Source organism: Eptesicus fuscus, chromosome 9, assembly GCF_027574615.1.
Source record: "Eptesicus fuscus isolate TK198812 chromosome 9, DD_ASM_mEF_20220401, whole genome shotgun sequence".
In the NCBI taxonomy this organism is placed as follows: domain Eukaryota; kingdom Metazoa; phylum Chordata; class Mammalia; order Chiroptera; family Vespertilionidae; genus Eptesicus; species Eptesicus fuscus.
Window position 1 is genome coordinate 63,873,751 of NC_072481.1, and position 128,299 is coordinate 64,002,049.

Genomic DNA, 128,299 nt, shown 5'->3' on the forward strand with positions numbered 1-128,299 from the left:
CAACAAGTGAATCTAAAAATCAAGTGAATAAAAAATCTAATGAACAGAATAAACTGGTGAATATAATAGAATCAGGGGCATAGAAAGGGAGTGGACTGACAATCCTCGGAGGGAAAGGGGTGTGGGGGGTGCGGGAAGAAACTGGACAAAAATCATACACCTATGGATGAGGACAGTGGGGGGAGGTAAGGGCATGGAGTGGGGTGGGAACCGGGTGGAGGGGAGCTATGCGGGGGAAAAAGAGGAACAACTGTAATAATCTGAACAATGAAGATTTATTAAAAAAATAAAAATTAAATTAAAAAGTTTTAAAAAGCTTTATAATCTACCAGTCAAAATGCATTTGCTTGGCATGAACAGGAATTATTTGCACTGCTATGAGTTTCTCTTAACTTAAGAGCTACTATCCTTTCAGAGTTGTAAAATATAGTCAATAGAAAGTCAATTTAAGGTGCACATTCTGGAATCAGATAATCACTGGAAGGTCTGCTGGACAATTACCAAGATTCCACGGAAAGACACTAGTAATCTTTGTCCATTCCCAAGCCCTGACATGTAGATAAAGCACATGGCAGAAAACACCTGCCACGTAGTATATACTAATTAAATGGTGGCTCCAGTTCTTGTTATTCTTGGGTAACATGATTATTTACCTAGAAAATTCAAGCAAACCTACTAAATGTATCAAGACAGATGTATCATTACTAGGACACTATGCATCCATGGTTTACATTCCTCCCTCTACTGTAAACATAGCAATGATAGATTTTTAATATAAACAAAAATCATAATCATATTCAAAAGCAGAATGATATGCAGGAGCTGAAGACTCGGACAGCCCAGAGTTGGGCTCGTGTGGGATGACAGAGCAAGGTGTCCTCCCTAAAGTTGGACACAAGGACAGGGTTACCCTTTGCCAGCTCAATGACTGCTTCTCCTATCTCCAGTCAACAAGGGACAGGAGCCCCAAGCCACCAACTAAAACCATGCCCTGGACTAGAAATGGTGAGGGGAGGGACAGTAGCAGCAACCAAAACACTGATAGAGAGGAAGATTTGAAGGGGAGGAGGATGGAAATTCCCACATAACATTCAAATTTCAGAAAAGTGAGGAAAATTAATACCAAGACAACAAATAAACTTAAAAACCAGAGATTAATAATAGAGAGTATAATGCAGTCATTAATTGTAGAAGAATAGAGACATAGCAAATGTATTAAAGGAAGGAAAACATTTCAAGGGAAGGTAAATGTTCTAAAGACTGGTCTGTTCCCTGGCCTTTTGTTCTCAGCTCCATTTCCACCCTTCTGCGCTATCTATCCCCCTTTAGGTAAACACACCTTCCCTTTTTGGCTCCTCCAATCATATTCGTAACCACTTTTCTGTACGACATCCCCTGCATTCGTTCTGATTGCCTGAGTGGACACTGATAGAGTTGGCTACACCAGCAGAATATGGATGACATTCAGCATTCTCATATTCGCTGAAATTCAGAGGAGCAATTAAGAAAATGTGAATGCCAGCAGGAACTGACCAGTTATGCTTAAGAGATTAAATCACTTGTCTATAGAAAGGAGGCCAGTTTTCTGTTTCGTATGATTGCAGGTGATTTTAATGTGGTGAGAGGATCACAAATGCTGGAACCAGCCTAACTACGCTCGAATCTCAACTCTGCCACCTCATAAGTGTCCTTGGGCAGAATTTTTTAACTTCTCTGCCTCAGTTTCTACAACTGCAAAGTGGTTGTAATACCATCTCAAAGTGTCATTTGAAGAAAAAAAACGTGAGCTAATGAAGTAAAGGAACATAAACGAGAACCTGGTATATATTTTCTAATTTTAATAAAGGATATATACTTTACCAGGAAACATGTCAAGATGAAAAGAAAAATTTGACAATCTATAAAAAAAGAAATATAAATGATCTTAACATTGTTACATTGATAAGTTTTACAGTGTCACAGGGCTTTAGAAGTCATATTCTATTGGTCACACAAACTGACAAGGGTGTGAATGAGGTGGGGATCATTGTGGGCTATCTTGGAGACTAGCCAACAACATTGGGAATATGAAGATCATTATCATACTTATTGCCAAATTAATTTTTTCCCTGGGTCAGTTAGTAATACATGCAGAAAGAGTAACAGGGACCCTAGCAAATGGTGATTTAAACAAGAAACAGGTTTCTTTATTTCATGTCACATGAAGTCCTGGAGTAGGATGTCCACACTAGTATGGTGGTCAAGGAACCTACAATGACCCAGGCTCCATCCGGCTTTTGGCTCTACAGCCAGCCATGACAGCGGCCCTTCTAGAGCCCCCAGCAGAGACTCCATGTGGCACCAGCGACCCTCCCTTTACACCTCATTGGCCAGAATCCCCACATGCAACTTCTAGCTGAAAGGCAATTAAGTTTTTAGACATTATAGCACCTGCAGTAGATGGAGGCAAAAAAAAAAAAAACAAAACAAAAAAAACAAACACAAACAAACAAGGAAAACTGTTGATTGAGCCTACAGTTCCTGTCACATTTCCTAAGGGCTGATTTTGAACACTGCATTTTCCTGAGGAGGATCATGAGGCAATAAATTATTGGAGCTACATTATAACATAAAAGAAGTACAGAGCCTTAAAAGTAACAGATTCTCATTAATTATTTCTTGAGTGAATCCATTATATCGTATCAGGTACTTAGCTTCTCTTATAAGCATTAATCTTAATACAAACATTTCCTAAAATGATATTGTATTTGGGGAAAATTTTTTGCCATTACTTGGAAGTAAAAGGATTATAAAACAACACAACTCTATGTAATTTACTTTTCTCTTAACTTCAGGGTTTGTATTCCAGTTTGGATCTGGGCATGAAATGCTAAGCCCAGCTACACTCAGCTCTCTGCTTCCTCTACCACCCTCTGTGCCCCCAACCTTTCCCCTACATTCCTGCCCTCACACACAAGTTCTTATTCTATCATTTTTCTTCTTGGTTCAGATTTTTCCTTTTTTAAGGAACTTTAAAAAAAGGTGATAGAGCAAGCTGACTAAATATATTCCCTTTAGAGAAAAAAAAAATGATGTTATAAGAAACTTTGTGAAAGAGACAACCCAAAAAACAAACTGCATTCTGAAAATACCATGAAATGCCAACATAGCATTTCTGTACTTCAAAAAAATGTCCAACTTTTATGCCAAAATTGACTTTAAAATTGAAGCTGTTAAAAATACACACTTAATTTAGTAGCTTTTAATTCACAGGGCTTTTTCATGGGTGGGGTTGCAAAGTGGCGAGTTGAAATCTGCCACAGAGGAATATACTGCCTCTGTAAAAGTCAGACTTTTTACTAAGAATAGACTTGTGGGCTGCGAGATAATTAAAAAGTGCTTGGCATAATTGAAGTTCTGGTGAGGAAATGATTAAAGTCATGGCCTTGCCTGTTGGGTGTATACAAACTACTTTAAAACTTGGATACTGGAATGTATGGCTTTAAAAGTACTACATTAAGATGAAAAATATATAAAATGCCACCAATACACCATACTTTCATTTTTCAATAGAACTAGAATCACTAAAATATTATATGGATTTTACATGAATAATGAAACTTGCTATACCTATTATAAATATAGAAAAACATCTCTTTTTTTTTTTAGGATAGCTTATTCTTTTACTCAAAAGAGGCAATGGAAAATAAATTTCAGAAAAATGTTTACTTTGCCATTTTAGCATTAACAAACATTTTTTCTATTATTCAGTTTTCCTACCTAGCTTTGTGAGACACTAACATTTAAAAGTACTGAACAGTAATTCTTATTAGTATAAGAACCAGATACTATTTCTTCCTTGGACTGAATTATTTGAAGTTAAAGAATTAATCTTTCTTTTAAAGATTAAGCAATATGCTTAGGTAACTATTACCATGACTACTTTGGGGAGTAGGATCTGGGGTGAGAAGCAGCTGAAGTAATACTTTCCACATCACATTTTTAAGTATCATTTGAAATTGTTTTAAAATAAATATTTATTAACTTAATAATTAAATTATTAATTATAAAATTAGGGTGAAACTTTATAAGATCAAAAATCACAAAGAAACTGAAACGTAAGTTGTGAAAAAAGAATTACCTTGACTGAAACTTGAAAAGTAACTTTATATATATGAACAAGTTTCAAAACAGTAAGATCCAACCTACACCTAGAATTATCATCTTAAAACCAAATAGGAAAACTGAAACGATTACATGTTTTTGTGTTCTAGTATTTTTTTAAAAAAAATCTATCCTAAAAATCAAGAAACCACAAATTCCTTCTCATTATCAGGTAACTTGTTAACAAAAGGAAAGACCACCTTCCTCACCTTTCTATTAGTAATTACGAAGTCTCATTAACATGCTTTTATTACTAGTCTCGGGGTTCCCAGGCTAGGTGTGGACTTCATGAAATCAGTTAAAGATAAATATATAAATTAAATGATTATGTTATACATAGTTACAGCATTAACTTACATTTTAAAGTGATATTTATATTGCACTTTATAAAACCAATAAATGATAGGACTTACAATCCCAGACTAAATTATTAAGGAGTTGGAAGCGGAGAGGATGGGAAAGTAGCAAATTCCTTATCTCTACGAAAAGGCACCAAAACAAAATAACAATGAAATAGGCACAATTTTGCAGGCAAATGTGAAGAAAAAAAGTATGCAGAATTGGTAATATTTATACCATCTAATTATAATTCAAGGCAAAAAGCATGAAATAAGACAATAAAATCTATTTCAATAGCATAATTTGTAATAAAAACAGAAGGCAATTTTGTGGCTACCCACAAAGGATTAAAAGTTCAATAGCCTTGGATATTTTTATGACAAAGTAGATAATATCTAAATAATAACATATCAAATTCTGTAGAATAAAAGTACTGCACGTAGAGGGGGAAATAGGCAGAAACACACATACAGTGGGAAACTTTATATACACCAGCATTCATCTATGACAGACAAAATGGACAAAATAAGGAAGGTTTACGAAATTAAAAATGGAGTAGACAACGATACTCAATAAATTCCCAAGAGCAGGAATTTACAAAGACCATATTTTTACTATAACATAAAAATTAAAGCAAGAAAATCTTTGAAAACAAAAATACAAACCACACACACACACACACACCTCACTATTATTATGGAAAGTGGTCAGATATAAGCTGAACACATTAGAGTCTCTCATTATCTAAACGGGATAAAAGTAAATTATCTCAATGGGTTAAAATAGACATACAGATATGTATCATCTATGTGTCAGTAAGGATATACCAAAAAAACCAAACAACCTTGTTTGTTACTTTAGAGACTGTTAAGCACTCACTCATTATTCTAAAAATTGAATGGAGCATTTCAGCTTTTTATGTCAGGATAATCCAACAGTTAATGAAGTAAAGTGTTTATATATATATAGAGAGAGAAGTAGTAATGAATCAATGCAGAAGAATAAGAATTAGAAAACCATCTTAAGATTCCCTAATAAAATAATGGATCTTGGCAAAGATCATCAAAGGTTGCTTAGAAAGAACCATTCAGTAAGAAGTTAATGTGATTCTTTTTAATGGATAAATCAGTCTGACATTCACTGACCTATTTTAACGTTAAAAGAGACATGTGTGATACCTTCAAGAATAAAGAATTAAAATAAAAATTTTTAAAAAGTACCAACCAATGAATGTATAAATAAGTGTAATAACAAAAATTAAAAAAATAAAAAAATAAAATAACAGGACAACCAACCATTATATTAGCTCCTAATGTGAATCTATTGAACATATAAAGCAACACTTACGCAGTATTCTCACCAAAAAGATTAAAAACTTAATTCAATCAAGATTTTTAATCTAACTACTGGTTTAGAGAAAATATGGTAGAGAAACATGTTAAATAATGCCATAAAGATATAATCATCTAAATACAGACTGTACGAAATTCTATAGGTCAAATTATATGATTTATCCTATAAATAAATGTCTGTAATGATAAGCTAGGGGAACTGTTATAGATGTAGGAGACATGTCCACCAAATGCAATGTGTGGATTTTGTTTGAATCCTGATTTGTAAATATCATTTGTAAAAATATATTTTAAACACAAATAATATTTAATAAAAGTACAATGTTAACTATTAATATTTATAATTATAATCTGATACTGCCTATTTAGAAAAGTCAAGAGAATCAATTGGAAAGCTAACAGAATTACTTAATAATGTTACTCAATATAAGATTTAAAAATTATAGTATTCAAAAAAATAATAATAAAAAAAAATAAAAAATAAATAAAAAATAAATAAAAATTATAGTATTCATATACACTGAGTGGCCAGATTATTATGATCTCTGAATGCATAATAATCTCGCCACTCAGTGTATATATTAGAGGCCCGTTGCATGAATTCGTGCATGGGTGGGGTCTAGTCAGCTGGCCAGGGGGAGGGTACATGGGTAGTTGGCCGGCCTGCCTGCTGGTTGAACTCCTGGCCGAGGGGAAAATTTGCATATTAGCCTTTTATTGTATAGGATATACACTGAGTGGCCAGATTATTATGCGTTCAGAGATCATAATAATCTGGCCACTCAGTGTATACTCTTAACCACTAGTAGAAGCTAACAATTCTTGATAGCTACACAAGAAAATCCAAAATACTTAGAAATAAATTTACAAAGAAATATTTCTAAACAGTTGAAGAATAATAGAACTTATATAGATAGATACCAATACTTAAATTGAGAACTAGGGTTAATAAACTCTATTTTATAACTGTCCCCCATTGCTTTAATAATTATTAAACTTTAAATGTGCTTTCACCCACTTACAATAAACCTCATTCCTTACTCTCTTATCAATCTATTAATCAATAACATATGATAGGTAACTTGATTATTTGTTAATATTAGCAAAAATGTCTCTACTGGGCAATCCCAAAATCATTAGCTGAAGTATGCGGTTATAGAATTGCCCCATCAACAGTTAGAGAATCAAAACTGGATCTTTGTTTTAATAATTTGGGGTTTGCTAATTCGTTTCTAAACTATTTGGGAACAGAAAGTTGTTACAGCCTCATAAGGTTTCATTATGGGGGACACAGACTTTATCATTTCCTATGGCCTAGCCAGTGGTCGGCAAACTCATTAGTCAACAGAGCCAAATATCAACAGTACAGACTGAAATTTCTTTTGAGAGCCAAATTTTTTTAACTTAAACTTCTTCTAATGCCACTTCTTCAAAATAGACTCGCCCAAGCCGTGGTATTTTGTGGAAGAGCCACACTCAAGGGGCCAAAGAGCCGCACGTGGCTCGCGAGCCGCAGTTTGCCGACCGCTGGCGCCCTAGCCTCATTAAACAAAGTTCTGCAGTCACTACTAACATACATACAGCACCACCAGCAGCAACCTGATGATTATAAAACAGCTTAGGGAATCTTGTTGTCCCTGGCCATTCCAGTTACCCTAATCTGAGCATTCAGTGATTAAACTGTCCAATTAAAATCTAATCCTAGCAGGAATTAGTGCCATAATCATAGGCTACTGCTCTTGCTGCGTATTTATCATACCATCAAAGGATATCACGTTGAATCAATTAAACTCTAATGTGTGAACACATTCTATTAATCTTGTACATCATCCTTCAGCTAAGTATCACAGTAAACTCTCAATTTATTATTGGTTCAACTATTCTGTAATAAATAAAACATGTCAGTAAACTAGACCAGACATAAGTTTACATGTTTTATAAACGAAGAAATTTTCTGAGAACCGTACAGAGAACCTGTACTTATCAACTGAAATATACTAATAAAGTTATCCACAGACTTAGAATTTTTAAAAGTTGGTAAAATTACAAATAAACCATTCAACCACACATATCATTTTGCTTTAGTCATATTCCCACTGCAAATGACATTATCTCAACTATTGCAAAACCAAACACTGCACCACACACAATGTAAATTATGTGTCCCTTTCTATGAGAAAAAAATATGTAATACACGAAGAGAGAACAGAAGAGAAACTGGGGTGCTAAACAGGCTAAAAATACTACTTTCTGCTCCCATATAAGTGATTATGAGTAGTCTAGATGAGCCACACAAGAGAGGAAGGTACGGGGATTCTGGCTCACATACATATTATCTCAAGAGCCAAAGGCATCTGGAGTTAGTACCACTTCTCTCCCCAGGGATGTGAGAAGATATTCAGAGTCTTTCACAAGTGATAGGCTAAAACATAGTGGATATGCTACCATAGTACGAATTGCTTAAGGCAAAGGTTCCCAATCAGTGCCATAAATGGGTTGCAAATATGAAGTTGCCGATCTCAAATTGTAAAGTGGAGTGATTTCGTCAAGACCTATGTGGCTAGAGCTCTGGGCCAGACACTTCTGGCTATACTAGTAAGCATCCGCCTACATTTACTATAGTTTAGCATTAAAAAATTTATTTTCTATGTGTCATGGTTTTTAAAAGGTTAGGAAGCACTGTTGTAAGGGACGGAAATAGGTCTTAATCATCTTGGTATACTCAGCATCTAGCAGCTGCATTTTCTGAGGGTGCAGGTGCCAATGCTAGACATGGCTAAAAGCTGAGAATTCAGGCTTGGCACTTGGTAGAAGTCTGCTTCTGTGGCTCAGAGAAATGGAGCCTTTGGTGGCTTGTAAGAAATGAGGGGAAAAATAGGAGACTGAGCATCTCAAACACTGAGCATCTGTCCTCATCAAGCTGTTTTCTGAACTCTGAAGCCTGTGTGAGGCAACTGTCCAAAATCTTCACCTATAAACCTGTGAAAAGCAGAATTACTTGCAATCAGTGCTGAAGAGCAAAAGACCCAGACTCAGTTCGAAGTCCAAAAGAGAAATGCCATGGAAAAGAGGTGACCAGAAGTAGACTGAGTCTTACCTAAACCGTAACCAAGCCTTAAATCATTAATTGGATTATCTGACCGGCCCATCCTTAATCTGCTTAAAGGCAAAAGGATAGACCCTCTCTGTCAAAAAATAAGTCATATTTAGCTTCGACAGCCTTTTAATAGAAGGAAATTTGCAATAAAAATATTTGATTGACTTAGATGAATCAAAAGAGAGAAAAAGGAACATAAAACAAGTGGATCATTTCTGACACCCATTTTTTTAGATCCATTTTTCTAGCACACTTGCACTGCAAAACATTTTAAGACTTTCATACATAAGGAGTATGAAAAATGGATCTAAAGTAAATAAATAAAGAGTGCCAGAAATGGTAAGAATGGGAGTAGCCCAGCCAGCCAGTGTGGCTCAGTGGTTGAGCACTGACCCCTGAACCAGGAGGTCACAGTTCAAAATAGGGTACATACCTGGGTTACAGGCTCAATCCCCAGTGTGGGGTGTGCAGGAGGTGGCTGATCAATTATTCTCTCACCATTGATGTTTCTATCTCTCCCTCTCCCTTCCTTCTGAAATCAATAAAAAAAAATACATTTTTTTTTTAAATAGGGGCAAACATAAAAGACTTTTTTCTTATTTTTAATCAATTTGAAAGATAAGCGTCAAAGCAAAAATAGTAACAATGTATTGTAAGGTTTATAAAATATGTAGGAGTAAAATCTTGTAACAACAGCAAAAAGGATGGGAGAGAGACAGTGAAATTATACCAATTGTAAGTTTCCTAGAATATATGTGAGGTGGTATGCTATTACTTGAAGGTAGACTATGATGACTAAATATGTATTTTTAAACCCTAGAGAAGTCACTAAAAAACAAAAATTAAAGGAAAACATAACTAATAAGCCAATAATGGAGATAAAAATTAAATAAAATGATATTTAATTAATCAAAAATAGGCAGGAACAGAAGTAAAAGTGAAAATAAAGTAACAAATGGGAATATTAGAAAACAATTAGCAAAATAGATTTCAATTCAATATTATTAATTACATTAAATGTAAATGGTCTAAACACCCCAATAAAAAGCAGAGATTGCCCTAGCCAGTTTGGCTCAGTGGATAGAGCATCAGCCTGTAGACTGAAGGATCCCAGGTTCGATTCCAGTCAAGGTCATGTACCTTGGTTGCAGACTCCACTCCAGTCAGGCCCTGGTTGGGGCGCATGCAGGAGACAACCAATCTATGTGTTTCTCTAACATTGATGTTTCTCTCTATCTTTCCCTCCCTCTTCCACTCTCTCTAAAAATCAATGGAAAAATATCCTCGGGCGAGGGATTAAAAAAACAAAAACAAAATAGAGATTGTCAGATTTGCTTCTATAAGAAAATTATTTTAAATATAAAGGCATAGATAAGTAAAATAATAGTATTAAAAGTAAAAGTCATTGCATAGAATAACTAATTAAAATAAAGCTGGAATGACTCTATTAATATGAAGTAAGCAGACTTCAGAGCAAGGAATATTACTAGAGATACAGAGAGACATTATATAATGTTGAAGTGTCAATTCACCAAGTCATAATAATCCTAATTGTAAATACACCTAATAATAGAGCTTCAAAATATATAAAGCAAAAATTGATCCAACTGAAAGGGAAACTAGACAAATTCCCAATGATAGTTAGAGACTTCAGCTCTACTCTTCCAGTTACTGAAACAAGTTGGTAAAAATAGAAAAACCTGAAAAATACTATCAACAAATTTGTACTAAAACAAATCTCAAAGGAATAAAATCATATAATGCATATTCTCTGATGACAAAAGAAACTAGAAACCAATTACAGAAATATATATACCGCATTTTCCGGCATATAAGACGACTGGGCGTACAAGACGACCCCCAACTTTTCCAGTTAAAATATAGAGTTTGGGATATACCCACCCTATAAGATGACACCCAGTGTATAACACGACCCCCGAGTTTTGAGAAGATTTTCCTGGGTTAAAAAGTCGTCTTATATGCTGGAAAATACGGTATATGAAAAATCTCCAAGTGTCAGGAAAGTAGAAAGATAATTAGAAAATCCCCAACTGCCTCAGAATTAGAAATAAATTGATATGTAATGCATGAATTAAATATTAAATCAAAATAGAAAGCTAAAAATATTTGAACTAAAATATAATGTAGATGTGATATACCAAACCATAGATAACCAGTGCTTAAAGGGAAATTTCATATATATAATTGCAGCAGTGGCATCAACAATTCTGTTTCAAGAACTTGAAATTTTTCATGGTATTTGGTAGAATAATTCACATCTAGGCATTTGTTGTAAAGTAATAATTAGATGCAGACAAGGAATTGTGCATGATGATATTCATTGAAGAAAAATATATAACAGAAAACATGGAAACAACATAACTATCCAACAATGGAGCAATAATCAATATATTATAGTGTATTCAGAGATAATAGGATAATAGGTCCCATTGGTAGTGTGTAAAAATTCTTATTCTACCCCACCTTTTCAAAAGCAGGAATTACCTTTTTAAAATTATTGTAGGAAAAATAATGAGAGATTAGTTTTTTTACATGTTTTACATTATTTTATTTATATTTCTTTGCTAATAAGTCTGATTATCTTGTAAACATGTTTATTGGGCATTAGTGATTCCTGAGTTGTCTTTTTTTTTATTCTTTGGCTCTTTTATCTGATGGACATTCATATTTTATTAATTTGTAAGAGCTTCTTTACATGTTAGTCAGGAAAAAGAAAGTCTATCATTGTGTCTATTATGCTCCCAAGAATTATCCCAAGAGTTATGCTTGGTAGTTTATAGTAGAGAGCACCTGGGAAGGCACATGAGCATTTCTTTAATTATTGTCAGCTGAATTCAGTGGCATTGGCAGAGCCACGTCCTGGAAACACACCTTGCCAGAGGCAGGTGTGTTGTCAACCTGACCTTCAGCTCAGGCACCAGGGGGTGGGTTTCATCATCTAAATCCAGCCAGGAACAAACCTGATTATCCAGGCCCACCCAAAAGTGATGGTTACAAAGAAGCCACAAGAATGCACATAATCTCCTTTGTCTTGGGCTTTAGTAAAACTTCCTGGTATTTTGCTATATAAAATAAATGTGCTGTATTGGCTCTGGGTCACTGTCTCTCCATCAGAGGATAGCTGTCCCACCCTGCCCCAGCTTTTTCCTTCTATCTCTGTGTCTGTCTCTATCTTTCATTTTCTCAATCCCCAGCAGCCCCTACTCAGGAACTGGACTGCTCTCTAGCCGCACTGGATGTGAAAAAGAGAGAAATATTTATAATTTATGTCAGCTAATTTAAAATTCTTATTTCTTGAAATGCTTCAAGTTCTGATAGTGTTCGAGCTAAAACATCATTTTTCAAGTAAGAAAGGATCAAAATAAAAACCAAATTAGACTTGTAACATAGAAATAAATTTTTTCAAGTTTTAAGGTAATTGATTGTGCTTATTTGTAGAAGTAAACACAAATATTTTAAAAATAAAAAAAGTTTTAGATAGTATTATATTCAGGTGACATTAATAAATTTTTATTACCATTAATTATTAAAATAAAATCACTATTTTTAAAATATTATTTATATATACCTAACTACCTTGGGTTTTGATGCCTTTTTTACTTAGTTCTTAAAAAAAATTGAGCATTTTTTTAAATGATAGGAAAAGATATCTACTTTACAAAAAATGTTGCAAAAAATAAACTTGAAGCTTGCAAAAAAGTGATTACAGTATATAATTACAATGTTTTTAATCAAATAATGTGTGATAGTTAATCACAGGTTTAATTTTTATAGTTTAAACCACAATCTGTTGTCAATATTAACTTCATCTTATAACAACAAACTAGATATAGAGGTTCCTAACATTGCTTCCTCCCTTCAAGCCCCACTATGCAAAAGAAGCAAAGGAAGATACTTGAGTTATTTTTTAAAAGTAAAACTAATCACAATTTTAAGATCTCTTAAGTTTTAAAGGGGAAAAAATGTTACTTATTCATCTTTAATATTTATTTGTCTTTTGTGGAAGTGTTAAATCTTAACATCCCACAACAAACTGTAATCTTATATAATAAAGAGGTGATATGCAAATTGACCCTCACACCCTCATAAGATGGCTGCCTATGACCAGGCCAGCAGGGGGGTTAGTGAGGGATGACCAAACAACTGAACAGCCGGCTGCATGGGGCAAACAGGCTGGCAGGGGGATTAGTGAGGGACAACCAAATGACTGAACAAGCAGGCTGCGTGGGGCGACCAGGCCGGCAGGGGGGGTAGTTGGGGGCGACCAGGCCAGCAGGAGGGCAGTTGGGGGCAACCAGGCTGGCAGGGGGGGCAATTGGGGGTGACCTGGCTGGCAGTGGGGGGAAGTTAGGGGCAACCAGGCCGGCACACAGAGGCAGTGAGGGGCAATCAGGCCGGCGGGGGGCGGAGGGGCTGTTAGGGTTGATCAGGCAGGCAGGCAGGTGAGCGATTAGGAGCCAGCGGTCCAGGATTGTGAGAGGGATGTCTGACATCACCCAAGGGGTCCTGGATTGGAGAGGGTGCAGGCTGGGCTGAAGGGACCCTCCCCCCATGCACGAATTTCATGCACTGAGCCTCTAGTGTTAAATAAATCAAAACCACTGCCTTTTATACTTAGGATTTAAGCAACTGTCCCAATGCATAGTATCAAAAGAAAAGACAACACATGGGATTTGATTTAATTCTTAGAAAAGAAAAAGAAGAGAAATTCCTCAAACTACCTAAAGCAAGAGCCCACTCTACCTTCCTGACTCTCTCCTAGTACCCACTCTCTCCCATTTCCACTGTGGCCTCTAGAACATGTCTGATACATAAGGTGCACCCTGAATCTTCTCAGTCTCTACCTCTGTCTGAAAGGAAACCCAACCCTTCACCTAGGAAACTGCCTCCTTGCAGTCCTCAAGAGTGAAAGATAGTCACTCTCCCAGACTGTATAATTTCCCTGCCTTTCTTAAGTGAGTGCCATGGTCCTGCTTTGAAGCTCAGAACTAAAGGCAATATCACCATTCCTCCATCTATGTATCCATCCAACACATATGTACTAGTGCCTGCTATGTACCAGACTACAGAACTGAAAATCCTCAGAGAGATCAAAATCTACTGAGATAATCACACTCAAAATATAATTGCCAATTATGAAAGAAAAGAATAAGAAGGTATATGAATAGTACAATTTAGTCAGGCCAAGAGTAGGGGAACTGGGGAGCATTTCAGGATGAGAAAAGGAAGGAAAGAATGAACTGTTTTCAAGGAAGGAAGTACAACTGGACCTAGTGGGTGAGGAAGAGAATGGTTTGAGGCTGAGGAGGTTTGCAGGGCCTGGAGGCCATGAATGTGAGGGCCAGAATGTGCAGAGTCTTGAGGGTCACATTGAGGACTTTGGAATTTATTCTAAATGCAATCAGAAACCACTGTTAGTTTTTAGAACTTAATTCCTTATCACAGCCATCTACTTATCTGCTCACATTTAATCAGGATGCTTTTTCTTCAGCTCCACCCCAAATCCTTCCAAATTCTAGACAGTTTCAACATCTAAGACTTCAGTTACTCAACACCCTGGACTACAGTGACTCATCTCCACCTCAAGCAGGCTTCTCCTCATTTTTTCCTAGTCCCATACTACTCTACCTCTGAAATCAAATTCCAATACTATTTCATTCTCAGACCAAACCTCTCACCAATCCTATTCTTCCATTCCCACACCTTTCAGGTCTGTCATTCAACCTTTAAAAATTTTATCTGAATAGGGGGAAAAAAATGGAAGAGTAACAATTTCATTAGGACAAAAAGTTATTCGTATTTTTCCCATCCCTACCAAGGCATTTAGCATTTAGGCTTCTCTGTACCTACCTCCATGCTGATACCCACATATGTGAACTTATGTACACAGATGCTTGTTTTGATTACAAAAAGTGAATCATGCCCTAGCCAGTTTAGCTCAGTGGATAGAGCATTGGCCTGCAAACTGAAAGGTCCCAGGTTTGATTCCGGTCAAGGGTACATGCCCGGGTTGTGGGCTTGATCCCCAGTAGGGGACTTGCAGGAGGCAGCCAATCCATGATTCTCTCTCATTGTGGATGTTTCTATCTCTCTCTCCCTCTTCCTTCCTCTCTGAAATCAATAAAAATATTTTTAAAAAATGAATCATGTTGAATACATAATTCTGTGACTTGTCTTCACCTAAAAATAAAAATCATGAACTAATCTCAAGCCAGCAAATATACAGACTGAATTCATTCTTTAAATTGCTGCACATTATTCAAGGTACAGTTGCTGCCTGTAGTTCCCCTCCCAAAGGGACTTCTCTTACTTGCTGCAAAAAACTTGCTGATCCAGAAAAACCTTGAAGTGCGCTCTTCAGTGGAGCAAAGTGCTTCCAGTTTTTATAGGTGGAAAAAAACTCATGCTTGCAGCTGAAAGTCTGGGGACAGAATGGTTTCTCCTAGCACTTCAGTGGAGGATAATAGGTCTCAGGCCCATGAGAATGAAAACCATCATGCATTTCACCACTTGGTTTGCTGCTGCCCAAGAAATACACAAGGCAGCCTGCTGGCAGTTACTGAGGGAACCACAAGCATGAGTATGCAAGGAAAATGAAAACTCACTTATGGGGCTTGGAAAGAAAAGATGGCCAGCAGAAGAGAAACTGGAGATGCCTACTGACGTAGAACTAATGGAAGGAAGAAACAGGAGAGAATTTTAATGAGAATATAATGGAATTACAGCACTAAAAATGAACACTTTCAGGAACTACAAAACAACAACATGATTTAATTATAAATTCAATATCTAACAGAAGAAGAGAATGACTGCCCTTGAGAAGCATATTAGTGACAGATACCATGAGAAAAAAGACAAGTTGCATGGAAGTCAGATCCAGCAGATTAAAGGAGAAAAGGAACATGTGGAGATGTAATCTATATATATAAAGAGCAGGGTCATAACATCCACAATGACCGGAGGCTCCACCGAACGCCAGGCAGTGCGTGCAGCAGGTGAGCAGGCTGAACTGCTGACCTCTCGGAGAGAGAGAGAGGCAGAGTTGATCAGCAGTGGCAGCGGCTGCTGGCAAGGCCGAAGACAGAAACAGGGTGGTCAGACCCTGCTTCTCTCTCCCAGCCTCGCTAGCAGCCAAGCCTCTCTCTCTCTCTCTCCCAGAGGTCAGCAGTTCAGCCCACTTGCAGATGCTGATCAGCCCCGCCTCAATGATCAGGCCCAGAGATAGGCCCGGAGATGCTGATTGGCATAGAAACTGACCAATCAGAACCAAATCTGGGTGAATTGCGAGGACCTAATGGCTGCATAGGAGGTGGGGCTTTTTACCCTGACTGGCATAGAAACCAACCAATCAGAACCAAATCTGGGTGAACTGTGAAGGCAGAACCTAAGGTGGGGGCTGAGGAGGGGTTTTAAGGGCAACAGCTCTTTGGTGTAAGGTGTAAGAAAGTGATTCAATTTTTAATGACCGGTTTGGCAATATAGTGCAAATGGCTGGCTATCATTCCAGATATAGGGATTATGTGTTTTTGTCTGCCAAGAGCATCTCCTCCTGCTGAAAAAGGCTTCCCCCCCCCCACCCCCGCCATTTAAGCAATCCTATTTTATATAATCTATCTATACTAATTATCTATACTAATAAAAGAGTAATATGCTAATTAGACCGGGTCAACTGGCCATCTTCTGGACATCCGACTTCCTTTTGGACAAAGCCATGGTGGTGGGGGCCAAGGCAGAGGCAGTTGGGGCGATCAGGCCGGCAGGGGAGGGCAGTTGGGGGCGAGATCAGGCCAGCAGGGGAGGGCAGTTAGGGGTGATCAGGCCAGCAGGGGAGAGCAGTTAGGGATGAGATCAGGCCAGCAGGGGAGGGCAGTTAGGGGTGATCAGGCAGAGGCAGTTAGAGGCTATCAGGCAGGCAGGCAGAAAGGTTAGGGGTAATCAGGCAGGCAGGGGGACAAGGTAGAGGCGATCAGGCCAGCAGGGGGGGCAAGGTAGGGGCGATCAGGCTGGTGGGGGGTAAGGTAGAGGTGATCAGGCCCACAGGGGGGCAAGGTAGGGGAGATCAGGCCAGCAAGGGGGCAAGGTAGGGGCGATCAGACCAGCAGGCAGAGGGGTTAGGGGCAATCAGGCAGGCAGGCAGAGGGTTTAGGGGCAATCAGGCAGGCAAGCAGGTGAGTGGTTAGGAGCCAGTCATCCCGGATTGCAAGAGGGATGTCCAACTGACGGTTTAGGCCCAGTTCCTGTGGAATTGGGCCTAAACTGGCAGTTGGACATCCCATGAGGGGTCCCAGATTGGAAAGGGTGCAGGCCGGGCTGAGGAACCCCCCCTCTGTGCACGAATTTCATGCACCAGGCCTCTAGTCTATAATAATAAAAAGGTAATATTCTAATTAGACTGGACGTCATTCTGGATGTCCTTCCTGACAAAGCCGGGGCTGGAGGAAAGCCTGCCTGGGTCCCAGGTGCCTGCGGGCAGCCCGAGGGAAGCCGGTGCAGGAGGGAAGCCAGTGCTGGCAGCTGGGGGAATTTTCATGCATCAGCCTCTAGTAATCACATAAACAATAGAAGAAAACTTTTGGGACTTAAGAAAGTCATGAGGTGTCAAGGATGAAGATAAAACCCTGCCAGCCAATAGCAGGAAACTGGAAGCAAAGACACTGCTTAGGGACACCAGGCACTGATTTGGGTCCTCCGTGACACTGAGTTTCATTCATACACCAGAGAGCCCAATATCTGCCTAACGCTTCACATGGAAATATTAAGCACAGATATTGTTGAAGTTCTTCTAGGGTCTGGGAAACTTCTTTGTCATCTGTGTCGCTAGTGTCTGAGTACCAGCCTTAGGGACTTTGCAGTAGTCTTTTTCCTTTCAGCCTGTCTAAAACATTGCAGGTACCAATTTTTCAATGTCATATGCACAAATTACTTTGATACAAATTAAAAATATAAAAAAGAGAATGTATTCATAGGTGAGGTAAATGCATGACTGTTGGGCAAAAACATTACCTTTATTTATGAAACATATACTAGCTGTGTGTCTTTTGACAAGTTACTTAACCTTTTTATGTTTGGGTTTCCTGAAAAGTAAATGGAAAAAAAAAAAGTTAACAGCACTCCTCTCAATCAGGCCTAAAGATGAAATGCACCACACCTCGGACTTTGGCACGTAGAAGTACTCAATAAATAAGAGCAACACTGCTGATGGGCGGCTGCTCTTACACTGCTCCCAACAGAAAAAGAGCACTGTTCACGGAACTTTAATTTTAGAATCAGAAGACTTGAGTTCACATGTGGACTTTAAAACGTAAAAGTTTTATACCACAACCATGGTGCTAACCCCTCTATGCTTGTAGTTTTTCATACCTAAAACAGGAATATGAACAAGTCCTCTGCTCAACATCTATCCATCTAGCTATCCACAAATATCAACTGAGTACCTACTATATTCCAAATATTGTGTAATGGCTGAAACAGAAATATGAATAAGATAGACTTCTACCCCAGGGAGCTCACAGTCCAGTGAACAATACTCAAGAACCTTAGTTCCTTTCACCTGAGGATTTCTTAAGGCTCACTTTGCCTTGGGAGATGAAAAAAGGACGACAAGGGTCAAGCATGTGTTTTAGTACAGGCACTATGATTTTTTTTCTTTATTAAAAGCAACACTAACATTGTCAGCAAATGTTGGGAAATAAAATTACTATATTTTTCTATTTTAAGAAAGATACTATGAAGCAGTTGGGTCATTGGGAAGTAAGCCCCTGCAGATGATATGGCATTCTTAGGAGTGAGGGGACCAGAGAAAAGCAGGCCCCCAATTCTGATGGGAGAAGATGAAACATCTTGGGGAGATGGAGCTTTGTTCAGAAGCTGGACTGCGTAGTACTTAGAATGATCTTTTGAGACCCGAGTGCCCTTGGAATAAACAGCTCCACTGTTTGAGAGGAATCACTATTATGTGATCCCTTCTCAACTACATCCATCCCCTTTTGGAGCATCCTGTCTTGGCACTTGTGGGAAGCAAGTTCTTGGTATCTCTATGTCATCTCAAAATAAAGACCTTATCCTAAAGCTTCTTATTAGGGTGCTTATTTTGATCATCTCATGTGAGTTGGCCCTGGGACAACGTTTTCAAATGTCAGTTTGCATTTAATAGCTAAGACTTAAAATTGTATATTTAAACCTCACAAATTATAATGGTATCTTAGCATATACCTGAAGCAATATTAAGTACATCAAGACATGAGGTATCTTTAGAAAGAATGTAACTATACATTATTAAAAATTCATATCCAGAGTATTTTCCTTTATTATATTAAAACATTTTTAGCTACACAATGTAAAACGATGATCTACATTATTTAAAATCATGTATTTAGCTCATAATTAACAAGAGATTTCTTACAAATTCACTTGGATGGTGGCTACAGACACACAAAGAATGATTCTGGCTTCTTTTCTGTATGTATAAAAAATATTTGAAAAACCAATATAACTTAACTAGAAATTAAACCAGAGCTAAGTAAAAATTATCCAGCAAAAAAGAATGCTAACATCTCGTTTAAGTTTCAACTGGATAATAAAATTTAAAAAAATCTTTACATAAAAATTCTAATACCACCACCCACAAATCATAAAGTATAACAACAGGTAGTGTATTTTTTACTTAATCACTTTTTTGACTCACAATAAAAACCTGTTGCTTATAGAAAATCAATTCGACAATTTATCCAAACATTGTTACATAAGAAGTTTTAAGAAACTGTAAATAATTCTTAATACTCTCATTTTGATTCTCCGACTTTTCAAGACTATGTTGTATTTCTTTCAAACGTACTTCCTGATGTTGTGTTTTCTAAATAAAAAAGAAATAGATAATCAATAATGACATTCATATCAAAGGATAGTCATAATATAACATTTATATATACAATAATTGACTACATGAATTTTAATTTTTTAAAAGACTCCTAACCATCTGATGTGTTTGTTAATAACTTATCTTAGAGCTCACTTTTCTTTACAATACAGAAAAAGTAAATGGATGATATTTACTGTGATATACTTTTTTGTACTACATATTCATTTAGCCCCAAATTATTACACATTTAACATGATTAACTTAATAAGTGGGTTTTAAAGTTGTCCTAATTTCTCACATCTAACATGACATTTTAATACTAGTTTTTGCCATTTTCTCTACCTAAAAATTCATATTTTATAACATTAAAATGACTTTTGCTGTCTTAAAAATGGACAGAATTCCAGCTTTGATAATATAAACATTTTATTTTTTGAATATTTCATAAATAAAATGAACTCTTAATATTATAGATATTCTTTATTTAAAAAAATTAAAAACATAATAAAGTTTTAAAATAATCAGTTGCATATAAATTTCCAAGATATCATTTAGCTTCCAACTAAAACATAGACACCTTGAGAAGAAAAATCTTTTATCTCCCTCCCATCAGGTGTTCAATAATACCTGACATCTTCTGAAACTGAGCAATGCTCAATGACCCTCAAGTGAAGTAGGTGGGATGAAAAAATGTGCTAGTCTAGGCTATACAACGTCACAGAATGAATATAATGCATCTTTGTAGATGTAGAACATCAATTTTACTCAACAATTTAGAGGAAAAGATACTAATACAAGCCACATATTGTGAGGCAGAATGCAAAATGTGCATACATTTAGGATAACACATAAGACTCCAAAGTCATTTCAGGCTTCAGGAAGGTTGGCCTGAGTTAAGCTGCTGAAGACACCCTTAAGTCTGTGCACTCACTCTGCCCCCCACTGGAACACTTGGGCAAAAAAATCTATGAAGGCCTGCTACATGGGCAGGGCACTGTGGCAGACACCAGATACAATCAATTATGAGACAGGCTCTCTGGGTGTTTACAATTCAATTGGAGGTAAGGTAGGTATACAAAATAAATACTGAAAGGGACAGAATACATAAACTCCTTTTTTAGCAATATCTAAATCTATGCTTAGCATTCTAGATTTTTACTACTGTAAAATTTTTCAGGTTTAATAGAGTATCAAATATTAAATCTATTTATTTTGGCAGCTTTAGCCAAGTATTGGGAGCATTAAAGCAAAACCCATCTCATCTTAGTGTACTTATTTTATTTTTTCAGAAGCTTTAACTGTATGAAGGACATGACATATTTACAATATCAGCAATTCTGATGGTGGGTTAAAAAAATTAGAAATAAAGGGAAGGCCTATGCTAAATTCAAAGTGAAAAATGTTTTGTTCTGATTAAAACTGCCATGGAACTTTTGATGGCAATACAATTAAACTAATATTACATGCCAAAAAGTCATTTAACTTTTTAACCTTTCAGGTTTTCAACTTTTTAGACACTTGGGAATGAAAAATTAGTTTTCATGGAGTCTCCAGCTCCTGGAAAAAATTAAGTATCATTATTTTATATGTCATTGTTAAGTAGACAGTTTTCAGGTAATTTAGTCATGACTAGTGCTAGCTTTCATAATATCTTATGCCAGTTGGCTATTTCAGGAATATTTAGGAAAAAACATTAGAAGATTAATTAAACACAGACAACTTGGTAATTTTATTTCATGGCTGAGTGAACCAAAGCATTCATCTCCTATGCAGATATAATAATAGCGAATATTTACTTAATGCCAACTTATAACTTTCTAAGATAGAATATTCATTATTCAAGACAAATATTAAAATCTAACTCATAATAATTGTTTAAATTGTGAAATGAAATGAAAAATTCAGAACAGAAAGAAAGTAAGTAGAATATCTGTAACTTTCATTAAGCAGCTGTCATGCTAAAATAATGTGTAGGGAAAGGGCCCAATGAAACTTCGGGAAAAAAGGTAACAGAAGCTACCGAAGATGAGGATAATAATTCTTTGGCATAACCCTGATATTTTTAATTTGTGTGATTTATATTATTTGTTATTTGTAATAGTATCAATAAAGAAATGGCCCTAATTTCCCTCACTTTGTACTTTAACTGTTTAAGTAAACTAACTTGGTAATTTATTTTTTATGAAAATACATAAGCCATACTAATACTTACACTGTTTATTTTGCAAACAAGTTGATTTTGTTCTTCATTTTTCTTTCTAAGTTCAGTTTCCAGATCTAATATTTTAATTTGTAAAGCCCTCTCTCGAGATGACATTTTCTCTATTTCTTCAGAAACCTGTAATTTTCATTAAAAAAGTAAAGTAACTAAATGTACTTTCTTTGAAGTATAAAGCCCTGACATAGTTATATTATACCTCTTTTTTTCCAAGTAGATTATTAATTGGATGCTAGACAATTTAATTAGAAAGTGTTTAAAGTTGTTGTATGTTAAGGAAGCACATGTAATATAGTATCTGAAAAATGGCTTAAGATACAAGAGATATATGCATTTGCACTATTCTGTAACTTCAGTAGGTTTTCTCCCCAATACTATATTTTTATATCTTACTGAGACCAATCTCTGCTTTACAGTATTTATATTCACCGGGGTGTCAGGACTGGTGCTAGAATCTAGGAAGTTCTCATTAAATGCTTGGATGGATAGAATTAGGGGAGGGCAGGTGATATATACACTTTATACACAAACAAAAGAGATTGAGTTTTCATTCCTTCACTTTCCAAGTGATCTGAATTTGAGTTCTCACATTTCTCTGACTGCTTATTTAGTAGAAAGTCTCACTTAGCTATGTTCTTCCAAGGATTCAGATATGTGGGAGCCTATTTGCAAAAAGGTAGGGCTGGAGCCACAATAATGAGAGTGGAGGCAGGGACTACTTAAGGAGCAAGGAACAATGGGAAGAACTATCCTCTAATCTAATTCCTATGGACTAAGTTCTAAGTTATTGTAAAGTGATCTACCAAGATGTCTTGTGCACAAATTCTGAGGGCAATTGTGACTGAGGCATGCTGGCAGTTATGGGAGAAAGCTGTGGGAGAAAGAGCCCTCAGAACAAATATCCATGTCCATGACCATGTCCTGCAGTGTGGACAGTGGTGACAGTGCAGTGACAGCTTGCCTCGTGAAGCAGGAACTAGAGACAGCCCCACAGTCCACTGCAGCGGAGGGAAAGGAAAGGGCACACACATCTCTGGGGACTCTGAACACTATGAGCAGGAATCTAAGGTCATCTAGCATTTCCAAAGTCCACTTAGACTGAACCCAAGATAAAGTCACTTCTTGTTTTCCTCCTACAGGTTGGTTGCGCTGAGAAACCTGGCTTACAATTCTACCAATGGTAATACATTTTATTACTTAGCTTTTATTCAATGATGTGTCCTTCAATATCCATTTAAATTGGTTTCCCACAGTTTAAAAAAAAAAAGTATATGATACTTGTGATATAAGAGCCACCTATCAAGGATACTGGATTTTACCTGACTCTTGTGGAAGTGCCATTAACACACTTTGGAAAGACCATGGGTGGAAGAGAGTTTAGAGGGAATGATTCAGAATCTGGTGTTGGACAGGTTAAGTTTGAGATGCCTCTGTTAAGTGGAGATATCAAATAAGTACCAGAATATCCGAGTCCAGATTTCAGGAGACAAAGAAGTCTGGAGTAGAGAGAGGTATCTGAGAATCATCAAGGTGTAGATGATCTCTTTTTAGCATCATGCAATCCTATGAGGAAACTCATGACCCCCATTTTATCAATTAAGAAATTAAAGTTTAGGGAAGTAACTTGTCCTGGGTCAGGGTATAATGTACCAGAGACAGAATTCAAATATGATAGACACCAGAGCCCACCACATGTCTTTTCAAATCATTTCATAAATTTACCTCTTTTTTGAGATCTTCCTGAATCATTTCTCCTCACCCCTTGAACTACCTTGTACCCGCCCCCTCTACTGTAGCACCTACATGCTGGATGGCATGTTTGTTCACCTGTCATCTCCCTCCTGGATTATGAGTGTCCTGAGAGCTGAAGCCAGGTCTTATTCATCTTTGCATCTCAGGACTAGTAGAGACACACAGTGAGATATTTATTAAATGCTAACCAGATGAATTTAACTAGAATTTACTTGTTGCATGTATTTATGTATGCAACAATGTTTGCCCAAAGAAAAGGGAGTTGAGCTTTGCAGTTCACTAGATCCTGATCAAAAACAAATGTTCAATAATTTGATCATTTGCTTTGGTTTTATTTTTTTTTTAATGGGAGGGTAAAGGTGAGAGGAGGAGAATACTCCTTCAAAGTGTTTTCCATCTCTGCCCTTTACCCTGACACATCATCATTATCTGGTAAAGAAATTCTGGTCCAGTAAGATATCTGTTTAGCTCCCAAAGGCAAAAGTAGGTAAAAAACAAAAATGTACTTGCTCTCTTCACCCTGTCATCAGGATAAAAACAATAACTAACCGTAGGTTTGGCAAGATGAGATATTGTCTGTTTAAAGAGGACTCTTTGGTAAACTAATTAAAAAGTTTCTAAATAAAGGCCATCTGTACCTTTTGTCTTCCTTCTTCTAAAGCAGCTTCCAGCTGTCTAGCCAATGCTGTATACTCTGCAGACTTCTCTTTAAACTTAAGATTGCTGTGCTTAAGACATTCTTCTTGGTTTTCCAGCTTCTTTTCAAGCTCTTTATTTTCTGCATCCATCTGTTCTAATTTTCTTTTTACAGAAAACATATATTTTAAAATTAAAGTGTATAGAAAAAAATGTAACACCAATTATAAGTCAATTTAGTACTTACTGTTTAAGGTTTTCACACTTTAACTGAATAAGATAATTTTCCTCTTCCAGAGAAAGCTCTGTCAGAAGATTGTGATTTCCATCAAACTAAAAGAGAAAAAATTTTTTCTTGGTTATTTTCTTTATAATCAATTTCTAAAGAAATCTGCAATTTTTGTTAGAAAAATCATTTATAAAAGTATAAATACTATTATTACTCCTACACAGAGAGGCACCAAAAAATATTACATTGGTTAAGTTTTTAAAAACTATGCTGCCTTATGAAAAATCATCTACTACAAATTTTTCGAAAGATAGCTATTAAAACATTCTGAAAAAAATGTTTCATTGCAAAAGGTAATTTATTTTATTAAGTCAGTGTGAAGATATAAAAACTGTAGAATACTTAGACTTACTCTTATAGTTTTTGTTTCACTTAGTGATTGATAATTGAATATCTGTGAACTATGAATAAAAAACATATTTGTGAAAAGTAAATTAAATTAACAAGGAAATCAATGAAAATACACTTGCCTACACCAAGACAGAATGTTCTTCCCAATGCTTAAAAAAGCTGTATTTAAATTGTTTCAGAAGCTTTGAAATAAATACAAAAATTTTCATAATTTCAATTAGTAATTTAGGTTATCTATGTAATTTGACATTTTCTTAGAAATCTCTTATCAGGAATCTAAATTCAGCAACGTTTTGTTTGCATGTTTTTAAAAACAGGATGCATTTCAAAATTAAAATCCAAACTACATTTGGAAGATAGGGAATCATTCCTAAAATTGTTTTGCAAATACGGAAAAACACTAACATCCTTGGACATGCTTCTTTGAAAAAAAAAAAAAAAGTACTTAATTAAAAAATATATTTATTAAATGCTTACTATATGTGCTAGGCATTGTCTTAAAAGATGCCTATGTGGTGCTAACAGGGCATTCTTGATCCCTGCTCTAATGAAGTAAAAAAGCATATGTTCAAAAAAAATTAGAAATAATCCAAGTAAACTTGATGCACAATTCTAATTAAAATACACTCTAAGTTTTGTGAGGTAAATGACAATAATTAACCTTATCCTGGCATCAAAAAATATATATGTAAACATAGCATTGCTCCTTCTCTTATGCTATTACCATGTCCTCAAATATCTAAATATAGATTTATATGAATAAACCAAACAAGCAATTAATTCTGTTTACAATTTTTTTACTATAAAATACTGGCAGAATAGCTTGCAAAATAATAGTACTGTATCTGCATAAACTGGTATTTTATCAACTGATATAGACTGGAGTAAAATAAATCAACCCCTGACATGAGTGCCCTCAACTGGTGAAAGCATTCATAAGCATTCTTCAACACAGGTAGCAAAAGTGAGAATGACGGCTGGACACCTGGCCCTGAAGCTCCCTAATGGTGTGGGCCTGGTCCGCACATGTCCCCTTGTAGTGCTGCAGACTCTCCTGACACTCCTGAAGCCTCCATTCCGCCGCCTTCAGGGAATCGCCGGCGTGTTCTAACTCCTTCAGATGAGACTCCATCTGGCCTCTCATCTGAGGTGTGGCATTAGGGAAATAAGTGTAAGATCACACAGCATTACTGCTTTCACTACCTTAAATACTAGATACGCTTATAACATAATATGTATTTTAGGAATAATGGTTTTAAACAAAAAGATTCCATCAAATAAATGTGAATTAACATTAAGTTAGACTCTGCTAAGTAAGAACATATAACTCAAAAGTTTATAAGAAAACTTGAGTTTTCAAAAAGTTTGTTGACTAAATGAATATAGTAATATTAGTGTGGAGGGAGAATGTTTAACCTCCTTAGGAAAAGAAACTTTTGAATCCTGTCATTTACATTCCAGCGTAGATAATACTGATAAAGCTGGCATGGTAGTTTTCCAGCCCTCGGTCTAAAATAACTGTCGCTTTTTGTCATTCCATCTTCTAATTCAGATATTTCAATTAGAGCAGCCTTGCTGCACTCATCTTAGTCCAAATCGGTGGGCTTTACTGTGAATTATTTTAAGATAGCTAATATCATCAGTCCTCAGTAGACTATTTGATCATTAATGGTACTATGAAGTAAATCTCTCTAATTTTATCTATGTTAATCTCTCTGGCTACTGCAGTTCCTTACAGTAGCACTTTTGTAGGGTTGTGACAAGAAGCTGTTAATTAAGAAAAAATAACCATATAGGATGTTCATAGGGAGGAAAAGCAAGCGCCACCTGTTTCCCTGACAGAGCGACCACCTAGAGCTACTGTGCAACATCTGGCATTCTTAATCACAAAAGATAAAACTAGAACAAAGCACACCTTCCAAACAACTAAGAGCCCATGAGAAAACCAGGAGACTTAAAACAGTGGAAAAATAAAAGGAAGAAATTCACTTAAAAACAAAGAATTTTCTGGTTTAATACAAGTAAGAAACCACTGTGACCTCACAGTATCTGAAAAACTCAGGCTCCTGCTCCATCTGCCTTTTGAACAGGTTCTTTAAATGGGCTTTTATTCACAGTGCTGCCTAGCAAAAAACAGAAGACAGTTGCATTGGTATGTCTCATGAGAAAAGGAGACCAAGAGATATGAACTGATTTTTCCTCTAGGGTGCTAAAAATAGGAAGAGTAATTCTAGGAAAGTAGTAAGCTGCACATGTGGTGGGTTATCTATCTCTGTCTAAACAGCAGAATGCCTGTGCTGGCTGACCTCTCACACTGATGCCTCATTTGAACTTCTCAGTCCCAAGATACGGAGAAAATCCAGAAACAGAGACCGTGTCACACTCAGTTGGAACTGAACAGTAACATCCCATGACCTCTCCCTCCAGGAGCTAGCGTCCCACGGCTTTCCCTGCTGCCTTACCAAAAAACATGAAAAGGCCCAAAAAGGGATGTGGTTTCATTTAAAAATTTAAAAATATTCACAAAAACATCATAACTTGCCAACATTGGCCTTCCTCTCATTCTGTTGCAATAGGGTGAAAAAAAGGAAATGATGTGGGGTTTGTTCTATGATATCATTTTTCTTCCAACAAAGCATTTGGCAGAAAATATTTACTTTGCTTTTTTAGACACAAAAGATTTACTGTCAGAAAAACAAGGTGAGATTAAAAATAAGAGGTACTCAAGTTTGCATACTTATGGTTGGTGAACCTCAGTGATAACCATTTATTTAGCTATTTAAGTCTGCTCTTGAGTAAAAATAATTGAATGTTTATGCGATTTTCCAAATATTAAAGAAAAAGTGAAAAAACATTCATACAAACAAACACGATTTCAAGCCTGGAAGAAACATTATTTCCTCAGAAAGTAAACTCCTACAGAGACTGAGAACAGATAATTCCTAGGTCTAAAATAAGAGAAAATAACCACAGTGAAAGATATTTGTATAATATTCATAAAGTCTAAAACATAAATATTATTTTATTATTTAAAATGTCAAACTTACCTTCTCTAATTTTTTATTTTTGTTTTTTGTTATAAGGTTATTTTCACTTAGCAAATTTTCACATCTGCTTTTCACCGTTTCAGCTGCTTCTTGCAATTTTTGTATCTGATAATAGAATATTATTAGAGTAACATCTATTATTTTATTATTAGGGCCATAATATGAAATTAAAAGCCAAAGTTTGAATTTTCAGTTTTAAACAAATAATTATTTCCCTGTTAATATCTCAGTAGGTTTATCTAATGTTACTCCTTCTTTAAATATAGGAATCACTCAGTGCTCTCCTCTAATTCACAATCCTTTTATGATTTACCCATCTTTTCCCATCAATACTTCTAGACTCTTCACTTGAGCTCTGAATATTAGAGAGATCTTCATTTGCAGGTCAATGTCACTTTAAAGAATCAGCCTCTGGTTCAAACTAGCTCCCATACCAATTATTTTACCCTCTAAATCAAAACCTGCTAAAAAAATAGCTGACTGAGCACTTTGTACAAGGCCCAGAGCCTAGAATAAAGTAACTCACCCATAATATTCCTACAAAGGAAGTAAACCCAAACAACCTGTTGGGATGACATTAGTAACATGTGCCACCAACCACCACAGCCTCCATTTCTACCTCTGGCCTGGATGACTGACTGGATATCTCAACTCCATTTTCCCATCTAAGCCATCCAGAGGCAGCCCCTTCCTACTTACCTACACTATGCCCCCTTTAAGCTTTTATTTTTTGTTCATTACTCTTTAATTCAAATGTTCTCTTCCCATAAAATCAAACTCTTTATTAACCATTGTGTTACCCATCATTCACAGACCTGCATAAATCCCATCTTTCTCATGAAGTTTTTCTTGAATACTACATTTCCTATACCTAAGATTTTCTATAAGTTACAATTCAGCACATGCTCTACTCCATATATAATGTCATATGTACTTTCCAGGCATTTCATAGGAGTAAGTCTGAATGAAACTTTGTTTATTGGGAAAAAGGGAGTCTTGGGCTTTAATGACCCTAGAAAAAAGTCATATTCCAAATCAATACCATTAAATATACAACATGACAAATACTGTATAAATAAACAAGGTTAATAAGATTACATATAAGGTTTACATTACATCTATATAATTAATTTTAGATCTACTTTTAAGAATATCCAACACATACATAGACAATGAGAATGTTTGAATCAGGAATCAGCAGAGTCATCCTACCTAATAATAATAGACAAATATGCAAATTGACCGCACCTTCGCTACGCCCATGCCACGCCCACCAGCCAAGCCACGCCCATCAACCAATCAGGACAAAGTATGCAAAATACCCCAACAAAGATGGTGGCTCATTTGCATATCAAGACAGTGTAGAAAGAAGCCAAGAGCTGCAGAAAGGAGCAAAGCTGCGGAGAAGCAAGCAAGTTGGGGGGGAGAAGAAGGGAGGAGCGGAGGCACGGCCGGGGGAGAAGGAAGGAGAGCGGGCGGGCTGGCAGAAAAGGGAGAAAAGCAGGCAGGCTGGCGGAGAAGGTGGGGCGGGGGAGAAGGGAGGAGTGGGGGCAGGGCCGGGGGAGAAGGAAGGAGAGTGGTGGGCGGGCTGGCGGAGAAGGCGGGGCGGGGGAGAAGGGAAGGGAGAAAAGAAGGGGGGCTGGTGGAGAAGGCGGGGTGGGAGACAAGGGAGGAGAGCAGGCGGGGTGGGGTAGAGTGCAGCAGGAAACCCTATTGCAGGATTTTTTCTGCAACGGGAACGCTAGTCTATTAATAAAAATATTTAGGACTTTAAGAAACACTTGGGACATGTCATGTTCTATCACAAATAATAGCTCCACCTTTCTTCAGTTCTATTTATATAGATCATAAACAAATGCAGTGTTTTAAATTGTCTACCAACAAATATTAAAGTAATTGCAGTGGTCACCTGAGCTTTATACACTTCAATAAGGTTTTTCTGTTGTTTTTCTACTTCTTGCAATTCTGAGAGTTCATTTTCAACGGAAACAACCTCATCCTTCAAAGCAGCAAATGTAGTCTAACAAGAAATATATAAATAGGAATTATAAATTATTAAAATTCATTTGTCCTCCAATGCTATATGATTATAAAAACATAACTCATTTATTAACAAAGTTAATAAAATAAATATTTTTGATTGAGTATAATTACCATCTAAAAAATTCAGAAGTTTAAAAAAGTTAGTAATACTTATAAACAACTTTAAAAAACTTTTGCAAGACAAAGTTTTAAAACTTTCAAAATTTACTGACAAAAAAAACTTAGAAAACAGACCAGGTTCCTAGATGGGAAGACGCATACCAGTTTTTTCCAAATCAATAAAACTTTAATGCAATTTCAAACAAAAGTACTAGTATAACAATTTGGGGAAGGTAAATATGACAAAATTAATTTAAAATTCATATAGAAAAATAAATAGGAAAGACTAATGAAATTTTGAAAGAAATACTAAGTGGAAAATCTCAGTACTTATTAGATATTAAAATGTATAAAGAACTAATATTAAGATGCTAATATAAGAAATATAGAGGTTGATTGAACAGAAAAATGCACTAAAATTATATTTAGTATACAACAAAAATTAGATTTTTAAATCAATGGGGAAAATATGGATCAGTAAATAATGGTAGTAACACAATTGTTTAACTATTAAAAAAAATAGATTACTTACCTCCACCCAACACTATTTTTTATATGTACTAAAAATAAAAAACAGCACTGGCCGGTATGGCTCAGTTGGTTGGAGCACTGGCCCATAAACTGAAAGGTCTAGGGTCCCATCTCTGGTCAGGGCACATATCCAGGTTGCAGGTTCCTCCCAGTTGAGGCTTGTGCAAGAGGTAACGTATCAATGTTTTGCACATCAACGTTTCTCTCTGTTTCTCCCTCCCTCTCTCTCTCTCTCTCTCTCTCTCTCTCTCTCTCAAATCAATAAAAACATATCCTCAGGTGAGGATTAAAAACCAAAAAAAACCCACAAAGCTATAAAAATTTTCACAAAAAAATTTTATTGAATCTGAGGATAGCAAAAACCCACTAAACATAAAATCAAAAGAAGATATCAAAAACTGTAAGGATCTGAGATTTTACCCTCCAGGTTAACTTGTGCTGTTTTACAAGTTAACCTAGCACAGTTTCACGGATGCCAGCAAAAAGCATGAGATTCCTAGGTTAGAGATACAGGACTGTATTACTCCCAGCAATAGCAGTGGCCATATATCAGCATTTGTGTTAGTTTCCTAAGCCCCAGTTCCCACAGGGCAACATAAAGAAGGCTGGATGATGCCTGTACATATAGTGGAATGCATTACAGAGGAGCAATGCTGAATTTAGGGAACTCAGATCTCTTATAACAGGCAGCCATCATGCCTGCCCTCTGGTAGAAGGAAAGAATGCTATCTTCCAAGCATTTGCAAGCCAGCATTGCTATTTTTCTCTATACAAACTGAATGCTTACTGCAGGATCAAAGACAGCAGCAAAGAGAAAAGTTAGGAAGTCAGTGTAGCAACCAGATGATGGTGGCTTGAACCAGGACAATGGCAGTGGTGCTGGTAAGAAGTGACCAAATTCAGGGTACATATGAAGTAGATTTGCTGACACACTGGAAGCAAATGGGAGAGAAAGGAGTCAAGGAGAACACCAAGTAATATAAAGTATGATTGGCATTAGCTGAGATGAGGAAAGTGTAGGAGGAACTATTTTGAGGAATGCAGGAGGTCTGTTTTGGACATAACTTTGAAATACCTGTTAAACATCCTAGTGGAGATTTCAAGTAGGCAGTAGAATACATGTACGGAATTTAGGGTCAAGGTCTAGGCTAGGGACATAAATCTGAAGCCTTAGGATATAGATGGTATTTAAAGACCCAACACTAGATGAGATCACCTATCAAATCTGGAGAAATTTGTTTTAAAATTGCCTAATATTACCAGAAATACCTGTTTTAACCAAACCCCTGTTTCCAGGCATAATTCTGCACATAAATCTGATCTATGTAGACAGTAACAAATCCTAAATTTTAATCTGGAATGTATTACTCTCTTTGAAAGGTAACTCTAACACTGTGATACAGGGTGGCTTCCATTCAGATCATCAAAGGAAAAGGTCAGTTGAACTTATGTTGAACTTCTGAGGAAATAGTATGTTTTTAAATAGAAAGAAAGAATAATAGACATTATATGTTGATATGGGGAAATCTCTAGAAGGATAGACATCAAACTGTGAGCAGTGGTTATCTCCCGGGGGTGGGACTTAGTACTATGTTTCTGTATTGTAGGAATTTTTACAATGAAGCATGCATTACTTTTATAATCAGAAAATGTAAGAAAGATATTTCTACTTTGAACAAAACTAAATAAAAGGAAGAGTTATGAATGATTTTCAAAAGCAAAAATAAATAAATATATATATACATACATACATACATAAATACATAAATAAATAAATCAAATTACCTAATACTGGAAAAAGTATAGGGACCCATTATGGCTGATAATTTAGAAAAGTAAAACACCAACATTAAAAATGGGCCTCCCTTTGACCAGGTAATTCCAATTCTAGAAATTTATCCTAAGAAAATAGATACACCAAAAGACTGAAAGAAACTTTTTAAATTTATAACCGCAAAAAGATGGAAGGAGTCCAAAATCCCCAAAATTATAATATGCTAAAATAGTAACTTTAGTTATATTTGTTCTGAGGTTATAGGTGATTTTAAAATGTTTTCCTTTTGTGCTTTTCTGTTTTTCCAACTTTCTGTAATAAATAAAAAAACTGTATAACCCTCTAAATAAACTTGTGTTCTTTTCAATAGAGGAGTTCAGTGGGCTTGGAAGCATTATAAACTTTAAAATATAAAATTATTCTAAAGTAATTAAAAGTAACAAAACATAGACTTTTAGGCAATTATACATTATAAATAACATATGCCAAACATACCTGGATTTTTTTCTTAAGTAAAATTCAAAGACTAATGCATTAAAAATACATGTTTCTGCATTACTGATAAAATGTGAGATATAAACTTCAATTTAATGACTTTATACCTATGTAATATAAAATAGAATTTCCATGTAATTCAAAACTAGATTTATAATTAATGAAATATTCATCTAATCCTTTCTCTCTGAAGGGTATCAAGGAAATTAAGAAAATAAACATAATAAATAAAATTTCCTGTTCCTGGATGAAACATTCAAAGCATTTCTTCAATAAATATTCACTGATAGGTAAGTATATGCCACACCTTCCCTGGGCATCCTATGCTGACAAAGATAAGAGTTTATAAGGAGAGATTCTTCCTAAATGAGAAAATTTGGGAGTGGGGGAAAGATTTTGAGCAGACCTTTAAAGAAAAGGTTAGATTTAGATACTGAGAAAAATAGAATTCTAAACTGTAAAGCTAATCTATACTAATAAAAGGGTAATATGCTAATTAAACTGGACATCTTCCGGACATCCTTCTGGACATCCTTCCAGACAAAGCCACAGTGGCGGGGCCAGGCAAGGGCGGTTAGGGGCAACCAGCCCGGCAAGTGAGGGCAGTTAGGGGTGACCAGGCCAGCAGGGAAAGGCAGTTAGGGGAAATCAGGCCTGTGAGTGTCCCACGTCCCACGTGGTTCAGGGTTCAGGTTCAGGGTTCAGGTTCGGGCTCTGGAGGAGGCCGCATGCAAATGAAAGAGACAAGAAATAATAATTTGGAAATTGGGGGCCAGGCGGAAGCCCAAGGAAGGACTCCGCTTGGGCACCAGCACAGGCCTCACCATCCTTTTATTCAATTTGGGATCCACCCATAGCCCTTAGGCAGGCAATTTCCAGTAACAGGCAGACTATCTTATCAGTAAGGATTTACATGACTGTCTGGTGGGGAAGTTGCTTCAGCTACCATTGTCTGGACTAAACAGTGGGTGTACAGCCCTGACCTTTGCCAGAGCTCAAAGGACAACAGCCTTCTTGGTTCCTTGTCCACACCTCTCTGCTCGTGAAGACAACAGGTAGCTTCCCACACAGGCCGGCAAGGAGGGGCAGTTAGGGGCAACCAGGCCAGCAGGGGAGGGCAATTAGCGGTGACCAGGCAGGCAGGCAGAGTGGTTAGGGGCGATCAGGCAGGCAGGCAGGCATGTGAGCGGTTAGGAGCCAGCGGTCCTGGATTATGAAAGGGCTATCCAAGGGGTCCCGGAATGGAGAGGGTGCAGGCTGTGCTGAGGGACTCCCCGCTCCGTGCACAAATTTCATGCACCAGGCCTCTAGTAAACTATAGGAAAAGATACAGAACAACTTGAACAAATTGCAGACTATAATGAGTATTCAAATTTGGCTAGAGCTAAGAAGAACCAGTATAATACATCCCCTAGTTTCCTTTGCAGCTATGTGGGACCATATGTCTAAATAAGTAGAAAAGTCGAGTGATATATTGCTTGAAACTTGACTACATGGCTGGAGCTCCAGTAACGATTTTAACTATGAGGATGAGCTCCACAACCTCTGAATGGCAAAGTAGTAATACCTAACAGAGACTAGGTTATCTGATGCCATATCAGCTTTGAACTGCCAACACTGGCTTTGTTTTACATAAACAGATTCTTTTCTGTTTTCTACTTACTGTCCTCCAAAAATAACATTATGAAATTGAAAATTATACCATCATTTTTAGTCAAGTCTCATCTGGTTACATGTATCTCTGATTGAGAACTCAAATATCCTTTTTCTCAGAAAACATAAAAGCTTCTTCCTCATCTTTTCTCTGGTACACATACAAACCAATCACCCCTTGGATTTGATTAAGTTGGAAAATTCTTTCTGGTTATGAAGCAGCCAAGAACATACTTTCTGGTTTCAAACAGACCACGGCAGAGGTTATATCATATCGTAACCATGACACCTAGAAATAATCTTATGCATTAAAGTTCATGTAATTTTGGATGGTTAACTTAACTGCTAAAATTGGAGAATAAGTAAATTTTTTAGGTTGAGACAAAGAGACAGTCATTCAACTTCTTAAATCTTGTTTAATACTGCTAAAACCAATTTTAACATGTATCTTTGCATACAACTATAAAACTTAATACCTATGTACAAATATGTGTATATAAACATGTATAGACATGTAGATAGATGTAGATTTTTAGAAGTTTCTTATTATAATACACTTTAATACTCTGAGAAACATAAAGGACAAAATGATATAACAGCATTATTCTAAACATACTGTTATTTTAAGTTACTTGTACTAAGTAGACTAAGTTGTCATTACACAAAACACACACAGACACACACACAAACACACAGTACCTTTAATTTTGTATTCTCGAGATTCAGAGTTTCATTTTCATATTCAATTGATTGAAGTTTTCTAAGAATTTCTTCACATGAATTTTTTCCCTGGTCCTCCATTTTCTTCAGGTCTTCCAAAAGATTATTGATTTGCCTTTATAAAATAAATTATATATTTTATAAAAGTTATTAAAATTTCAAAGAATACATTTTAAGTGTTTCTGAAATTATTTTGGTAGGGTTCATTGTTTCAAAAATTAATAGAAGTCATAGAACAAGGGAAATAGGAAGCATTCATCTATATAAAGTTACTACTAAGTAACCTTGAAAATACCAATGAAAAATTATACAACATTCTCTTTGCTATTCAATAAAACAACTAAACTGTCATCCACAGATATGTCTATCTCTCTCATTCACACACATACAATTTCAGGACAAGATTAAATAAAAGAATCAAGTCGGCAATAACTAATCTTTAGAAGCAAGTTATATGTGATAGTTTTCAATGATAATACTGAAGAGAATATACAGAAAATAAGACATTTAAAAGCAAATACTCAGGGTTTATTTTCTTACTTTTTCATTGTTTCGATTTGAACTTCCAATTCCGTTTTTTCTATTACGATTTTCTCATAATGACTTTTCCAGGCATTGGAAGCTGAAATTGCTTCAGACAACTTGGCTTCCTAAAAAATACATAAAGTACTCATCTTGTAATTTAGTAACACTTTGGTTTTGTACAGGGCCCTAAATACAAATATGTTATAAACAAGGAAAAATCCTATAAAGCATGGAACTATTATTATAGGAAATTTCAGTATACAACTCTGTATACAGAAAAGAATAGTATCTTTATGTAACTATTATTTTATATGCACGTAGTGGCAGTTCTAACTTAACATTTTAAGGATGTTGCTGGAACTATTTTCAAACATTGTTTCCTAACTAATGAAGATAATTCTCTTTCTATTTACTGTAGTTTTCATTTTGCATCCTACATACAGAAGACACCAGCAACCACATAAACATCAGAGGAGAAAGAAACTACCTGTAATTCCATAATCCATAGCATTTAATAATGCAGCCTTATTTTATAATGATGCCAAGATGTTTTGTAGAGGTCACCCCCACTGGCCTTCAAACACTGTTACTATCAGCAAAGAGATGAAAGTGGTAGTAGTGGCTTATTCACTTTGAATGTGAGCTCCCAGAGGTAGAGATTTTTGTTTTATTCATTGTTAGGGCTTTGAATAGTGCCTGGCATAAAGCAGACTCTTAATGTCAAATTAATCCAATCTTTATAAATCCAGTGAACTGTATAGCCATTGTACCCCATCTACATTCTATAGAAAATCAAATTCACTGGAATGACAACAGTGCCAATAATCACTAATCAGAAGAATCAGAAGTAAGTAGTCCCTCCTTAGTTGCAGGGGATCCCTTCCAAGACCCTGAATGAATGCCTGAAAACACAGATAGTACCAAACCCTACATAGACTATGTTTTTCCCAACATACATATCTCTGATTAATTAAATTATATTTAATTTATAAATTAGGCACAGTAAGAGACTAACAACAATAACTAATAATAAAACAGAACAATTAAAACAATGTCCTATATAATAAAAGGGTAATATGCAAATAGACCAAGCAGTGGAACAACCGGTTGCCATGACATGCACTGACCACCAGGGGGCAGACACTCAATGCAGGAGCTGCCCTCAGCCTGTAGGCCCTGAACACCCAATCGGGGCCTGCCGGCCAACCTCTCAGTTCTTTCCCTTGGCCAGCAGGCTCCAATTGCCCGATGGGGAATGGGGAACCGGGGGTGGGTGGCAGCGGACGCGGGCAGTGCCAGGCCAAGGCCCCCGCCCCGCCAGTTGCCCCACACACAGAGGGCAACCAGCATCGGGGGACAGGGCCGGCAAGCAGGCGGGAACAGCCAACCTCTTGGTCCCTCCCCCCCGCCAGTAGGTTCTGATCACCTGATGGCAAACAGGGAACTGGGGGGAGGGGGGAGGGGGGAGGGTGGGGGGGGGGGGGGCAGGGCCAGCTGCCAGCATCCAGGGAAGATGGCCCTGATTGCAGACCATGCCTAGGGACTGTACCTGTGCACGAATTTCATGCGCTGGGCCTCTAGTACTGTAATAAAAGTTACGTGAATGTGGTCTCTCTCAAAATATCTTATTGGACCATACTCACTCATCCTTCTTGTGATGATGGGAGATAATAAAATGCCTTACTGAGTTGAGAATTTCACCTTTTCACTTAAAGGAAGCACTTTATGGTTTCTCTTTGGAGTACCAGAATTGCTAGCATCACTCCTCTTACACTTAGGGGTCATTATTAAGTAAAATAAGGGTTACTTGAACACAAGCACTGCGATACCACAACAATCAATCCAATAACCAGGGCTAAATAAGTGACTAAAAGGCAGGGAGCGTTTACAGTGTGGATATGCTGGAGAAAAGGATGATTCATATCCCAGGTGAGACAAAGCTGGACAGCACAAGATTTCAGAACGGCATGCAACTTAAAATTTAAGAATTGTTTATTTCTGAAATTTTCCATTTAATGTAGACCACAGTTGACTAAGGGTAACAAACTGTGGAAAGTGAATAAACAGGTAAGAGGGGGATTACTATAGTAATGGTAACAGTTAACACTTATTGGGTGCTTACTCTTTTCCTTCCATCATTCATCCAATCACTGAATAAATACTTATTGAGCATCTACTGTGCACAAGACATTTTTTGTTTATATTCTTACAGTTATATTTTTGCTATATTGAAGATGAGTATTCTGTTTTCAAATTCCATGTAAATAAATTTTAATATGCACTGTGAAGTATAAGTTGGGTAATTATGTTATACTAGAGGCCTGGTGCACAAAATTCGTGCACGGGGGGTGGGGGGAGTGTCCCTCAGCCCAGCCTGCACCCTCTCCAATCTGGGACCCCTCGAGGGATGTCCGACTGCCCGTTTAGGCCCGATCCCGGATTGGGCCTAAACGGGCAGACATCCCTCTCACAATCCAGGACTGCTGGCTCCCAACTGCTTGCCTGCCTGCTTTCCTGATTGCCCCTAACTGCTTCTGCCAGCCAGCCTGATCACCCCCTAACCACTCCCATGCCAGCCTGATTGATGTCTAACTGCTCCCCTGCCAGCCTGTTTGCCCCCAACTTCTCTCCTCTGCCGGCCTGGTCACCCCTAACTGCCATCCCCTGCAGGGTTGATTGCCTCCAACTGCCCTCCCTTGCAGGTCTGGTGCCTCCCAACTGTCCCCCCGCCCCCGGTTGGCCATCGTGTGGTGGCCATCTTGTGTCCACATGGGGGCAGGGAACCAGCTGGTTTGCCCTGAAGGGTGTCCTGGATCAGGGTGGGGTTCCCTTGGGGCGTGGAAAGGCCTGGGCGAGGGGCCTGTGGTGGTTTGCAGGCCAGCCACGCCCCTGGCAACCCAAGAAGAGGCCCTGGTATCTGGAATTTATTTATCTTCTACAATTGAAACTTTGTAGCCTGGAGCGGAGCCAAGCCTCCTGCTCGATCCGTGGCTGCCGCCATTTCTGTTCGGATTTGTTTACCTTCTATAATTGAAACTTTGTATCCTTGAGTGGGGGCCTGGGCCCGCCAGAGTGTGTGGAAAGCTTGGCTTCTTCTGTTGCCAGGGAAACCCAAGCCTCCCTTCTGTTAGCCATCTTGGCTGGGGTTAATTTGCATACTCACCCTGATTGGCTGGTGGGCGTGGCTTGTGTAACAGAGTGATGGTTAATTTGCATATTACTCTTTTATTAGAGAGGATTATAAATGCAGATACTTAGAAATTTTACCTATAAAATAAATGCTAAGACATGATATGATTAATTGTTATAGGACTACTTCAAAAGGAGTAGTCAAGGAAGGCTCCTCTGAAGAGATGTCAATTTAAAAGATACCTAAATAGCTGCAATGAACATAGGGGTGCATATATATCTTTGCTTATAAATGATTTAGAGTTTTTCAGGTATATACACTGGGGTGGGGTTGTTGGGTCATATGGTAGCTCCGATAGAGGACTGGATAAAGAAAATGTGGTAATATACACAATAGAATACTACTCAGCCATAAGAAAGGATGAAATAGCATCATTTACAACATGGATGGACCTTGAGAGCATTATGCTAAGTGAAATAAGTCAGACAGAAAAAGCTAAGAACCATATGATTTCACTCCTATATGGGATATAAAACTGAAACTTATGAACACAAACAGCAGTGTGGTGGTTTTTGGGGAGTGGGGGGAGGGGGTCTTAATATAAGGTGACAGGAGAAGACTTGACTTTGGGTGATTTTATAACTTAGAAATCCACACATGAAACCTATATGTTCATGTTGATTAATGTCACCCCAATAAAATTTATTAAAAATGATAAATTAATTTTTTTAAAAAGGATACCTGAATGATTAAAAAAAAGAACCAGTTAGTGTAAACAAGAGAGGAACATTATAGCCAAAGGCAACAGCAAACAAAACAGTGAAACAAACCAACTCCACACATTAGAGGGGTAGAAAGGAGGCTAACATTGCAAATTATAGTATGGCCACACACTGTGTTTTGACATATCTTTTCTCATTGTTTTCTTCCCTATAATCATATGATAGGCAGAATTATTATCCCCTATTTTATAGATAAGAAAAGTAAAGCCTAGAGAGATTAAGTACCTTACCTAAAGTCATAAGGTTAACAAGCAGAGGAGCCTTCCTATATTATTATCTGGGGCCTGGGTGATATGACACTATTTAAATAGGAAATCCCAAGAATGTTAATGACTTGATTGGTTTGGTTTTTATCACTCAAGAATATTTTCAAGCTTTCAACTAGGTCTACAATCATCTAGATTTTGAACCTAGTCTTCAATTCTTTTAACTAATTAAATTCTTCTGAATGTAGGTAGGTTAACTATTAGTCTTAAAATGTTAATACTTGAGTTTATAAAATATTGTTCTGTTTACATAAGTGTTTGTGCAAGTCTGTTTTCATTTCGAAAAACCTCTAATAATTCTGTAAGTCTTAACATAAGGTTCTAAGAGGTGGGATACCAATGAGACATTAAAAAGTAAATATTTTATTAATTGGTATATGAGTAAATATAATAATTTGTTAAAAACAACAAAGCACTAAGTCCATTTGCAACTCTACTACACGCAAAGATAACTTTCACATGGTGCTGTTTACGTCAGAGAATGGTTTTAAATGTATTACAGAGTTTAAATGAATTACTGAATAGAGACATATGGTCAAATAACATAAATCAGCATTTCCCAAACTGATGTTCCTCAGAAGCAGTTCCAAGAGTTGTTTTGTGGGTAAAAGAAGAGTTCTGTGGTTAAGTAAGTGGTGGGAAATTCTGAGTTCAATACCCTTCATTCCACTGCTTCACTCTTACTGAAGTCTTCTGAGGGCCTCTAATATGCTAATGGGCACTGTAAGTTTCCAAAGGGAAATATGTATGAAATGTTACCCTTAGTTGGCCGTAGAAGCTCTGGGACACACTTAACATAGCCTTTAAGTTCCCAAGGAAACGCTGATAGAGTTCCATATGTAAATTTGACATTTTATGTAATCTTTCAAAAGAAAGACTACAGCAAAAAACTATGAGTAGAGTTTTTCTAGTATCAGTAACCTTGAGAAGAATAAAATTATTATATTAAGCATCATGACATTAACTGCATAAACTAAGTACATAAAATAGTTCAGTAAGAAAGAATCTAGTATATACTAACCTGGTTTCTAATCTGGGAAGTAAGGTTTTCAATGTCTCCAGTAAAATGTTCAAGCCTTTGTTTGTAAATTTTAGATGCCTTTTTCAGGGCCATAGCTTTTTGCCTACTGGATTCTTTCATTGCTGCTGTCTCATGCTTATTCTTTTTCACTTGCAAGTTCCATTGGACTATCTTGGTCTCTAAGCTCTAAAAAAATATCAGCAACAATTAAACTTTTAGAACTCCAATGTTTATGTAAACATTGCAATAGTATGTAAATAATCTACCACATGAGATTATTAAAGTATTCATCACACAATTAATAAAAAACAAAACAGTGAAAATAGATGATTTCACCAGTGTTTATCTCTAACCAGTTATAGAATGAAAATTTAAAATACACAATCTACATAAAACAAATGCTACTCTCACTATGGATAACAATATTGCTGATTATAGTACAAACACTAACTTCCTTGAAACTGTAGTGATTAACTAGAACTTCACATCTAGATGATTACACATAGGACTAGTTATCTTGAATTTTTTAAAAAAAACAATAGTTGAGCTACAGACAACTCAAACAATAGGTATACAAAACTCAAAGGAATTAGTAGTTCACCAAAAATATGATCAAAGTCAATAGATCATGAAGGGTATGGATGAGATAAACATACAGGTATTTACCAAACTTTAATTTAGTAGAATTAAGGGGCATGCCTTGACACTTAAAAGAGTTCATCAAAGACAATAAAAGTACTGCTTTACCCAATGAGTAGTAGTGGAAGTTATTATCCCAAGACTGAATGAAGTTACATAAAGGAATGACTACTAGTTCTAAAGAGTGCAGGTAAAAAGATGTCTGAAGGCATGTTTCAGTCTACTGAGTTTGATGGTGTTAAACAGCATGACTGTTTTCTTGACATATCTCTTGATGACATAAGGAGAGAGGCTACTAGGCTGGGTTAATGATGAATATGATTTAGTGTGACTACTCTCATGTTTTTTCCCCCAAAATTATTTTAAGAGTTTGTATGTAAAGTATTTGAGTACTAAGCATCTAAGAATTTAAAGACCTAAGATTTTAATGCTTTTACATTTTCAGAAAGTTGTGCAGTACTTCAAAGAATGTAAAATTATTACAGAACTTAAGTTTTAGTCTCAATGAGACAATCATTTTAATTTTTTAAAAAGCAAAGAAGTCACAGTAGAAAATGGGGCTTTACTACTTTACGACCAATAACTAACTGCTTTATAACTTCTACTAAAATTGAGATCTTAAATAAGATTTGAAGACTTTGTTTCTTTGAAGAGTGACTAGGTAGATAGGAGAAGCAAAATATTAAGCTGTCTTTAAAAATCTATCTTAAACTAAAAACCCCAGGGACTGTTTTAATAAGTAGTTGGAGGGAAACAAGTAAGAGCAGTGCGGTGTCTACTGAAGAGAAACCAAGATCCCACAGGAAATACAGCTGTCATTCCTCTATGAGACCACAGGATGTCATCATCACACCATGAATAATTGCTATACTATTAACCTTTTAAAACACCAAAGGTGAAGCACATTTTCTTTTAATTAAGGTTCCAGTCAAAACTTTCTCACTAGATTTATCAAATCCTACACTTAAGCACTATTATGGAGTATAACGAAACTATCGAATTATTTTTAGTTTCAGAAAAAACTAACCCCTCACAGTCATTTGCCAAATGAATTAGACACATATTTAAAATCAACTATTTGCCTTTTCATAATTCCAAAGAACTATCAACACTGCATATTATAAAGATAATTATTCTCTGTCTCTTCTAAAATATGAAAATATTCTAACTCTAATTGTTATAATAAAGATCTAGAAAAAAAATGAGTTCAAAGAATCTTTGGGGTAGTTCTCAGAGAATTATAATGTAATTTATATTTTTAAAAGGCTCAATATAATGAATTGAATAAACAATACTAAAAAAAACTGAGATTTATGTTGCCAGAGTTCATTTAGAGTTGTTACTCTAAAATAAGAACTTGTTAAACCTAAATCAAAGAACTGAATTCTGACATGCAATTACTTCTTAATGTCTTAAATTCCAAAAGTGTGTGTAAGACGGAATGTAGAAAAATCAGTAACCAAATGCAACTTCCTTTAATCATTTATAAACAGTTTAATTTTTAAAAAGTAAATTGAACTTCAAATATTAGACAGAAGGCTCTCATTGCAAAATCTTAGCAGTTTGGCCTTATATTTTTTCCTCAAATTATCAGGAATATTAAAAGTAACTGTTCACTTTTAAAAATCACTTAATAGTTCATTTCTGAATTGAAGAAAATAATTTCAAAAACTTCCCCAACTGCTATTTCAGGACATAATTAAAAATTGTGTAAGTAAGGTAAATTATAGTAGATGATTACTTGAGATATTAAATCACATGTAGTCCCTTGTATTTACCATCATGAGCAATGCAATAACAACTCTTAATTCATAGGCAGTGCCCCAAGACACTGATGAAGAGGACACAGGGCATCTATGGGGAAAGTGCTTAAAAGCACATGTTGGGGGACAGAGGACAAAGTTTTACATCCCCTATAAGCCTGTTAATGTCCCTTTGATGGGCAAAAGCTCATGGAAGGAAAAAAAGAAACACACCAAGTGTCCTCTTGAAACATGTGCCACAGATTGCAGATGTCTGCTAAGATTCAGGAGTGCAAAAGCAAACTAATTTAACTCAGAAGTCCTCACACTCAGTAGGGGTTGTCTTTGTACACTTCTCTTCTGAAAGTGAGAACACTACTTAGTTTCCTTTGGCAAAAATAATGGCAGCAAATCCAGATAGCTAGTGTCAAATCATAGCAACCTCAACTTCTTATAGCAAGTGACGGTGAGGATTCCTAAGCAATATTTAAACCATCCAGTTTAAACCAAAAAAATGTCTCTTATTTATACTGCTAAAAAACTATAACAAGGAGATTACTTGATTATCTAAACACCAAACCTAGGGTAACTGATTTTATTTTTTTTAAATCTATTTTATTGATTCCACAGAGAGGAAGGGAGAGGGATAGAGAGTTAAAAACATTGATGAGAGAGAAACATCGATCAGCTGCCTCCTGCACACTCCCCACCAGGGATGTGCCTGCAACCGAGGTACATGTCCTTGACCGGAATCGAACCTGGGACCCTTCAGTCCGCAGGCCGATGCTCTATCCACTGAGCCAAACCGGTTAGGGCAGAGTAACTGATTTTAAAGTTATTACCATTAGTAAACACAAAAATAATAATATTGAATGCTTACTAAATATGTGTGAGAATATGTATGTATGCATAGATGTGTCCCCCCCCCCCAAATAAAGACCAGAATACTATATACCAAAATATAATTGTTTCAGTTTTTGAGTTATTTTAATTTTTTTCTCTTTAATGTTACAAATGAATCACAATAAACATAAATTAACAAAGGATTTTTAAGTAATTCAAGCTCTACAACCCTTCCTAGAGTGGTACTAAAGAGAGACAGCATTTTAATATGAAGGCAAGTCTTTAGGCAGCCCAGAGATCTTAAGATTCAGATTTGCCTCAACTATGCATTTTCCATAGCAACACTTAAGTTGAATTCTTTCAAAACCACCAAATTCCAGAATTAAGGAAAGGCTTTATAGTAGATCATTAATTTAATCACAAACTATAAAAATGGATGAATATTTATAACCTTTATGTATTCTTTTAATTTATCATTTTCTGCTTCCTTTTTATGTATTTGGAGCTGTAGTCGTTCATGAACTACTTTAACTGATTGTGAAAAACGGCTGGCTTTCAAAGCATTTTCCTAAAACAGAGAAAAGAAATGTGTTATTTGATCTATTTCTCCACAACTTTACCTGTATTTAAACATGAACTAAAAAACTGATAAAAAGCAAAGTAACACTTTACATAAACCATATTACACACACCCCATTATATATGTATTTTATGTACAGCTATTAGGGATGTTTTCTCCTCCCTCCTTTTATTTAATTATCTCTTTTTAAAAATGTCCATATATGCTCCTAAGTAAAATTATGGGTATATCTAAAATACTATACAATACAAATTTATACAAAGTTCCTAACATACAGTAATTTAAGCCAAGTACCCCGACAAAACACCATAAAAATCTAACAGAAAAAAATTTTAAAAATTAAGATAGGCTATTTGCTATGTAAAATATCCAAATAATCTAAAAACCTTTTTGTGTCTATTTCTGAGGATATGAGAGCCAGAATGGAAAGAAAGGAAAGGAGTTAATTTTAAGAAAATAAATGAATTAAGCTCAAAATCTGCTTACCTTTTCATTCTGAAACAAACCTAAAAGTTCTTGGATATAGGTCTCCTTTTCAAGTACCTTCTTCTTAAGATCCTTCAGCAAATATAATGTTAGAGTTAGGAATATCATAACTTAACATTATCTAATTTTATAAAGCCGAGCAGCATATAAACAAAAATGTCAGGAGAATAGACACAAGTGTAAAAGACTTACAGTATTTTCACTTTCATTATCAGTTAGCTCCTCTAATATGCTGGATAAACTGTCACCTATCTGTGAAAAAAAGGCTATAATCAGTGTTCACAAATTACATTACTCCATATAAAAAATAGAAAGTGGAATAAGCATCAACTAAGAAATTAATATGAACAACTACAATGCATAGTGCAGATTTTTAAAAATGTTAACATCAGAAGAATTTTTGCCTAAGTGTTCCAAATCATGTTTTGTCCACAATTCATGAAATTAATTAATTTACTAAATTAATCTCTAAATAATGTCTCAGAAAGTACAAGCCAATGACATAAAAATCACAAAAAATCTTGTATGCAGAGGAAGCTCACAGTGCTATTAATAAATAGGTAAAAAGCATAAAAAAACTAATTTTACCAATAAGAATTATTTTTAATTATGGTAAATCATAACAGAATCCTATGTAGACATCTGAGATGAGAACAAAGAAGCATGTTTATTCATTTGAGTATTATATTCCTGTTTGAGAATGTGAAAAAGCTATGTATTCCTTGCACCCACAAGCACATATGCTTTGTAACTGTAATGCAAACTGTATACACAATTTCAGAGAGTTCATGGACTTTCATGAAACCCTCCCATATGCTCTATAAGGTCACACAGTGGAATTGCTTGGTACACGTTTTCATTTCTCTGGGTGTACACAATTTATAAATGAATGTTCACAGCAGGTTTATTCATGACAGCCAAAAAATAGAAGCAACCCAAATGGCCATCAACTGAGGAATGGGTAAATAAAAATGGTATATCATAAGCACTGATACATGCTCCAACATGGATGAAACTTGAAAACACTATTGGATGAAACTTGAAAACACTTTTAAATGAAAGAAGGCAGTTATGAAAAACCACATATTAAATGATTACATTTGTATGAAATATCCAGAATCAACAAATCCACAGAAACAGAAAGCAGATCATAGGCTCTGGAGGGCTGGGAGATGAACTTCTAAAGGGCACGAGTTTCTTTTTGTAGTGATGCGATGCTCTAAAATTGTGGTGATAGCTACACAATTCTGTGAATATACTAAAAGTCATTGAGTTGTATATTTTAAATGGGTGAATTGTATGGAATGTGACTGTTAACATCAAAAGAATACATGAATGTATAAATGTAATGTATACAGAGCTTAAATTCTATGAGTACTTTATTATAATTGGCTGAAATGAATTATAACATTATAACAAAGTTTTTGAGATAATGAAAATATATTTCTACAAAAATATGCTGCTCTCATGTAGAACTATTTATGAAACATTAAAAGGGTTAGTTTAATGATTGCCATTTCAAACAAAAATTCCATCTCAAATATACCAACATTTTAATTTCTACAGTTTGAAAAATAATATAGCCTTCAAGTGACAAATATCACTTTTAAATTAGTGGTTAACATTCCTTACTTGTTGGTATTCAGTCTTTCTAAGAAGGTGTTCTAAAGCTTGTTTCACACGTTTAAACGTATCTAATTCTTTTGTTAATATTTCCTTCTGTTTAAAAGCCTTCTTCGTATTGCAGAAAGATTAGCCCGACAAAATATAAGAACCACATACATAGTTAAGACATAGTATTAAGACACTCTAAAATATATTACTGTTATCAAAGAATGCACTTTTTCTTAGTAATAAAATTCTTTTATACACAGTAATAGTAAATACTGCCAAGTTTATTAAGAGTAATAGACTCTATTACATAGTACATTAAAGTAAACTGAAATCAAAATAAGAGCTTAAACTATAAAGTATTTTTGGCATTTATTTTGATAAAATTAATATTATACAATCTATTTTTTGTCCCTAACTCAAACTTTAGTGCACTGAAATTTTAGAGATATCTATTCCACAAAACATTATAGAAAAGAGATATTCATCTTTCAGAATATTTTGGTTTTAAATTAACTCATGAGAAAAGCTGACTCTCTAATTCAACTCCAGGTAAATCAAGCACCAAGGTAAACAGTTTCTGGCTTAACCTCTTATCACATGCATGCCTGAGACTATCTTTGAGAAGAATTATGGAATAAAGAACACTGGTAAGCCTGCATTTTTTATGTCAAATACCAGTATATGAGCATAACTACTTTAAGATATGAGACCTCAGTTAGTGCAATCTGAATATTATGCTAACTTTTCATTTTATTAGATGTTCACAAGCCAAGTACTCACATTTTCAAAAGTAATTTCTTCAATGGTGTCCTTACATGGCAAAAGTGATTCTACAGAATAGGTTGCCAACTCAGCTTCCTTAAATGTTGCTTCCAACTCAGTCTTTTCATTTAGGATGCCCTGCTTTAGACTAATTAGATATGCACAAACAAAATTTAAGTTAAATCTGTCACATAAATGAGGCATATTTTTATGCATATATAACACAGCTTAGCTAAATATTACAGTTTCATAAATTGTTCTGCAAAGTGTAACAGTAAATTATCACTGGAAATGTAATGAACTTTTCAATACTCCCATATTTTTTCTACATTTACTATAAACCGAAAGACAGCTTTTTAAATGATCTACACTAATAAAAGAGTAACATGCTAATTGACCGTACCTTTGTGACACCCACCAGCCAATCAGGAGTGAGTATGCAAATTAAACCAACAAAGATAGCAGGTTAATTTGCATACACAGGCGCTGAGCGGCCGGGGGTGGGGCGCTTGCATCATCGCCATGGCGACGACACAGGCGTTCCGCACCACCCCAGCCACTCCGGGCCTCTGGGCAGCGTGGGAAGACAGAAAGGTGGCTCTGGTCAGAGCGAAGGTGGTGCCGGCAGCCAGGGGAAGGCAGGCCCATTCTTGCACGAATCTTCATGCATCGGGCCTCTAGTAAGATATATAAAACATAAAAAGCACCAACAGCAGTGTTTTCACTATACCATTTGATCATTAGTCAACACCCCTTTTCTGGTTTGTAAAACGATTTGTGGGAGTGTTTGCTTTTTTTTCTTCCCTTCCTTCTCCTTTATTTCAAACTCAAAATATTTCTCTTTCTTGACCTTATGCCCAAACCCTTTCTTGAAACTTACTACTCATCAAAAAATAAAAATAAAAAAAATTCCCAAGAATGAATAATCTAAACAAGTAGAAAACAAAAAACTAAAGCTCTCCATATACCTAAAAATCCTTTACATTTGGCTTTATAATAATTATCATTCAGGACAAAACTGATAGTATTTGCCTTCTTCATTATGTTTTACCTAAACACTACTGTGTATCACTCTCAATTTTTTTGGTGGGGAAGGTCACATTGTTATATTCTGAAATCAGGATGCTTTTTACAATCTTTGTCACTCAGGAGGAAGTCTTTAGCTGTCTATCCTGTACGTGCCTCATACTTATAGAATAAGTGTCTCATCCTCTGCCGAATATCCCAGAGATGGGTTGCGTCACTTTTTTAACCCCTAGGAAGGAAGGGTCATGGAAAAGGGCTGAGGGAGCTGGTTAACTATGAATCTAGGAATGTTTAGCAACATTCCAGAAGCAAGACTCCAATGTAAGCTTGCTGTATATTGTAATTAAGAGTCCAGCAGCAAGAAATTTTATTTCAGTTAGAGATGCTCCTAAAAAATGCCGTTATCACCAATAATCTTAATAGCAAGGACAACTCTTGAGTCAAAAAGTGACCTAGAAGAGTTGGACTTAAGTATAGAGAAATTTTGAGAATACCTTAACTCGTTTATTATACGTAAATTTATTTTTATGTAAGCACAGTTATTTGGAATAAAAACCTATGTATAATTAAGGAGCTTTTTCAATATTTATAAATAAAATCCCAAGTCTTTCTTTAATTGGCAGCTTTTCTCTTTCTTTATGGAACACATAATGGCTCATCAGCATTTGATGGCATCTTAGAGACTATGTCAAAAAGTAGATTGTGTTCTTAAAGCACCACTGGCTTAAAGTGATGGGCCTAAGAACATGCTGGCTATGAATGACAATTGTCCATTATTAAAAACCATGGGCAGAAAGTCAAGAATGATTATATATGACTGAATATTTTCATTTATAACAAGCTAAACTAGATGCTGGACCATGCCATCCATACTAACAATATTGGTATTTTAAGGTTGTCATTTTGGGGAGCAATAGGTCATATAAATAATGAGTATATGCCTCATTCTAAAAAAGCAAAATATGGCAGGTATTTGTTGAATAACAATATAGCAAGTGACAGCGAATTGGTGCTCATGAACTACATTTCCAATATTTCAGAATTTATATCTTCACTTACCTTAGTTAAAACACTTTATACCTTATAAATTCTTAATAAGTAAGGTTTTCGTTTTTAATTTTATTCACTGAGATTCCAAAAAACTAGCCAAATTCTGCTAAATGAGTATATTGTAATAAGATTAAATAAATATGTTAACTACTAGATTTGAAGAAGATAGTCTAGAAATAATGCTGTATTTGATTCAAATAATTTACAATATAGGCAAAACATGAAACCCTGAAATCAGAAAATTAGATATCCCCTATTGTTGAGAATACCAGCTGAGATGATTTTCACTGATGTGCTGTGGTAAATGTTCTTTCTCTGGTCTACTTTTAAAATGGGAAATCAGTTCTGAATGACTTCCATCATTTGCAGGCTTCTCCATAAATTCGGTCAATGTATTTATAGGTGGCTTCCACAACAACTTCTCCACATAAGCTGAAAGTTAGGAAATAATTTAGTTATTAAGCTTATCATTTCATTAGATTCTTTTTATGTCATTACCCTAAAATAAAAATCTAAAGATGTATAAAAAAATATTTCACAGACAAAATTCAACAAATAGGGATTTTAACTGCTACTAATTGTGATACTAATTCAAAATAGTATCAAGATTGCACAGCACAACCATTCAACAATTGTCAATATCCATACACAGTTTCCAAAAGGCTATATGATCACAGAATGTAGAAACTTTTAATTAATTTACTTCTTGAAGTATTATAATATCTTAATCCAGTCGGACTAGAAAACAGATATAAAAAACATGGGTTACATACCACACAGTTTACCACACATTAATGAAACTCTAAAAAAATATCTTTAGAGCATATTTATATTTATAAAAAAAAAAAAACCCCACCATGGGTTAACGATAGTGCTGTATCATTAGTTCCATCCAATAAGAAATGTATGTTATTTATGCCTAGAAGAGTAAAATTAACATACTTTTGAAAGTATTTGACAATAATAGCTACAAAAAAAGGTAAGTCATTCCTTTGAAAGTAGACCTTTCAAAATTAAATTCATTTACTCCTATTTCCAAGCTCAATCTAGGATAGTCTTTGGTGATAATGATTAGAGAGTTGTCATTACTTCTAAATTTTACTAATCTAATTGTTTCACCCAAACTTGGAGATGTCATTTTTTAAATGTGAATATTTATTAGTTCCTTTAAAATTGTTCCAATTTAAGTAATGTGTTAGTATTTCAGCAATCATTAAGGCTGTGTTTTCACAGCTCTAATGTATAGTAATATATATATATATACTTTTGTGTGAAGATTATATATCAGAGAGGCAAATATTTAGGATATAGACCAATGAAAAACATGATCATATTTTGGAAATACCAGAACTGCATGTCCAAATTGAACTGCTGAATAAACCTATGGATAGTCTAAGATGATCTACTTGAATGCTGCAAACATGCAACATCCATTATTAGGGAGTAACAATATTTGAGCTATCTATAGTTTAGAAGAATTAAAAATATACACATATACAAAATTAAATAAACCAATTTAAGGATGAAGAAGAGTATGCTCTGGATAAGTCACTGCAATAAAGAGAATTTTATCATCTACTGCTTTGTTCAGATGCAATAGTTACTCCACTCAGAGAGGAACTATACATTTCAGTCATTAATTTAAATATTTGCTTCTCTGTACACTAGAATATCAAGAAAGAATGTCTTATTTATATTTGAATCCTCAGCACCAATACCTTGTACAAGTTAAGCAATAATTGAAGGAGAGGACTCAAGGCTTAAAGCAATTAATGAATAGGATGAATAAAGACTTTTTACTTATTCACCCTTTGATTCATCTTTTGGGGGATCATTAAAAAGATGTTCCTATAGTTGGAATAAAATTTTTAAAATCAATGTGAGGGGTTAGGGATCTTCAATTTGTAGGAAATATTTTATGAGGTAAGATTCAGTTTGGTATCAGTACTAGGTGTACCGGTTAATAATGGTGGATTTTGTAATCAAAGAAAACATGATAATTTCAAGAGAAACATTAAAAATGCTTTATTCAAAGTAATGTCCACTGCTAGCTACACATTTTCCCCATCTTTCAGGTAATTTGTGAATACCGTCCAATAGAACTTTTCTTGTTTTGAGGCAAACCATTCAGAGACCCAATTTTCCACTTCTTCATACGTTTTGAAGTGCTGCTCAGAAAGTGCGTGTGCCATAGATAGGAACAAGTGGTAATCTGAAGGAGCAAGGTCTGGTGAATATGGCGGGTGGGTTAATACTTCCCAGGCAAGATCTTTTAACATGTCTTTAACTGGCTTTGAAGTGTGTAATGGTACGTCATCATGAAGCAAAATTACTTTGCCGTGTCTTCTAGCACATTCTGGTCGTTTCACAATCAAAGCGTGGTTCAAATTGATTATTTATTGTCAGTAGCAATCAGTACTAATGGTTTCACCTGGTTTTAAAAGATCATAATACACCACACCTTCCTGATCCCACCAAACGCAGAGCACTGTCTTCTTTCCGAAGCGATTTGGCCTTGCAGTCGATGTTGATGGTTGACCTGGATCAACACAGGATTTTGTGCATTTGGGATTCTCAAAATAAATCCACTTTTCATCCCCAGTCACAATTCAATGCAAAAAACACTTGCTTTTGTGCCACTGAAGCAACATTTTACTGATGACTTTTCGGTTTTCCATTTGTCTTTCATTCAGTTGATGTGGCACCCATTTTCCTTCCTTAAAAGTCTTTCCCATTGCTTGTAAATGATCAGAAATTGTTTACTGAGCAACGTTTTATCTTTTTGCAAGTTGTTTTTGAGTTTGACATGCATCTTCATCCAATAATGCTTGTAATTGTTGGTCTTCAAACTTTCTTGGTTGACCTGGACGTTCTTTGTCTTTCACATCAAAATCATCACTTTTAAAGCGTTTAAACCAGCGTTCACAAGTATCTTGAGATGGAGCATGTTCACCATAAGCTTCCCAAAGTATATGACAACTTTCAGCAGCACTTTTATTCAAAATACAGTAATGAATTAAAACTTCCGGCAAATGCTCTTTTTTTTGGCACAAAATTCATTTTTAAAATTCATAGGTATTTTAAAAATACCTATATTAACACCTTCAGCAAATTTGACACATGAAGTTTTGAAGCTCGCTGTCAATACACAAAATAGCATACATATCAAATCGTATATATATCCACATATGTGTAACTCCATCTTATGAAAAAAAATCTGCATTATTAACTGGAACATCTAGTATTTTTAATGAGTTCTTACATGGTTTTGTTGGCTACTGACAGCTACGTACACAATTTTTCTAAAAGTTTTATCACAAGATAAAATCATACAACATTTTTCTGCTTTATCACCTATAAAAGTAATTGTGTCTTATTTTAAAGGGTAAACAAATAAAATTAAAACATTGTAAAAATAGGGATTTTAGAATGACTTTTAGCCCAACATTAAAATGGTTATCTTCATTACTGATTCCTCAAAATATAAAAAATATAAATCAAATCTCAGATATTTCCACTGAAATCATCAACAATCACAGTCTTACAATCTAGAAGTATTTTCCAGGATAAAAATTGTTCAGAGGTTCCAAGGGACTCCACTATTTTTGTGTTGTGACAATACTATAACCAAAAACATATGTGTGCTGAACAACAATGTAGTAATTTTCTTTAGCATAAAAAATCCTATCTTCATTAAAAATGCTATCATCATAGTGGCCCAAATATATTCTTGTATGGAAAAGCAGATGTTTCAAAAGAAAATGTAGAATATACTGCCAATTATGTAGAATATACTGCCAATTGACAAATGTATAAAGAATACTTTTGAACAACTTGTGGTGAAACAAAGAACATATTCTGCACACATACTTAATGATCAAATCCCTAAAGATTTGTAATTTTAAAATATTTTTCATGTTTAAAGAATTAAATTTCCTATACAGAAATGACTTTACCAGTCCTCTACCAAAAAGGCATGTTCTTAAAGCTTTTTCCAGGAGTAGTCATGGGTTTATGCTGATCCAGCTACACTCACTAAACTATGTTCCATTTTGGCCAGTAACAAACATTTGAGGGATGGCTGTTCAGGGACTGTGATGCTGGCCATGGTCAGAAAAAAGCAAGATCACAGTCCATGAGACCTTCCTTAGCACCTAGATTGTTCTAACTAAACTAACCATCTGCAGACAAATATGCATTTAAAACTAATCTCTCTGGTGAAAAAAGCGTATTAATCTTGCAGATTTTTTTTTTTTTTGGCCAAACATTAATTCTTGGAAATTTAGCTCCCATTGGCTTCAAACAAAGGCACACAAAGCTTCTACAGAAAATTCACTATGAAATATTCAACAAGGAACACAAAATAGATACAAGAAAACTTCTCCTTTCTCTCACTATTCTAGACACTAGTCAAAAGTTTACTAGAGAACTGTAGGGCTTTTTAGACTCTATAATGAAAAAAAAAATGTATAAGAAATTTGAAAATAGGCAAAGAGTAAAAAATAACCCAAAGTAGAAAATTGATCTTATGAGTAAAGGCTACTATAAATAGAAAAAAACATTTTCTGATACAGAGAATTTAACTTAGATACATTCATGCACCACTTAATGATGGGGATACATTCTGAGAAATGCGTTAGGTAATTTTATTGTTGTGTGAACAGCATAGAGTGCACTTACACAAACCTAGATGGTATAACCTACTACACATCTAGACTATATGGTATAGCCCATTGCTCTTAGGCTACAAACCTGTACAGCATGTTACTGTACAAAACAACATGAGATTATACCAGACACAAGAGAACTGATATAATCAAGAAACATGGTAAATAGATGTATGAGGCTGCTGCTGGCATAACATGGCATACTGTTTTACAGCAAATTTTTTTATAAGTAGAAAGAGTACACTCTAAAATAACAATAAAAGTTGTAGTACAGTGAATATATAAACCAGTAACATCGTCGTTTATTATCACATACTATGTACTGTGCAACATTGTATGTGCTATACTTTTATGTAAATGACACCACAGCAGGTATGTTTCATCAGCATCATCACAAACGCGTAATGTGTTGTGCTCCAAAATTAGGATGGCTATAACATCACTAGATGACAGAAAATTTTCAGCTCCATTATAATCTTACTAGGGGCCCGGTGCACGAAATTCATGCACTGGGGAGGGGGCCTAAGCCACAGTCTGGCCTCCCTTTGCAGGAGGCTACCGGGCTGATCAGGAGAAGGCGCCAGCCCCATCATCCCACCAGCCACTGCCAGCCACCGCAGCCACCAAGGTATTTTTATCAACACGGACTCCAATCCATTCACCATGAAAAAATGACAACTTTCTTTAGGCATTTTCAAGATGTGTCTTTCATAGGATATGACATTTCTTTCTTTCTTTCTTTTTTTTTTTTATCCTCACCTGAGGATATGTTTCCATTGATTTTTTTCCCCTTCCCTCCAATCTCAGGCTCAGCCCCTCCGATGGCCGGCTCGGAGTGACCTGGGTGCCGAGGATGTTCCTGGGACCCAAGTATGTATGCAAATTAACCACCATCTTTGTTGGGTTAATTTGCATACTCCCTCTGATTGGCTGTGGGCATAGCAGAGGTATGGTCAATTTACACGTTTGTCTATTATTAGGTAAGATGGGACCAACATTGTATCTGGGGTCCAATGTTGACTGAAATTTCATTATGTCGAACATGACTGTAAATAATTACCTAACTCCTCTGTCCAATAAATAAAGTAATCTATATATACAAAAAGCCAGCGACCAGAACCACCCATCGCTATGACGCCCACTGCCGGCCCAATCGGGGGATGGGGCCAGCCGGCCAACCTCCCATGGCCCCTCCCCCCAGCCAGCCCTGCCCCTGCTGGGCCCCCACCACCTCTATTGGCCCGCAGCCCCTCCCCCAAGCCAGCTCCGCCCCCGATTGCCCCCCCAATCCGATCAGGGGCAGGACCTGCCAACCAACCACCCATGGTCCCTCCCCCAGGCCGCTGGCCCCCAACTAACCCCCCACCCCATTCAGGGGTGGGGCCGGCCAGCCCCACCCTAATCAGCCCCCACCACCCCAATCATCCCTTGGTCCCTTCCCCCAGTCAGTTCCGCCCCTGATCGGCCCCCCCACCAATCGGGGGTGGGGCCTGCCGGCCAATCGCCCATGGCCCCTCCCCCCAGCTGACCTGGCCCTAATCGGCCAATCGGGGAGGGCTGGCCAGTCAACCTCCCGTTGTCTCCTCCTCCCAACAGGCCCAGCCCCGATCTGCCCTGATTGGGGCCAGGCCAGCCAGATCCCACCCATGCACGAATTTGTGCACTGGGTCTCTAGTTTAAATATAAAAGGGTTGCAGACTTGATAATATAGGGAAAAAATTGACATCAAGAGAGACTGATTTGTAAATACTGGATTATTACTTCAAGGCCCGTCCCTCCTCCTTCCCAAAATATCCCTGATTGCTCCAAACCACCAAGAATCCTAAACATCTAATAGTATTTCAGAATCACACAGTTTAGAATTTAATTTAATTACTCCATAAATGCTCATATTATTGTTTTTAAAATAACTTGCTACTAAATCTGTAGGAACAAATGTCATATCCATTACCTTCTGCCCTAAAAAATTACCTAACACACTGAAGGACATAGGTTAGGATCTAATATATGTTAGGGTGACCAAAAAATTTAGTACTCCAATGGGAACACTTTTGAAAAGAAAGGAGCCCCATATAAAACCCAATTATCTGGTAGAATACTGGCCCAAAGTTGTTCAGGACATTGTCTAATACCAAGTAAAGTCAGCATCCTTTACCAGATAAACAGAAAGCATTTTCCATTTCTTCAACACGAGGACAACTTCTGTCATTTATTAATGGAGGACTGACTGACCTTATACACAAAAATCCTAATCAGGTTGCTATTAATTTCTAAAAGCTACAGATGAAAAAAAATGTTTTAGGAAAGTTAAATAGCTTGCCCAAGATACAAATAAGGAAGTGGTAGAACTTGGTTTTCAACCAAAGCCATAAGATACTAAAATATTAATAAATGTAAGAATCTACACAGCAGAAAATAACATACAAACTTGCCTTAATCCAGTCAGGTTTTAACAACACTAGTATTATAAATTCTGTTTATATTAAAAAATAAAATATGTTCTGTACAAGGAAATGAAGGATGAATAAGATTGGGCTCCTTGAAGGCAGAGAATACAATCTAAAGAGTGTGCAGACAGTGAGCAGACCACTAAACTCCAGTGTGCTGAAGGCTGTGACAGGGAACTCATGGGATACCAGGAAAACATGGAGAAGGATACCTAACACCAACTGGCAGGATCCTGGGAGACTTCCCGGAGGAGGGGGAACCCAGTTGAGTCCTGCAAACCAGTTTGAGGTTGGCAAACAGAACAGCAAAAGTCATTCCAGGTAGAGGGTAAAGTACCAACAAAAGCAAGGAATCATGAGGGAACATGAATTGCAAGGGCAAGTGGCAAAAGATGAGACTGGACACACTGAGAACAGTAACTGCATGCCAAACTCAAGAGCTTGAATTTTTTCCTGAAGGTTAAAACAAACTATCAAATAATTTTAAACAGGGGAATGACAGAAGTGCATCTTTAAAAGACAAATCCAGTGGTATTTTGGAGAATGGAATTAGGCATATGAAAGGGAGGAGAACAGAAGCAGTGAAACTGGTTATTAGAGTCTCAGAGAGATGAAATTTCAACATTCTTTCTCTATAAAAATTTTTGAAGAAATCAAAAGTTGTTTCCACTGGTGATAAAAACATGAAGAACAGCAAAGGGATTAGAATTAGAATGCCAGAATAGCAAGAGATCAGTACAGAAAGAAGTGATCAACTGTAACACCTCATTTACCCATAACTATCTGAATCAATTTCTCCACGTTTCAGAAAATGATAGCTTATCCCTTTGAGTACCAAAATTAACTTAGACCAGACTGAAGAAAATCTTTTAAAAGTATTATTTCTTCCTTTCCAAACTGAGTACAGGACAGAATGTAATTTAACCATTCCTTGATGACCCAGATGCAGCATACTAGTTTTAAAATGAAAGCATATTGAGCAAGATTCATCAGTTTTTTGTCCTTGTGAGCCACCTGACATGGGCAATCCTTAGCCACAATGTGCCTTGGTTTTTTTCTTCTATAAAATGAGACTAACCTTTGCCAGCCAAAGCTGTGGTGAGGTTCGAACAAAATGAAGTTGAAGCACTTGCAGGCGAGGGTTTTTGTGTTTGTTTTATTTAGGATCTCTTTGGCTCATTCTGTTGGGGCTGCCTTCCCACCCAGTCTTCCCTTTAAATGTTTTATTTTCTTTTTTTATTTATATATATATATAATCATCCGAGTCAATCAATAACCATTCCTGAAATTACTTGCAGGCCTGAATCATCTGTACAGAACCAACTCTATCTTTAAAACAATTTTTGAAACCTATTCTTTGGAGAACTATTACAAACCATCTTCAACGTACTCATAAACTGACTACTACTAAACCAGAGCCCAGGGGAAAACAATTATTGACTTCCAAAAGAATTGTGCCCAGATGTTATGTCAACCTCATTGCTATACCCAGATTTCTGGGTTTCTCATTTGTACAGACCAAGCACAATGATTAATAATAATACAAACAAAGCCATTTTCTCATACCTTTGGGTGTTTGGGGTACAAAACCACATTATTAATACACTTCAATTGCAAAATCAAAGGAAAGAGTGGGGGGGGGGGGGAATGGACACCTAGATGTTAAAGAATTACAAACATAACCATGGCATTTTTATTGCAAGCAGAAGGGGACCAAACTAATTTTAAAAGCAAACAGGCTCTCTTGCGGTTTGTTCCTTTTACTACAATGAACCCCAGTGGTGCTTAAAACGACTCCAAGTACTTCATTCAAAACCACCTGACACCTTACCATGCATGAGGCTATAGGGAAACTTGGTCTCCTCAACAGACCTGATTCCCAGCACCAGCCACCTCTGGTTTCTCAGTCAACAAGCAGCACCGCTTACTAACCACCTGCACTCAAAACCTGGCACTGGTTTGATCTCTTGTATGACCACCACTCCAAAGTGGCTGCTGTCCTCCTTCTACAGAAGAGGAAACGGAAGCAGGGACCGTTAAACGACCTGCCCAAGGCCACACACCTGAAGGGGTTTCCTAGCGCCTGGAACAGGGGACCCTGGCGAAGGAATTACTTCCTGAGGCTTCCAGGAGTATTTCTCACGCACAGAGCCCAGGCCTACTGTGCACGTACGGTCTGCTACGTCATAAGGCGGGCGCTTAAAAGTCAGCCGCAAGACTAAGAGCCTGATCCGTAAAGAAATCCCGCCATGCCCGGCCAGCCCCGCCAGGGCTTCGTTCTGAAGGCTGGCCCAGGGGCCACACCCTTCCTAGGACCAGAAGCCTCCCGCCCTTCTCCCAGCACCGGCAGCCAGTCTCGGGGAGCGGAGGGCGTGGGCCCAGGGGGCTGAGGTCTAGCCCTGGTGATAGCGAGGGCCTTCCACTTCCGGGAACCACCACTGCCCTTGGCCCCTAGGCCCCAGTCCCCCAGACCCCTAGACCCCCCCCCCGCCCGAGCCATCGCCCACCCGCCTTGCAAACTCAAGCTTCCCTCCCCGACAAGCGCGCCTACGCCCCCACCGCTGCGTCAGCACGTCGCCGTGACGTCAGCCCGCCGCCCCGCTTTGAAAGGGGTCCCAGAGGGCGGCTCCGCGAATGTTGGGGAAAGCCGGCCAGAGTACCTGTGCTCTCCAGCCCCGGGTCGACTGGGAGGGGGCAGGTCGCAGGGGGCAGTGCAGCAGGTGAAAGCTAAGAAGGAAGGCAAGGGACCTGAGCGGAAGCAGGCGAGCTGCTAGAACCGCTGGCGGTGGAACTGGGCCCGGTAAGGCTCAGAGGGACCAAAGCCCAGCTAGTAACCAGCCTGTGGCGTCTCTGGCAACCGCCGCCCCGCCCCGCCCCTTCCGTCGGGCCCGCTGCCGGCGCAGCCCATTGGCCGGGCTCAGGAAAAGAGGCGCCGGCGCCTGTTGCTATTGGCAGGAGTGAGGGGCGGGGCCTGCGAGCGGCTCTTTGTCTCTTTGTTGCTTCTCAGCTACTACACTCCGCTTCTCTCCCCCCCGCCCCCCCCTCCCGCATCCCCTTCCCCAGTCTTTTGTTTTATGGAAGGAGTTCAGGTAAGACTTTCAATAACAAATTATTCAATAACAAATTATTGTTATAGAAAGTCTTACCTGAACTCAACCAGAATGGGAAATAAGGCTGATAGATTCCGAATTTTCTGCTTGGCCTGGAAGTGCCCTGCTTTTGCTTGTTAAAGGGAAGATTTGGAAAAGCCAAAGCAACCACCACTGGAAGACATCTCATTTTAAATACGTGGAATTGTTAACTGAGACAAAGAGCCACTCTTTGGGCCTCTGTTTTCTTCAGTTAAATGAGAAAACACTTGATGTACATTCCCAAGACGCCTTCCCGTCTCAAATTCTATCTGTGCTACAATCAGCTGCTATGGTTTATAAACACCAGAAAAAGCAAGCCAGATTTTATTTGGAAAAGTATAAAACTTTATCCAACACTTCAACTTAAAATTTATGTTTAGGATGTATGCCATCATATTCACAAATAGAACTATCAGCTGTGCAGTTTAACTGTGGTGTTGCTCATTATTGATTTTACTAAAAAATATTTTCCATTGATTATTCCAGCAACACATTTTTTCCCCAGCAGTGTGATTGTCCAGTCAAAAATTCATGAGAATTACAAGTTCATTCATAATAAACACAATTTTCATATATGCAATTGGTAAAAGCACTAAGGACTGGAGATAGAAGTATCTATTCTCTCACTGATGTATCTTGACCTCTGACAAGTTAACTAACTTCTCTGGGCCAGATTTATCACAAAAAAATAAAATTAAAATAAAGACAGTGGAGTTGGGGCAAAATATATAATTCTGAGGGCCTTTCCACCACTAACCTAGGCTTCTAGCTAACCTTGCTAATTTGTCGCAATTAAAAAAATAATTATATGTCTCTGGATATATTTTGTTCATTAGTTTATTTTGTTCATTAGATTCCACATATGAATAAAATCATGTTATACTGATAGAGTATAGAGATATAGAAGCATGGAATAGACTGTCTCATCTCAGAGGGAGGTGGAGGAGGGAAGAGATTAACCTAAGAATTTGTATAAGCATATGCATATCCCCTGAACACAGACAATAATGTGGTAAAGGCCTGGGGGTGGGCTAGAAGGGGTCAATGGGGAAAAAAGGGGGACATAAGTAATACTTTCAACAATAAAGTTAAAAATAATACTTGTAAATATAAGTTAGGCTAATCTTATGAAAACTACTTGTTTTAAAATGGCATTAGAGGAAACATTCACAAAATCTCAAAAAGATTCCATAAGATTCACAAATTAACTATTTTAACCAAATTGTCCAAGTAAATATGGGATCCCTCATCCTCTAAATCTAATCTTTTCCTGAAAGTTGATTGGATATGAATTTTTCTAAAGACCCCTTATTCTATTGTTATTTAAATGAGCAATAATTCATTCCAGCCCATAGAGAGTATAGACACTATTTTATTCTTGTATTGTTTTGATCCAAAAATGCCAATCAAGAGACTTAGCATGTTCTGCTTTCCTTTTGGAATCCAGGTACCATATAAGAAATCATCTGATTATCTTGCTGTAGAGCAAAATGCAGCCAGATCCCAGCTATTTAAGCCACTCACCTGAGGTGCCAGACATGGGAGCCATTAACTTTCCAGACCCAGCCATGTTCCCATCGAATGTACCTGTGTGAGTGACCCTAGCCAAAGCCATGAGCTAAGGGGATGAAAAGTGAAATAGCTTTCATTTTGAAAGGACAAACTAATATGTCCCAGACCATTGAACCCAAGAAAATTAACTGAGGGACCAGAACCCTAAATTTTCATAGGGTTAATCCCCCATTATTTGAATTACATGTGTTTTTCCAATATGTTTTCATTTTATTTTAACAAACTTAGTGGTGTAAAACAACAAATTTTATTTATGATTCTGTTGATCAGAAATTCAGGCAGGGTTCAGCTGGGTGGTTTTGTTCCTCCATGTGGCAGAAGCTGGGTTCTCTCATCAGGTTGCAAACAGATTGCTGCTGAGCCTGGAGTAGCAGAAATAACACTGCCTTATCCTTATATTTTAAGCTCAGTGTCCAGTTCTCTGGATATTTACTTGGCTGAACAACAACAAAAATGATGCATGGGTATGAAATTTTCTTTTTAAAATGTACTATTGTTTGGCTCTGATTAGGTATTACAGGCCTTAAGAATATAATGTAAGAGATTTAAGTCTCATGGCATAAAGATGCTATGTGGTCATAGAGAGTATAGACACTATTTTATTCTTGTATTGTTTGAAAATCGACTAATATAACTAGAAATTAATTTGAGAGTTAGTTAACCATTTAAAGAAAATGATAGCCTCCCAAGAGCCAAATATGAAGAAAAAATATTCATTAGAAGATAGAATATGGTTCTTTGGGGACAGAAGACTTATTAGGGATACAAGGCAGGGATACAAATATAAAATTGACGTTATGGTCTAGTATATGTTCCAAGAAAATCTTAAGAAAGATAAAGCATTCGCTTTGTTGTCTGCTATCTAAAATTTTATTTTAGGCTTGTCTACTTTGGATAGGCATTGTTCAATAGGTCTTTTCTCCCTTGCTTTATTGAAGCTAAGCATGATCCTTTTGTCTGGAAGAAAATCTCTTGGTCATTTATCAAAATATCATATAGTTTACATATTAAACCACTTTATGTACATTCCCAAACATTGATTAGCACTGTTTAGAAATGTCAATGCTATTTTCTGAAGTGCTTTTATCAGTTGTAACAGTTTTGGAGGTAACCAGATACCTAATGATGGCTTAAAGAGGTGAGGCTTTCATTACTGCACACAGTGAGAAGCCTGGAATGAGGCACTGCCAGATTGGCTCAGCTGTCACCAGTGTCACCAGGGACACAGGCTCTTTATAGCTCTACTACCTTCACTCTTTGACTGCCCTCCTCACCGTCCATAGCCTCCACAGAGGCTCTCCTGGCTTCTGACACCCTTATCCTTTTGCACTCGGATGTCGAGTGTGACTCTACACGGTTAGCATTAGAATAAAGGAATCGAGAAAAAAGCAAGCGAGTGCAAAGGGTTATTGAAAAGCAGTGTGGGGGTTTTCTAGACATTTCCTTTTTTTTTTCATGGAGGGAAATATTTTCCATAAATCAGGGGTGGGGAACCTTTTTTCTGCCAAGGGCCATTTGGATATTGGTAACATCATTCGCTTAATATAATTCACTTAATATAAATCTATGTTGCTATTCTAAAAGAGCCCCTAGAGCCGAAACCGGTTTGGCTCAGTGGATAGAGCATTGGCCTGCGAACTCAAGGGTCCCAGGTTCGATTCCGGTCTAGGGCATGTACCTTGGTTGCGGGCACTTCTCCAGTAGGGGGTGTGCAAGAGGCAGCTGATGGATGTTTCTAACTCTCTATCCCTCTCCCTTCCTCTCTGTAAAAAATCAATAAAATATATTTAAAAAAACAAAACAAAATGCTGCTCCCTTTAAAAAAATAAAAATTAAAAAAATAAATAAATAAATACAAAAGCCCCTAGATTTATTGAATTTTGGAGTCCCACCTGTGATTGCCTTGGCAGGGCCAGACCAAATGATTTCACAGGCCTTATGGGTGGGGGGAGACAGACAGTCCCCACCCCTGCTATAAAGGATCCCAACAGCTCCTCCTCCTTCTCCTCCATCTGCCCACGCTAGCAAACTACTCCTTGGATTATTGGCTGGAGTCAGGATCACATAGTTGTACCCCAGTATGAGGGAGGCTTGGAAAAATGCGCATCAGACATGTTTGATCCCTGTCATAAGAGGGGTTCTGCCAGCATGAAAGAGGAAGGCTGAGTATTGGGTAGGAAACTAACAGTGCTCAAGCAGGGGCCACACACACAGGAGAAAGGCCATAATTAATAGGGATTAATATTTATTAAACTGTTACTCTGACCTCGATGCTGTTTCAATCACTATGTGCTCTTTAAACTTTACATCAGTTTTACAGATGTAGAAACTGAGGCATGGAGATATTTAATAACTTACCTCAGGGGCATGCGGCCAGTAAAAAGCAGACCTGGGATTTCAATCCAGGCCATCTAACTTCAAAGCTCAATCATTTAACCACTGCTTCTACACGATTATTATAACACAGGATTAAAGGTGAATGCCAGTAAAATCTTATATAATTCAAAGCAAAAGTGGCAGAAAATGTTAACATATTCTTAGACTCTGACATTTTAATATTTTGACTTTATCCCCTGCTTAGTAAGTAATCTACAATGTGTGACATATTGCTGTAATCTGTGATAACTCATCCATGTGGAGATAAAACATGTATATGATATAAAAGCATTTAGGATAAATCATGACACACAAAAAAATCATTTATTTATTCTTGGCTGAAAAAGACAAAATGCTCCCTGAGAAGTTTCTTTTTCTTTTTCTTTATTTATTTTTAACATATTTTTATTGATTTCAGAGCGGAAGGGAAAGGGAGAGAGAGAAACATCAGTGATGAGAAAGAATCATTGATCGGCTGCCTCCTGCATGCCCCCCACTGGAGATCGAGCCCACAACCCCAGCACGTGCCCCAACCAGAGTCGAACCCAGGACCCTTCAGTACACAGGCCAACATCCTACCCACTGAGCCAAACCAGCTAGGGCGAAAAGTTTCTTTTTAAAAATTTGTCAGTTGCTTATAATCATTGGTTTTTAAAATATTCTTTAATACTTTTAGAATATGAACCTTTGATCTTGGCTAAAATGTATCATCTACTGTATATTTTTTGTGTTTAAAATTATTATCTTTCAGGAACCAATTCTAGCATTATATTACAAAATTTATTTATTTATTTTTCTACCTTTGTGACCTGAAAGAATCCTTACTCAGAAACATCCCATTACTTTTTAAAAAATTCTTTATTGTTGAAAGTATTACATATGTCTCCTTTCCCCCCATTGACCTCTCCCAGCCCGCCCCCACCCCCACACCCCAGCACAGGCCCTCACCCTCCTACTGTCTGTGTCTTTGGTTATGCTCATATGCATGCATACAAGTCCTTTGGTTGATTTCTTACCACCACCCCCCACCACCACCATCACCTTCTCATGCTTTTCTTCTGAGGTTTGATGGTCTGTTCGATACTTCTATATCTCTGGATCTATTTTTGTTCATCAGTTTATGTTGTTCATTATATTCCACAGATGAGTGAGATAATGTGATACTTATCTTTCTCTGACTGGCTTATTTCACTTAGCATAATGCTCTCCATGAAAACAGCTGTGTAGTAAAAAATACATTCTAATAATATATTTTTTTTAAACTGCTCCCTAGCCTTTTCGGAGGAGAATAGAAAAAGGCAGAGGAGAAGTTTATTCATATGGAAGACACAAAAGCATAGGTGAGTAATAAGGACTAAAGAAAGGAGATCAAAGACTGTCTCAATTTAAGCAAGACCTTCGTTGGAGTTTTCAAGTAAACCACAGCCAAATCTCTTGAAATAATCACAATAGGAGATTATTCAAGAAAACTGGGATCAAAGTAGGATGCTAGGAGCTGTGGGATTTGGGAAAAACTTGAAACCTAAGCCATGCCCAAAGGGAAATAGTAACATTAAAGAATAGAAATGACATCACAAGAAAAAGAACAGTCCATTTTGTTTTCTTTGAAAGGTTATTTTCATTAGAAGTGTCACAAATTTCCAAATTCATGGGAAACTTACAAGAGCGTGGTGCACATGAAAGAAAAGGTTGTTATTCTGATAAAAGGTTCTCAAATTTACCTCTTTAAAATAAGATTCTTTGATTTCATTTTTAAAATTTATTTTCTTTATTGATTAAGGTATTATATATGTGTCCTTATCCCCCTTACCCCCCCCCCCCACCCCGCTCATGGCCTCACCCCCCTGTTGTCTGTGTCCATTGGTCAGGCTTCTATGCATGCATACAAGTCCTTTGGTTGATCTCTCCCCCTTCCCCCCACCCTCCCCTGCCTTCCCTCTGAGGTTTGACAGTCTGACTTTGAATTTAGAGGAGAAGAAATAGAGATGAGCTGGAGTGGCTTTTGAAGTCATCCAGGAAAACAAGTGCCTAAGCCAGAATGGACTTTAAAAACTCTCATGGGCCAGGTCCCTCTTGGGAAGAACACTTTAGAAATGTTTGAGGTTATGGGGTGCAAGCTTGGGGCGGGGGGGTCCATCTAATCCTCTCACCCTGCCTGTGTGGTGTGCAGGATTGAGAGGAGCAGGGACCTGGCTCTGTATGAGGACAGGCATGGATTTTGTTGGTGATAGTTAGCTGGTTGACTGTTCTCCTGAAGGGAAGGGAAAGAGAGAAAGAAGGAGATGAAGATCCCTCAAGATAGAAAGGTGCTGAGGTAACTTGGAGTCCAGGGGGGGATGCACAATTGTAGAAAATTATTTAAAGAATGCTGATACCTTCAGTGATGTAAAAGTCTTGTTTTATTTTTCTGTGACAAACACCTCTTTAGCTTTCCCTATGAACTCTTCAATGAAGTCTAAATTTCTCACAAACAAAAGTTGTACATGTTTCTTTGGAAAACTCTAAACAATACCTTTGAAACAATGTGAAGCACGGAAGCAGCACATGTGGATCTAGGAAACAGGAGTTTTAATATGTCAGGTGTCCAGATAGTTGCAGGAATCTGGGAGGGGAACTTGGTCTTTCACAGGCCATGGAACCAACATGGGTAAAAGCCAATTATATGTAAGTCTCTGAGGAGCAAGGGGACCCCAGCTGACAGTAACTGATAATTATATTGATAATATTAACTATAGCTACCATTTATGGAGCACCATGCCTTATCCTCTTGGACTACAGTATATATATATATTTTTTTAAGATATATTTTATTGACTTTATAGAGAGAGGAAGGGAGAGGGAGAGAGAGATAGAAACATCAATGATGAGAGAGAATTATTGATCGGCTGCCTCCTGCACACCCCCAGCTGGGGATGGAGCCCGCAACCCAGGCATATGTGCCCTGCCCAGGAATTGAACCGTGACCTCCTGGTTCCAAGGTCGATGCTCAACCACTGAGCCACGCCGGCTGGGCTACAGTATATTTTTTACATCATTTTGTTATTGGTGAAAGTGAGGGATACCCTTCCCCATTGGGTGCTAGTGGTTGCATCCTTAGGATATCTTGAGGAAAAAATAATTTTCTGAGACTCACACAGGAGGATGAGTCATTTTTATTAGCATGGAATTACATCTCTGGGTCTCCAAAATACAATTTCCCTTAATCCGGTCTGGGGATTCAGCAGTGCTAGAAGCGAAGCCAGTGTCCAAAGTTTCCTTTCCATGATGGAGCTGGGTCTGATGCAGTTTAGTCCCAAGTAGGGGCTGTGCAGGAGGCAGCCAATTAATGATTCTCATCATTGATGTTTCTATCTCTCTCTCTCCCTCTTCTCTCCTTTCTGAAATCAATAAAAATATATTATTTTAAAAAATTACAATGGTATCAATTTGACTACAGATAACTACAAATTTCAGATTATTTTCCTGTCATTGTTTCTAATTTTATCTCTCTGTTGTCAACATTATACCAGGCACCTTTGGGCAATCAAATAAATACTTAATGATTTTTCTCTTATTAAGCTTATGAGCTGAAAGGTTTTTATTTCACCTCCACAGCAAAATTAGTGCAGAGGGAAAAGAAAATCCTAGAAAGCTGAAGAAAGGCTAAATGAAGATAATCAAAACTGTTCGCTGAGCTCTGAACATCACTGTCTCACCTGCATCTGACAATAAGCCCCTCACTGGCCCCTGCTTCTACCCTTGGCCTCCTCGCAAAATATTGGAAGTCTGAAAGTCAGATCAAATCTATCGTGTCACTCCCCTGTGCACTAGACAGGACCTCCCTGCCATAGCTCCCTCCAGTCCCAGACCCTCTCTATGGCAACTCTCAGGGCTCTCTCCTGTGCTGATTCCCCTCCAGAAACCCTCCAGCTTCAGGGCCTTCCCACTTGCCCTTCCCTCTTCCTGCATTATTTCTCTCTCAGATATATGTATGCTTCCTTCCTTCACTCCAATAATCTTACCTGTGAGGCCTACCGGCCCACCTGATACAAAATAGCAACCCCCAACCTCCACTCTCTCTTTTCCTCCTGCCCCTTACCTGATTTCTTATTTTCCACAACACTTTCACTACATAGTCCATTATATTTGCTTGTCTCTCTCCCTTCTCGGGGATGTAAACTTCACCAGAACAAGGACTTGGCCCATTTCATTCACTCTTATATCCAGCACTTAAAACAGTGCCTGGCATCAAGTAGAAACACAGTTTTATCTTTTTAACAGCTTTCTTTGGGTAGATTGGACACAATTTAATTTTTGAATAAATGAATGAATGAATTAAAAAAAAGAGAGAAATGAAAGTTAAGGAAGCATTTCCCAGTTGTGTAATATACATCCTTGGGAATTACTTGCTGGGGGCTACAAACTGGAGATCATTAAAATAATCTTATCATGGCTCACATATGATCAATACTAGCAAGAAAAAAGCTTGAATTTGAGGCAGAAGCTTTAATAATAGTGACTGTGACTTTTGAGATTTAAAACTATCTCTGTGTTGTTGGGTGTTGTTTTTTTAAGTCTACTCTGTAGTTGTTTCTTTACAAAGAATAAACACTGGGGTCACCATATAATGCATAAGTAATAGAATATTTTTTCTCTGAGTTCTGAAGGAAACACAGGCCTTTCCCATCGGATAAATAAATATACTTAAAGACTCCAGAGATTGCCACTTTCTGGTGAAAGGGCTGTCATCACCAGGTACATCCCTGAATGTTCCCTGGGAGCCCTTCTGGCAGAGACGCTCCTGAGCAGCACCTGGGAGTCTGGAAAACCTGCACCATATTGGCCTCACCTTAACCTACAGAGTCAAAACCTGCATCTGAACAGGTGATTCTTAGACACATTAAAACTCGACTCAAGTATCAGCCCTGGCCTGGTTGCTCAGTTGGTTAGGGCGTTGTCCCCATATACCAAGGTTGCAGGTTTGATCTCTGGAAGCAACCAATGAATGCATAAATAAGTGGAACAACAAATCCATGTTTCTCTTTCTCTCTCTCTCTCCTTTCCTCTCTCTAAAAATCAATTTTAAAAATACTTTAAAAACACCACTCTAAATAGCACTCTTGAAGGGAAGCTCCTGCAGATTAATTTTGTCTGGAGTTTTTTTCTGGACATTCAGAGCCCCAGGTACCTGCACCCCAAGAACAGAAGGGGGAGCCCTAATGCCCCAATTGCCAGATCTCTCAAACCGGTTGCAGTTGCTTTCTGCTTTGTGTGGTTACATGGAGTATCAGAAGTAGCAGAGGAGAGGAAGGAAAACCAAAAGACCTGATGCCCTTTGGGGGTGGAGTCGGGGCAGCGGGGAATTCTGGCTGAACCCTTGAGCTCAGAGACTCATTGAGGTCAGAATCAGAGCGGGAAGAAAACAGGAGGGGAGACTAGGAAAACAGAGCTCAAATTCTGTGCTTCTGCTTTCATTTATTGATCTCTGAGTCTCCCTGGTTATTTTCCATCTCTTTAAAAAAGTTCCCTTACATTTTCACTTTCTCTTTCTTTTTTTCTCTGCAACATGATGATAGGAATAATGATAACACCTTATCTCGACATGATGCTATTACAATCCGATGTAGCAGATAAAGGATTTTATAGGAGGCAGTTTTATGCCCATTTGGCAAATGAGGAATATTCCACATTTTCTTTATTGGCTTATCATTAAAAGCAGTTCTTGTTTCCCATTTATTTTGGCAAACTTTGGAGGGTTTTTTTAATGTGCAAAGTCATCTGCAGAGTTATTGCCACAGTGAGGGTGAGGAGGAGGCTTCATAGCAAAGGCCTGGAGGTAAAAGGCTGCATGGGGAGCATTCAAGAAACTAGAAATGAAGTGTAAGAACTCCATGCTTTGGCATTGTGGTGAGTGAGGAAACACAAAACACTTTTTGGACCCCATCTGGACCATGCACTTCACTCCTTTGCTTTGAAAATGAGTACAGTAGTCCCCTCTACCCACAGGGTGCAGCCAAGCCCTCCAGGGGATGTCTGAAACTGGGAACAGTGCTGAACCCTAAGTATACTGTGTGTATTTTTTCCTATCTTTGCATATCTGTGATAAAGTTTAACTTATAAATTAGACATTATAAGAGATTAACAATAACAATAAAATAGAATAACACTATACTGTAATAAAAATTGTGTGAATGTGGTCTCTCTCAAGATATCTTACTGTACTGTGCTCACCTTTTCACTTAAAGGAAGCGCTTTATGGCTTCTCTTTGGCGTATCCAGATTGCCAGAATCACTACTCTTGCCATTGTGGGACCATTCTTAAGTAAAATACGGATTACTTGAACACAAGCGCAGTGATACTGTGACAATCAACCTGAAACCAAGATGGCTCCTAAGTGACTGGAGGGTAGGTAGTGTACACAGCGTGAAAACGCTGGACAAAGGGTTGATTCACCTCCTGGGCAGGCTGGAACGGGATGGCATGAGATTTCATCACGCTCCTCAGAACGGAGCACAATTTAAAACGTATTAATTTATTATTTTTGCAATTTTTCATTTAACATTTTCAGACCGAAGTTGACTGCAGGTAAACTGAAACCGCATAAAATGAAACCATGGATGAAGAAAACCGGGAAGGAAGGTATGAAATGTGCCTTCTGGGTCCTTGGCAAACTTCGGTTTTTAGATTCTTAGTCTTAACAGTTTGTCTCACTTCCATTTTTATTTATTTCAAAAACTAAAGTGGCCATAAATCTTGTAGCCCAGCTACACAGTAGCCTCTCCTCTCCTCTTCTGAGTGAGATTGCTGCAAGAACTGTAACAAAAGCCTGAGAGGTAAAAATCCACAGCTTTTTTGGATTCCTCAGGATGTGAAATCGCCTGACTTCTCTGACACCGGATACATATTTTACTCACTTTGGTTGTGGGTCTCCACCAGAAGACTCTATAAAAAGAAACAGACAGAGAGGCCTTTTGGGAACAGGTTGAACTGCGCCATCAGAGAATGAACAAAGATGTGCTTTAGATGCTTTAGTTGCTGAAATTGAATAACTTATTTTCTTGAAATCAGATAAGAACAGAGCAAATTCCTATAGTTTCTACAACATTGAATAAATGCTTAACATTGTATTCCCATTTTTTTTTCACTTCAGGCATATTTCATTTCTTCGATATCATAAAATCTAAGGACATGAGCATTCAGATCTAAGGGCGTGAATATTTTTTGAATGAAAGGATAAGTTGTTCTTTCTGTTCTCAAAGTCACACTTTATCAGAAGTGGATACTCTGCTCAGGAATGACTCTTAAGTCACTTAGTCAAGTCAGTTTTCCCCTGCAGGGTCAGCCTGGCCAAAGGAGAAGGCAGTAAGAAGAGATGTTCAACAGGCCTGGTTGCTGACAGCAAAGAAGGGTTCTGAGGGTAGGTCAGAACAGAGGTGGTGGGAACAGGCTTTCAGGAGTGAACGTGACTCTCCCAGGGAATAGATCAGTGACTGGGAATCTTGTAAGGGACAGATGATGAAAGTGGAATACAGTCAAGTGGCCAGACCTGGGGATTGGGTTCCAGAACCAAGGAAGCAAAAAGCAGATAGACAGGAATGAATGTCTCCACCCAAGGTAAGCAAGGCCTGGGTAGCTTGTTTAGGTTTCAACCCAGGTGGAGTTGAGCAAGATTGTTCACTTATGTCTGTTCTTTATAAAGCTGCATGCACTCTATAGCCAATATTCTCACACCCACATTCTAGGGGAGCCATTATAACTGTCAATACGTGAAGAGCCCAGCTGGCATGGCTCAGTGTTTGAGCCTCTCAACCTATGAACCAGGAGGTCAGGGCACATGCCTGGGTTGCAGGTTCAATCCCCAGTGGGGGGCGTGCAGGAGACATCCAATCAGTGATTCTCTGTCATCACTGATGCTTCTATCTCTCCGTCTCCGTTCCTCTCTGAAATCAATTAAAAAAATATTTTTTAAAAAAAGAATAAGTGAAGAGGACTCAGTCCTCAATGACCCCTCAACCAGTGAACTACTTATACAAGTCGTCATGGTGGCAAGAAGGAACTCTTCCCTTATTCTTGGCCAAAAGCTACTTTCACAGTGTGGCTTACGAGTTGAATTTTTAAGCATATTTCTTAATAACAATGTTTTCTTAAAGTCACAAGAGATGGGCATAAGAAAATAAACTGCCAAGGAAAGTTGAAAATAAAGAGCATTGTTCCATTCATTGAGTCACAGTTACAGGTAAAGCCTTTGGACTTGCCACACCTGTGGATTTCCATTCTGCAGACACAGTGAGTGAGCAGGAAAACCCCACAGCCGGGAATTAGCCGCTGAAGACAAGACAGCTGAGCTGACTTCTGAGCTGCAGAGTGAGCAACTTTGGCAGCAAGTGATGATCAGCGACATTCCATTCTTCTCCACACCCAGGGGGCACCAGTACCAAAGAGCTTCTGCCAAGAGGGAGCAAGAGGAAAGGTCCAGAACAGAAGAGACACCTTCTGGAAGGGATACATCAAATAAGGGGCAGGGGGAGTATTGTCACACTACAGTTCATGGCTCCTTCGTAATCTGGCTTTTATTTACTTCTCCTGACTCCACTTATTCAGTCAACACATATTTACTGCAAATTTACTGAGCTAGGTGCTGAGGAGGTAGCGATCAAAACAGAGTCTCCTCTCTCACATACCCTTCAGCAGGAAGCAGACAACCAACTGCACAGTATAAATGTGACATCATAACCATAAACATGCTTCAAAGGAGAGGGGTCTGATGCTATGAAAGAGGGGGTTTGAAAGTTAGAGAGCTCCGGGCCAGAACTGGAATTTGAAGGAAAACAGGTGAGAAGCAGTGAGAGAAGAGGTTCTAAACAGAGGGACAGCAAGAGAGAAATAGCCCTCAATACCCGTCAACATTACAGCTCTTAACGTTTCATTTCTAGTTTCTTGAGAACATGAGTGAACCATGATATAGTAAAAAAACAATGGAATTTAAAGTCAGCTGGTCTCATTCTTGCACTATGACAACACTTTTACAACCTTGCACAAGTTTACTTAGATTTTCTGAGCCTGAGTTTTGTCATAAAATTGGGGCAATAAGACCCATCACACAATAAATGCTAGTTCCCGCCCCCATTGGCTAATTTTCATGCTCCCCATGAGACTCGGTGCCTTCATTGAAAAAGTGAAAACTATACTTGCATCAGGGAATTTACACTGAAGTGTGTTCATTTGTAAACTCATTATGTAATGATCAGGCATTATTGATCACTCATAAAATAGTTGAGAGGCCTACCTCAATCCAGAACCTGTAATAGGTACTGGAGAAATGGAGGGCTGACTGAGGCAGAGTCTCGCCCTCAGGAGAGAGTTGCTGAAGGAGAAATTCATTCTTTTCCCGGCTTCAGAGGAAAGAAGGCCGCCAGGGCAGAGGGACAGGCCTCTGCGGTCTGCTCAGGCATCCAAGTTCCCGGCACTTGGCGCTCCCTGGGGGGATACCTGATACCCTCCCCCAGCCATTAGCTGAGAGCTTGCCCAGACTATCTGACCCAAGGCCCTGGGCACAGGATGGGTTTCTAAATCTCCAAAATAACCAGACAAAAGAATCTTAACAACAAACAAAATATGATTCGAGCGCAGTGGGGAAGTAGTTGCGTTGACGGATGGAGAAGGCTGTCAAGGAGAAGGAGAAGAAAATCATTATAGATTTTTGTGTTTCTAGAGAAAGTGGATTGAACAATCCAGATTCTCTCATTTCCAGCCCAGCCACCCAGGCCTCTCTCTTTCAAGCTCCTTTTGTCTTATTTTCCTCTTCCTTCAGAGAAATATAAAGTGAGTATGAGGTGGAAGATTTATTGCCCAACTATGATTCAGGAGAAAGCTCAGCCACAGAACAGGCACGTGTGGCATTGCCTAGAGAAAAAGGACTTGCAGAGGCAGGTCTCAGATAGGTCCACCCCTGATTTGGCAAAGAAGGCACCTCCTTCACTACAAGTTCTAGGACCTTCAAGTTCAGAAGGAAACTATTTTGCCCTGTCACCTGGCACAATGCATCTAGCAGGACCAGTGTGAGTAAACCAGTCGGAGGCTTCTCTACAACATGACCCACAGGGACAAAGCAGGTGCTGTTTGCCGCCTGAAGATTGCGACTCTCCTGGTGGCTCTAAGTCCAGAACTCCTATTCCTGGGAGCTGGAGTGCAGCTTCGAGACAACGGGTATGACGGGTTACTCATTGCAATCAATCCTCAGGTGTCTGAGGATCAGAACCTCATCCCAAATATCAAGGTGAGTGGCAAATATGAAGTCAAATTCATTATCCCATTAGAACAGACCTGTAGCCTTCTGTAAGGAGCTAGCAAACCTGTCTGATTTGTAATTTGAGCCGTAAAGAGAGCAGTGTTTCTGAAAGATTGCATCAAACTTTAGTTATAATTATGGGCACGCCGGTGTGTTCACCTAATTCTGTGTAGTCTCAGTTCACCGACTGTTGATCTAGTCCTCTTTTATTTTTTGTTGTTGATTACTACTAATTTTACTGTTTTTGTGTTCCTGCATGACTGTTTTGGCGTAGCAACTTAAAGAAATAATGTACGGTGGCAACAAAGACCAGATGTTTGACTGATGAATAAGCATGGTTTCGTGCTTATTAAAATCATGTGGTTGGATTCCCTCCTGAGGGTGAGAACTCTCAGACAGAAAGAGTGGTAGTCTGGATGGAGTGCCAAAGAGCAAAGTTCTTCCTTTTTACCTGAATGTTCTCTAATTGACTATTTTCACCTTACAATCAGGAAGGATCACAACTCCATTACTCATGAGCCTCCTTTCGTTAATGCTTTAGTGAAATTAGTAACATTTGTAAGGTGTGGTCTTGAACATGCCCACAGGTGTAACATGAAAAGGATTTGTTTGGTAAAAGCTGAAAAGCCTTTCACAAAGTTGGAAAATTACATAGGCAAGCCCAGACACCTAATTACTGTCCTAAAAATCTCTTCCAGACAACCATTTAAGTTTAGTTTGTTCCTAAGTTTGCACAGTCTAATGCTGTTTCTAATAGAAATGGGCTCCTTCAAAATATTTCCATTATTTGTTACTATTACTTTAGTCAAGTGTGACCAGCAAACTCAAACATAAAGGACTTACAATGATAAAGGATAAAACAAGCTTTTCTTTTATTTGGTTATAGGAAATGGTAACTGAAGCTTCTTTTTACCTGTTCAATGCTACCAAGAGAAGAGTGTTTTTCAGAAATGTAAAGATTTTAATACCTGCCACGTGGAAAGCTAATAATTATAGCAAAGTTAAACAAGAATCATATGAAAAGGTAAGAATTCAGTTTCATTAAATGAGTTTCAATCAAGGGTGGGAGGGTGAAACAACCAAAATATACTGTGTTCAAACTTTAAAAGTGAGAACTTAAGCAAAAACAAATCATTGATACTAATGTGCAAATAACATTTTGGGAAGATTGTTAACCACAAAATATATAGATATATAATAAAGGAGTACAAATTTTGCACTAAAAGGTAAGCAAAATGCCATTGCTCAGGTAGCCTCTCAGATCTCCTTACTTTGTAACCTACAGGATATTTCCTGAAATTTCTGGTTAAGGATCAAAAACTAGCTTTATCTACTGAGTCTGAGCTGTAAAGGGAACAATTCCAATTATGGCTATCTTTATAATATGTCAGGGCAGTAAACATGCATGTCCATAGAGAAACATTGCCCACCCATGCACATAAAAATATGACCGTCTTCTGCCAGAGTGTAAATTAGGAAAATTTCACATTACCTCATATCTAGGACAGCTTTCAAGGAGTATGTTGATAAGAAGGAAGGCAGAAAGTGGGGAGGGTTGGGGTGGCTATTTTCTCTTTTCCAACCAAAAAAGAATGTAACCTTCAAAGGACTCTGATAAGCTATAAATTATAGTTAAACATCCATGATGATGTCTGGCACATACTGGTGTGCATGCTATAAATAAATGGTCAGTAAATCTGGTAAATCACTGAAGTTATTGTGAACAAGAGCCATGGCAACTGCCAGTAGGCGCAGAAGCAGAGGCATTGAAAACGTAGCTCAGGGCTCCAGCAATGGAGTGGGTTGGAGATCGGTAACTACAGCTCAGACAGAAGGACTGGGACATATGCCACCATTTCCCCTCAGCTCATTTGTGTCATTGGTATGAAACTTCCTAAGCCTGTTTTAATTCTTAGCCCTCCTTTGAAGTTACTCTCTCAGTAATGGAATGTATAGCAATCTAGATAGGCACCTCAGCGTCCTGAAGAGGTTACAGAGGCTCTGAGAAGCATTTGATTTATGACCAGAGGAAAGCATTTTGCAATTCTTGAGCATGGAGGTATGAGAGATGGAGGACCTGGGATAAACTGGAAAGAGAGCTACTGTTTTTTTTTAAGCTGCAACTAAGTGCCAGGAATTCTACACATACATATTGTTTAATTCCCCTACACCCTAAAATTGGTTGCTGTATTCACAAATTGGGAAATTGAGGCTCAAATAAATTAAGGATTTTGTTTCAAGTCAAACAGCTAGTAAATTTCAGAGCCACAATTTGGATCCATGCCTATTTGATTCCCAAACCCATGTTCTTTGCACTAAGCTTTGTTGTCTCTAGCTTTCTATACAGATTGCATTAACCAGTTTGGCCATCTGTGGAACAAAGAAGCATTGGAGATAATCAACCCCCAAACCAGGAAGTATTCCTGATCCCAATGAAGAAATAAATAACTTAAGCAAAAATGAGAATATGACTGAACAGAAAGATTAAAGAAAATAATAGTCATTGAAGGCTGTTCATATATCTGTTGGATACCAATTTCTTTAACCTCATAATGTCAATTAAGGCAACACTTAGTGGATAATAATTATGCACAGTACCCGTTCTAGGCACTATGGAGGACTCAAGGACAAGCAAGGTGATTCCTGTGAACCTAGTTTCATGTAGGTAGGAAGGAGGGGAGGAGAGAGAGGGTTAGGAATAGTAGGCAGGCGCTGGGTTACTATGGTCTACAAAGTAGAAAGTTAATCCTGAACAGCCTGAGTATTCCATCCTATGCAAAGCACTTTCTCTTTTGCTTCAGGACAAATTTCAGGAAATAGGAATGAGATGTTGTCCAAATGACAAGGGCATGACATCTGTTGCTTTTTTGTAGGTGTTGCCTTGCATCCCCATGACATGTTTTATATCTGATAGTTTATACCTTGATCCCCTTTACCCATTTCCACATCCCATCCCCCATGTCCTCTGACAACCACTAATCTGTTCTCTATGAGTCTGGTTTTGTTTTTTAGATTCCACATATAAGTGAAATCATGCAGTATTTGTCTTTCTTTCTGACTTCTTTCACTTAGCATAATGCCTTCCAGGTCTATCCATGTTGTCGCAATGGCAAGATTACATTCTTTGTTATTTCATTGTGTGTGTGTGTGTGTGTGTGTGTGTGTGTGTGTGTGTGTGTGTATTATATATATTATATATATACTAGAGGCCCAGTGCCTGAAAATCATGGGGAGGTCCCTCAGCCTGACCTGCCCCCTCTCACAGTCCAGGAGCCCTCAGGGGCGGGAGGCGACCTGGCGATCAGGGAAAGGCGATGCCACATCACACCTTTGCTGCTGTAATAACATCTATAATAACAAAAACCTAATGCACCTCCTTCCTTCCAGACAAAGCCAGGGTGGTGGCAGGGGCCAAGGCAGAGGCGGCCCCTGCATCAGTGGGGGCCAAGGCCCTTGCACGACTTTCGTGCATTGGGCCTCTAGTATATATATAATATATATAATATCTTCTTTATCCATTCATCCTTTGATTGACACTCAAGTTTTTCCCCCATATGTTGGCTATCCTATCTAACAAAGAGGGAATATGCTAATTGACCCTCAAGCCATTGCAAAGATGGTGGCACCCACAGCCAATAAGGAGGGAATATGCTAATTGACTGCTCTGCCCTCAAAGATGGTGGCGCCCACAGCCAATAAGGAGGGAATATGCTAATGGACTGCCACGCCCTCAAAGATGGTGGTGCCCACAGCCACAAGATGGCAGCACCCATTCCCTTCAGCCCCAGCGGGGTGGCAAGGCTGAGCCCACCCCCAGGCAGGCCCGGCCACTCTGCGTGCCTACCTCTGGAGTCCCTCAGTCCCACCTCAGCCCCCCAGCCACCCAGGGCTGGCCCAAGGTGCAGGCAAGCCTGGGATGGTGGCTGCCCGGCTGCCCAGGGCTGCCCGAGGCTCAGGTAACCAGGGCTGGCCGAGGCTTGTGCTGCCGGCAATAGCAGCAGCAGAGGTGTGATGGGGCGTCGCCTTCCCCTGATCTCTGGGTCACCTCCTGCCCCTGAGGGCTCCCAGACTGTGAGGGGGGCAGGCCGGGCTGAGGGACGCCCCCCTCCAGTGCATGAATTTTCATGCACCAGGCCTCTAGTTGTAAATAATGCTGAAATGAACTTACAGTGCATCTACCATTTTAATTAGTGTTTTCATTTTCTTCAGATAAATATCTAGAATTGGAATTGTTTGATCATATGCCAGTTATAGTTCTCATTTTATGAGGAAACTTCATACTGTTTTCCATAGTGATTGCACCAATTTATATTCCTACCAACAGTGCATAAAAGATCCCAGGTTTTTAGATCCTCATCAATTGTTATTTCTTGTCTTATTTTATAACTAGAGGCCTGATGCATGAAAATTCGTGCACTCAGGGAGAGGTCCCTTAGCCCGGCCTGTGCCCTCTCACAGACCAGGAGCCCTCAGGAGTGGGCCTAAGCCACAGTCTGGCCTCACTCTGTAAGAGGTGACCCATGGGCCAATCGGGGGACAGGGGTGGCTGGCGAGTGGCCAGCCCCATTCCCTGATCACCCCTCTGCCACCACTAGTTGCTGCTGCCCGCCCCCCCCCCTCCCGGTTGACATCCCCTCCCTCTGCCCATTGGCATCTGCCTTGGCTGGCCTGAAGCCACCCGCTTGCTGGCCCCACCCCCCGCCGACTGGTCGTTCTGCCGTTTGGTCAATTTGCATATTAGGCTTTTATTATATAGGATAACCATTCTGACAGGAATGAGGTGATATATCATTGTGGTTTTGAATTGCATTTTTCTGATGATTAGTGATGCTGAGCATTTTTTCATGTGCCTATTGGCCATCAGTATGTCTATGGGAAAATGTTTATTCAGATCCTCTGCACATTTTTTAATCAGATTTTTTTTGTTGCAGAGTTGTATGAATTATTTTTATATTAACCACTTATTGGGTATACGGTTTGCAAATATTTTCTCCTATCTTATAGGTTGCCTTTTGTTTAACTGACAGTTTCTTTCCTTCACTGTGCAGAAGTCTTTCAGTTTGATATAATTTCATTTGTTTATTTTTGCCCTTGTCTTTAGAGTGAGATGTCCCCTCCAAAAAAACCACCCAAAATGACTATGTATTACATTCAAGTCATTAATCAATGTTGAGTTAATTTGTCTATGTTGTATAAGATAATAATCCAGTTTCATTCTTTTGCAGGTAACTGTCCAATTTTTCAACACCATTATTGAGAGATTGTCCTTTCCATTGTATATTTTTGCCTCCATTATCATAAATTAATTGACCATATATGCATGAATTAATTTATGGGCTCTCTATTCTGTTCCATGGATCTATGTGTCGATTTTTATACTGATACTGTTTTGATTATTGCTATAGCTTTGTAGCATAGTTAGAAATCAGGACGCATACCTCCACCTTTGTTCTTTCTCAAGACTGCCTTAGCTATTCAGGGTCTTTAGTGACTTCATACAAATGTTAAAATTATTTGTTCTAGTTCTGTAAAAAATGTTATTGGAATTTTGATAGGGATTGCATTGAATTTATAGATTGCTTTAGAGGGTATGGACATTTTAACAATATTAATTGTTCCAAAGTATAAGCACAAAATAGCTCTGCATTTATTTATGTCTTCAGTTTTGTGTTTTTTTTTATCAGTGTCTTAATAGTTTTCAGTGTACAGGTTTTTATCCTCTTTGGTTACTTTATTCCTATTCATTTTATTCTTTTTGATGCAGTTGTAAACGGATTATTTTCTTAATTTATCTGATAGTTTGATGTTAGTATATAGAAATGCAATCAATTCTTATAGTAATTTTGTATCATGCAACTTTATTGAATTCATTTATTAGTTCTAACAATTTTTGGTGGAATCTTTAGGGTTTTTTTATATATAAAGTATCATGTCATCAACACAAAGTGCTAGTTTTACATTTTCCTTTCCAATGTGGATGCCTTTATTTCTTTTTCTTGCCTAATTGCTCTGGCTAGGACCTGTAATAGTATAGTATGTGGACTAAAAATGGTGAGTGTAAGAATTCTTATCTTGTTCCTGATCTTAAAGCAAAAGCTTTTAACTTTTCACCACTGAATATGATGTTAGTTGTGAGAGCTTATTGTGTGTGGTCTTTATTATGTTGAGGTACATTTCCTCTATACCAACTTTATTGAGAGTTAATGTTTATCATAAATTGACATTGAATGTTGTTAAACATTTTCTTTGCATTTATTGATCATGTTATGATCATACGATTTTTATCTTTCATTTTGTTTTATTGTGGTGTCTTACATTGATTTGTGGATGTTGAGAAATCCTTGTATCCCTGGAATAAATCCCACTTGATCATGGTGTGTAGTCCTTTTAATATATTGTTAAATTTGGTTTTCTGATATTTTTTTGAGGATTTTTGCATCTATGTTTATTAGGTATATTTTCTTTTTTTGTGGAGTCCTTGTCTGGTTCTGCTATCAGGGTAATGCTGGTTTTGTAAAGTGTTTCCCCCATCTCAACTTTTTTTGGTAGTGTTTGAGAAGAATAGTTATTAAATCTTCTTTGAATGTTTGGTTGAATTGATCCATTAAGCCATCTGGCCCTGGATTTTTCTTTGTTGGGAGGGTTTTGCCTACTTATTCAATCTTCTTACTAGTAATTTGTCTATTCAGATTTTCTATTTCTTCATGGTTCAATCTTGAGAGATTGTATGTTTCTAAGAATTTATCCGTTTCTTCTAGGTTGTCTAATTTGTTGGAGTATAATTGTTCATAGTAGTCTCTTATGATCTTTTGTATTTCTGTGGTATCATTTGTAACTTCTCTTACATTTCTTATTTTATTTGAGATTTCCCCCCCCCCCCCTCGCTCTCTTTCTCTCTTTCTATCTCATCTCCATCTCTCTTTCTCTGGTAAGTCTAATTTAAGGTTTGTTAATTTGTTGTATCTTCTCAAAGAATCAGCACTTGGTTTCATTGATTTGTTTTTATTTTTATTTCATTTCCATCTTATCTTTAATATTTCCTTTCTTCTAACTTTAGGTTTTGTTTGTCCTTCTTTTCTATTTCTTTTAGGTGTAAACTTAGAATATTTATTTGAGGTTTTTCTTGTTTCTTAAAGTAGGCTTGTATTGCTATGAACTTCCCTCTTAGAAATGCTTTTGCTACATCCATACGTTACGGGATGTTGTATTTCTGTTTTCACTTTCCTCTAGGTGTTTTTTTTTTCCATTGAGTTCTTCAATGATCCAGTAATTCTTCAGTAGCATGTTGTTTAATCTCCACATATTTATGCTTTTTCCAGTTTTCTTCTTGTAATTAATTCCTAGATTTATACCATTGTATTTAGAAAAGATGCTTGTCGTGATTTCAGTACTCTTGAATTTATTGACAATTGTTTTGTGGCCTAACATGATCTATCCTGGAAAATGTTCCATGTGGATTTGAGAAGAAGGTGTATTCTGCTTCTTTTGGATCAAATGTCCTGCATATATTTATTAAATCCATCTTAATAGATCTAAAATTTTCTTTAAGACTGATGTTTCCTTATTGATTTCTGTATGGATGATCTTGCCATTGATAAAAATGGGGTGCTAAAGTCTCTACTATTATTGAATGCTGTCAATTTCTCCTTTTAGGTATGTTAATATTCACTTCATATATTTTGGTACTTCTATGTTGAATGCATATATATTCACAAATGTTATATCTTCTTGCTGGATTGGCCTCTTTATCATTATGTAATGCCCTTTGTCTTGTATTACAGTCTTTGTCTTTTTAAAGTCTTTTTGTCTTATATGATTTGATTTTTAAATTTCTATTTATATGAAACATTATTTCCCATCCCTTCACTTTCAGTCTGTGTGTCTCCTTACATCTGAAGCAAGTTTCTTGTAGGGAACAAATAGACACGTTTTATTTATTTACCCATTCTATGTCTTTTGAATGGATAATTTAGTCCATTTACATTTAAGTAATTATTGATAGATATGTAATTACTGACATTTTGTTAATTTTTTATTAGCTGTTTTATAGTTTCTCTGTGTTCTTTTTCTCTTCTCTTCCCTGTGGATTGATCACTTTATTTGGTATGCTTACATTCCTTTCTCATTATCTTTTGTGTATCTGCTATGGGTTTTTGTTTTGTGGTTACTATTAAGCTCACATAGAACAGCCTATATCCATAAAACAGTCTGCTTTAAATTGATAGCAAGTCACATTTGAGCACATTCTAAAACTCTAGACTTCTACTACCCTTGCCATGTTTTATATTTTTGATGTCACATTTTATATCTTTTTATTTTATGCATACCTTAACTAATTACTATAATTTTAGTTAATTTTACTACCTTTTTCTTTTAACTTCATAATACCTTTATAAGTGATACCTCCATTGCTTTAAGTATATATTTACTTTTATTAGTAGGATTTTTACTTTTATATGCTTTCTTGTTATTAATTAGTGCCATTTCTTTTCAGCTTAAAGAAATCCCTTAACATTTCTTATAAAGATAAATTAGTGGTGACAAACTTCTTTGGATTTTGCTTTCCCGGAAGATTCTTTATTTCTTCTTGAATTCTGAATGATAACCTTGCTGATAGAGTATTCTTGGTTGAAAATTAATTATTTCAGCACTTTGAATATGTCTTGCTGCTCCCTTCTGGCCCATAAAATTTCTGCTAAAATATCTTTTGATAGCCTTCTGGGGTTTCCCTTGTATGAAATAAGTTGTTTTCTTTTACTGCTTTCAAAATTGTCTTTATCTTTTGCCATTTTAATTACAATGTGTCTTGGTGTGTATGTCTTTGGGTTTACCTTATTTGGAACTCTCTAGGCTTTCTGGACCTAGATGTCTGTTCGCTTTCCCAGGTTAGTAAGTTTTCAGCCATTATTTCTTCAAATACTTTTCTGACCCATTTCTCTCTCTTTGCCTTCTGTTTTAATGCAAATGTTATTCCTCTCAATGTTGTCCTATGGGTCTTTTAAGCCAAATTGACTTTTTAAAAATTATCTTCTCTTTGTGTTGCTCTACTTGTGTGCTTTGTCTTACAGCTCATTGATCTGTCGTTCTGCTTTATCCAATCTGTTTTTGAACCTCTCTAGTATATTCTTCAGTTAAGTTATTGTATGCTTCAGTGCTATATCTTCTGTTTGATACTTTCTTTTATTTTCTCTTTCTTTGTTGAAGTTCTCAGTATGTTCATTCATTCTTTTCCCAAGTTTGTTAAACAACTTTATGACCATTCATTTGAATTCTTTATCAGGTAGATTACTTCTTTATATCGTTAAGATTTTTCTGAGGTTTTTTTCTTGTTCTTTCATGTGGAATATATTTCTTTGTTTCCTCACTTTGTTTAACTCTCTATTTCTGTGTATTAGGCAAGACAGCTTCTTCTCTCAATCTGTAATGAGTGGCCTTGTATAGGTGATGAACCTTATTAATCAACTTTGCCCTAGCTCTTGGTTGTCTCTTAAACCTTTGTGATGTTTATACAGACTGATTTATTTTTAATAGGTCCCCATTGTTGAGGGGGTGGCAAAACCTGTCAGTTTCTCAAGGATAGGAATCTTATTGAGCACCTAGTTTCAAGTCCATTGGAAGCCAGACTCTCAGGCAGCAGCTTTTAAAGTACTTGAATATATCCACAATCATTAGCCCTGCTGGTCTCCAGATCAGGAGATCTGGAAGTGTTTCCTAGGTGATGCTGGCTGTCTTCAGTAAGGCAGCAAGAAACCCTTAACTGTCATGCCTAGGCTTCAGTGATGCCTCGAGAAAATGTCTTGTCTGTGTGTGCTGCCTTTAGGGAGGGAGCAGGAGGATGCTGTGATTGCTAGTGCTTGCAGGCCCCAGCCAGGGAGTGGGAGAGTGTTGCAACTGGCTTTGCTGGTGACTTTCTGCTCATCTTTCCCAGCCAGGGAGTGGTTGAATGTTGCAACCCCACTCTCCCATTTCAGCAAGGTGGTGGGAGAGTGTGGAAACTACTCACCCTGCCTGTCCTAGCAATGCAGTATGTGTGTGGGGAGGGGGGCGCGGGGGATAGGGGTAGTTTGGTAGGGTGCAACACCCAGTCTCACCACTTGTGCTAGTAGGGCAGGTGGAGAATGCAAAAATAGAATCTGCCAGTGCCTCCATCTCCAGAGAGAGTTTTAATTATTCTCTGCTCTATCAGCAGGTGCTTTAAGATTAGTAAATGACTCTCCTTCTCATATAGTCTAGGCACTTTTCAAACTTCTTCTTTTGCACTGGGTCCCCAGACAAATGAGACCTCATGTGAGCCCTTTAAAAGAAGAATCTCAGTTCCCTACAGCCCTTTGGGCCCCTTAGACATCATCCCCGTTGGTTTTCTAAGCCAGACAAGTGTGGGGCTTATCTCTCCAGTGCAGATCCCAGGTGCTGGGGGTGTGATGTGAAGCTCTCTCCTCCAGGGAAAGCACCAGACTGGTGAGATCCTCCCTATCGTGTGTCGCTCCATTAGAGATGCTTGTCTCTGCTTCCCTTCCCAGATCAATGTGGTCCTTTTATCTTTTCTTCATGGAGGAGCAGTTTAGTTTGCAGATCTTTTTGGAGGAAAATGACCCATATGTAGCTATAGATTCTATGTGTCCGTGTCCAAGGGAGGAGGCGAGTTCAGCATCTTCCTGTGCTGCCATCTTGAACCCCCATCTGAAGGTGGCACAGCTCAGTGCAATTTCAGAAAATTTTAATCTGGGATACTGGGAGGACAAATGGAAGAAATTAAACTCTCTGGAAATTTGCTAAACTTTTAAAATGTAGATTTTTAAAAAAATTTTATAGGGGTGACATTACTCAACATGAACATATAGGTTTCATGTGTGGATTACTAATTTACAAAATCGGTATATAGAACCATGTGCCCACCACCCAAAGTCAAATCTTCTGTCACCACATATTAGGACCCCTTCCTTCCCCACTCCTCTCCCTCTGGCAACCACCACACTGCTGTTTGTGTTCATGAGTTTCAGTTTTATATTCCACATATGAGTTCTTAGCTTTTTCTGTTTGACTTATTTCACTTCGCATAATGTTCTCAAGGTCCATCCATGTTGTAAATGACACTATTTCATCCTTTCTTATGGCAGTGTAGTACTCCATTGTGTATATATACCACATCTTTTTTTAAAAATATATTTTATTGATTTTTTTTTTACAGAGAGGAAGGGAGAGGGATAGAGAGTTAGAAACATCGATGAGAGAGAAACATAGATCAGCTGCCTCCTGCACACCTCCTGCTGGGGATGTGCCCGCAACCAAGGTACATGCCCTTGACCGGAATCAAATCTGGGACCTCTCGGTCCGCAGGCCGATACTCTATCCACTGAGCCAAACCAGTTAGGGCTATCCTACATCTTTTTTATCCAGTCCTCCATCGTAGGGTACTTTGGCTATTTCCAACTCTTGGCCACCAAGAATAATGCTGCAATGAACATAGGGAAGCATATATCTTAGCATAAAAATTATTTCGAGGTTTTTTGGGTATATACCCAAGAGTGGAATTGTTGGGTCGTATGGTAGCTCTATTTTTAATTTTTTGAGGAATTGCCAGAGTGCTTTCCATAGTGGTTGTACCAGTCTACATTCCCACCAGCAGTGAATGAGGGTTCCCTTTTTCCCACAACCTCTCCAACACTTGTTGTTGCTTGTCTTATTGATAACGGCCATTCTAGCTGGTGTAAGGTGGCATCTCATTGTTGTAGAACATTTTATGGACTTGACCCCAAAGGCAAGGGAGATAAAGGCAAAAATAAATGAATGGGACTATATCAAACTTGAGAGTTTCTGCACAGCAAAAGAAACGGACAACAAAACAAACAGGCAGTCAACCAGATGGGAGATGATATTTGCAAACAGTAGCTCTGAAAAAGGCTTAATTTCCAAAAAATATAAAGAACTCATAAAACTCAACACCAAACAAATAAGCAATCCAATCAAAAAGTGGGCCAAGGACCTGAAAATACACCTATCCCAAGAAGACATACAAACAGCCAATAGATATGAAAAAATGTTCAACCTCATTGGCATTCAGGGAAATGTAGATGGTTTTTAAAGTGCCAAATAATTTTGTTGATATTTAGTTGTGAATGCATTTTAAACTCCATCTATAAAGCACTTTAAAACATATGTCTTTAAATTTGAATATAATTTATACAGTAAAATGTACAAATCCTAAGTGTACGGTTCAAAGTATTTTAATGTGTATATGTTTATGTCACCAACATCACAGTTGAGCTATAGAGTGTTACAAGGTATTTCTTTTAATTTAGGCAAATGTTATAGTGACTGCCTGGTCTGGGGCACATGGAGGTGATCCATATACCCTACAATATAGAGGGTGTGGAAAAGAGGGAAAACACATCTATTTCACACCTGACTTTCTACTGAATGATGACTTAACAGCTGGCTATGGACCACGAGGTAAGAAACAGACATTTGCCATTACTTTTTACAATATTCTGGGCTTAGAGCGGAAAAGGACTCAGAGAACCTGAAATTTGCCAAGACTTACCCTATGGTTGGGAGATAGGCCACACACCCATGAAAAAATGAGGAACAAAGTGGGCCAGAAAGAATTAAGCACCAGGTTAATGGCCCCGACAGTTAGTACTGTAAGAATTTAGTGAAAGGAGAAAACATTTTGAACTAAGGATGTTAGAAATGGCCTCATTGAGCAGAGGATCTTTAAGGTTGAATGTCATTTTGATAAAAGGAAAAGGGGGAGAGAACAGTGGAAATAGTATGGATAAATTTGTTCTAGCGGAAGAATCCAGGGCATATTTAGACATGTGAGCGGTAGATCCTATTAATGGGGCAGAGTGACTGTGGCAGTGAAGTCGTAGGTGAAAATGGACATACACACGGGAGTTAGTGATGGAGAGCTTCAAATGCCCAAATTATTAAGTCACCACTGAAAGCTTATACTAGTAAACCCAGGAGTGCCAACATCAAAGCAGTGTTTTAAGATGATGAGCCAGGCTGTGAGGATAATCTGTCTTCCTCATATCAATGAGGGAAAACTGGATAAAAGGAGAACAACTAAGAGAAGTTCAGGTACAAGGCCGTGAGACTGGAATGTGGAGGCAGTGAGATGAAAGGACAGGAAAGGGAGTAATAACAACAATGAGAATTTTCCATGTTCTAGGTGCTATGCTGTTTGCTTTTCAAATGTTATCATGTTTAATCCTAACAACTCTACGTGATGAGAGATATTCCAGAAGGGAAAAGGAGAAATAGAGGTCTGATGTGCTATAGTATGAAGGATAAGGGGGATATATGTGAGCAGCATTAGGAACACACCAAGTTTTTGGCAGAAATGGAAGGAAACAACTTAAAAGAGAAAATCCACAAGTATGGATTAAGGCAAGTTGATTGTGAGGAACAGTGAACTATCCTGGTGGGAAAGAAACAAAAAAAAAAACAGCCTGTGGTTGAATGTATGTGGCTGGAGTTTGGGAGAGTAGTCAGGTTTGGAAACGGGCATTTAGTGGGTGAGATCTGAGGGAGAAACTATGGTGAGAAAAGATCAGCAGGTCAAAAACTAACCATCCCAGTCTTATTTTTTTGTTTTTTATTTTAACATATAGTATTGCCTTCCAATGATGCTACTATGATTACCCCCATTTAAATCTAAATAGATTCTGCTATCCTCTATATAGCTAGCAGGAGTTGGGGCAACACACTCTATAAAACACGTTTTATAAGATACTTAAAACTTTGTAAGAGTTTTTTTCTGGTAACTATGAGTTGCTGATAATCTCTGCATAAACATATAATTTCATCAGCACTTCTAAATTCCATGAGTAGGCACAAATATTTTCTTAACATTTTCAGCTTACACTATTCCCCTCCCTTCCTTTGTCCCAAGGTCAAAAAATTGCACAATATGCCACAGCTTGATCATCTGAGCAAACACTTCCTGGATTTCCATAACTTTAACAATTTTTTTAAAGTGCTCTTTGAAAGGGGAGTTAAACTGGAAAGCATCATGGAGGGAGAAGTCAGTTTTGATCTGAATGTTGAAGAAAATGAAATGTTTAGAGAGGTAGAGAAAAAGTTATAAAGGATTGTATGCTAAGGATGAGGGTTTCCATGAGCTAAGAGTTGCAAATAAATATAAGTGTGAAGAATCAGGGATTAAAAGAAAATAAAAGAAAAAGAACCTTCTATGTTAGAGAGGAAGTTCTATGATTTCTTTGCTCCTTCTTCCCTCCCTGGCCCCAATGTTTTAATCATGGTTCTGGATAGTAGAATTATTTCCAAGAAAAAAAAATCAGGCATGTTTGGATAACAGAGACTGAACAATAAGAAAGGTTTATTTGCTTATTTGGTATCTTAGTCTGACTGGGCTGCTATAACAGAATATCATAGACTGGGTGGCTTATAAACAGCAGAAATTTCTCACAGTTCTGGAGTCTGGAAGTCCAAGATCAAGGCACCAGCAGATTCGGTGTCTTCTGCTGACACCAAATATACCCTTCCTGGTACATAAACAGCCATCTTCTCATTGTGTCCTCACCTGGCAGAAACAGGAAAGGAGCACTCTGGATTCTCTCTCTCTTTTCTGTGGGTGAGGATTAATTTATTCTTTTCATTAATCCTCACCCACAGATATTTCTTGTATTGATTTTTTTAGAGAGAGTGGAAGGGAGTGGGAGAAGAGAAAGGAAAAAAAGAGAGAGAGAGAGAGAGAGAGAGAGAGAGAGAGAGAGAGAGAGAGAGAGAGAGAGAGACAGAGACAGAGACAGAGAGAGAGACAGAGAGGAACATTGATGTCAGGGCTGGAATCTCTTTTATAAGGTCTCTAATCACATTATGGGGTTCTACCCTCATGATCTAATCACCCTCAAAAGGCCCCTACCTCCTAATACCATCTCATTGGGGATTAGGATTTCAACATCTGAATTTCGTGGGTACATAAATGTTTAGTTCATTGCACTTAAATATGCTTCTTTTCTTTTCTGCAAATCCTGACATTATAGGCCTATATGAAGCTAAATAGAAGCGTGTTAGGCAGCTTCATTGAGGAAATGAGAAGATGTAGGACTGCTCACTAGTTTCAAATAGATGTACAAGTAAATCACCGGTTTGCATTTATGGGACTAGACATATGGGACTCTGCCTCTTTTATGATGGTAGGGTGTAAAGAAGAGGTGATGAAAATGTGGTGAGAAAGATGAAAGTGGAAGAGAAAATTGTACTTCAACCCTTTGGAATGAGTATATATAGTCAAGTATTGTTACATCTTTACTGATTAGCATGTCCATTGCTGAGATTTTAGGAACTCAAAACAAAAGCTCTCTTATCCACAGGCAGAGTGTTTATCCATGAATGGGCCCATCTTCGTTGGGGTGTGTTTGATGAATATAACAATGAAAAGCCTTTCTACATAAATGGGCAAAATCAAATTAAAGTAACAAGGTTAGTAATTTTCGCATGCTAAAAATTCAGTTTATTTATTTTTTACTCTACAGTTAAGTTTATAATGGCAGCTAGAATTTAATGGACAATTTTCAGTTTTGTAATGTTATTGCATTTTTAAAATGCTTATGTGACTCAAATATCCAAAAGTTATATTCTTAGATATCTCACACCCACCATTGTCTTTACCCTGTGCTCTCTCATTCCCTCTAGATAACCATTTTTATTAGTTTCTTATTTTTTCAGGATTTCTCTAGAAGATTTTTTTTAAAATGTGTATTTTTTTCATTCTTTTTTTTTTATAATTACACTAGAGGCCCGGTGCATGGATTCGTGCACATTGAAAGGAAATTAATTAGAAGAAATATTTTAGAAACTGGGGAGGTATCATGGGAGGTTGGCTCCAGGGCATGTCCAGCCCCTCTTGCCCAGTCCTGATTGGCCGGGCCCCAGCAGCAAGCTAACTTACCAGTCAGAGCATCTGCCCCCTGGTGGTCAGTGCACATCATAGCGACTGGTCGAAAGGTTACTTAGCATATTAGGCTTTTATTATATAGGATAGTGTTTTATTATGTGGATGTAACATAATTTTTCAGTCACTCTCCTGTTGTACAAGTGGGTTGTTCCCAATCTTTTACTACCAATATTACTACAGGTGATAATGCTATATATGTGCCATTCTCATGTATGCAGGACAATCTGTATATCTATTAAATAACCTCTAAGAATTACTGACTCAAAGGGCACGCCAAGCTGTAATTTTGGTAGGTGTTGACTGATTCCTCTCCTTAAGGTTGTATTGTTATTCACTCCCTTCAACAATTTGAGATTACCTATTTAGGAAGGATCCTTTTAAATATCATCATTACGTCTCTTCTTCCTCCGATGTCCAATGGCAATGAGCTCAAAGGAGCCCTGACTCAGAATACTGCCTCTCATGCCCTTTCAGAGACCTCCAAAAGTTCACATTGATTTCTGGTAACTTTTGCTTTGACCTTGTTTAGTTGCTAAAGCCCTTGGCAAATACAAAACCTCTCATAAAGACCAAATTCTTTAAAATAAAGTGGAGTCCATTTCTAAATGGAACTTTAATAGAGTAATTTTAAAAATATTTTATATGTTTCTAGCAAGCTACAGTCTTTGCAAGTCATTATTATATGAGCTAGTGAAGAAAAAAACACAAGTATTTCTAAAATAGACCTAATTTTTCTTTCTATTTTTAGGTGCTCATCTGATATCACCGGCATATTTGTGTGTGAAAAAGCCCCTTGCCCTCAAGAGAACTGTATTACTAGTAAGCTTTTCCAAGAAGGTTGCTTGTTTTTATACAATAGCATGCAAAATACAACATCATCAATAATGTTCATGCAAAGTTTATCTTCTGTAAGTATGCCCTTGGAATAACAAACTTCTACAAGATCTCATCTCTTCCAAGACAGACTGATATGTTTTAAATATTTAAACAAAAAATAAGATTCACTATTTTTTAGAGCTTGGGGACCTTAGAGTTCATCTACTTTTTATTTTACAGATTATAAAGTAACTGAGACCCCAAAGATGATCACCAAAAATAGATTCCTTAAGAAAAGTGATTATTTGCTTTCCAGAGAAGGTTATGTAACAATGAGAATACTATAAATCTAAAAATAAATTGCTCATATGGTGGTGTTCCTATATCTTTTCACAGGAAAGTGAACTGGGTTGATGAGGGATATAACACAGGATTGCTTCTCTCATTTGAGGTAGCAATCCACTCTTATTTTAATTGCACTAATTCCCTTTCCATTGTTTTGCATAGTCTAGAACTTAAAAAAGAAAATTCAGGTTCTACCAAGGAAAGTCAACTAACCCCTGGCTTTGCAGGTTGGGAAACTCAACCTTGTCATCATTACACACCAATTGGCAAGAGACTAGTGTATAAATCCAGAACACCATTTTAAAAATTATTTTAAAAGAGTACTCTGCCATGGGCATCCAATCCTTGCCTCCTTAGTCCAGTCCATTTTCTCTCTGAGGGAAGCAGCATGGAACAGTCAAGTCCTCACCAGAAGCCTGCTCTGAGAGCATGGAATCTCTCAGAAAGGAGGGACTTAGGTGATACAGGGGTTCAGTGGCATCAGCCTTCCTGACCAGATGTATCTATCCGTCTTCACAAAAACCTGAAGGTCAAATCTGTGAGTCATCTCTGCTCCACGGAGCTGAAAGCACTGTGGGCATGTATCTCTGTGAAGTTGCCTGTTCCCACAGCCGACCAATACCCCTTGGATTGACACACTGTTTTTTTAGATAACTTTTTTCTTCAGTCTGGTTTTAGTCAAGACTGAGTCATGCCTTTAATTTGAATTGATATTTCTTAGTTTCTTGTCTGATCCATTATTTTTTTAATTTATAGCTTTAGTGTATGAAGCCAACCTAATTCCATGTATTTCGCCCACATTGATGTGACTAGATATTGTCCTTGTGATCCTCGGAAAGACCGACGCATTAATTCCCAGTCAGATAAGCTTTACAATCACCTAACCACAGTCATGAAACAGAGTTAAAAACAAATAACAACAAAGAAAGTAGGTTCTACTCCTGTCTCCCCATTCTACTAAGAAACTTGTGTTCTTAAGCAATCATGAACCCTTTGAAGCTTCCATTTTCTTTTCTATGAATTAGAACTGGGACTAAGAGATTCTTCTAGCTCTAAGTGCCCCTGGTTCCGTTATCAGGAAGCAGCCATTCTTTGTAGGAATATAGCCATTGGGAATAGTTGGTAACACGTTACTTTAAAATGCAAACCACACCTTTAAAAGGGTTGTTAACACAGATCTAGTATTATTATATGAATTCTACCTATATTTCCAAATAAGGAGAAAGATCAGGAAGTAGATTTAAGTTGATTTTCTCCTTATCCTGTTCTTACAGAGATCAATATTTGAACTAGGTCAATATATGTTGACTGATCAACAGAGGAGCAGTAGTCATTAAATATTAGTTCAAGAAATAAGCTGACCGAGATATCATCTCCAGGGGTGTTTTCTTTAACACAATATCATGCTAAGGAAGGTGGGAGATAGTTTGGTGTGGTTTTTTTTTTTTTTAGATTAATATATATGTAGTCTGCTCTCTGTTATCCAAGTGCAAATAAATTATAACAGAGCTTGATCTCAATACCACAAGGGTGCCAGTATTTCAAGCAAAGGGTGCCAAAGGTTAGGTATATATTTGATGTCAGTTTTGAAGTAAAGAAGGACATTGCTGTGGCACTTATTTCCATGTTTCAGCTCACCTTCCCTTTTCCCTTTAGTTGCTGGAGCACGAGCAGCATGTCTAACATGACAGAAGAGCTTCTCACAGGCTTTGCTCTTCTTCCAGGTGGTTGAATTCTGCAATGCAAGTACCCACAACCAAGAAGCTCCAAACCGACAGAACCAAATGTGCAGCCTCAGAAGTACGTGGGACGTAATCTCAGACTCCACTGACTTTCATCACAGCTCTCCCATGAACGGGACTGAGCTTCCGCCTCCTCCCACCTTCTCCCTTGTCCAGGCCGGGGACAAAGTGGTCTGTTTAGTGCTGGATGTGTCCAGCAGGATGGCAGAGGTAACATTTTTGAACCACAATGGTTGTAAAACATTCATCATTTTTTTCTATCAGTTTTTAATTCTTTTTTTATTTTTTTATTTTCAAAGTCTAAGGGCAGAGGAGGGAGAGGCCAAAAGTTTGGAATAGTTATAGACATTATCTTTTCTTGGGGACAAGAGGAACAAATTCAGAAGTATCCCAGAAATTGAGATAATGCAGATAAATGAAATATATAGATAATTCCTAACCTTTATTTTTATTACTAATTGCAACGTTTTCCAACCAAGACCTTTTCCAAAACACTTACATGTAACGAAAGGCTCTGATCTGTCCACATTCCACTCACTAGGAAAGATCCTTGGTGGAGGCAAGAGACTGTGAATTGGCAGTGAACGTGCATATCCATTATGTGTACATTTTCCATGTCACTGTGGACAGAAAACCGTATCTCCGTTGTCTGACTATATAGCCGCCCTCCAGAAACCACTCTCCAAAGTGCCAAAACTCTCAGATACTGGCTTACAACTTAGTCTCTGAAACCAAGCCTAAACATCTACTCCCTACCCTTTTGCAGAAAATGTCAACTGACCCCTGATCTATGCTCCTGAGGTCATTTCTGCTCTATTATATATCTGTATGGGTCTGCCACACATCGCTTCCAACTGTGCATTCAGTGACATCACATGGACAGCTTGACATCAGCCTCACTGGGAGTATTTACTCCACAGAAATTGTCAACTGCAGCAAATCAGGGTTTTCCACTTTCTCCCTCTCCTTCTCTCTCTTCTCTTCTCTTCTCTTCTCTTCTCTTCTCTTCTCTTCTCTTCTCTCTCTCTCTCTCTCTCTCTCTTTCTCTCTCTCTCTTTTACACACACACACACACACACACACACACACACACACACACACACCAGAAAGCCAGTTTTTAAACATTTACCAGCACACCACTATCTACTTCATAGGGTTGTTGAGGTGAAATAAATGAAATAATATTAAGTTTTTGGTTCATAACTGGTAGCTATTATTTTATAACCATATTGGTCCTAAGGGAGTTTGTCCTTTTTTATTGTCTGAATCAGTAGTCCTAGAAAATTTGTCTTTCCTGGCTGGTCTCTGAAATATTAGGAACACCACTAATACATTAAGCTTCTAGGTAATTTTGCAATCTTGCCTACCTGTAGTTTGACAAGGGCACAATCTTCTCAAATATGGCCTCAGGGCAATTTATATCAGCTATCTGCCTGTGTTAAGTAAGCATGGATTTAGTGAAAGGGAAAGATAGTTGTATTTGATAAAAGAGCTGAAAGAAGCAGATGAGAAATAAGCCTAAAGTAACAAACTCATGGGAAAGCCAACTTCCCTTCCTTTTCCTGATAATACTGTCATTGATATTAATTTACTTACCAGGGGCCTATACCATGCTGGCTTGGGGGATACAGAAATGACAGAATAGGCTCTCTGCTTTGAAATACAACGTAGTGAGGGAGATGTGACACATGGGAATGAATACAATTGAGTGTGAAGAAGCTCCACAGAGTTGTGAAGCAGCACCTAGTTCTGTAGAAGAAAGGGACTGAGGAAGACTTCACTGAGCAAGGGAACTTAGCATTGAACCTTGAAGGATGTGAAAGTACCTGCTAGGTTGGGTGAAGTGAGGGAGGTGGGGGAGGAGGACATTCCAAGGTAGGGAAGAGTATGTGCAATGACTGAGAGGCAAAATTAGAAGGATTTGTGCAGGGAAGGGGTATCAACTGGTATGGTTATAACTGACATTGGGTGGCTCTGAGGAATTGGCAGATAAGATGGAGATGTGTTATGAATTTGAGAGAAACTGAAGACATCGAGTTGATAGGACATGGTCAAGGATGTGGGGGCTGGCTGGTAACAAGGGACAATAAAAGAGAGTTCCAGCTTGCTAGCTTAACTTGTTAGGAGTAGAGGCCATAATTGAGAATAATGAGATGATGACTGTGATGTGAGCAAGAGCAAATTTACTAAGTGGTTACTATGTATTCATTTTGCAGATAGAAAATTGAAGCTAAAAAAAAAATAAGTAATTTCTCTCTGGTCACATAAGTTAGCAAAAGTTGAAGGCAAGTCCTTGTTTTATCCACTCTACCAACTTACCTCTCAATATTGTAAGAGAAATAATAGTTGGGAAAGAAGGCAATGAAGTCAAAGTGTATAGAGTCTGAGATGCCTGTGGGACATTAAATTGGTGATGTTTCCTAAGCAGTGCAAAGTGCAGGTACAGATGTTGAGAGAGATGCCTGGGTTCTAGATGGAGACCACGGTTATCTCTGAACAGGTGGTCACTGAAGCTCAGCTTCTGGTTTACGGCCATCAAAACAAGTGACCCTAATGAATTAATCAGCATCATCCCCTGCCCCAGACGGGTCACTAATATTACTTTATACTTGGTTAGTAGTTCAAGGAGTAACGGTACAGTCGTACATATATCTCAGTTGATCCTCACAGCAATTCTATTTTAGTAAGTAAGAAATATATTATTCCCACTTTACAGATGATGTGCCCAGCCTAAGATGAACATTATAACAGAAGTCAGTGTCAGGATAGATACTTCTGAGTGCCACTCTCCACTTCTTTGCAATATTTTCTCTTACAAAGATTGATTTTTAAGAGAAACAGCTGAGTTTTAAAAGAATTCTGAGTTGGAGAGAAATAGTGAGGATGTGTATTCTGAGAGAGTGGTAACTATGAATAGCTTGTCTGGAACAGAATTCTAAACCACTCTCTCCTCCCAGAAAAGCATTCATTTTTGAGCCTGCAGTTAATCTAACGATATTCTAGCATGGTGTTACTCTTTACAACTCAAAAAACTTGCAAATCAAAACCCTAAAGAATTAGCAGAGATCTGTGCTCATTAGGTAACTTAATCATACTTTTGTTTGCCAACCAAATGTTGTTACCTTTTTTTTCTTTTGGGGACATAGGCTGACAGACTCCTTCGACTGCAACAAGCGGCAGAATTTTACTTGATGCAGATTGTTGAAAGTCATACCTTTGTGGGCATTGTCAGTTTCAACAGCAAAGGGGAGATCAGAGCCCAGCTACACCAAATTAACCATGAGGACGACCGAAAGCTGCTGGTTTCACATCTGCCTGCCACTGTGTCCGCCGACGCAGAAACCAGCATCTGCTCAGGGCTTAAGAGGGGATTTGAGGTACAGAACCCCGCGTCTGGGGTCACTATCACATTCCTTTCCTTCGTTTTTTTTATCCGCTTTGGGCTAATCTGTTACAATGTGGTCATACAGCCTCACTATAGGAGAGCCATGATGGATCGTTGTTAAGGTCAGGAACCATGTCTTGTTCACCATTGTATTCCCTGTGCCTAACAAAGTACCTGACATGTAATAGTTGCTTAATAACTGCCCGTTGAAGGAAGGAGTAAATGAATGAAAAGAATGGCCCAGGCAGGGAGACTTCAGCATCATCTGGACACTTGCTGAAACCGTCCCTGTCAATTTTGGGACTACCCTAGCTGTGGCCATTGTTACCCTTGGGTTTTCCAGTCAAAAATCAGTGTATCTGGCTCCTGCCTGCAGTCATACCAGACCTCAAGCATATAAGACTCAAGACCAGAGATATGTTTCAGGAATGTTAGAGTTCATCTAAATTAGCGTAAGTTTGGATTCAGCGTCTGGGATGCAGCGATCAATCAAACATCTGGTATCCAGCAAAACACATCAATTGCCATTGTTGCTGCCTATAGGCAAATGTTGCTCAACTTTGGCTGCCCATGGAAATCACCTGGGAATTAAAAAATCCTGATGCCTAGGTCTCATCTCCAGAGAGTCTGCTTTAATTGATCAGGGGTGTGGCCTGGCCACTAAATATTTTAAAGCTCCCCATCTGATTCTAATGTGAGCCATAGTTGAGAACCACTGTTCTAGGGCCCTTATTGGTCCCTCACTGGATCTCAGAGGCCAGATCTCACACGGTCAAGTTCCCTCATATCTTCCATGGGGGACTCTATTCTGAACTAGTGGCACATCATGGTGATTGGAACAGAAAGAGTCCCTGTGCGCACAAGCAAACGGGCAAGGGTGTGTAGGATGACAAGTGCTGGTGGGGTGGTGAGGACTAAATGGGGGTGGGCATGGAGTGCAGGTGCTACAGAGGACCTCAGAGAGGCATATGCCCACTGGTGGGGAATTTCAGAATGAATTTTTCTGCTCAATAAGACAATTGGAATTATATTTCCTTCTGAATGACCGATGCTCCATGTTCAGGTGGCTGAAAAACTGAACGGAAAAGCCTCCGGCGCTGTGTTGATATTAGTGACGAGTGGGCATGATGAGCATATCAGCAACTGCTTGCCCACCGTGCTCAGCAGGGGTTCAACCATTCACACCATTGCCCTGGGTGCATCTGCGGACAGAAACCTGGAGGAACTTTCACAGCGTACAGGTAAAGGAATTCCTAGAAACTTATGCTTTAGAGCATTTCCTTTCAATCTGAATATTCAAAGCACAACAGTGAAACCAGATTATGTCAACAGAATACATGGCTGAATTGAAAAAAATACAAACCACTTTCTTAAGGAAAAATACACACGAATCGTTGCTAAAAGTTGCCTAAATTTTGCTGAATATTTATTCCCCATTTTACTTAGAAGGTGACAATTATACTCATCCAATGAAAATATTTTTTATAATTTCTTTGTTAAACTAGCCTGAGCATGTATGATCATGGAACTAAAAATATGTTTAAGATGAAATGCGCTAACTTCTATGATAAAGACACATGTAATATTGTAAGCCACATGTCTTTTTCTAAATGAGGCACAGAATAATCTTATCTTATATTCTTATATTCAGTAAAAATGGGTATGCTGACTTGAAAACTGAAAGTTAGGTCTTACTGAATTACTTATGAAAGTGATCTTTTCAAAATGTAAATATAAATATATAGCAGTATAGATCACAATTAACCTAGATGATCCAGGAATTATATTCATTATAAGACTAATAAACATGTATTTATTGAGTTTTTACCATGTACAGCGTAGAGTTCTAGACCCTCACGTTACCTCTGTGGACAGAAGAGACAAAACCACCCCTTTGTGCTGCTCACTATGTGATTGTGAGGGCGCCATGCAAACAGATCAAGCACTGCTCCTAGTTCTCCCAAACCAACCTTCTCATGCAAAGAAAAGTTGTTGGAAGCGGCCTAGATTTTATTTTTGTATTCTGGTATACATTTTAAGAATTAACATCCAAATCATGTATTTCAGGAGGTTTAAAGTTCTTTGTTCCAGATAAATCAACCTCCAATAGCATGATTGATGCTTTCGGTAGAATTTCCTCGGGAACTGGAGACATTTTTCAACAATGTATTCAGGTCAGAATCTCCTCAATGTTATAGTTACAGCTGAAGGGGGGGGGGGGGGGGGAGGAGGGGGAGAGAGACAAGGAAAACAGATGAATTGGGTAAATTGCCTCATTCACCTTATTTGAATATGTAATGAGCTTCCTGGCATCACCGGAGCCAGGCTTCATGTCTACCTGAGGTCTGTACTTCTCAGCCCTGGGAGTCACTTTCTGTAATTGCTTTTCAAGGTCTATAAGCAGAGCTTGCTCCTTCCTCATGGCTCAAAATGGGGGGGGGGGTGGGGATGCAGTGGAGGTAAGGCCCAGAAGAAAAATTAAAAACTATGTATTTAGTTTCAGTTCCATAATAACTTTCCATAAATCAGAATCCATTTTACTTTAGCTTATCCAAAAACTTTTTTGAAGCTCTTCTCAAATATAAAAAATATCAACTATTCCATTAAATTCTAAAAATTCCTAAATATCTTTTTTTTATTTTATTTTATTGCTTAAAGTATTACATTAGTAGTACATATATCTCCTTTTTTTCCCCCCCCATAGACCTTCCCCCAGCCTCCCTTACCCCCTATCACCTGCCCTCCTAAATATCTTTTTAACAACCACAGTTTATTTGATTTTGCTCACAAAAGCATCCTCTAATCAAGCTAATTTTTAAAAGGGCTCAAATTTTTCTTTTAAGTAATTTAAAGATATTTTGAACATAACTAAACAAAATTTCATCTGCTATTTCCTCACAGATGGTAAGTGACCCTGCCAAGTTAATGGCTTCACATGAAGTCAGTAAATTATTCCTAGGAAATTTTTAACATGATTATATGTACACAGTAGAGGCAATAACCATCATTCCATGATTAGAAGTGAAAAAGGGAGAGGGGGTTGGGGGTTATCTGTAATACTGTCAACAATAAAAAAAATCTTAAAAAAGAAGTGAAAAAAGGTGACTTATAAATGGCAATATATATTAGACTGCAATTGGCTTTCTGAATGATCTTTCTACCTGTGATTTCCTCTTTGAAAATTCTATTAATAAAGAGGTAATATGCAAATTGACCACCACTACAACACACAAGATGGTTGCCCCATGTGGACACAAGATGGCCAGTAGGGAAGGGCAGTTGTGGGTGATCAGGCCAGCAGGGGAGAGCAGTTGGGAGGGACCAGGCCTGCAGATGAGGGCAGTTGGGGGCAATCAGGCCTGCAGGGGAGGGCAGTTAGAGGTGACCAGGCTGGCAGGGGAGGGCAATTAGGGGAGACCAGGCTGGCAGGGGAGGGCAATTAGGGGTGATCAGGCTGGCAGGGGAGGGCAGTTGGGGGTAATTGGCAGGGGAGCAGTTAGTTGTTGATCAGGCTGGCAGGGGGGTGGTTAGGAGGTGATCAGGCTGACAGGCAGAAGTGGTTAGAGGCAATCAGGCAGGCAGGCAAGCGAGCAGTTGGGAGCCAGCAGTCAGACATCCCTCGAGGGGTTCCAGATTGGAGAGGGTGCAGGCTGGGCTGAGGGACACACACCCCTGACACGAATTTCGTGCACTGGGCCTCTAGACCTACTTAATAAAAAGGTAATATGCAAATTGCCCCCTCCACTGGGAGTTCTACCAGGGGCGGGGCCAGCCTGCTAACCACCCAGGTCCCCTCCCCCTGACCTGCCCCAACCCCAGTCACCCCCCACCCCAATCGGGGCCGAGGCTGGCCAGCCAACCACCTGTGTGCCCTCCCCCTGGCCCACCCAGCCCTATTGGCCCCAATCAGTGCTGGTCGGCTGGACCCCACCTGTACATGAATTTGTGCACCAGGCCTCTAGTATGAAATAAAAACAAATGTGTTAAAAAGTAACAAAATATTATTTATATGTCTCAAATCAAACTTATGTTCCCAGATTTGGCCACCTCTCCCCACTTGCTTTTGTCACTAGCCCCACTAGACTGTGAGCAGCAACCAAATCTAACCTCCTCCAAGAGCTCAGGGCCCAGCGCAGAATAGGGTACAGAGGTCAGCAGTTCACAAACACTTGCTGAACTGATTTTAGCAAAGAGTCCACAATGTCTCTGCTGTCATCCACCAAAAAAAGTTTATATGCTTTCCAAGTTTGAGAATTTTACAGTGTTACTAATGTATTTATTGAATAAATATAATTTTTCAAAGTTATTTATAAACTTGTATCCATTGTGACTACACAATGATTAAATACTGTTGAGTGACACTTGTATTAACTGTAACAAAATATTTTATATCTACTGTACTTATATAATACACTATATTTTGCTTTGGCAACAGATTTTTACATGAAAAATGATTTATGTAAATATAATACATGTTAGCATTAAGTGATTATTGTTTGCTATTCATTTTTGTCACAAAAGAAAAAGATGGAATGGTTATGCATACACTAGAAACCTTCAGATATATATATATATGTATATATATATATATATGTATGTATGTATTCTTTTGAACAGCTTGAAAGTATGGGTGAGAATGTTAAACCTCACCATCAACTGAAAAACACTGTGACTGTGGATAACAGTATGGGCAATGATACTACCTTTCTAGTCACATGGCAGACCAGTGGGCCCCCTGAGATTGAACTGTTTGAACCTAACGGGAGAAAATACTACACACATAACTTTATCGTCAATCAAGCCTTCAGGACTGCTCGCCTCTGGATTCCAGGAACTGCTAAGGTAGGTGTCCTGAGCTTCTTCATAATGACACCATTTAGTCAAGTAAATGACTTTCAGTTGAATCACATAATTAAATGCATTGTGTAAAGGAAATCCTATTCTGATGTAGCAAAATTTTACTTTAAATTTATGAGGGCGTTTTGTGAATGCTAAAATTTTAAGGGGAACAATTAATGTATGTTCAAAACTTTAACAAAGGAAATTAGTATGTATGCAGTAAAAATAATTTATTTTTGCTTACTTCCTTCTTTACAAAATCTACATAGATATACTTATCTGTACACTTAGAAAAAACCCTCTACTTAGAATTTATAATATGAATACATGCAATACATATTTTTTGAGCACCTACTATGTGTTGAGACTTGTTTTAGGTGCTTCATAATAAAATGCCATGATATGAATAAGAACAGGATTCTCAGAGCATACAGGAAGCATATGCAGATGGGATGGGGTGTGGAGGTGGGGAGAATGCTTCCCGAAGTGAAAATATAAAACTGGGAATATGGAGGATAAAGGGGGCAAAGGTGTGAATGACATTCTGAGCAGAGGGAACATCACACAGAAAGGCTCAGAGAAAAGGAATATAGCTCTTCATGGAACTACAAGTTGTTCAATATGGATGAGCTACTGAGTAGCATGTAAGGTGGGGATTTAGAGGAAGGAAAGTGGAGGGAGTGATGAGGCTAGACAGATGCACAGGAGCTACGTCAGCAAGGGCTCTGCAGGACGGTAAAGGGAGTAGGGGTTTGAAGGGAATAGAAGTTTGAATTTTAAAGGTAAAGGGAAACCACTCAAGGTCTAAGCAGGGTGGTGACATTGACCTGATTTACTCTTGCACTACCTGAATGCCGTCCCGCCTCCTAACTGGTGGCTCTCCCTCCCCGCAGCCTCTGCTCTGCCTCCCTGCCTCTGGGCTAGCCTTCATCATCTCTATCAGGTGATCCTTCTGAAGCACCACCCAGGTCAAACCTGCCTCCTATTCAAAACTCTGGTGGTCTCAGGAGAAAACCCATGTGGTTACTTTTATATACCAAGCCCTTCATATTCCAGCTTCTGCCCAAGTTTATCTCTAAACCCTTCTCCCAAACATCCTGTGCTCTGTTCCTACTTAACTTTTCTTCAAACTCATCATGTTCTTTACACACCTGTGCACAAGGGCCAGGAATACTTTACCTACTTCTCGCTGCCTTTGCCCAACCTCTTAGTCTGGATTAGGTGCCCTCTAAGGCCTATATGAACACACTTATTACACCCAAAGAGAAGTTTTTGATGTGGAGTTTCCTGCTATGTATCTGTTACTAATTTTATGGTTACAATAGATAGGTAGACAGATATAGTTGATCTTGATGCCTGAAATATGACTTCACTGGAAAATGGTAAAGCACATGGATCTCACAAAGAGGGCTGGATAAGGTGTGGTGGCATCTTACCTTTCCACACTGAATCACAGTCACACCCCAAGCCACTGTTTCCTCTCTTGTTCCTCCTGCTCCATTGTGTTCCTCCTCTTACTTCCAGGGTTTAAGGAGCAGCAGCAGGAAAGAGAGGAAAAGGAGCATTTATGTACAGTTTAATCAAAAGAACAAATTTCTGCTACATTGCAGTTTAAACTTCTTTTTCCAGACATTATTTTGTATGTCTCCCCTCCTCCCCGCCGCCCCCATAGTTTAGACAAGCAAAAGAGAATGACATTTAGCAATATTTTTATAAAGTACTCAACAAAGATGTTATAGAATCCTGACCAATTAAAAAAGAGTATTCCTTTTCTTCATCCCTAAGAGTGTATGTGAGTTTTGCTGCTTGAGATTTTGGGGTATGTTGAGGGTTTGGGGGAAGTAGAGGAAAGGTAGGATACTATTGCCTTTAGGAAAGGTTATCCAGGTAAATCACAATTGTCTGCTTAATTTACAATAATTTTCTCCTTTACATAAAAGGAATAAAAACATTGACTATCCTTTTGGGTGAAGGGGCTCAGATTAATATTTGCAAAGTACTTTAAAGCTTTGAAACACTGTTATCATCTTCTAAAATGTGCCTCAAGATGTGTTCTCCTCCACAGATAAAATCAGGGCATAATTCCTTAAAGAGGTTCCGAATGATGTAAATGGGTTCTGCTGTGAGAGCCATGTAAATACTGAATTTTAAGCAATATTACTATTCCTGACATTCTTTTGTAGTATTTTAGGAAAATGCAACATCAATACGATAAGAACAAAAAACCCTAGGAGCTTAGATTTACGGTTTAAAATTAAGGGTTTGCCTTTTTCTTCACACCTGACAAAGCAGAACCCCTTTGTTTTGCAGCCTGGGCTCTGGACTTACACACTGAACAATACCCACCATTCTCTTCAGTCCTTGAAAGTGACAGTGACCTCTCGTGCCTCCCACTCAGCCGAGCCTCCTGCTACTGTGGAGGCCTTTGTAGAAAACGACAGCACCTCTTTTCCCCACCCCATGACGATTTATGCCAACGTGAGAAAGGGGTTTTACCCTATTCTCAATGCCACTGTAACTGCTACTATTGAGCCGGAGATGGAAGATCCTGTTACGCTGACGCTTTTTGATGATGGAGCAGGTAACAAGCAATGTCATGTCACTTTTCATGTGCTCAGGAGCTGCTGTGATGGTGCAGTATCCTTATCAAGCTTATCTTTAATATTCTTTCAATTCAATCGTTTTGCTCACCCAGTCTTGTGATTGCTCACCAAATTCTAATGGAATCACTGATCTACAAAGTAGCTACAGGTTACATTTGCACAAGGAGAGTGAATGTGAACTTGGAAAAGGGGAGTATCCATGAAGCTCTGCAGAGTGTCTGTGCGTGAGCAAACTGGTGGAGAGTTGCTAGGTCTTGGCTTCCACCTGCCCAGTGGAGCTGGCCACACTCAGTGGGGTCACACGGGAGCAGGTCCTGTGTCCTTGTGACATGCCCAGATTCTGCCAAGACACACCAGCTTCACTATTCACTGAACTCGTCAGATTGAACAATTAAAAGAGCAAATGAAACCCCAAGAAGGGGGATGCGATGACAGTGAGTCCATTTTTCTCTCCTTGAACCCAATAGCGAAGATAAAATTGCAAGTTGAACTTGTGACCCACAAGATGACCCTGGACTTTCTTTAGCCAAGTAGCTGGGCCAATAAGAGGGCATGGCCAGTGACTTTTGCACATGTGATTTGGTCACAAGAAGGCCAAACCAGCAAGCCTAGTGGAATCCAGATAGAGATTTTGCCACTGCTGGGAAAATACAGTAAAGCAAAACAAAACCCTGCTTTAAAGCACTCACTCCGCACGGGAGAGTTCAGAGCTTCCTCCTCACACAGACGGCACAACATCCAGCTGGCAAAAGGCAGCATCTGGGGCTCTTCCTGGTGAACTTTTCTGACTTCTAAAAACAAACTCCTTGGCTCTTTTATCTTTCCTGTTCTGTTTGTTTTTTTTCCTAAACTAAATTCTCAGAATGACAATAGACCTCAAGTCTATGTTAGCAACACCAAGTGTGTGATCTATTGATAAAATCATGTTCCTTCCCTCTATTGTTTCAGAGAAAACCCATTAAGATGTTGCCATGGCAATCTTGCATGCCATTTATGAAACAAACATCCATTTAAAAGATTTTAGTTCAAGTCTGCCTCAGAGGGATACTAGAGAGGTCCTCCTCTTTTGTCCATTGGAATGGATCCAAATGACCTTGCATACACTTCATTGCTTACCCTCGGCCACACCTTTCATTTGTTGTATAGAGTCCAAAAAATGCACTTTGCAGAATGTCCCCACTTTGCCCAGCCTGCAGGCTGGCCTCCAGGAGGACGTTATCTTGGGAAAGATCACTTGAATAGACTCACTAGGCTTTGATATTTATTCCCTGGAACCATTTTATTTGGTGTCTAAATTTATACTCTAATGAAAGAAACAATGAAAAAAGATTGTTTAGGCATTAAAGTGTCAATTTAGATTTTTTTTTTCCTTAGCACACATGTATTGTCTAATACTTATTTTTATATTGGAAGTGGTATCTATCTGCTAAGTAAAATTGATAAATAAACCATGGCTTAGAGAAGTTTTCCATTATCATTTCTCAACAAAGATAGACCTTATTCATCATTAAATCACTAGTCAGTACACAAAACAATTTCTAAACCTACTACGATCATAAGTTGCTTAGCACTTTTTATGTTATTAAATATTTTCTTACTTTTCTCGGGCTAAGGAGCAGCCCTCCCTCTGCCGTAGGGACTCTAGAACACTTACTTCAGTGAAGATGCAACGTCAGAGGGCAGGCTGGGTGTGTGGTATGGGAGCAGGACAAGCTGCTTGGCCAGTGCGGCCACTACACTTGCACAGGGAATGTGATCTGCACTTGGGCTGAGCTGTGCCTCCCTGCTGCCCTGGCGTCTAGGCCTTCCTGCCGTTCCGTCCTGGACTTGGTTTGGAACTGAACTGCTCTCTGAGGTTCCATGCACAAGGAGAGACGTCCAGCACGGGCCAAGCTTTCGGCGTGTCTCCTGAAGCAAGGCAGCATTGGGCGGAACCAAACCCTGTCAAACGCCAAGTCAGTGAGCCCCTTCTAATCAGAACAACAGTTCCATGTACCCTCTAATGGACAAGTTAAATGATTTCACACTTTTTAAAATCAACTACAAATATTTTTTTCATCAGGAATATTTTTCTTTATTTTAATCAGGGCTTCAAGGATATTCATAAACTCCTTGAAATTATGTGAAAATATACATATGTGCATGTATATTAATTTCCTGGGAACAGATCCTTTTATTTTAAAAGGATCTATGACTGTAAACAAGCTTTAAAATATGCTTGGTTTCTGTGGGAAACTAGTATTATTCAGGGATAGGAAGGAGGGCTCTAAAGGTGATAATTAAATGCTTTCTTAGCACTGAAGCAGGTACAACTCATTTACCTTTAGAAAATAATTTTTCATAGGTTAAGGAACCACAGGGAGAAATTATGGAGCCATTAGATTTTTAATCACCTGAAGATATCAAAAAATAGTTATGACCATTACATCATATGCTAAATTGAGAAGAATAAGGGAAGTGAATCTTATTTCTTTTTTTTTTTAAAACAATTTTTATTGATTTAAGAGAGGAAGGGAGAGAGAGAGAGATAGAAACATCAATGATGAGAGAGAATCATTGATCAGGGCTTCCTATTGTACACCCCCCCACTGGGGATCTAGTTCGCGAACTGGGCATGTGCCTTGACCCGAGTCATTCAGTCCACAGGCCGACACTCTATCCATTGAGCCAAACCAGCTAGGGCAGTGGTCGGCAAACTCATTAGTCAACAGAGCCAAATATCAACAGTACAACAATTGAAATTTCTTTTGAGAGCCAAATTTTTTAAACTTAAACTTCTTCTAACGCCATTTTTTCAAAATAGACTCGCCCAGGCCGTGGTATTTTGTGGAAGAGCCACACTCAAGGGGCCAAAGAGCCGCATGTGGCTCGCGAGCCGCAGTTTGCCGACCACGGAGCTAGGGAATGACTCTTATTTCTTAATGATTTAATTAAATATTAGTATTCAGCTGTGATGACATGTTGACATTGAGGTTTTTTTTATATACCTACAGGTGCTGATGTTATAAAAAATGATGGAATTTACTCGAGGTATTTTTTCTCCTTTGCTGTAAATGGTAGATATAGCTTGAAAGTGCATGTCAATCACTCTCCCAGCATAAGCGCCCTAGGCCACCACTCTTTTCCAGGGAGTCATGCTATGTATGTACCAGGTTACATAACGAATGGTAAGAATCATTAGCACTGCTATTTGAATAACATCCTGTAATGTGTATGTAACTGATCAGTGAGTGTGTGTGTGTGTGTGTGTGTATACTTGAGCTGTGGGGGGGGGGGGGAGGGAAGAAGTGAAAGAAAAAGAGAGATGGAATTTCAAACTTTATACTTCAGTCAGTGCATAAGTTGTTGACTACCTCTTTAACTCTTCAAAGATTCATGGTAGTAGATTACAGGAAGGGAATAGGTAATTACCACAGATGTCTCCTACCTCCATTTTAGTCATTGTTTTGACCTCCTTCTAGTGACTGTTTCGTCAGAATTACTAAGAGATAAAGAGATTTATTGAGTTTTCTCAGTTCCAGCTCCTGCATTTCCTCTACAGAGGTTTAGGCAGGGGAAAGAGGCACTTAGTAGTTAGCAGTTAAAAGAGGGAAGCAAATAACTCAAACAATCCACACAGGAAATGAGTTCCTGAAAAAATAAGAGTTTGGATATTACAAACAACTGAGTGCTTCCTGACGATGCTATGTCTTCCTTCAAGATAAAAGGGCCAAATAAATAGAAGATCCACATCTTTTCAACACCATTATTATAGTTCCTGATAGGAAACAGTGAATAAAGTACAACAAACAGACATATGCTACATTATTTTATAAAATAAATCTCAGAAACATTTCTAAGTGTTTTTATTTTCAAAACTGCAGAATGTTTACGAATACTTTTCATATATTTTATCAGCTAGAATGAATTATTTTGTATCTAAATATAATACTTCATTTGTAAGTAGATATTCCCTCTTTCATTTATAAATCAAATATTTTTGAGGGCCAACCAGGTGACAGGCTCAGTCCTAGGATCTTGGGATACCAGGTAGAATAAGACTTGATTCCACTCAAGGAGTTTACAGGTTACTGACTGGTCTGAGAACCTTTTTAAAACTCATACGCTTAAAGGATAAAAATATCATCATCTCATGCACAGTGAGATTAGAAAAGTAATATTCACCTGTGTTTTTATCTGTGTCCTTCTTACGGGCCCTTGATAGCATAGAAAGAAAAATTGGGGTTCCCTAGGCATGGCTGCCATACACAATATTCACTTTATCAGCTAATTTTCAGATGATGACCTTGAGCACACACTTCACTGAAAAGTGAAAGCTGCTGTTTACACCATCAAATCTCCAGACACAATAGCATCTACTCCTTTCCTCCTCCCCAAGGGCTGGCTCTGCCTCGTGTGTGCTCCACTCATCCCTCTGAGCAGCAGTCACGCATGATTTGTTACTTCCCATATTAAAATACTTTTTATTGGTCCCTCTTCAGCGACTGTCCACCTTTCTAGTCCCCATCGTCAGGTTCCTGGAAGTAAACCTGCTGTCTACACTTTCTCACCTCCCGTTTACTACTCTGTTCACTGCAATGGCTTCCATTCGAATCACTCTTCTATTCAAATCACTCCACTGGACTATCTCTGGCCCTAGTCACCAATAACCTCCCTACTGTTAAATTCAAAGCACACAGTTCAATCACTTTTTACCTGACTTTAGCAGTGTCTGACACAACTGATCGATTTTCTCCTTTGACATTTCCTGGTTTCTCTGATAGGACACTCTCTTGTTTACCTCTTATGCTCCTAAATTCTTTGCTGTGTGACTTTGGGCAAGTTACTTAATTCCTGTGTACTTCAGTTTCATCATTGGTAAAAATGGGGGTAATAATTGTACCCTCCTCATAGCATTGCTAGGAAAATTAAATATTTGATACACATCAGATACTTAGAAAAAGTGCCCGGCACATGGTAAGCCAGGCACTCAATAAATGCAATTTATCATTATAGTTGAAATTCTTATTAGATAATCTCATTAATCCATATAGCTTTAATAATATCTATATGACTATAACTTCCAAATTCATAACTTCTAAATTATTAAATCTAGCTAAAACCTCTTTGGGAGATTAAAATCCATCTCTAACTGACTGACATTTCAATGAGATGTTTTCCAGGAATCACAAACCTTGTAAAGCTAGTTTCCTTCACTTTAGCCTGCTTCTCCTCCCAAGTAGCTCACTCTTTTTGTTGTTTTGTTAATCCTCACCTGAGGACATTTTTTCCTTTGATTTTTTTAAAAGAGAGAATAGTAGGGAGGGAAGAGGGAAGGGGGGAGAGAGAGAGAGAGACATCGATATAAGAGACACACTGATGGTTATCTCCCACACAGGCCCCTACCAGAGTCAGGGATTGAACCTGCAACCCAGGTACATGCCCCAAACTGAATTGAACCTGCAACCCTTGGGTGTGTGGGCTGACTCTGCAACCACTGAGCAACACTGGCCAGGGCCCAAGTAGCTCACTTTAAAAACCTGGGAGTTACTTTTTGTTGTTGTTGTTCACCAATTTTCTCTTTTGACATATTCAAATCCACCACCAGCTTTTGCTGATTTCATCTCCAAAATTCACCTCAAACTGCCTACTTCACGCCTCCTCTCCACTGCTCTCACCCAGCCCGACCTGCCATCTTTTCTCGTCTGGACTGTTGGCAATGGGTATCTCAGTGGCCTCTTTCCTTGCTGTGCTTGAATCCATTCTCCCCCGAGAGCAGCCAGAGGGACCTGTTAGAGGACGCCTGTGATCATGTTATTGCTCTGCTTCTGCAGCTTGTAAGACTGAACTCTGAAACCACCGCATGGCCCACAGGTCCTGCATGAACCTTTCTCCTGTCTCATCTCAAACTACTATCCTCCTCACCTTAAGTTTTTCTAATCTGCATATCTCTCCTTCACCTCAGTCTTTTATACAACCTCTTCCCTCAGCCTAGGATATTCCTACCTCTCCTCTTTATCCAGCTGACACATACTCATACTTCAGGAAACGTTTAAATATAACTTCCTTGATAACACTCTAAATTATATACTTGTTTTATTTTATTTTATAGTACCCTGCCTTTTTCCCTTCTTACCTTTATCACAATTTATAAATATATGTTTATTAATATGACTATAAATTCCATGTGGTACTGTTTTGTCGATGATTACTGACACAGGATATGCCCTCAAAGTAGTTACTGAGTGAATGAATAGACGAATGAATGAATTGTGAAATAAACAAACTCAGTTGTTCTAAAAATGTAGTAAAGAAAAAAAGTTTTAAAATACCAACAATCTGTCAAAAACAAGCTATTCAGGAGGTTGTAATTTGTTGTTTTGTCCCTTCTTTTCGTCGCTGTCCCAGGTAATATTCAGATGAATGTCCCAAGAAAATCACTGGGCAGGAGTGAGGAGGAGCAAAAGTGGGGCTTTAGCCGAACAAGCTCGGGGGGTTCCTTTTCCGTGCTGGGCGTCCCGGCTGGCCCCCACCCTGACGTGCTTCCACCGTGCACAATTATCGACCTGGAAGCTGTACAGGGGGAAGAGGAGGTGACTTTGTCTTGGACAGCGCCTGGAGAAGACTTCGATCAGGGCCAGGGTAGGTTTCTTGGTTTCATTACCTATTTTTCTACCAGGAGGCATTTCTAATAATTATATCAGGTGTTAATGGAATAAGAATAACTTTGGGAGTTTAGAGATGACAAAGTGACAGAGGATTGTCCTGAAAAACTTTTTATTGCTAAAGCTTCACATCATGGAGTCCGGGAATGAGTGTGTGCCAGCTCCCCCTGGATGGAAGAGGCCTTCATACACTGACCAGCACTAATCAAACAGAAACCTTGACTGGAAGCATGAATACCACATGCAATGGTGGTCTTATCAGCAGAAACAGATTCATTACCACAGAGCATGGCTGCAGGAAATTAGTTTTCTGAAGATTGGATAGTGACTACTTGTTCAGATTTAGGAGATGGGTTTAAGACAATAATTTCCCTAAGTCATGTAAACTTGGCACATTTTCCTCTCCCAGTTCTGGCCATCGTTTTGTTGGGAAGGCTGGGACCAGTTCCCTGGCTTGGGGCTTTCTTACCTTGCTTGGGCGAATGTTGATGAAGTTCCTTTGTAACTTTCTAGCATTCAGGCTCCCACCTACCTCATCTTTTGATCTCCATGGTAACTCAAAAGAATAACTTTTCCCAAAGAATAATCTTTCCAATCATTTTGCCATCACACACACACAAAAAGATTATCATTGATTACACATTAAATGGTTTATTTCCTGATGCCTCTGATTGGAAGCCTAGAGGAGCCAATTTTATTGACTGCTGGTGTGGTGTTTTTTTCAATATCTGACAATAATAGTGACCACCTTGAACCTTTGCCAGCCTTGCTTCCAACTTGGACTATCTTTGGCTTATAAGTCTCTGTTTACTACACTGCTGAAAAGTCTCAATTACAAATAATTCTGAATTCATTAGGCCTGTTTTTTGGTATGACTATTCATGTACCAGTACTGCAATTTTTGAGTTATTAAAGCATTACAGTGTTTTTATATCTGATAAGGTTAGTTCTTCAACATTGCTATTTTTTAGACTTTATATGGCCAATTTTGATTATTTATTTTCCATTTAAACTTTACAATAAGCTTTGTTAAAATAGAAACTAGAGGCATTATTAATAGAATAATGTGCCGCTGAGAAACAGTCAATATTGTTGGTTTACCCTCTATTCTTTTATCAAAATCTCTGTTCTTGCCAGAGAAGAAAGGAGTGAAACTGTAGGATGGACATGCCCCTTATATAGTGGAAATAGCTGTAACTTACCGTATTTTCCAGCGTATAAAACGACTGGGCATATAGAAGATTTTCCTGGGTTAAAAAGTCGTCTTATATGCCGGAAAATATGGTAGATGTAAGGGAAAAAAATCATTCCCACTCTGGCTTTAAGTTCGGCTGTTTCGTCTTTGGCAGGTTGCTTAAATTCTATTGGCCTCGGTTTCCTTATGTGGAAAAGAGGACTAAAGCTATCTATTTCGTAAGGCATTGCATATAAGAAATGAAATGATACATATGAAATCAGAAAAAGAAGAGAAAGTGTGCCCAGTAAGTTCCCTGGGCTACTAGTTTGCATTGCTAGAGACTTCTCCAGTTTCTTATTTGGAGTAAGGGCCACAAACACTCAATCCCATTTCTATTTAAAGATAAGAGTGAGCCCAGCTGGTGTGGCTTAGTGGTTGAGCATCAACCTATGAATCAGTATGTCATGGTTCAATGCCCAGTCAGGGCACATGCCCGGGTTGCGGGCTAGATCCCCAGTGTGGGGCATGCAGGAGGCAGCCAATCAGTGATTCTCATAATTGATGTTTCTATCTCTCTCTCCCTCTCCCTTCCTCTCTGAAATCAATAAAAATATTTTTTAAAAATATAAATAAAGGGAAGAGTGATGCCTGCTATCTAGTATTTCTGCTTTTTCTCACTGCCCTCCGAAGCATGGTAGTGTGTCAAAAGAGATAAACAGAAGCTCGGACTCCCATTACTACTAGGAACCATTTTTTCAAAACCCCCAATAGTTTTGACTATACCACTGTAAAAGAGAAGAAAGAAAGTGAATATGTGGAATTAGTGTTTATTAATGGCTTGAAAAGAACAACTACAACCAAATCAGAATTTAGGACATTAGAAGGGAATAGAGAGAACTTTGCTCCAATAGAGACCTTATTGATGAACATGATGATTCAAACTTGTTATACAAAACCTCAGAACACAAAAGATAGATGGGGGGAATGGCTGGGTTAAGTTGCTGAGATCACTCAGCTATAAATGATTTAATGATCAGCAATGCTAAAATTAACCAACTAGCCATGAGTAGACCAACTAGCAAGAAGGTATCTGTTTAACTCATAAATATGTGCTTTTGTCGCCTCTTTCTTTTTTTCACTAATTGTTGGCTAGTACTTTCTTGGTATATATTGGACATGTGGTTTCAAATTGTAGACTCTGGAATCCAATATTTTTCTGAAGAGTTTTGTAATTTTTCTAACTTGGCAAGACTCATACTCCAAACTCCGTATCACCCCTATTGTGGGCATTAGCATAAAACTCTGCTCAGTTCTCAGCCTTCCAGCTATTGCTTTTCCCTTGAGCCCTTGATATTTCACCCACACATGCATAATATTGAGTCTTCAAATGATTTGCAAGAAGTTAATACACATATTTTGAACTTGTCCTTCTCAGCCTCCTTCTATTTTCAATGAGTCTGGTCATTCCATACTTGGTTCTCTGACTTCTTAGCCCAATAACATAGTGGCTTTTTGTATCAGTGTCAGTTATATGTGCTGATGTGGTAAGTGCCCTCAGAAGAAAAGCTACATAAATATAAATCATTTCCGGTTTGGTTCCCTTCTTTTAAAGGTTATCTTTCCTCTGGTTTCTATCTGCTTTTTATCCAAGTCCAGTGCTTCAATAGATTTTTTTCCTTTCTTCAGAGTTTATGCCTGTTATCTGCTGGAAAGTTAGTCCAAGAGAAGCCACTCAGCTATTACCAGAATTAAGCTTTATATTTGATTTAAGTTGTAAATATTTTTGTGACTTAACATTTATGTTTATATTTTGCTTAGGAGGTGAGAATTTTTCCCCATGCAGAAGTTTTTCATTTTATATACTCAAATTTATCAATTTTTTGTTTATGGCTTCTGAATTTTGAGTTTTAATTAGAAGAGCCTTTCCCATTTCAAGATTTACTGGAATTCATCCATGTCATCTACTAAATACTTAGTATTTTTATTTTTTACATCAAGCTTTTTGATCACTTCAGAATTTACCCTGAAAAAACAAAGTTTGTAGTATAGGTCATACTGTTTTTCCAGCTTCTTATCCAATTAGCACACCACCATTATCAAGAAATTTGTATTTCCCCCATTAATGAATTCTATCTCTATTATTTATATACTAAATTCCTGAATGCATTCGGCCTGTTTTTTGGTAGGACTATTCTTGTACCAGTACTGCAATTTTTGAGTTATTAAAGCATTACAGTGTTTTTATATCTGATAAGGTTAGTTCTTCAACATTGCTATTTTTTAGACTTTATATGGCCAATTTTGATTATTTATTTTCCATTTAAACTTTACAATAAGCTTTGTTAAAATAGAAACTAGAGGCATTATTAATAGAATCATATAAAATTCAAAAAATAATAGAAAATATCTTTATTATGCTGAATCTTGCTATTCATAAAACAATGTCTTTCCTCTTATTTAGGTTTTAATTTGAGTTCTTAGATAATGCATTAAAGTTTTGTTCATGTGCATATTTCTTGTTATGTTTGTTCTTAGGTATTTTGATGTTTTGTTGCTATTCTCATTAGTCATTTGTACCAAATTAAAAGACCTACTCAAAGTGACTTAACCTTCCCATTTATATTTTTATTTTCAGCTGACAGCTATGAAATAAGAATGAGTAAAAGTCTACAGAATATTCAAGCTGATTTTAACAATGCCATTTTAGTGAATACATCAAAGCTAAATCCCCAACCAGCTGGCACCAAGGAGATATTTACATTTTCACCAAAGTTTTTCATAAATGGACCTGAACATCAACCTGATGGAGAGACACAAGAAAGCCACAGAATTTATGTGGCAATACGAACCATAGATAAGAACTCCTTAAAATCTGCAGTATCTAACATTGCCCAGGCATCATTGTTTATTCCTCCAAATTCTGCTCCTGTACTTGCCAGAGATTATCTTATATTGAAAGGAGTTTTAACAGCAATGGGTTTGATAGGAATCATTTGCCTTACTATAGTTGTAACACATTGTATTTTAAACAAGAAAAGGAGAGCAGACAGAAAGGAGCATGGAATAGAACTACTATGAACAAAATTACCTTGGTTCTTAGATGTAAAACCCATGCCCTTTGCACTTTACAAACACATACCAATAAAAACAAATTAACATCAAAACTGTTAAAAGTGCTTTGAATTTTGCATACTACAGATCCTATTTTTACATAATAAAAAGACAAAAATTCTTTTATAACTCACATTTTGAGGGTAAAGTAGAAAGTCCTTAAGCTTAGGCTATGAATAAAATAATAAAAAGTATTTTCCAAGATAATTCTTTAAAGACAAACAAGGCAAGGTCAAAGTCAAATCAGAGTCAAGAAAAAGCTCCTTTTATTGAAGAGAAAACATAGCCCAAAGTAGAGAAAGGAGGTTACGTCTGATTGAATAACTGTCTATATGAAGCAATTGTTTACTTTTTCATTCTCTTTATCTCTTCAGAACAGATTGCTTGTTTATGACTAAAGATCAATGTGCATTTTATATATGGTGCCTCTTGTAAAACTCTTTACCTCTAGCCATTTGGTTAACTACTACAGATCACTGTAAAAATTAACCTTAAACCGTGGATATTATCCTTTCCCCCTGACACTGGTTTTGTAACAGAGGTCTATTGAATTTATTGTTTATCAGTTTCTACTCTCATCAAAGTAGCTTTCCAAGTTATTGTCTTAGGTGTTATTCAAAGCAAAGGGTTATAATTTTCATAAGGCTTTAAGTAAAAAATAAAAGACATAGTTCTAAACTTATTTTAATACAAACATAGGCTACATAGTTTCATTCAATTTCAACCCAAGAAGAGGTCACAGGAGAAAGGCCTTTGGAAATAACTGATTCTGGTTTTTGTTTAACTAAGACTCCAGGAATCCTTTCTTGATCAGGAGTTATTTATATTGATCAAGGGGATGGGGAACAAATTGAGAGAGGGAGGCATAGGTCAGAAGGAATTAAAAATCATCTTTCATCTAATCCTATTTCTCTTATTTTTTTTAAAAAAAGATTATTGAACAATAGAATCAGTTGCTTTATATATTAAAGAACTGAAAACTTTATTGGGTAAATACAGACAACAATGTAGAACAGATATTTTATAATCAGGACCAAATAAAAGAAAAAATTAGATTAAATTTTGGGGATGGAGGAAGAAATTGTAGTGAATTGGGACAAGAAAAAGCAACAGAGAGGGTGAAGCCTTGAGTAAGAGCCTCAAAGCAGCACTGGGGGAAAAACAGCCAATAAATCTCTCTACCTAAGCTGCCTCCTTGCACTTCATACTACATCCCAGGTCTGGCCTATCACATTCTCAGTCTACGGTGCCTAAATCATTGCAGATGGGAGAGTGTCAAGTACCAACTTGGCAGTCATTCTCTCCTCCCTCTAACTTGGGATTTGCTTCTCTGTAATCAATAGGCTGGTAAAATACTGAGATGGCGTGTGGTAGGTTTTATGTCCCCAAATGTTTTCCTTATTTCACAGACAGGAAAATGAAGGCTTAAGTGAGTAATCCAAAATATTGTGCTGGTTAATGGCAGAGCTATATAGGAGTACTGCCAGGTTCTCAAACTGCTCCCTCATTCCTGTATAGTTAAGAAGGTGTGGGCGCGGCCTATGTGGCTCAGTGGTTGAGCATTGACCCAGGAACCAAAAAGTCACTGTTTTGATTCCTGGTCAGGGCACATGCCTGAGTTATGGGATTGATCCCCAGTAGGGGGCGTACAGGAGGCAGCTGATCATGATGTTCCCCTTATCCATATTTATCCATCTCCCTTCCTCACTCTCTAAAAAAAATAAAAAACAATAAAAATATATTTAAAAAAAAAGAAGTTGTGGGGAAAATGCCAGGAATTATGACTAGAAATATTTAACCTTTTCAAGATCAATTAGCAGGAGAATGGGTCTGGCTTTAAAGAACTGGGTTGTTGTTGTTTTTCTTTTCCATCGTGGTGTTGGAATGAAAAAAAATGAACTTAAGTCTATGAATTAGTGATTTGGAAGAGGCAAAACAAAGTAAAGGACGCTAAGTGACAAACTAAAGTATATTATAGCAGGATAGAAAGGGGGATTGTATCAAATGAATAGGCCAAACAATATTCAGTAGTTGTGAGGGAATGAAGCATTATAGAATAAAATAAATATATGGTAAATGTGGAAAGCTATTGATTTAGAGAAAAAGAAAGTTAACTTTCAATGAGAGGGAGATGGAAACAGGAGTTAGGATATTTTTGGGGAGATGAGTTAAGATAGCCTATGCACTGAGCAGATTGCTGTTTATGGGTGCCCTGTTGACTGCTCTAAAATTACCTTTCCATCTGCCTGTTAGTACAAGGAAGCCTACAAATATATATATATATATTAATTACGTTTGGCTTTGCCTTCTGGTATAATGTAATTATTCTTAGAAGAGCATTCATTTGAAATTTAATGTGACAAATAATGATAGCATTCATTTAAAACATAATGTGACAAATCCAATTGCAATAATGGCAGAGTTGCTCATATCAAACTAATCCTTTCACTGATAACAGTTATAACTCTCGAGAAAATATAAAACATACCCTTGGAAGGCACTGGACACCAGCAAAAGCAGGTAGAAACTGAAGGCAATATGGCCTCTGAAAAAAGGCAAGCAATCTCAGTGAGATCCACATTTCATCAGCTTTCCACTTAAAGGCATTCCCAGTTTGCTTAGAGCATCTGGATAAGCTCAAGCAGAGTACAGCAGTCTTACGGGGTTGACAAGACAAAATTAAGGGTTCTGGGGCACCAAAGCACTTGGATATCCCAGAAAGAAAGCAACTGCCAAGGGGAAACTTCCCTAATTATGTCTGCTCAATCCTTGGGTGAGTCCTAAATTGCAAAGGAATTTAAAGGAAAACAAGAGATTGGGGCTAAAATTGCTGAACAGAGATTTCAGCAACTGCCTAGTTCTGGAGAGAAAAAAGTTATTTTTTAATCCTCACCCAAGGATATTTTTTCATAGCTTTTTAGAAATATTGGAAGAGAGAGGGAAAGACAGAAATATTGATGATGTGAGAGAAACACATTGATTGGTTGCCTCCTGCACGAGTCCTGACCAGGGCCCAGGCTGAGGAGGAGCCTGCAACTGAGGTATGTGCCCTTGACCGGAATTGAACCTGGGACCCTTCAGTCCGCAAGCCAATGCTCTATCCATTGAGCCAAACCAGCCAGGGTGAGAAAAAGTTTAAGGTTTAATTTCACCAGTTAGAGAGCTTGATAAGCACCTTGTGTTACCATTGAAACTCCATAAGGGTCACATTAGGGGTAAGAACCATGTACCCAGTCTAAGAATTATGCCCTAGAGCTAATGGCAAAATTGAAATAGATTTGCTCTGACAAAAACTAAAACCACATCTCCACAAAATCAAGATGATTTACCAATAATTTAACTACTACTATCACATAACTCAGAGGAAGATAAAATAATACAGTCTCTATTACATATCATATAGTATATAATAAAAATTTAATAGACGAGCAGGAAATGAGTCCCATTATTTAAAAGAATAACCTAATTAACACAAAGGAGGTAGGTAAAAAGCAATAAAGGCACAAAAAATAGAGGGAAATAACAGAAATCAAATAGCAAGATGGTAGACTAAAGCCAGCTAATCCTATATAATTCTATATAATAAAAGGCTAATATGCAAATAGACCAAATGGCAGAACAACCCGAATAACCGAACAACTGAACAACCGGTTCCTATGATGTACGCTGACCACCAGGGTTATGTGCAGAACATGGCAGGCGTTGGCCTCAGCAGGATGGTGGAGCAGGTGAGCCGGGGCTCCAGACTGAGGAGGGGTGCCAATCATTGTCATTGGGGCGAGCTTCTGGTGGTTACTGAAAATTCTTTGCTCCCGTGTGCCGCGGTCCTGCCTGGTGCTCACAGTTGCTGCCGGCGCTGGCCCCACTTGCACCCGCAGCCAGCGCTGGAGCTGCCACTCATACCCACTACTGGTGCCCGGCACCAGTCCTGATCACTTGGCGCCATCAGCGGGTGCGAGTGGTGGCTGCTGGCCTGATCACCCCTGAGGGCTTCTCCACCTCCCCTGGCTCTTGAGGGGCAGTCAGTCTGGAAGCTGCCACTTGCACCCCCTAACAGCCCTGGCCCTATTCATACCGGCTGCTGGTGTTGTCCCAATCGCTCCACGATGTCAGCGGGTGAGAGCAGGGCTGGTGCTGTCAGTGCATGGGAGCAGCAGAGGTGGGAGCTGGGCTGCTGGCAGACAGGGGAACAGGGGCCTTGGCAGGAGGGGCCAGGCAGGGGCGCAGAGGATGGGCCGAGACCCGCCCCTGTGCCTACTGCAGCCTTGCAGCCCACAGTTTCTTTCAAGGTGCATGAATTCGTGCACTGGGCCCCTAGTAAAAGTATAATATGCGAATCAACCAAACAGAATGACCAGTCAGCAGGGGGAAGGGGGGAGGGCAAGGCCGGTGAGCAGGTGGCACCAGGCCAGCCAAGGCACATACCAGTGCGCAGAGGGAGGGGATGGCAATATGGCGGGGGGAGGCGCCAGCAACCAGTGGCTATGTAGGGGCGATGGGGGGGGGGGCCCGCACCTGTTGGTGCCATCCCCTAATTGGCCCGTCTGGTTGCCTCCCGCAGAGGGAAGCTAGACTGTGGCTTAGGCCCAATCTCCGGGCCTAAGCCATCAGTAGGACATCCCCTGAGGGCTTCTGGACTCTGAGAGGGCGTAGGCCGGGCTATGGGACCGCCCCCAAGTGCGTGAATTTTCATGCACCAGGCCTCTAATATAAATGGATTAAACACTTCAACTGAAAAGCAGAGATTTTCAGATTTAGTAAAAAGCAAGACTCAACCATATGGAATTTATAACAGATGCATTTTAAATATACAAAGACATATAAATTGCGCCCTATCCAGTTTGGCTCAATGGATAGAGCATCAGCCTGTGAACTGAAGGGTCCCGGCTTTTATTCCAGTCAAGGGCACATGCCCAGGTTGTGGGCTCCATCCCCAGTAGGGTGTGCAGGAGGCAGCCAATCAATGATTCTCTCTCATTGTTGATGTTTCAATCTCTCTCTACCTCTCCCTTCCTCTCTCTGAAATAAAAAAAAAAAAAGACATATAAATTGAAAGTGAAAAACAAAAGAAAATGGTATGATATGCAAACACTAAGGATAAGAAACCTGGTGTTAGTGTATTGTTATGAAATAAAATAGACTTTGAGAATGAAGAGACAAAGAGGGTCATTCCATAATGATAAAAAATAAACTCATCAAAAAGATATAACAATCCTAAATGTGCACATACCTATTAATAGAGTTTTAAAATACCATAAACAAACAAACAAAAATCCGGAACTAGAGAGAAATAGACAAATGAATAATTGAAATTGGAGATTTAACTCTCCCACTGTCAATAATTGTAGACCATGCAGACGGAAAAACTCATTAAGAATGGAAAATATTTTAACAATATTATCAACCATTTGACCTTGACATTTACAAAATACCACACCCAATTAGTGCAGAATACACATTCTTTTTAAGTCCTCATGTAACATTTACCAAATTAGATTATGTGCATAAAATAGATCTTAGAATATAAAGTCCAGAAACAGACCTGCACACCTATGGTCAATAAATTTTCTATAAAGGCATGTGCAAGCCAGTGGGGAAAGGCAACCCAATGAGTGAAAGAGTTATTTTCAATAAATGATATTGGAACAACTAGACATATATTTGGAAAACAATTTTATTCCAACCTTAATAAAATATGAATTTATGATAGATCATAGAAATAAATGAGTTGATATAAACTTCTAAAAAATATAAAATAATGTCTTCACAGTTATAGTGTAGAAAGACTTCTTAGAACAGAAGAAACACAAAGCATAAAAGAAAAAATTAATTGAACTTCATTAAAACTAAATATTTGTGCTCATCAAAGGGCAGCATTAATGCCTGGCCAGCCTGGCTCAGTGGATGAGCGTTGACCTATGAACCAGGAAGTCACAGTTTGATTCCCAGCCAGGGACACATGTGGGCTTGATCCCCATTAGGGGTCATGCAAGGAGGCAGCCAATCAATGATTCTCTTTCATCATTGATGTTTCCATCTCCCTCTCTCTCCCTCTCTAAAATCAATAAAAAAAGTATTTTTTTTAAAGGGCAACATATATAAATGAAAAAGGCAAGCTACAGAGTGGAAGAAAATATTCACAACAAACATATCTGACAAAGAAGAAATAACCAGAGTATATAAAACTATTATAAATCAGTAATAAAAAGACAAAGAAGCCAATAAAAACGGGCAAAAGATATAAACAGCATACTAGTGGCTATCTCAGAGCAAAAGTGTGAAAGTTGACTAGAAGGGGCACAAAAACTTTCTGGATCAATGAAAATGTTATATTTATTGATTGGGATGTTGGTTACATGGATGTATATATTTTTCAAAATTAATTTATCTGTGTATACTTGCTAAGTACATTTTATTGTATGTAAATTTCACTCCAAGAGAAACTTAATATGAACAAATTTATTGTATCCTTATCTGTTAGCCAGCTTTATAGCAATGGTTGACTTTATTTTCCGAGGGGACATTTGGCAATGCCCACACACCGACAGTGGTTATCTAGTGAGTAGAGAGGCCAAGGATGATGATAAATATCTCACAATCACAGTAAGGTCCCAACAGGGAATTACTTGAACAAAAATGTCAATAGTGCCAAGATTGAAAAATCTTGCTTTATAAAGAGGAAGAAAAAGGGGTCATTTATAAGGATATTTGATTCATGAAAATAAAGTGACCTTAGTGAAAGGAACAAAAGTCACAATACTGAGCCTGATTTAAATGAAGATGAGAATACAAGAAAGAAGAGAAAGAAAATATTTAGATAAAATGAAGATGGTCCATGTTAAAGAATTGGATTCATAAGAACTGGTAGAAATTCCAACTGATGAAAAAATAAAGAAAGGGAATGGATATAAAGTTGGGTTGATGCTGCATTATGTGTTAAGATCTGTGTTATGGCCCAACCAGAGTGGCTCAGTTGATTGAGTGTAGTCCCTGCAGCGAAGGGTTGTGGTTCGATTCCTGGTCAGGGTACATACCTGGGTTGCCGATTTGATCTCTGGTTAGGGAGTGTGTGGAGGATGGCTGATTAATGTTTCTCTCTCACATCCATGTTTCTCTTTCTCCCTTCCCTCTAAGCATGTCCTCAAGAGAGGGTTATAATAGTAATAATAATAATGATAATAATAATAATAATAATAATAGATCTGTGGATGTAAAATACAGGGAAACGGGAATAGAAGCAGAGAGGAAGTCAGATGGGTAGTGGGCTCTGAAGAATTGAGAATCTGATTTACTGTGTATGTATCATAGGAAGTAGAAAAGGCATAGATCAGGCACAAAGAAAGACAAAATAAAACATGAAAGTGAGGGATACAGATGATGGTAGAGTGAGAAGCAGTCAAGGACACAGAAACAGATGATTATATCCAGGAAGGTAATTAGAGCTTGTCCCCAAAGGTCAAAAGGAATGGCACCCTCTATAAATCCCTCCTGTGTGTAAATGCCTAGCTCTTATCAGCAAGAGGGTTTCTGGGATGGATGGGGAGTGACCCAGATGGTGGCCAATTTCATTTCCCACTCCCTCTCAGCTACAAGCTGATGCGTCTTATCAAAACACTACTTTCTGAGATCAATTGCCTCAAAACAATTGACTCAATTGCACAAAAAGGAGAAAGCTATCTAGTACAGTGGGCAATTGCTTTCTATCTCATTGACACTGGGGAACAGAAGCAATATAAATGAACATGGGGAACAGAAGCAATATAAATGAACAATCATCCAAAAGAAACATTTCTTAAAATTGACATGACCTTATTATTCACCAATATAGGAAAGAAGAAGCAAGAGCTCAAAGAAGATAAAAGGAAAAGAAGAGAGTAAATGGAAAAGAGGGAAAAAAAATTAGAAATTAAAAGTAGAGAAGATAGGACCACCACTCTTATGTTAATATGTTAGGATTTCAAAATGATGGCCATTAGTCCAATACTTTTATTTTTATGTATACATTTATTTCCATTACAAAAGTAATACATACTATTATAAAAAGTACAGATGTTTAAGTAAGATGTGACAAACAAAATAGATATGAAATGAAGAAGCTTACTTATTATTTTATTAATGGACATTTGGTAATTCAGTTTCTTATTATAAAGTAGGCTTTGAGAGACAAATTATATTACCTTTTTACATATAATTGTATGTTCCTGTGTTGTCCCTTGTATATGTAATCTTGTGTACCTATGTGAGTATTACCTATAGGGTAAATTTCTAAGAGTAGAATTGCCATGTTAAAAGATACACATCCTTGCCTGGCTGGTGTTGCTCAGTGGTTGATCATTGACTTATGAACCAGGAGGTCATGGTTCAATTCCTGGTCAGGATACATGCTCGGGTTGCAGGCTCAATCCCTAGTAGGGGGCATGCAGGAGGCAGCTGATCAATGATTCTCTCTCATCATTGATGTTTCTATCTCTCCTCTCCCAAAATGATAAATTAATAAATGAAATTAATAAAAATATAGTTAAAAAAGATACTCATCCTTAAATATTGATGTGTTTCCCTCTAAAACATCTATACCAATTTTTCTTCCATCAGTAATTATGAATACCTGTTTCCTCAAGGCCTGAAACAAGTAATCAACTGGAGGTTGAACATCAATGTCCTTAAAATATACCTTGGTCATCCTTATATGTTGCTAACTAATGTAAAGTCCCAGCTTTCTCCATCTTGATTGATTCTCTCCTATCTCTCCCTTCAAGGCTAAGACTTGGATAATTGGGAGAGAAGAGGAAGTGTAAAGATGTTTTGTTTACTGAATGAATTCTGTGTGTCAGGCATTGTATTAGCTGAGTTGTATTTGTTTTGTTTTAAATTTTCAACCTTCAAAATACCAGTATGCCACAGCTAGTATCCTAAAAACTAGATTTTGATACAAGTGATATTATTAGAGATAAAAAGACATTTTGTAATGCAAACCAAAATTTGCATGCACCAAAAACAAAGCTTTAAAATATATAAAGCAAAAGTTGATGGAACAACAACAAAAAGAAATGAATAAATTCACAATCATAATTGAAGATTTTAACACACCTCTCGGAACAGAATAGGGAGTCCAGAAAGACCTGAACATCTGTGGTCACATTGTTCACAACACAAGCACAACTGAAGTTCAGTGGAGGAAAGGGTTGTCCTTTCAATAAACAATCTGGGCCTATTGCTGTCCATAAAGGAAAACAAAACAAGACAAAAATCCTGAATTTACATAATACACACAAAAATAATTTGAGGTAGATCACAGACCTGAAAGTGAAAGGTAAAACAATAAAGCATCTAGTAGAGAATATTGTATAATATCTTTATGGCACTAACTGGTTTGGCTCAGTGGATAGAGCATCGGCCTGTGGACTGCAGGGTCCCAGGTTCGATTCCAGTCAAGGACATGTACCTTGGTTGCGGGCACATCCCCAGTGGGGGGTGTGCAAGAGGCAACTGATGGATGTTTCTAGCTCTCTATCCCTCTCCCTTCCTCTCTGTGAAAAATCAACAAAATATATTTTTAAAAATATATCTTTATGAACTTGGGAAGGCTATCTTAAACATGACCACATAAAACATTATCCATAAAAGAAAAAATTAAATTGGACTCCATTAAAATTAAGAATCTCTGCTCATTCAAAGGTACCATTAAGGCAAGCCACAAACTTGAAAAAGATATTTGCAATACATATATCCAATAAAGGACTCAATACTAAGAATGTATAAAGAACTTCTATAAATCAATAAGATAAAGACAACCTGATTAAAAGTTGGGCAAAAATACTTGAATAGTCACTTGAATAGAGGATATCAAAATGAAAATAAGTATATGGAAAGGTATGTAACATCTATAATAATAAAAGTGTAATATGCTAATTAGACCAGACGTCCTTCAGGACAACCTTCTGGACAAAGTTGCCATGGCAGGGGCTGAGGCAGAGGCCAATGGCCACTGTGGTGGGTGGGGGCTGAGTCCCTTGCATGAATTTCATGCATCGGGCCTCTAGTTGGTTATAAAGGAAAATGTAAATTAAAACCACAATAAAATATGATTGCACTTGTACCAGAGTAGCTAAAATAATAAAGACTGGCAGTACCATGTACTGGTAGAAATGTGGAACAAGTGGTACAATCACTTTGAAAAGAGTTTGGCAGATCAACTAAAGTTAGGCATAGATACAACCTGTAACCCAGCAATTCCACTCTTGGCACATACCCAACTAAAATCAATGCTTGCACCTATGGCAGTTTTATTTATAATAGCCCAAAGAGGAAATAATACACATGATCACGAACAGGCATTGGTAAGTAAATTGTGATATATTTTCACAATGAGGTACAATGAAAAAATAACATATTACTGCTACCTAAAATAACATGGCTGAACTTTATGCAGAAAATGTTATGTGAAAGTAGCCAGACACAAGAAGACATACTGTGTATTTCTGTTTATATGAAATACAAACACAAATAAAACTAATCTATGTGGCAATAGAAGTCAGAATAGTGATTACCATTTGGGGGTTTTCACTAGAAGGAAACATAAGAGAGATCCAGCATACCTTTGGTAAAAGTTTGTCTCTCAGGGTGTTACCTGCCTGTTCCTCAAGTTTCCTCCCTGTCACCTGGCCCATCTGAACTGCCTCCAAGAAAGCCAGATTCCAGGTGCCATGGTGCAATGTTTTATGTGAGCGAAAGCCTCCGAGAATCTGTTTAAGCTGGACTTGGGCACCAGAGATTGTGGCGCTACCACCACAGCCTGCCCAGTGGAGGCCATGCCAAACTAGGCCCCCTCCCCGGGGAAACAGAGACAAGCCCGTGGTGTTACAAGGCGAAGCAACTGTGGCAGCAGCAAGAGTCCTTTATATATATTTAAATTTATATATAAAAGGTAATATAATTTGTCTCCATTGAGCAAGCGGCAAAGGCCTAGCCAGCAGGGAAGGCCAAGCAAAGTTGAGGAGGCACCTAAACTGGTCCGTCACACCAGGTGACCCTTGCCACAGGCAACTGTAGCAGCTACAGCCCAACAAGAGCTCAGAGCCCTCAGAAATGAAGGGTTGAGTTACAGCAACAGGCAAACAAACAACACAGATCAGCCAAAATGCTGACTAAAGGAGGGAGATTAGTGATGAAGATGAAGGAAGGAGGTAATAAATATCTATAACGGCCTTGATTCATGCTGTAGCATTAGGTACTACAATTTATTTCAATAACTCTTGCTCTAGGTTTCTCAGGAGATTGCAGTTGGCCACCACCTGGAAGAAGATTCTATGAATGATTGGACCTATACTTTCTCTCTGGGTATAAGTGAAACTGCTTGTACACACACACACACACACACACACACACACACACACACACACTAACCCAAACTCTACATTACAATATTGGAGCTAGACGTGAAGGAAGGGTATGAGTGGATCTGAGCAGTTCAAGCAATTAGTTGTATTGGACTCATCTCCTGGAACCTCCCTAGGCTTGGCTTCCTCTACTCTACTGGATCCTCGGTCACTTGCTCCACCTCTGTCACTACACACTCCTTGCAGTTCTGTGTGGTTCCACTGCCAGAGATCAACCAGGCACCAGTTGGAATCCTTGACTCCTCATACACCACAGGGCATGGGATTTCTCTGTACAGTAGCTATTTGAAGGACTGGATGACACAGCCAGGAAGTTCAGGGGAATTGATCACCTGTAGGATATGAGAAGGAGCCAAACACTTTCCCTTCTTCCCTCCAATGGACTGTCCAAAGGCATGGTTTCTTTGTAAAGCCTGTTAGGAGACATCCCAGATGGTAGGGCAGGTGCACCAGCAGCTTGACTGCATTGTACCCCAATAGTCAGCTTAATAACACTTCATCTTTCATTGCTTCTCAGCCTTCCCTGACTCATTTCCCCTTTCCCTCATTCTCACTACTCTGGGATCAAAGTCTCAAATCATTAACACATAAGCTTGCCTTATGTTTTTCAGAGAACCCAGGAAAGATACCTGTGGCTGGGGGTTTGAGATATTTTGGAATCTAAAAATTTTATATATAAAATTCTAATATATAAAAAGCCAGGGGACATCATGACCAAAACAACCAGATGGATGACCGAACAGCAGGCTGCGTGTGGCGACCAGGCCAACGGGGGGGGGGGGGGGGCAGTAAGGGGCAACCAGGCTGGTGGAGGGGGCAGTTGGGGGCAACCAGGCTGGCAGGGGGAGTAGTTGGGGGCGACCAGGCCACCAGGCAGGTGAGCAGTTAGGAGCCAGCGGTCCCGGATTTTGAGAGGGTGCAGGTTGGGCTGAGGGGACAGCCCCCCCCCTTTGCACAAATTTCGTGCATCAGGCCTCTAGTATGCATAATAAATGCATACATTTATTGAATAAATTGTTTTAATATATAAGTATTTTAGGATTATCTGGACAACCACTTTAAAATTGAGTACATCTATTCTATTAAAAGCTTCACTTTTGATTGCTTAAATATTACATACTTAAGCAATAAGTATTAATTATTAGTGGTAAGTAATAATTTAATTTTTATGAGCCAATGTCAACAAAAAGGGACAGACAAGTTGAAACTGATGCTTAGCATCATGTGAGGACCAAATAAAGTGATGGGATGAAGGGCTATTTCAAGTAATCTGATACTACAGGAAAGTGATGAACCAATTTGTTTTCATCTGAAGATTGTCTACATTTATTGATTGTGGATGATTCCACTAAGGCAAAAAAATGCATCTAGGTAGTAGCTAGCAGCCCATAGTTCATGTTCTGAGAGACATTTAATTTCAGTAAAATAATGGTGTTAATTTGAATTGCAGTAAAATAATGCAATATCGCTAATTTGAATTTTATTGAGCAATAGAGGTCTGATGAGGAAACTTGAAAGAGTTTGCTTTGCACAGTGATATATAAATTTTTATCTATTCTCACAAATAGGAAATATTCAATAATATCTATGTTGTTTGCTAATGCTCTTGGTACAAGTGGATTATCTAAGGAAGCACCAAGAAGTGCTAAGGTTATGTCAAGATCAATGAGGATAAAAATAATGACCACCTTGAGGGATAACTGGATATATGACTTACACTTAATGAATAGTTATTGAATGCATAAAACAGCCAGGTCTCCCCTGGGCAGGCAGGGGTTGGAGGGTGACCTTGTGTGGGCCAGTACCCCTGGTTGGGCAATCATTTATAAGAAGTAAACATCTTTCAATGGCTAAGCCGCTTGACACCTGTGAATCCTTCTAGGAAACCGGATGTGGGCTTCCCACCCTCTTTTCCAGCATCTGGCAAAGGTGAAGGCAAGGCTAATGATCCTTTCAAATAAAATATTTAAA

General features: G+C 38.2%; 2 protein-coding genes across 4 annotated transcripts; one reads left to right on the plus strand and one right to left on the minus strand.

The window, feature by feature from the left end:
* Positions 1-19,583: 19,583 nt before the first annotated feature.
* On the minus strand, positions 19,584-59,798 carry ODF2L (outer dense fiber of sperm tails 2 like). 2 transcript variants are annotated; one of them, XM_054721237.1, is made up of 18 exons: positions 58,077-58,217; positions 50,154-50,316; positions 47,827-47,956; positions 47,323-47,346; positions 47,065-47,166; positions 45,625-45,684; positions 45,433-45,504; positions 44,818-44,934; positions 41,143-41,328; positions 35,959-36,068; positions 35,398-35,533; positions 30,013-30,123; positions 28,104-28,208; positions 26,042-26,200; positions 24,664-24,749; positions 24,419-24,581; positions 22,023-22,148; positions 19,584-19,804 (listed from the first exon to the last, which is right to left on the minus strand). In XM_054721237.1, the coding sequence occupies exons 2-18, from the start codon at positions 50,261-50,263 to the stop codon at positions 19,676-19,678; spliced, it is 1,926 nt and encodes a 641-aa protein (XP_054577212.1). In that variant the 5' UTR covers positions 50,264-50,316; positions 58,077-58,217; the 3' UTR covers positions 19,584-19,675. The 2 variants fall into 2 exon arrangements, with proteins under 2 accessions (XP_054577212.1, XP_027998350.2); XM_028142549.2 differs by lacking the exons at positions 47,065-47,166; positions 47,323-47,346; positions 58,077-58,217 and adding an exon at positions 59,659-59,798.
* Positions 59,799-74,042: 14,244 nt separating this feature from the next.
* On the plus strand, positions 74,043-115,108 carry CLCA2 (chloride channel accessory 2). 2 transcript variants are annotated; one of them, XM_008139488.3, is made up of 14 exons: positions 74,043-74,333; positions 75,232-75,369; positions 86,645-86,795; positions 89,687-89,795; positions 91,019-91,178; positions 93,156-93,383; positions 96,320-96,550; positions 97,622-97,799; positions 98,626-98,732; positions 101,176-101,400; positions 103,708-103,978; positions 106,994-107,167; positions 110,388-110,621; positions 114,457-115,108. In XM_008139488.3, exons 1-14 carry the CDS (start codon positions 74,148-74,150, stop codon positions 114,897-114,899), a joined length of 2,835 nt encoding a protein of 944 aa, XP_008137710.2. In that variant the 5' UTR covers positions 74,043-74,147; the 3' UTR covers positions 114,900-115,108. The 2 variants fall into 2 exon arrangements, with proteins under 2 accessions (XP_008137710.2, XP_027998360.2); XM_028142559.2 differs by lacking the exon at positions 106,994-107,167.
* Positions 115,109-128,299: the final 13,191 nt, after the last annotated feature.

Bases quoted from the DNA above. Each gene is read 5' to 3' on its own strand.
- ODF2L (XM_054721237.1), bottom strand. From the start codon at position 50,263: ATGGAGAAGCCTGCAAATGATGGAAGTCATTCAGAACTGATTTCCCAT. The intron at 35,534-35,958 runs GTAAGAAAATAA...TATTTTATAAAG, and splicing joins CAAATCGAAACAATGAAAAA to GCAAATCAATAATCTTTTGG. The intron at 24,582-24,663 runs GTAAGTACTAAA...TTCTGTAAAAAG, and splicing joins AAGTGTGAAAACCTTAAACA to AAAATTAGAACAGATGGATG.
- CLCA2 (XM_008139488.3), top strand. From the start codon at position 74,148: ATGACCCACAGGGACAAAGCAGGTGCTGTTTGCCGCCTGAAGATTGCG. The intron at 89,796-91,018 runs GTTAGTAATTTT...TTCTATTTTTAG, and splicing joins AATCAAATTAAAGTAACAAG to GTGCTCATCTGATATCACCG. The intron at 91,179-93,155 runs GTAAGTATGCCC...CTCTTCTTCCAG, and splicing joins TCATGCAAAGTTTATCTTCT to GTGGTTGAATTCTGCAATGC.